Source organism: Apodemus sylvaticus, chromosome 2 (assembly GCF_947179515.1).
Source record: "Apodemus sylvaticus chromosome 2, mApoSyl1.1, whole genome shotgun sequence".
NCBI classification, from domain to species: Eukaryota; Metazoa; Chordata; class Mammalia; order Rodentia; family Muridae; genus Apodemus; species Apodemus sylvaticus.
This window is the reverse complement of record NC_067473.1, coordinates 28,499,035-28,643,213: the sequence shown is the minus strand read 5'-3', so window position 1 is coordinate 28,643,213 and position 144,179 is coordinate 28,499,035. Positions and strand designations below refer to the sequence as shown.

General features: G+C 40.6%; 2 protein-coding genes across 4 annotated transcripts; one reads left to right on the top strand and one right to left on the bottom strand.

Moving 5' to 3' along the window:
* Positions 1–38,020: 38,020 nt before the first annotated feature.
* On the bottom strand, positions 38,021–43,295 carry Peg10 (paternally expressed 10). The gene is given in 3 exon segments (XM_052173210.1): positions 38,021–40,883; positions 40,886–41,883; positions 43,159–43,295. Coding segments are annotated over 3 exon segments (3,276 nt in total). The 3' UTR covers positions 38,021–38,742.
* Positions 43,296–51,034: 7,739 nt separating this feature from the next.
* On the top strand, positions 51,035–121,357 carry Sgce (sarcoglycan epsilon). 3 transcript variants are annotated; one of them, XM_052173207.1, is made up of 11 exons: positions 51,035–51,204; positions 77,618–77,740; positions 79,030–79,187; positions 85,207–85,279; positions 89,448–89,646; positions 102,513–102,675; positions 105,340–105,551; positions 106,492–106,518; positions 107,224–107,412; positions 117,978–118,021; positions 121,078–121,357. In XM_052173207.1, the coding sequence occupies exons 1-11, from the start codon at positions 51,096–51,098 to the stop codon at positions 121,092–121,094; spliced, it is 1,314 nt and encodes a 437-aa protein (XP_052029167.1). In that variant the 5' UTR covers positions 51,035–51,095; the 3' UTR covers positions 121,095–121,357. The 3 variants fall into 3 exon arrangements, with proteins under 3 accessions (XP_052029167.1, XP_052029168.1, XP_052029169.1); XM_052173209.1 differs by having other exon boundaries at positions 51,122–51,204; positions 77,638–77,740; XM_052173208.1 differs by lacking the exon at positions 106,492–106,518.
* The last annotated feature ends 22,822 nt before the right edge of the window (positions 121,358–144,179 follow it).

Here is a 144,179-nt window from a genome sequence, read left to right as displayed (position 1 = left end):
GAGGGATTTCTGTGATGAACAAGATGGACCATTTCAGGAAAAATTACCGTAAACAAGAAAAGAAACATGGGAAGAGAATTTCTGCTTTGTCTCTCCAAATTGGAAATCACTTTTTCAGAGTAAGAGACTTCTACCATCTCCTACCTTGCCACTTCCTGCTTTGAAGAAGCACCAATGTGTGTGTGTGTCTGTGTGTGTGTGTGTGTGTGTGAGAGAGAGAGAGAGAGGGAGAGAGAGAGAGAGAGAGAGAGAGAGAGAGAGAGGTATTTCTGTGAATTTGTGTGCCTGGGTGTCTATTGTGTGTACATGTGGTGGTCAGGGGTCAACAGTCTTGTCTTCTTTGATCACTGCACATAACTCTTCTTCTGAAATGAGCTTTGGTGGAGTGGTTATCTTTTCAACCATGATCATGCCTTTCCTCTGTGTGTGTGTGTGTGTGTACGTGCAACAATAGATTTTTTTTCCATAGACCTCTGCTGTGTTATCTGCCTCACTTTTTACAATGCCAGTTTCATATGTATCTTCCTCTTACAGCTTCTTCTTTTTCCCTTTGTGGACCTGGAGATTGCTTTGTTCCTGGGTACTGCAGCACCATTATGCGTAAACTCTATAAAAAATCTGGTAAAGATAGGGAGTTGAGAATTTCCCCCTTCGAAAAGAAAGGAAGTACTGAATTATCTATGTTTACTTAGTATACGTTCCATTGTCTTCAGTGTGACTCAGAAGAAAACTTCTCTGTGAGTTTACATCACAGACATGGTTCCTAAATGCAAAGAAAAATTCCATATTTGGAACTTGTGGCAAAAGACCTGTCTTCAGCTTTTAAAAAATATCTTACTAAAGAGATTTATCTGCATTTGAAAAAGCCGTAAAACTTATTCTTCTTTGTCAGGCAATTCATTGGAGGTTAAAGTAATTTTAGTTAAAAAATCACTATGCCTCTATGTTCGTTTCACTATCATATATTATTTTCAGAAATATATTTGAGTACATGATTAGTTTACTTTTCTAAGGTTTTCTACATTAATTCCATTAGTTCAGTTCTAAAGAATGTATTTACATGGAAATGTACTGAATAGTTTTGTCTTCTGAGTTCTTATTCTTTACCCCCAGATGTCCACAGAGACTGAGCTAGGACCCCTTCTTTAATCTCACATTATATAGACAGTTGGACTTCTCTCAGGTTTCACCGTCATTGTGTTAATTTGGATTCTTGTATGAAATTGCTTCTGTATTAAGTTTCTTAAGAAAGGATGCTTGAGTGATGCCTATATATCTTTATCTGTATCATACACATAAATACATAATATATATATATATATATATACAAAGTCTTTATAAGCATATAACATATGTAAGTGTAATAGATTATATATGTAAATATATATAAAATTTGGTTTCCTCTATACAATCTAGGAATCTTAGATTTTCATAAGACTTGCCTAGTATGTATGGACCAATCCAAGCAGCACTTTCTTTTTGTAAGGCTTATAATCTAATTGATGAATTCCCTCTGGAAGTAGAAAACTATTTGAAATCAAATCACCAAATGGGAAGTAGGAGTTTTCCTCAATCAGAAGGCCGGAGAGCAAGTTCTCCACTTTCCTTCTTTAAGCTCAGACACAAGAAGCAAGCAGTGAAGAGCTTCCCGCCCAGCACAGAGAGCTGGTCCCGTCTACTGTCGGGAAAGCATTTTCTTAGCCGATGGAAATACGCAAATAATAAACAGAAGGGCACACCATGTTTTTTACTTGTTTTGTCTTTGTTGTTTTTTTGTTTTGCTGTCTCTTAGGCGACAGAAACCTTTCTTTCTAGCACTTTTACAGAGATTACGAGGAGACAAAACTGTGAAAAAGGTCACCAGTCACACTGTTAACAAGGAGACATGGCCTGAGCACACACCAGAGATCCTGTAGACAGAATGTCTTCTCAATTGGGGCAGTCGTGGCATTAGCAGACCCCAGTCCTTGCTTTTGCTGTGGAAAGTGATTTAGTTCAAATACTTGCTTGGATGTGACACTGGTGACATCTGTACACTCGGAAATTTGCATTTTAAAGCAGGAAGCCAGATCCTAGGTAAGCTGTGTCTTTTGTAACGAACATTCAACATTCCTGACCCGGGAGCTGCAGGGAAGCCCAAGGCAATATTCCACTGCCTCTGAACAAGTCTCTGCTTTGCTCAGAAAGGAAATGCTGAACCTTCCAAGGCTGTTTGTTACATGAGAATTCTGAAAAGATAATTCAGAAAACAGGAAGACAGTACTTCTGACTTCTGTTCATAAAACAATGTAGAAATATGGAAGGCTTATAAAGAATTATCTCTTGATATCAGCAATTTAAAGCTAATTCAAAAAGCACGAGGGGGGTGAGAATGCACCTCACTTGTCTAGCATGTGCAAAGCCCTGGCATCATTTGAGACACTATCTGTTTACCAGCACTTGAGGAAAGTACTGAGAAAAGTGATATTAGAATTAGTTTGCTAGGTTAGATGTAAAGGTGGTTACTTCACGTAGAAACAAGAAAACACAAGGCAATTCAGGGAGTTATCTGTCATAAAAATCTACGAAATAATACAATGCCACAAGTGCCAGGGCTCTCATTACTAAAGAGATAAACACAAGAGTAAAACACAAGTCAAAATATGAGTTTAATTTTCTTAAGGTAGTAAATAATTTTAGAAATCTTTTATTAAATGGTGAACCAAAATGGCATCAAGAGGATAACCATAATCTCTTTAGCCTTAATTGTGATTTCCTTGGGCTATTTTTTTCATTAATTTTGCTTATAATATATTTATCTGGCTTAATTGGATGGGTTTGAAAATGATTTTACCCCATCTTCACATCTTCACTGACACACACACACACACACACACACACACACACACACGCAGAAACACAGAAACACAGAAACACACACTGGCGCACACACACAAACACATACAGGCATACACATAGACATATACAGAGAAACAGACACACAAACATACACAGAGACAGACACACACAGAGGCACACACATACAGACAAACACATGCATATACACACACAGACACAAAGACACATACATACACAGTTGCTTGGCTACAATTGAGGTATAAGTAGAATTATCCAGAGCACTGAGCCAAACCATCTTCTTTGGTGTATTGTTTGTGTTCTAAAATTAAACAAACAGCAGGTCTCTGTTCAATTGTTTATCAATTACATTAATATTTTCAAATGTTCCTTTATTTTTATTTTGTTATTTTTTTCCTACTGGTCACCATTTTCAGTTTTATCATTGTCTCCTTTAGTGATGCTTCCTTTTCTTCTTTTTTTTAAATCACTTCTTCTGTTTTACTTTTCTTTTAGTTTCCAGAGGTAAAATATTAATGTGTTAAGATGTTTCTTCATTTCCCTGCCTAATTTGTAAGATCTAAGCCGATGAATGATCCCATGGATAAGGGAAGACTGGTGAAGAAAGCCATTGAATGAAGAAAAGAAGGGTGAATTCCTTTCCTGGTTCTCACTATAAACCCTTCAGCAATCTTAGTCAAGTTAAATGCTTAGAAAGAAACACCTAAAGCAGGGGTCTGCCATGTTAGCTACAAGTGTTAGCATACAGTGCTGCAGCTTGTCTTTCCTTCCATATATTTTATTGACTTGTATGGAAGAAATTCAATGTTTAATTAAAACCAAAAGGAGACCAAAACCCCACAAAAAACTGTTCAGGAGCTGTCTTAAGGCTTGAAGACATAAGAGTGGGAAAGATGTAGGCCCAGAAGACAACATAAACCATGCCTCAATTTAACTTTTTCAGTGGTATGCTACTACCTCAGGACGAGAAGCGCTTTCTCATGCCATTGATAGAGAAAATATTTCTCTCATATTGGGAATGTACTTAAAGGGTTATGGAGCATATGGTAACAAAAAAATAGTCAGTTTTACAAGAAAAAGGCTTCTATTCCCCTGGCAACTATCAGATTGTTATTGCAGCTTTACTTGACAGCAAGAGAGCACTTCTGCTAAAGTTACTAGATTACTTACTTTTTGGTTTCCATGGTAACTGCATGTTGGGTAGGGGTCTATGCAGAGGAAAATCATAAAATTAAGAATGGAGGTTTTCAGCAAAGGCTTTCTTAAAATGTGAAGCTCTCCACAATTGATGGTTTTAGGTGGGGGCAGGGGAGCAGAAGGGGACAGACTCAGCTCTGTTTAAAGGGCAAGCCACTGAGAGTTTGACCATGATCCAGTTGAGAATACAAATAATACAAACTGGACTTGTTTTGGGGGGTGTTTTTGTTTGTTCTGGTTTTTTTTTTCTTATGTTTATTTTTATTTTAGGTCCAATGTGTAGGATCCTGGGGTAAGATAACCCGGGAGTGTGGTCAGGATTCAAGATGTGAGACTCCCAGAGAATCAATAAAAATGTCACGTTAAAAAGAAAAAACCGTGGAGGCTCTGCCCCTCCTCCGCCCCCACCACACCACACCACCCCCTCCCTCCCCTCCCTCTCCCCCTCCCCCACCCCCACCCCCACCTTTAGGTGAGTTGCCTACTGCAAGGGTAAGAAGTGAGTGATCTGGGTTTGAATTAGCCTTAAAATGGAGTGACAAGTTAGGTCTCTTTCTGATAGTCAAGTTAAGTTTCTCCACTGAATTAGAAGATGAAGAAATGAGAAGAAATAGTCAATAAGGAATTTAACTTCAAAAAGGTGAAAGCATGACTTTAAAGCGAGCAGGCTGATGGGCTGGAGGAAAGGGCTTTTTGTAAGTAACTCCCTCACAAGGTTTCTTCTGTCTGCTTCTGGGGCTGGAATGTGTAGGTTCCTCAAGGAAAGGATTCCTTTTCTAAGGTAACAGCAGCTTCCCTCTGGGCAACAGGAAATGGAGCTTAAAACAGCTCAGCTCAGGGAGGTTTAGGGTGAGCAGGCAGGTTTTCCATGATTCCTGCTCTCTTTTTCACTAGTATTACTCACCTCCTGCTCCTCTCTTTCCAGGCTCTAACAAGATTTCTCTTTATTTGGATGACATAAATACTTTGTAAGATATACGTACGTACGTATGTAGTTAGTTTTTATCCACAGCAGGGAATATGCTCACAGCCACAGGAATGACTTTCGCAAGGTGACATTTGAGACATAAAAGCAGGCTGGAAGTAGTGGTGCACACATGGCACACTCGGTGTACCTTTGTGGGAAGTCTGAAGCCAGCCTTAGCTGCACAGGAAGAGGCACGCTTTTCCAAAGCTCTGGTGAGCTTAAATTTCTTCCCTTTAGCTGTCTTCTAAAGCCCTTTGGACGGTGTTATAGACAAAATAAAGTAGAGACAAACATGTAACACAAAATTACCCACTAACTACTAACCTACTAACCTACTAACCACTTTCAAGAGCATCAAGGACATAAAGTATTTTACTGCTATGTGTAATACAATCCACAGTGTTTCATCCCCCCAAAGCAAATGTTCTACCTATTAAAGACCTCCTTTTTCCTTTCTCTAAAGTCACAGGCACCTCTGATCCTACTTTGTTTCTGTGAATTTAACTAATGTATACAGTTCATAGAATTGGAATCATGGCAACAGAAAAAAATAAAAAAATCACTCACCAAAATTAACTAGACTCAAAGCCTAGACAACTTAGTGAATTTCTGTATAATTAGCATTCAGAACAGATGTTGTAAAGATTCACGTTCTACATTTTCTGTGTAAAATTTGAATACTCCACAGATAAGTGAATTTTTCTCACACACTTATCAAGGAAACGTCTCTTTGCCAACAATGAGACTATACAGAAAACCACAACCAATCAAAATGCAGGGTTATGGTGTCCAGTCCCAATGGATACAAATACAACTCCTGCACCTAAACCTTGGGTATCATGGCAGAAAAGGGTAAGAAAGATTGAAAGAGAAAGGTAGTTTCTATGAGATTATGTCTCCTAGGAATATCAGAAACTATACCCACAGTCTCATCAACATGACTTTATAATCATGAGCTAATTAAGGACAATACCAATGGACCTGTAAACTTGGATGAGTGAGAATCCATGAGGCCTTCACCCTACCTAAAAAACTACAGGCCACAAAGCATGCCAAGATCAGGGATTATCACGCAAATTGGTTATAAAACACCAGTGTTCAATCATGAAACATGCAAATAACCTTATACAGACTAAATAGGGTGTACACACACACACACACACACACACACACACACAAGAGGCCATGAATTTGAAAGAAAGAAAGAAGGGATATATGAGACGATTTGGGGAGAGGAAAGGTAAAGAAGAAATGATTTAATTAAATTGCAATCTCATGAAAAGAAATAATAAAACCAAAATATTCCTAGAAACAAATGAAAATGAAAACACATCCTATCAGAACCACTGGGATATAGCCAAGTCAGCTGCAAGAAAAAATTTTATGGTATTAAAAAATCTGAGAGATATAATATAACCTAATGATACACCTCGATCTTCTTTAAAAACACAAAGCAGTTAATCCCCAACATAGTAGACAGGAAATCACTATGTGGCTCTGGCTGGCTTGGACATTACTATGTAGAGCCAGTTGGTCTTAAACTCATAGAGATACACCTATCTCTGTCGTAATCTGAAATGCCAGGATTAAGAGAATGAGCCACCATGCCTAGCTTATTTTTACTTTTTTTGGGAAAAAGAACTTTTAATGGTTAATCTTCTCTGTCAACTTGACTGGATTTTGAATCACCAGGGAACTATATCTCTGAGTGTGTCTATGACATTTCCAGAAAGATTTAATCAAGGAGGTAAGATCCATCCAGAATTTGGGTGGTGTCATCCCAGGGGCTAGGGTACAAAAATGAATTGAAAAAGATAATGTATAGAGTACCAGCATTTATTCCTGTGTTCCTTGACTGCAGATACAGATACAACAGAAGCAGCTACTTTGGACTTTCCGCCATGACTGCCGCATCATGATAGACTGTATTCTCAAATCTAAGATAAAATAAATCCTTCCTTCTTTACTGTGAATGCGTTTTTATCAAGTAGTCTTGAAACAGCAATGAATCAAGTAACTATTATAAATGGCATTATTTTCTATATCAGCTGTGTCCTTTTGCATTCTTAATAACTATGTGCAAGAGCTCCACTATCCCCTGGGGGGAAAAATGTGTGTGTGTGTGGGGGGCATCCTATTGTATGCAAAATAACACCTTATCACAAGATTCTTAAGATATACATATAAACATATATGTACATATGTTTGAGACAGGCTACAGGGTCTTGCACATAGTCCTGGTTAGCTTAGTGCTCACTGGGTAGCCCTAATTACCAAGTTTTTAATGAATATAGATAGCTATGTTGTATATTTCCACATATTAACCTAAGGACTATTTTCCAAACATCTTCAATGAAAATAGAAAAAAGGGGAAAATTATTTTGCACTAACCAGATACACTTTTGATAGAGTTTTCTGAAAATCAGAAAGCAACCTAAGTTGATACCAGAAAAGGATGTCTGTTGAAATATCCTAGGAAATCCTAAATTTAATTTAACAGACCCTGTTCCTTTCCATTTAAAATACGTTGTATGTATGTTCTTTGGCCAGAATTATATAACAACATCCAGGGGATTGATAATTTAATTCAGTGGTAGAATCTGACATATTTAAAGCCCAAGCATTAATCTCCAGTCCTGACAAAACAGTGATATAATAACAACTAAGAGAGTACTGACTTATAGAAAACTTCTCAATATAGTATGCCAGTATAGTTTTCACAGTGTGACACAAATGTAACATGATGAACAATGTATTGAACTCACTCATTTGCAAAGAATCCAGAAGGACCTTTAAAGCCAGTTCCAGGAATGTTTAGACTCTATTACACACACACACACACACACACACACACACACACACACACACGCACACGCACACGCACACGCACACACACACACACACACACTCAGAAAGAGTCAGAGACAGAGACAGAGAGAAACAGAGACAGAGACAGATTTTATGTTTGGGTAAGATGTAAACACTGTTAAATTCTTATAGGGCACAATAATGTTTTCCTCTGGCAAAAATGATTTCTGCATTCAATGGAGAAAAGCCTACAAATAGTCTATAAATTAATGCCAAAGAACTTTAATTAACATTGTTAAATCTGGGTAGACATCTTCCAACAACACTTCTAAAATCTTGGTTCCTACATGGACAGAATCTGAATTTCCTGGGAATTTCTTAGAAAGTATGATCATTAGTTCAGATCCTCGGCATCAGAAACCTCATGGGACTTGCAGTCTGTGACCAAGCATGGCATTTGTGTGACTGCAAATGTGCGCTGCACTCTGAGCACAATTTTCCTAGGTAACCCTGGTGTGGTTGTCACTCAAGTGCAATATTGAAGGGACACAGTGACTTTCTGTCATTAATTATTTTCCATTTTATTTTTATAAGAAATGAAACCCTAGATACTTGTTACTTTTGGCAGGTTTGGAAGCTTATCTTAATGTCATCATCATAGGAGTAATTTTTTTCTAATTTGTATGAGGATTATTATATGAAAATCCCTGTGTTAGTTTGAATATGCTTGGCCCAGAGAGTGGAGGCGTGGCCTTGTTGGAGGAAGTGTATCACTGTGGGGGTGGGCTTTAAGACCCTAGTCCTAGCTGCCTAGAAGCCAGTCTTCTCCTGTCTGCCTTTGAATGAAGGTGCAGAACTCTCAGCTCCTCCTGCACATGCCTGCCTGGATACTGCCAAGCTCCCACCTTCATGATAATGAACTGAATCTCTGAACCTGTAAGCCAGACCCAATTAAATGTTACCCTTAGACGAGTTGCGTTGGTCATGGTGTCTGTTCACAGTAGTAAAACCCTAGCTAAGACAGAAATTGGTATCAGGGACAAGGACATTGCTGTGATAGGCCTGGCCATTATTTTGTCTGGAAGAATGTGTTTTTTCAGAATTAGAATCTGGAAAGCAGTTCAATCTGCCTAACAACCCATTAAGGCTGTTCTAGTAGGAATATGGAAGACATTGGTATTGACGGTGATTTGAATTGTGGGATCCTGGCTCAAGAGTTTTCAAAGGAGAAGGATATAGTGTAGACACTGTTCTTGTGATATTTGGTGAAAAACAGGGCTGAAGAGTCTGCCCGAGGCTAAGGTGAAAAAACTCAGATTAATTGCTTTGACAAAGGAAGTCTCAGCAACGCCCAGCATAGACTTGTGTTCTCTGGTTAAGTCTCATGAAGAGCATTTTGTACAACCATAGCAATCTTAGAAAGAAAAATATAAAATGTATAGTTCAAGTAATAATAAAAGGGTACCAGAAGGTGAAATGGAACTGAACCATGTGTTCAAGGAGATAAAGATATTAATGGAGAAGAGATTTCAGGGCAAAATCCCACGCAGCTAAATTTGAGTCCAGGCATGGTAGTACAAACCTTTAATCCCATGAGACAAAACCAAGTAGATCTCTGAGTTCAAGGCAAGTCTGGGACAGAACAAATTCCAGGTGAAGAAAAGCTAAAGTCCAGGTGTGGTGGTACATACCAGGAGATAGAGCCATGCAGATCTCAGAGTTCAAGGTCAATCTACAGGGCAAGTTCCGTGACAGCTAAGATTAGTGAGTGAGGGAGTTGGTAAACAGAAAGCTGGTAATAGAAGTAGGGGCAGCCCCAGCCACGTGGCTCTGGCTTTAGAGTCCAGAATAAAAGGCACTACTGGGATGACTGATACTTTGATCTTTGGATGTTTACTGTGATAGACTATGAGGACTTTGGAAGTTGGACAAAATATATTTTTTATTAGGGTATGGCTAGGCATAACCCCCATAGACTCATAGGTTTGAACAAGCCTATGGTGGCCAGGGAGTGGAATGAGGTGGTTTGAATATGCTTGGCCCAGGGAGTGGCATTGTTTGGATCTCTGACCTTGTTGGAGGAAGTGTGTTGCTGTGGGTGTGGACTTTAAGATCCTCATCCTAGCTGACTAGAACCAGTCTTAGCAGCCTTCAGATGAAGATTTGGAGCTCTCAGCTCCTCCTGTACCGTGCCTGCCTTGATGCTGCCAATCTCCTTCCTTGATGACAATGGACTGAACCTCTGAACCTGGAAGCCAGCCCCAATTTAATGTTATCCTTGTAAGAGTTTCCTTGGTCATGGTATCTGTTCACAGCAGTAAAGCTATAACTAAGACAATCCCTAAATATCAAAAAAAGAGAAAAATGCTAGTTCTAATAACATAATTTACATATACTTTAAGGGAGCTTTGGGGGTCTTTCTGTTGGAGTCCATCCAGCTCTGTATCTGCCACAGGAGGCCTTTTGGAGACTCAGAAGATATTTCATTCATAATATTACCAATGTATTCTTTTTTTGGCAAGAAATATGATTGAAAAATGAGTAGTGAATATTGATTCTTTTGTTGCACATTATAGCAAAATTATGGTTCTCTCAAGTGTGATGACAGGCAGGACTAATTTCTAATAGTTTTTATACATTTACTCTGTCTTTATATAGTGCTGCCAAGTGGTACCAAGTGCTGGGGCTACTGGTGAGTACAACTTCTAGAAGTAACATGTTCTGTCTCACACTGTTTCTTGTGACTCGCCTCAGTGATATGTTGTTATGAACGTCAGCAGCTGGCAGGGGAAAAAGAAAGGAGAAATAACGCATGTAGCTTTGAATTTGTGATTTTCCTGTAGAGTGTGTGCATGCACATAGAGCTTGCATATTTGTCTGCTCTTACACAACCTGCATATTTAAGTTTGTCTATATATTCAGATTTCCTGTTTTAAATTTGATATTTTAACTTCTAACTGCTTCTCTGTTAATACATGAGCCTGGTATGGCATCTCTGAATGCTAATGACTTGAAAGAAAACAAAATTACAAACATAGTCTTTGTTAGGGTTTCTATGGGTGTAAAAAGACGCCATGACCACGGCAGCTCCTGCATAGAAAAATATTTAATTTGGGGCTGGCTTATAGCTCCCAGATTCAGTCCGTTGTTGTCATGGAGGGAAAGTTGATGTTCAGGCAGACATGGTGCTGCGCCATATTCATTCATGAGAGATCTACATCTTGATCCGAAGGCCTCAGAGGTGATTCTGTGCCACACTGGGCAGAGATTGAGCATAAGAGACCTCAAAGCCCTCCCCCATAGAGACACTAACAAGGCCACACCTACTCCAATAGAGCCACACCTCCTAATAGCACCATTTCCTATGTGGCAAGAATTCACACACAGGAGTCTATGGGGTCATTCCTATTCAAGCTTAAAAAAAAATTGTTTCATTTAGATACATAGTTTTAGGGAAAAATTAAAAACTATAAGCTAAATACAGTAACATTAACATTATTCAATCATTTATTTGAAATCAACAGTAGTTCTTTGGTGTAGAAATTTTTAATCCCAATCCAGGGTTTCTACTCCACCTTTGATCATTAAGTTCTTGGATAAAAGATACATACAACCTTTATATTTACTATAAGTCTTAAACAGAACAAGAGCAGGGCAGATATCAAACCTCTATGCCATTAGAATCTACTTTTCTATTGATAGCCCTGAGTTACTACTGAGTTATGTTTTATCTCAGCTGCTCCTAACCCCAAGTGGCCAGTCCTCAGGGCCACATTCTCTTGACCCCTAACTCATGGTTTCCTCTCCTCTCATTACCCTGTTCTCTCCGAATGATCTCCTCTAACCCCACAGGTTGGGAACACCAAGGACTGTTACCTCAATTCTCCTCAGCTACAGGCTGTAGGCATCTTTATTTACCAATCAAAAATAACTTGAGGGCAAGGTCACGTAGCAGCACTTGAATCTACACGTGGATTCTCTTGTCTCTGGGGCAACCAGTTCTGAGAGCCCCCTGTACTTTGCATTACAATATATAGCAAAAGACCAAACCTCAAGAGTTCATGATTTATCTGCATTTGAAACTACACGCTGTACTTGGGACTAGAAAAGCAGGTAGATCTAATTGCAGATCTTTACCCTTTCCTACTATCTCCAAGTCCAATCCCCTAGTCTTATTGTCACTTCTGTAGCAACCTGCCAAAACTCCACCCCATTTACAGTGGATCTCACAGATCTTTACCTCTAAATTTCCCTCCCTTGACTTATTGTCTTGTGCCAGACCCACCTCCAGAAGACATTCACTGAGAAACAATAGGTCACTCTGGCCAGGGAAGCAGTGAAGCTAGCTAGATCTTCACCTTTCTCTCCTCTCCTTCAAATCCAGTTGTCCATTTTCATCCCCATTTCTGTGGCAAATCATTGCTGTGGTTTTCTGTTCCTCTCTGTCCCCATCTTTGGCAGATCAGGAAGATCTTGTCTTCAACCATCTTCCCCACTCATCCTGTTATCCCAGCCCCCAACTTCAGCATGCACTCTCTGAAAACTCTCTAGCCAAGCTTGACAGAGAAACAAGTAGATCAGCAAAACAGGTAGGTGAGTTTCAGATCTTCACTCTTCTACTCCATATAAAATCCCCCAGTCTCATTTCCAGCTCTGTAGAAGGTTATCTCACTCTCTGCCCCATTCTCCGGGGGAATTAACAGATCCTGGTGGAACATCCTGCTTTCTTTCTTCCTGTGGACCTCCTAAGTATCCCACACACTTCTAGTATTTTCCCATACCCAAGTATCAGTTTCTAATACTTAGAAGCATATATTACTCAGAGCACCCAATGGCTATACCTATAACCATCCCAGAAAAATGCCCTACCAGGCAACACATAGCTGCCACCTGCACCTAAGATCCAAAGAGGGTAACATAATCCAAGGAAAACATCCACCCAAAAAAGACAAGATCATATACCAGTACCTAAAATTACATTTTTTCCAATCATATAAGCCTAGACATCAGTGTAAAAACACAATCAGTAACAGCCAAGACAATGTGTTTCCACTAGAGAATAACAACCTGCCACATCAGGCTCTGAGAATTACATCATACCTGAAGCACAAGGGGGAAAAACATAAACTTTACGAATGTGATAGATGTCCTTAAAGAGGAAACAAATAAATCCCTTAAAGAAATCTTTGAAAACACAAACAGTGGAAGGAAATTAAGTGAATCCATTCAAGACCTGAAAGTGGAAATCCATAAAGAAAATCCAAACTGAAGGACATCTCAAAATGAAAAATTCAGGATCTCAAACCTAACCCTCAGAGGCAAGCCTAACCAATAGAAGTAAAGAGATGGAGAAAACAGCAGGAATTGAAGACACAACAGAAGAAATGGAAACTTCAGTTAAAGAAAAGGTTAAATCTACAAATATCCTGGAACAAAACATCCAGGAAATATACGATACAATAAAAAGAACAAGTATAAGAATAATAGGAATAGAGAAAGAAAAAGAAACCCAGGTCGAAAGCATGGAAAATATTTTCTGCAAAATCATAGAAGAAAATTTGCCTAACGTAAAAAAGAAGTTGCCTATCAAGGTACAAGAAGCATACCAAACACCAAACAGACTGTATTAGAAACAAAATCCACTCCTACTCCCACTCACCCTCCCTAGTACATAATAATCAAAACACTAAATGCATAGACCAAATAAATAATATTAAAAGCTGAAAGAGAAAAGACCAAATACCATATAAAGACAGACCTACTAGAATATCACCCATATTTCTTAATGGTGACTCTAAAAATTAGAAGGCCAGAACAGATTTTTCTACAGACACAAAGAGACCAAAGATGCATAGACTATACCCAGCAAAACTTTCAATCTCCATAGATGCATGAAACAAGATATTCCATGATAAAACTCAATTTAGGCAATATCTACCTATAAATCTAGCCTTACAGAAGTTGCTAGAAGGAATACTCCAACCTAAAGAGTTTAACATATTTAAGAGGAATAAATAATCCTAGAGCAGCAAATCAAAAGAACACACACACACACACACACCCCACCACCACCACCACCTCCACCGCAACAACAACAACAACAACAACAACAACTGAACAGCAATCAAATTAATTTATATCTCTCAGCATCAATGGTCCCCAATAGAAAGATACAGACTACCAATATGAAAATGAAAGCAATATCCATCCTTTTGCTGTATGTAAGAAACACACCTTAATATTAAGGATATCACCTAAGCATAAAAGAATGGAAAAAAATATATTCCTAGAGAATGTGCCAAAGAAATAGGTGGCTACAGTCAATGTAGTATCTGACAAATAGATTTCAAAACAAAACTAATCAGAAGAGTTGGGGATTATTTATTAAAGTAAAGATTTATCATGAGGACATTGAAATTCTTAATGTCTATGCCCAAACTCAAGGGCACCCAAGTTCATAAATAAAACACTACTATAGCTTAAATTATATATTGACCTTCACATACTGATAGTGAGAGACTTCACTAACCAACTCTCACCAATAGTCTGGTCATTCAGATGAAAACTAAGCAGAGATACTGGAACTAGTGGACATTATGAACCAAACGAAACTAAGAGATACTTACAGAACATTTTATCTAAACACAAAAGAAAATACTTTCTTCATAGCATCTCGTCGAACTTTCTCCAAATTAACCACATAGTCAATGTAAAGCAAGTCTCAACATTAAAATAATACTCTTCAATCTATTTGATTACCACGAATTAAAATGATATCAACATCAACAGAAACAACAGAAAGCTTGCAACCACATAAAATTTGAACAATTAATGCTTAATGAAAAATGGTTCAAGACAGAAATTAAGAAAGGAAGTGACGATTTCCTGGACTTTAATAAAAATGAATACTTGACATACCCAAACATAAGAGACAGAAGAAGATGGATCTAAGCTGCAAATTCATAGCACTGGCAATGCGTGATTGCATTTACAAGACAAACAAGCAACAAAGCAAAACAAACCAAAAAAAGAACTCATGTTTGTAACTTATCAGCATACCTGGATCTCCGGAAAAAAGAAGATATCACATCCAAAAGGAATAAATGCCAAGAAATAATTAAACTCAAGGTTGAAATCAATAAAATAGAAACAAACAAACAAACAAACCAATGCAATGAATCAATGAAACAAAGAGTTGGTTCTTTGAGAAAAATCAATTAGATTGACAAACTCTTGTCCAAATTAACTAAAAGATAGAAAGAGAATATCTGAATTAGCAAAATTAGAGATAAAGGAGGGAACATAAAACTAGACAGAAAGAAAATCCAAAGAATCCTAAAGTTTAAGATACATATATATCACTTACCAAAAGGTATGCATCTTTATCTGATCTTGTATGTAATCAAGGTCAGATAAGCAATTTGAAGAGACCTACAGCCTCAGGTGAAGCTTAAGTAAGTAATTAAAAATCAGTAATTAAAATTTTCCTAAGCATAAAAATCCAAGGTCAGATTATTTTTTTAGCTCACAATTCTATCAGATTTTCAAGGAAGAGTTAATCCCAATACTCCCCAAATTATTTCACAAAATAGTAATAGGAGGAGCATTGGCCAATTTGTTTCAAGAAAGAGAATTACGGATCACTAAAACCAGAAAGAAGACAAGGTTCTCCGCTCTATCCATACCTACTCAATATAGTTTTCAAAGTCTTAGCTAGACCAATAAGACAGTTGAATGAGATAAAGGAAATACAAATTAGAAAGGAAAAAGTCAAAGTATATTTGCATGTGATAGTATATGAGTGAACTGAAAAATTTCACCAGAAAAACTCCTACAGCTAGCTGATATACAATTTCTGTAAATAGCTGGATGTAAAATTAACTCACGATTTAGGAGCCATCCTATATGTAAATCCTGAATGTACAAATAAGAAATAGGAGAAATATCATCTTCCACAATAGCTTAAACTATCTTGGGGTAACTCTAACCAAGCAAATGAAAGACTTGTATGATAAAACCTTGAAGACATTGAGGAAGATGGAAAGATCTTGTATTCTCATGGATCTGTAGGAGTATTATAGTAAAATTAACCATCCCACTTGTGGTGGTTTCAGTGAGAATGACTACCATAGATTCATAGATTTGAACACTTGGTAATTTGGCGTTATTTGAAAAGATTAAAAGGTGTGGCTTTGTTGGTGAAGTGAGCTTTAAGATTTCAAAAAACCCATGCAAGCCCAGAGTTTTTTCTCCTTCTCCTGCTTGCAGATTTGGATCTTGTACTCTCAGCTACTTCTTCAGCACATGTCTGCCTGCTTGCCGCCATGCTCCCTACAATGATGAGATCTGACCAAACCTCTGAAACTGTAAGCAAGCCTCAATTAAGTGTTCTCTTCTGTAAGAGTCGCTATGGTCATAGTGTCTCTGCACAGCAGCAGAATATTGACGAAGACCCTACCAAAAGCAATCTATAGATTTAACTCAATCCCCATCAAATTTCCTACATGATTCTTCACACATCATAAATAAAGTACAACTTTTCAATTTCATATTGAAATACACACACACATGAAAACAAACAAAACAACAAAACAAAACAAGAAAACAAATCCAAAAACCCAAAACAAATAAACAAAATTCCGCAGGATAGTTAAAACAATCCTGGAGGACTGCAGGAGGTATCATCATCCATAATTTCAAATTATTCTACAGATTAATAATAATAATAACAACAACAACAACAACAGCATGGCATTGGCACACACACAAAAAAACAAAACGAAAAACAAAAAAAACAAAAACAGAATACTGATCAGTGGAATTAAATTAAAGTTCCTGACATTAAATCTACACACCTATGGACATCTGATTTTAGACAACAAAGCCAGAGATATGTAGTGGGAAAAACAAATGAACAGTATTTTCAACAAATGATGGTGGTCAAACTGGATGTGTATGTATAAAAATACAAATAGACCCATGCTTTTCATCCTGCACAAAACTCAAATCAAATGGATCAAAGACCTCAATGTAAAACCAGACACCCTATCTGATAGAAAAGAAAGTAAAAAATAGCCTAGAACTTATTGGCAGAAAGACTTTCTGAACAGAGCACTGTTAGCACAGGCTCTAGGATAAACAATAAGTGGCAGAAGCACTAAGATATACAATTAATAAATGGAACCTCATGAAACTGAAATGCTTCTACACAGCAACAGACACCATCATTCAAAGTGGCAATTGAGAAGGTATATATATATATAGCAAAAACACATCCAATAGAAGACTAATATCCAAAACAGAACTAGAACTCTTAGAACTAGATAACAAGAAAACAAGTTACTCTATTACAAATAGGGTACAGATCAAATGAGAGTTTTTAAAAATGGAAATTCAAATAGCTGAGAAACAAAGAAATGTTCAACATCTTTAGCCACAAGGGAAATACAAATAAAAAGTACTTTAATATTCCATTTTACACCTGTCAGAATGGCAGTGTGATTGCTTAAGTATTGGTTAAATCAGTGTATGTTTATGTGTGTTTGTGAGTGGCATGTGTATACATAATGTCTCTTGAAAATTCTAACAGAAAAAGAGAAAAATAGAAAAAATAGAAATTGTCTTTGCTCTAGAATGACCTTAATAATAATGTTGCTGGCTCATGCATATGTGTGTGTATAAAATGGGTCAATATATGTAGAGTCATCAATGCCAATCCTTTGGCAAATAAAAATGCATAAGCAATTATTATTAATAGAAATGACATTAGAATTTTAAAAAAGAAACAATATGTTTCTGTTTGGGTATAGTGTGTGTGTGTGTGTGTGTGTGTGTGTACATATCTGATAATTACAATTTTTGCCTATTGGTTTATTTATGCTGTCTAGTGGGAAAAATACCCCCATTACACCAGGGTAATAATATTTACTTTATTTCATCCATAGCATCACTTCAAAACTCTGAGTTGCACAAAGAAGGAAACAATCTGAGAGCCCTAGACATAAACCTTCAAACCTGAGTTATCTCTGCAAACATACAGTGGATTCCTAAAACAAAGAATGCTGGGAGCCTCAGAGGAAGTTGGCAACTAGAGCTGCCACTCAGCCAGGTGGTGCAGTAACTCACCAGAGAACTGTTCGAGAGTTGGGACAGTGACAGTTTGAGCATTCTTTAGCACACTGGCTAGATACCATAAAGAGAACTAAATAAAATGGAAATTCAAATGCAAGTAAAAGTGGGGATTCTATATGAGCGCTTTAGGCTGCAGCCTGGCCTTCAGAGTGGGTATCAAGAGCAAGGATGCTGGTTACATGATAAATCACAGAGAGCATTCATGTCACTGTTTCAGAGAAGTCATCCATAGGCCCTTCAGAAAAGTTGCCCTTCATCCCCAAGTAGGAAGCATCTCCAAAGACTCCACTGCTGAAAGTCTTGGTGAATTTCTCCCTTTTAAGGAGTCATTTCCTCTAAGAATGGTTTGAAAACAGTCAATGAGACCCTGATTCCTTTATTTACAAATATGAATTAAAACCACAGAAGGACCAGATGCTTTGAGACAAAGAAAAGACTGGGCTACAGAGATAGCTCAGAAGGTTAGGACCCTTGTCAACAGGTGACCTACATTCCAGCCCTGGAACCCACACAAAGTTGGAAGAAAATAAATGATGCCCACAAAGTTGTCCTTTGACCTCCACATGTGTACCTCTGCACACATAACCGTGAAAATATCACATACCAAACACATGCTCAAAATCAATCCATATTAGTAAGAGAAAAGGATCACAGGCATCAAACAGATTGTCCAAATATGGAGAAAAAAATTTAAATCTTAGATTTCAGATGTTATTGTATACAAAATGGAACTGCAAAAGATGGATTCTTTTGTAGTCAAAGCCTAGCACAATTATAATTTCTTTAAAAAGATCTGAATTGTAGTATGATATTTTTGCAGACAGACACACTAACTAGAAGTTACATAGAATGAAATGTCTTGGTTTCGTGGGGGGGGGGGGGTGTCAAGGAAAGTGAAAAACTAGTCAAACAGAATCTAGGGTTGAAGACAACTATCATGGCCTCTGAAGCTTGGAGAAAAACATCAGATTCAGATTCTCGCCAAAATAACTGGGATTTTCAACGGTTATAGTACTTACTCATCACCCCCATGCTGACTCAAGAAAAAGGAGGCACAAACAGATTCTTACAGATATTATGATTCTAGCAAAGGCTTTAAGGAGTCCAAGAGGGCTAGACTCTTCAGAATATAAAATGATTTGTGATTTCTTTAAACTAATACTCAAAGAAATTTTGTCTTCACCCGGCATTCTTAAATTTTAAAACATGAATATGTGGTTAGTAGATATTTTTCTTAATAAATAACTGAGAAAAAATGGAGTGATTTTTATGTGCACATGTGTGCAAATATGTGTGAGTTTATGTGTGTGTAGAAGAGAGAGACAGAGAGACAGATAGGTGGGGGCGGGGGTTGAATAGGAATTGCCTCCATAGATTGATTCATGTGTGTGAATGCTTGGCCCACAGGGAGTGGTACTATTAAGAGGTATGGCCTTATTGGAGTAGGTGTGGCCTTTTTGGAGGAAATATGTCATCGTGGAAGTAGGCTTTAAGGTGTTATATGCTCAAGCTATGCCCAGTGTGACACTCAGTTTTCTTCTGCTGCCTATGGATCACGTTGTAAAACTCCCAGCTCCTTCTCTGCACACCACCATGCTTCATGCCTTGGTGATAATGGTCTAACTCTCTGTAACTGTAAGCCAGCACCAATTAAATGTTTTTCTTTATAGGAGTTGTTGTGGTAATGTCTCTCCACAGCAATAAAACCCTAAGAAAGATAGCAGTTGGTACCAGAGACTAGGGTATTTCTGCGATAAGGCTGACCAAGGTTTTGTTTGAAGGAATGTGGATTGGGGGGTTGGGGGTTGGGTTAGGAAAGCAGTGGGGTGCTTTAAGAGGGGATTAATAGGCTATTCTTATGGGGAAATGAATGACAGTGGTGCTGAGGTTGATTTGAACTGTGGGGGCCTGGCCCAATAGGTTTCAGAGGAGAATTTTAGTAAAGGGCCTAGAGACTATTCTTGTGCTAGTTTGACTAGAAATGTGGTTACTTTTTGTCTTGTCCAAAACATCTGCCTGGGGCTAAATTAAGGAGCATTGGATTAATTCAGTTGGCAGAAGGAATCTCAAAAACAGTCTAAAGTTTACTCGGTCCTGTGGTTATTAGTGTTTACCCTTATTTGGATTTATAATGAAAAGGAGGAAGCTGAGTGTAGAAGAATGCAAAATGTATAATTCGAGAAGAAAGGGGGCACCAGGAAGTAGAATGGAGCTATGTCCAAGGAGATAAAGAAAAATCTGAGATTAAATGGAATAAATAGAGTGGTGACCTCAGGGCATGACCTCATTCAACTAAGCTTGGAATTTGCGAAAAGGAACTAAAGAACAGATTAGGCTTAGGTGCCATAGGACATTCCTTTAAGTTCAGCACTCAACAGACTGAGGCAAGAGGAGATCACTGAATTCAAGGCCAGCTTGGTCTACAGATAGAATTCTGGGAAATCCAAGCTTAGGCAGTGGAGGAAACCACAGAAAACAGAAAGCTAGTAAAGATGTAATTGAATGAGGGGGGCCAGACTCCAGCCCCAGAAAGCAGCAGAACTTGGCAACTTCAGCCATGTGATTCTAGCTTAAAGTCAAGGGTAGAAGAAAATGGTTATGGAATTTCCCCCCACAACCAGGGAAAGTGGCTGCGGCCAGGTGTGTGGTAGAGGCATCCCCACATGAAGGCCACTGCATAAGGTTGTAAAGATGAAGCTTCAGTTGCCTGGGAGACCTCAAGATGTTGGAGATACCAGAGCTGTAAGATACCTGCCAAGGAGTGCTTCTAATAGAGAACAGAACCAGCCCAACAAAAAGAAGTGTCTTGTAATCCACAAAGCTGAAAGAAGTTAGAAATTGGAAAAGGACTTTGATATCAGACATGGAGATGCAGAGATAGGAGCTCCTTGGCTAGTTTTCAGTTTCTCTTTGGTCCAATATCTTCTCACTGTGTTCCCTTTCTTCCATTTCAATTGTCATGTATATCCTGTACCATTATCTGCTGGAAATATGTTATATTTTTATGTTATAAGGGGTTTTAATTACAATTAAGAGATTACATAAATCTCAGAGGAGACTGTAAACTTCAAATTTTTAAACACTATGATAGGCTATAGGAACTTTTAAAGTTGGACTAAGTTCATTTTTCATTATGATATGTTACAAACCTATGGGAACAAAAGAGTGGAATGTGGTAGTTTGAATAGGAATAGCCCCCATACACTCATGTGTGTGAAGTCTTGGCCCATAGGGAGTAGCCTAACTTGGAGGTGTAGCCTAACATGGAGTAGAAGTGGCCTTGTTAGAGAAGGTGTGTTATTAATCTGGAAGCAGGCTTTGAGGTCTTATGTGCTCAGGTTATGCCCACGTGGCACATAGTTTTCTTCTGCTGCTTATGGAGCAAAATGCAGAACTCTCAGTTCCTTCTTCAGCACCATGTCTACCTGCCTATCACCAAGCTTCCTGCCATGATGAAAATAGACTAAACCTTTGAAAATGTAAGTCAGCCCCAAATATATGTTTTCTTTTATAAGAGTTGCTATGGTTGTGGTCATTCTGTCTTTTCACTGTGATAAAACTGGAACTAACACACACACACACACACACACTTGCTTATGAGTGAATGCACCCAGATATGTATTTAAGACACAGGAGAAGATCAGGAGCCCTGTTCCATCATCTGCCACCTTATTGTTTTAGACAGAGTCTAAAAGGTTCGCTGAACCTGGATCTCAGTCAGTAGGTAGTGAGCCTGGTGATCCTTCTGTCTCAGACCAGAGGTGCTCTTCACATTGATATCAAGGTTTCTACACTCAGCTTATCAAACTTGTGTAGCAAGCACTCCGACCTGCTGGGCCTTTTCTCTACCCTGTAGTGGATATTTGCCATTCTTATTGTTATGTTATAAACAGCAATGTTTAGATAGTTTCCTCAAATCTTAGAAGCCATAAATTGCTTACTTCATTCTTAGAGAGTTAGTAGACAAGATTTATTAGCTAAAAAATAATCTTGCAGAGATTTTGGGTCTGGTTCAGTTGTAGAGTATTTGCCTAGCATGTGTGAGGTGTTGGATTTATCACCAATACTGAGAGAAGGATGAAGGAGAAGAAGAAGGGTAGAGAGATGAGGAAAAGAAATCATTAACATTGCAAACTCTAAACTTCCTACTTATTCTCTGAAGTCTTTCTAATACATACAGAGTGAATATTCATACATCACCCAAACCACTGAATGGATTTTAGAATTCAAAAATTTCTAGAATCCATTAAAAGTGGAGATGCAGCATAAGATAATCTGAATGTAGAGAAAGCAGTATACCAGAAGGCAGTATTTATCACTAAGTGCCCACATAAAAACTAGGAGCCTTAAAAATGCATAGCCTAATGGCACATCTCAAGCTTTGGGAAAACAAGAACAAACACATCCCAAAGTCAAAGGAAAGAAAGAAATAGTAGAGCAGAAATAAATCTAATAAATATAAATGAAGGCTACAGCTTACAAAGTATCAATAAAATAAATGGTTGACTCTCTGGAAAGGTCAACATAATTGACAAGTCTGTAGCTAAGTTTACCAAAATAAAGAAATATAAATAAATAAAATTAGAGACAAATAAGGAGATATTAAAGAACACACCAGTGAAAGATTATTAGGTAATACCTTGAAAAACCATGTCAATAAATTACAGGCCTTAAAAACAAACAAAAAAGAAACTTGGAGACGTGTACAACCTAGCGATTTTAACTAAGAGCTTATAAGCAACCTCAAGAAATCAGTAACAATAGTAAGAGTGAGGTGTTGTGGGTACATTGTGTGAAGGTGTGTCTCTGTATATTTGATTGTTAATTCTGTACCAGCAGAGAAAAATGCTGGCAGGAGCTTGGTATTGTTATTTCTGTGGTCCATCACCAGCCTCATAGTTTATAAATGAATACCTTAAATACCTGTCTTTCCTCACTAGTCTAGAGGCAATCTAGAATTGGATCAAATTGACTGTAATAAAAATCTGATAACCAATATCTGTGCAGGAAGTGGAAGATTCAAAATGGGAGAGAGAGAGAGAGAGAGAGAGAGAGAGAGAGAGAGAGAGAGAGAGAGAGAGAGAGAGAGAGAGAGAGAGAGAATCTGATAGAAGAAATGAGACCTGGGAGATTTGCCGAGGACACAGAGGTGAATGGATGGACCAGAGCAGAGCAGAGAAGTATGTTGGAAAATGGTGCCATGATTATTCAGGTTAAACTAGACAACTGGCTGGAAGACTGTTCTAACTAAACAGCCTAATCTTTAAAATATTAAAAAGCGACTGTACTATTATTTATATTGCTGGTGGGTCTGAGAAAGACCTGCTATAGGGAAAAAGAAAGAAAGGCCATCCAGCAATGAAGAGCCTAGGACAAGAGAGAGACACTGTTGAGTTCTACACATCTAGACTCAGAAAGCCGCAAGGAAGGAGGAAGTTTTTTCTGCCATGCTTTGCAGGAAGAAGAACACAACAATCATGTGAGGTCTTAGGGAGAGCTCGGGTCTGTGGCCCCTGCTACAGGCTGGTGGCAGGGGATGTTCCTCTGGGGCAGGTAGAGAGACAGAGATAGTGAATTAGTAAGAGCACGCTTTTCCGGGTGACTTTATCTGTGCCCAGCAATTGTGCCTAGAAGGCAAGTTGTCAAGTTGTCAAGTAACAAGTTGTCTCTCTCTCTCTCTCTCTCTCTCTCTCTGTGAATTCAAGGAAGCCAGGAGGGAGCTGGTAGTGTGGTCACTTCCAGGAGCTAAAGGCAGTAGAATAAAAGGGAAACTGGGATCGGCTGGTAGTGCAACTGAACCCAGGCAAAAGTAGTGATTTTAAAACTACATGCAACAGTAGCAAAAGGTACATGCAACACCCAGGTTGATTCTAGGACAGAATGTAGCTCTCTGAAAACTGAGAGCAGGAACCTTATTGCTGAGGACAAGGTTCAATGTTGCTCATTGAATGTAGAGAGGCCAAGCTGTCACCTCTATGTTCTAGTCTCTTTGGCATGAGAGAGTGTTCTACAGGCTATGACACGGTAAGCCTGGATACCAACCCAGTCACAGAATTCTTTCCCGGCAATCTTTCCTGCCTGTAAGATGTGCTGAGGCAATGGTGCAGAATGCCCTACACTGGATGGGCAGGAACCGGAGAGTGGATAGCCTAGGGTAGAGTGAAACACAACCAACTGGTGAAGAAAAAATTCAATGAACTGATTCTTAATGATATCTCCCTATGCTCATAGATAGGTGCCTTGTCCAGCTGTCATCAGAGAGGCTTTCTTCAGCATTAGATGGGAGCAGGTGCAGAGAACCACTGCCAGACATTTTGTAGAGAGAGAGTCTAAGTTGAAGGTCTCCATCTAGTCTCTTCCATTGTCATGGTGTGAATATGCTTGGACCGGGAAGGGGAACTATTTGGAGGTGTGGCCTTGCTGGAATAGATATATCACTGTGGATATGGGTTTTACACCCTAATCCTAGCTACCTGAAAGCCAGTATTCTGCTAGTAGCCTTCAGATGAAGATGTAGAACTCTCAGCTCCTCCTGTAGCATGCCTGCCTGGATGCTGCCATGTTCCCACCTTGATGATAATAGACTGAACCTCTGAAGATGTAAGCCAACCCCAATTAAATGCTGTCCTTTAGAAGACTTGCCTTGGTCATGGTGTCTGTTTATAGCAGCAAAACCCTAACTGAGACACCCATTCAAGATCCAGGAACCACGTTGGAAGAGGATAAAAAAAAAATTGTAGGCATCAGAGTGGCTAGAGGACACCAGAAGAACATGGCCTACCGAATTAGTTAAGCTGGGCTCGTAAAGGCTCACAGAAACTGAAGCAACAAGCATGGTACCTGCAAAGGTTTGTAATAGGTCTCCTGTGCTTATGTTATAGCTGTTAACTTGGTTGTGTTTATGGGACTCCTAAGAGTGTGAGTGGGTGTGTTGCTGACTCTTTTGCCTGCTCTTGAGACTTTCCCTCCTGTTGTGTTGCCTTGTCCAGCTTTGATATGAGGGCTTTAGCCTTCTCTTATTATATTTTGTTTGCTTTGGTTTGACTGTCATCTCTTGGAGGCCTGCTCTTTTCTGAAGAGAAAGAAGAAGGGGGGGTGGATTTTGGGGAGAGGAATGTAGGGGAGACTTAGGCGAAAAAGAAGAAAGGGAAAATGTGGCTAGAATATATTTCATGAGAGAAGAAAACAAACCAGTACAAACTATTCTGTGTGCTAGAAAAGACTATTTTCTTTATTTTTCTATTGCTGTGATAAGACAACATTACCACGGCAGTTTATAGAAGAAAGGGTTTATTTGGGGTTTGCAGTTTGAAAGTCCATGGTCATTATGGTGGAGACCATGGGAACATGGCAGCAGGGAAGCATGGCATGGTGCTGGAGCAGTATCATGAGACACAACCATGAGACAGACAGATCTAACTAGAAGTGAAGTAGCCTTTTGAAACTTCAATACTAATCCCCAGTGACACATTTTCTCCAACAAGGCCACACCTTCCAATTCTTCCCAAGTGGTTTCACTAAATGGGGACATGTATTCAAATATAAGGGCCTATAGGGACCATGTAATGCAATTCATCACAATATACTCCCTGACTCCCAGAGCCTTGTGACCATTTCATTTAGTCCAATTTCAAATATCCCTATAGTATTTCCCAGTCTTAAGACAGTTTAAAATTCCAAGGTCCAATGTTTTTCTGAGATGCAAGGCAATCTCTTAATTGTAAACCCCTATAAAATAAAAAAACAAATTACATACTTCCAACATGCATGGTACAGAATATATATTACCATTCGGCAGCACAAGAAAATACTAGACCAAAGCAAGACCTAAACCCAAAGCACACCAGACTGAATTCTTTAGCTCACTGTCTGATGTCAAAGGGCTTAGATGGTTCAGCCCTTGCACCTTTGATGACTATAATGCACTTCTATCCATTGGACTGGTTCAACTTCCCATCTGTATGGCAGGTATGCTATGGCTCTGGCACTTCTAATATCTTGAGGTCTCCAGTACAATCCAGGCTTTACTTTCACAACTTCATGCAATAGTCTCTTAGAGTCTCCATTCAGGAAGTGCTCTGCCACTTGCTGGGTCTCAGCAGCTTTCCTTAACTATGATGGCTTGTATATGCTTGGCCCAGAGAGTGGCACTATTAGAAGGTGTGGACCTGTTGAAGTAGGTGTGGCCTTGTTGGAGTAGATGTGTCACTGTGGGTGTGGGCCTTAAACCCTCCTCCTAGCTGCTTGGAAGTCAGTCTTCCACTAACAGCCTTCAGATGAAGATGTAGAACTCACAGCTTTGGCTGTACCATGCCTTCCTGGATGCTGGCATGTTCCCACTTTGATGATAATGGACTAAACCTCTGAAGATGTAAGTCAACCCCAATTACATGTGGGCCTTTAGAAGAGTTGCCTTGGTCATGGTGTCTGTTCACAGCACTAAAACCCTAACTAAGACACTTAACTATGGAAAAAGATCCCACAACCTCTTTACATGTGATTCCTTCATGACTCTAAAGCACTGATTCTCAACTTTCTTAACTCTGAGACCCCTTGACACACTTCTTCATGTTGTGGTAATCTCCCAACCATAAAATTATTTCATTGCTACTTCATAGCTGTAACCTTACTACTTTTATGAATCATACTGTAAATATCTGATAGGTGACCCCAAAGAGGTAGTGACCAACCGGTTGAGAACCATTGCTCTAAAGCCAGACCCACATGGGTGTGGGGCCTGCCCTGCTCCTTGAATCACATTTGCATAAACTTTCTGCTTCTCTTTAGTGGCATAAAATCTCTTAGGTATTTCCTTTTCACTAGTTAGAAGCTTCACTGAGTTGGGGTCTTGACTTGAGGGCACCCTTCTTAGTCCATTTCACATCAGGCATCTCTTTCAGCTCAGGCCTGAGCCTCAACATTAAATTCCTCGTGCTTTTTTTCCCTTTCTAACTGTAAATTTTGTGTTTGTTTTTGTCCCACTTGACCCCTTTTCTTTGATAACTAATAGTCCTAATAACTGTGGGACAGACTCAGTATGGGATTATATTAAAATCTCCTTTACCAATAAACTGAGTCCAAAACTTCCCAATCTGGCCTCAGGCAGATTCGTAGCATGAGGTCAAAAAGCATCCATACTCTAGCCAAAGTATTACCAGGATGCTGTCCAGCCCATTTACTAATATTGTTTTCAGTGAAACTTCCGAAGCTGGGTTTGGTGGTTTGAAGGAGAATGGCCTCCGTAGAAATGCTTGGCCTGCAGATGGTGGAACTGTTTGGGAAGGATTAGGATGTGTGGTCTTGTTGAAGGAGATGTGTCACTGTGGATGAGCTTTGAGGTTTAAAAAGGCTATACAAGACCCAGTCTTGTTCTCTGCCTGCTGTTTGTGGATCAGATGTAAGATCTTCTCAACTACTAGTCCAGTGCCACGCCCGCCTGCCAGCTGCCGTGCTCCCCATCATGAGCAACTATCATTAAGTGAATGACAATGAAAAGTTGTTTTGAAAGAAAACTCTTAAAAGTTATTGATTGGAATAAAAGTTAGTTTCCTTGTTACTTTGCCATTACCTCCACTGCATGTGTGTTCTGGATCTCACTAATTTTTTTATAACTTTTGTTAATAAATTACAAATTTCTAGGTAAAAATTGATATTAAAGATAAAAGTTGTAACGGAGAAGTAACTATTAGTTGGTGGTTACTTTCTGTGTTTAAATGTTGCAGCTACAACTATATTCATAGCAGTTTTATTCATAGTAGAAAGAAATTAGAAACAATCCATATGTCCCTCTACCAATTAATGAATAAAGACAATGTAGCTCATTTACACAATGGAATACTATTCAACTATTAAAAACAAGGAGATGATGAACTTTTCAGGCAAATGAATGGAACTAGAAAATATAATTCTGAGTGAGGTAACCAAAACTCATGACTCAAAAGGACAGTGATGATATGTACTCCCTTATAAGTAGATATTAGCCATAAAGTACAGGATATGCACATTAAACTCTACAGACTCAAAGAAGCTAAATAACAAGGAGGGCCCAAGGGAAGATGCTTGAATCTTTCTCAGAAAGGAATATAAAGTAAATATTGGAGGGAGGAAACAAGGTGGAAGAGGGGATGGGGAGGGGAACAGGGCAGGTGAGGGAAGATCAGGAGAGAGCAGAAATCAGAGGTAGGCAGGGGAGGCATCTCTAGGAAGTGCTGGACACCTGGGAGGGACAGGAGGAAGCCCCAGGGTTCTCTATGGTAGTGACTCTTGCTGAGACTCCTATCAGTGGGTGGGGGATACGGTGATTGAAGTGGTGGTCACTTCCTGTACCCAGGCAGGACTCCTAGTGGAGGGATAAGGACAACAACCCATTCACAAAACCTTCAAACCAAAGTGTGTCCTGCCTACAAGATATGCAAAGACAAAGATGTAGCAGAGACAGAGGGAATAGCCCAAACTGAGACCCATCCCATGGGTAAAAATCAATCCCTGACACTATTAATGATACTCTGTTATGCTTGCAGACAAGAACCTGGCATAACTGTCCTCTGAGAGGCTCCACCCAGAAGCCAATAAAAACAGATGTAGAGACCCACAGCTATACACATTAGATGGAGCTCAGGGAGTGTTGTGGAAGAGTTGGGGGAAAGACTGAGGGACCCAAAGAGGATAGGGACACCACAGGAGAATCAACAAAGTCGACTAACCTGGACCCTTGGGGCCTCCCAGAGACTGAACCACCAACCAAAGATCAAGCATGGGCTAGAATTAGGCCCTCTGCACACACATAGCAGGTGTGCAGCTTGGTCTTCATGTGGGTCCCCCAATAACTGGAGTGGGGCTGACCCTTTGCTTGTTGCCTGCCTGTGGATTCTGTACCCCTAACTGGGCCACCTTGTCTGAACTCAGTGGGAGAGAAGGTGCCAGTTTCTCAATGACCTGATGTGCTAGGGTGGGGTGATACCCAGGGAGGGGGCGCCCTCTTCTCAAAGGAGATGGGGGGAAGAGCCATAAGTATAGGGTACTGGGATGAGAAGGAGGGGTGATATTGCGCTGTAAAGTGAATAAGTAGATAGATAGATAGATAGATAGATAGATAGATAAATAAATAAATAAATAAATAAATAAATAAATAAATAATGGCTGCAGCTGATTGGGGGGGGGTTGTTTGGGAGCACAACTCTGGTTTAGTGATGGGTATTATGGTGGTTTGAATAAAACCGGCCCCATTGGCTCATAAGGAGTGGAAACTATTAGGAGGCGTGGCCTTGTTGAACTAGGTGTGGCCATGTTGGAGGAAGTGTGTCACTGGGGGCAGGCTTTGAGGTTTCAGGCCTAGTTGCTCACTGCTTCTTCCTGTTGCCTGTAGATCCAGATGTAGAGCTCTCAGTGACCTCTCCATCACCATATCTGCCACCATGCTCCCCACCATGATGAAGAACTACACCTCTGAACTACAAACCAGTGCCAATGAAATGTTTTCCTTTTTAAGAGTTGCCATGGTCATGGTCAAGGTGTCTCTTCACAGATAGGAAACCTAAGACAGGAGTCCTCATTCAAATACCCCACCTCCCTTCTTACCCACTGATTCACCCCCACATGGGGTTCTACTATCTCCCTGTCTCCCACTTTCTCATCATTGCCTCAATGTGTTGACTGTAGTTCACAAATCTGAAGTATTTTAAGTAAAGGTCATTATTAAAAATAAAGCTTGGTATTTGGCTAGAGTCATTACTAACTGATGACTTACCTTACACGTGAAGATTCGGAAGCTTGGATAAATCAGTCTGGGAATGGTATCCATAGCAGATTGTAACTGACCCAAGCACATCATCGGGATTCCAAGTTCACTTCAATCACTGACCTGTCTCTTTCTGTCCATTTCTGATTACTTCTTAGTTGCCTCTGCTTCCTATTGTCCATGAACCTTGTGCTTATTGTATCAACTATCAATAAATCTTAAACATTTCATCTAAATTTGGAATTCTGAAATGAACCTTGCTTAATTATGACATTAGAGTAACATGGGACCTTAACTTTTATGTTAAAATTCTGACAGCTAGAATAAGCTGTATGATTGGTGTATTTATAAATTAGCCCCATCCCAAATTCTCCCCCACCCACACACTACCTTCAACCATTCCTTCTTCTCCGAGTTCTTGCCCCTCACCTTCTACACTCCCCACTGACCTTCCTTCTCAACTTGTGACTAAACCTCCAAGAAATAGTTAAATTAAATATTTATATTAAAATTTTCATGTCACTTCCTGGAGTCGGTGTCAATAAAAATTATGTAAAATTTAATTTTTAAAAATCTAGGGTGTGTCTATGGGAGACATGTTCATGTGAGTCTGGGCACATACATTCTGGGGATCCAGACTGAAGGCTTCATGCTTGCAGTGCAAGACCTTTACCCTCTATACCAGATGGCTAGGGTTAGGGTTAGGGGTTAGGGTTAGGGATAGGGATAGGGTTAGGGTTAGGGTTAGGGTTAGGGTTAGGGTTAGGGTTAGGGGTTAGGGTTAGGGCTAGGGTTAGGGGTTACCATTAGGGTTAGCGTTAGGGTTAGCGTTAGGGTTAGGGTTAGGGGTTAGGGTTAGGGTTAGGGGTTAGGGTTAGGGTTAGTGTTAGGGTTAGCATTAGGGTTAGGGTTAGGGTTAGCATTAGGGTTAGGGTTAGGGTTAGGGTTAGGGGTTACCGTTAGTGTTAGCGTTAGGGTTAGGGTTAGTGTTAGGGTTAGCATTAAGGTTAGGGTTAGGGTTAGGGATTAGTGTTAGTGTTAAGGTTAGGGTTAGAGTTAGGGTTAGGGTTAGTGTTAGGGTTAGTGTTAGTGTTAGTGTTAGGGACAGGGGTTAGGGTCAGGGTTAGGGCTATGGTTAGGGTTAGGTTTAGGATTAGGGTTAGGGTTAGGGGTTAGGGTTAGGGTTAGGGCTATGGTTAGGGTTAGGGCTTAGGGTTAGGGTTAGGGCTATGGTTAGAGTTAGGGTTAGGGTTAGGGTTAGGGTTAGGGTTAGGGTTAGGGTTAGGGTTAAGGTTAGGGTTAGGATTAGAGTAATAAATACCTAGTCCCTGTGTTTATTGGCTTTGGAATGTATTAGCTATCCTGTGGTATCCTGAGTGTTTTGGTGTGTATGACTTATGTTCTCCAAATTAGCCCCATTTCTGCTCTTCCCTTGCCTCCCTGTCTCCTGTCTTGTGTTGTCCCCCACTTCTTGTCTCTCCAATGAAAAGAATATGAATAATTCTATGGAATACTTCTATTAATTGATTCCCTACATCACTAAAGTTTGTTGCTAGGTTTATTGTTGTGTTTATGTTTTGCAGTTGGACTATGTTAATTGCTTTCTGGCTTATCCTGTGTACATAATTGATACTGCCTTGTGCATGTAATAACTTCTTTATATCCGGCCCTTCATCTCACTCATCTCTTGCTACCCTTCCCATCCCCCTTCTGTGTGTCTTGTCCCTACCTATCATATTTTCCACTGTACTGCTTTCCTTTACTCCTATTGATAAATCTGAAGGATTCAAAGAAAATGGCTATTATAACTAATTTAATGTTTTATTATTTCATATCAGTGATAAAGATTTACTTATTTATTAGTGGATATCTTATTTATTTACATTTTAAAGTTATTCCCTTTCTTGGTTTCCCCTCCACAAACTCCCTACCCCAACCCCCTCCCCCTGCTTCTATGAGGGTGCTCCCCCACCCACCCACTTCTGCCTCCCTGCCCTGGCATTCCTCTACCCTGGGGTATGTAGCCTTCAGGGTACCAAGGGCCTCCCTTCCCACTGATGCCAGGCAAGGCCATCCTCTGTATATTGCGGCTGGAGCCATGGGTCCTTCCATGTGTACTCTTTGGTTGGTGGTTTATTCCCTGGGAGCTCTGGGGGATCTGGTTGTTTGATATTGTTGTTCTTTCCATGGGGCTGCAAACCCCTTCAGCTCCATTAGTTCTCGCCCTAACTCCCCCACTGGTGTCCCTACGCTCAGTCCAATGGTTGGCTGTGATCATCCACAGATAGATTTATTATTGTGTGTTGTCTTTCAAATGTAGTATATTGATCCTAGGGGTTCTCTTGGTATGCCATTAGTTCTTGGTTGGATGATTGACATATATTTTATGCATCTCCATCCCCTTGCCATAACCCACCTTTCTAATTCTCTTTCTTCCTAAATCTATCCACCCTCCTCTCTTTCCCTCTTCCACTTACTAATAATTTAAAATTGTCTTAAGTAATAATAAATATAGTAATGAAAGTAATGAAGTCATTATTGATGACTTTATTATTAAATATGTTAATATTTGACAAGTGCCAAATACTTATTTTCCTCAAGGTTGTGAGTATATAACTGATCCTGGACTTTGAGTGATGTGTTCTTTAAAGATACCCACATTATGATGCTATGTCCACTCCCATTATTCCCATCCAGTCAGGTCCCTTATTTTCTCCATTCTCTATCTTCCCCTCCCCCACCTCTCCTCTCTTCTCCCAATTATATTGCCGCCTTCACTCTAATCAATGAGTCAGTGATTCCAAGAAATATTGCTAGTAAAAATAAGCTTTTATTATCTCACAGGAGATATCAGTTCTTGGCTATTCATGGTATTGATTGATGTTTGACGTGTGTAATTCAAATCAATTAATATCTTAGTATATATGTCTGTATATCCCGATACTGGGTTGTATGACTGATGATTGGTCTTTTTTTTCTTTTGACAATGCTCTCCCCAAACTCACCTCATCCTTAATCTTCTCTTTCATTTCACTACTCTTCCCAATTCTCCTCAGTGTCCCTCCATCTGCAATCTAATTTGTCTCGAGTACTTCATGAAGCAGTGTATTATGATCATTGAAGTCACTATTAATTGTTGCCTTTATTTTAGCTGTTAATATTTTGCTTCTGGAATACAATTGACCCCTTGGGTGTTCTGGGAATATAACTGATGTTGAGTTCCTTATGAACCATCCCATCCCAAGGCCACGCCTAGTCCCCACCTCTCTTCTTGCCCTTCAGTTTCCCTATTCACTATGCCTCCTACTCCCTCAAAATGTTTCCTTACTCTCCCCCTCTCTCCACTTATTTTGTGTGGGGAGAGAGGACCACCCCACAGTCCCACTGTGGGTTTATGGAGGTCAAAGGTCAAGTTGTAGACACTGGTCTTCTTCTTGTGCCAGGTGGGTTCCAGAGACCAGCTCACGTTGTCCGCAAGCACCTTCATCTGCTGAGTCATCTTGCTGCTCCCCCCACTCCCCCCTCGACTCCTCCTAAATTAGTAATCCTAATTATTTCAAGTAGTGTTGGTGTTGAGGTGTATGATTTCTAGGGGGTTTCTATTATTTGGTAACTTTATTATTATAGATAGTAATGGTTTCCATCTGGAATGTATTGGTTGATTTCTTGGGATATTCTGAACCTATTATTGCTACAAGAGTGTATGAATGATTTGTTCCATATACACCACCCCTCTCCTTATACACCACCCCTCCCTTTTTGTACCTCCCCTCCCCTATACCCTACACCTCCCCTTATATACTACCCCTCCCTTTCTGTACCTCCCCTCCCCTTATACACCACCCCTCCCTTTCTGTACCACCCCTCCCCTTATACCCTACACTTCCCCTTGTACACCACCCCTCCTTTTCTGTACCACCCCTCCCCTATACCCTACACCTCCCCTTGTACACCACCCCTCCCTTTCTGTACCTCCCCTCCCTTATACCCTACACCTCCCCTTGTACACCGCCCCTCCCTTTCTGTACCTCCCCTCCCTTATACCCTACACCTCCCCTTATACACCGCCCCTCCCTTTCTGTACCTCCCCTCCCCTTATATACCACCCCTCCCTTTCTGTACCTCCCCTCCCTTATACCCTACACCTCCCCTTGTACACCACCCCTCCCTTTCTGTACCTCCCCTCCCCTATACCCTACACCTCCCCTTATACACCGCCCCTCCCTTTCTGTACCACCCCTCCCCTTATATCCTACACTTCCCCTTGTACACCACCCCTCCCTTTCTGTACCTCCTCTCCCTTATACCCTACACCTCCCCTTATACACTGCCCCTCCCTTTCTGTACCACCCCTCCCCTTATACCCTACACTTCCCCTTGTACACCACCCCTCCCTTTCTGTACCTCCTCTCCCTTATACCCTACACCTCCCCTTATACACTGCCCCTCCCTTTCTGTACCACCCCTCCCCTTATACCCTACACTTCCCCTTGTACACCACCCCTCCCTTTCTGTACCTCCCCTCCCTTATACCCTACACCTCCCCTTATATACCGCCCCTCCCTTTCTGTACCACCCCTCCCCTTATACCCTACACTTCCCCTTGTACACCACCCCTCCCTTTCTGTACCTCCTCTCCCTTATACCCTACACCTCCCCTTATACACCGCCCCTCCCTTTCTGTACCACCCCTCCCCTTATACCCTACACTTCCCCTTGTACACCACCCCTCCCTTTCTGTACCTCCCCTCCCTTATACCCTACACCTCCCCTTGTATACCGCCCCTCCCTTTCTGTACCTCCCCTCCCTTATACCCTACACCTCCCCTTGTACACCGCCCCTCCCTTTCTGTACCTCCCCTCCCTTATACCCTACACCTCCCCTTGTACACCACCCCTCCCTTTCTGTACCTCCCCTCCCTTATACCCTACACCTCCCCTTATACACCACCCCTCCCTTTCTGTACCTCCCCTCCCTTATACCCTACACCTCCCCTTATACACCGCCCCTCCCTTTCTGTACCTCCCCTCCCTTATACCCTACACCTCCCCTTATACACCGCCCCTCCCTTTCTGTACCTCCCCTCCCTTATACCCTACACCTCCCCTTGTACACCACCCCTTCCTTTCTGTACCTCCCCTCCCCTATACCCTACACCTCCCCTTATACACCACCCCTCCCTTTCTGTACCACCCCTCCCCTTATACCCTACACTTCCCCTTGTACACCACCCCTCCCTTTCTGTACCTCCTCTCCCTTATACCCTACACCTCCCCTTATACACCACCCCTCCCTTTCTGTACCACCCCTCCCCTTATACCCTACACTTCCCCTTGTACACCACCCCTCCCTTTCTGTACCTCCTCTCCCTTATACCCTACACCTCCCCTTATACACTGCCCCTCCCTTTCTGTACCACCCCTCCCCTTATACCCTACACTTCCCCTTGTACACCACCCCTCCCTTTCTGTACCTCCCCTCCCTTATACCCTACACCTCCCCTTATACACCACCCCTCCCTTTCTATACCTCTCCTCCCCTTATATACTACCCCTCCCTTTCTGTGCCACCCCTCCCCTTATACACCACCCCTCCCTTTCTGTACCTCCCCTCCCTTATACCCTACACTTCCCCTTGTACACCACCTCTCCTTTTCTGTACCACCCCTACATTTATATACCACCCCTTCCCACTGGACTCCTAACCCCACAACTTTACTGTCTCTGTCTTCTTCCCCCACCTCCACTCATGAATCTTAAGAATTCTAATTGTGCTGAATTATACCCAGTGTAATGTCACTGTGTTTGCCATTAGTTGGTAGGTTTAGATGTTAGCCTTTTGTGGCTAGAATATACTTATTTCCTGGGGTATTATGTATTAATATATTGGTATAATATATTAATGAATTTCAAATCTTCCAAGTCATAATGGAATTTATAATCATTATGTTATTGGATTTGTTGTGAGGTGATGACTTTGTTAACTTCACAGCCTGAATGAGTTAGTCCATTTCCAGGGGTATTCTGGGTATTATCATTGATGATGTACTGTGTGACTTGTGTTGTTTATATACCACCCCAGGGAAAACTTGCTCCCATATCCACCCTTCCCCACCATTTCTTTTTCCATTTGGCTCCTCCCCAACCCCTTACCTTCCTAGCTCCCACCCTTTGTTGCTCCAGAACCACCCCACCACTCCTCCCTCTGTTCTTGATGCCAGCGGACGCTGAAATGATCAGGACACAATTTGCCTTAACCACTAAGTCTTTATTTATTGAATTTTTATTGTAACATACACAAGAAATATAGTAAAGAGAATACAGTAATATAATTTGAAGGGTAAGATTGAAAGGGGAGAGGGGGCTGGGCTCTGGAGGGAGGGAGGGAAGAAGGGGTCGGTTAGGGAGGGGGAGGGGAGACGTGCTGAGTTAGGAAAGGGAGTGTGGGCTGGGGTACAGGGAAGAAGTGGTGGGTTCTGGAGGGGGGCATATGGGTGGGTGGGGAAGATATTTTATTAATTTTTGTACAATTTTCATTAACATTTACCATTCAACATTTTAAGCTTTATTCCAGCAACAGTTTTATCAAATGATGACTGTCAATCTGGAAAATCTTAAAATCCCTTGAGTTAATTCCCAGAGCCTGTATTAGATTACTCTAATCATCTTAACCTTCACTAGAATTTTAGCCATGTCCAATTCACTCCTAAAACATTGATTTCCCTGTATTTCCCTCTGAGCTCAGCCTTAAAGGTAAAAGTTGGTAGGGGTAAGTGAGAAATAAGTACACACGTCCACTTGTTGAGGTATTTGACTAACTTATCCTATGTAATCTAACTTATCCTATGTAATCTAACTTATCCTATGCTTATCCTATGTGACCTAACTTATCCTAACTTATCTAACTTATCTTATCTTATCCTAACTTATCCTAACTTATCTTATCCTATCTTATCCTAACTTATCCTAACTTAATTTCCTAAATTACCCACCCACCTAAGATTACTTAACAGTCCCTCCCAGCCCACTTATGATTATGTATCCCCTGTTCTTAATTGACTATAGGAAAAAAAAGAAAAAGAAAAAGAATGCAATGTTTAACAACAACTCAACAGCAAAAATCTGAAACAAGCAAAACAATCCATTCCCATCAGATGCGTGTTCCCTCTCCAGCTGCATATGTAGCACGTTTCCTGCAGACTCTTCTGCAGGTGGTCCTTCGTGACTGGTCAGGTCTCTCCAACAGGATGCTCTCTGTCGCCAATCTTGGAACTGTGTGGGATGTGGGATATCAACGATGTGTGCCAGCGAGATCAATTCAGGAGTCCAAGAGGTACCTGTAAACTCAAACACAAGTCCAGACTGCACCGTAAAGATGCCCATCTCAAATCACTCTCAGCTAAATTAAATGCCTCCTGGTACAAACTAAACTGATTCTTCATGGTGAACTTCATGACCAGCAGTAGAAACTCTCACACCTCCTACATTTTTTAATTAATAAGGAATGCAAATTTGGGCCTACAGCCAATTAGTTAAATTTTGACTAGTTTGTGTTCTCCTCTATTCCAATTTCTTCCTAACAAATGAATCGAGGCATTTTTGTTGGAAATGCCAAAATAAAAGAAAAAAACAATATAAACAATTAATGTAAAATTGATCAACAGAAGCAAAATAAATCGAGAGAAAGGAAACTTAACAAAATCTAAGTACTATAGAGTAAACCTAAGATCACTTATCCTTAACGCCTAACATTTCTAGAGTCTATATAGGAGCAGAGCATAGTACACACTGCCAAAGTCCATGGCAAGCTTCCAACAATCCAGCATCAGGGAACTCACACCAGCATCACCTCCCTGACTGACGTGGTCAATGTCTCCATCTTTGCTTGCCATGGTGGCTAATGTCCGTGTGTACATGCCAGGGCTGCAGATGACGACCCATTTCTAGGCCCTCTGCAGCTTGATGATCAAATTAAAATGCATGGAGGATGGAATTGAGAACTGAGGTAAACTGAAGTGATGCTTCACAACAAAAAGAAAAAAGAAAAATCAGAAGCACAAATGCACCATTTAAAAGTAATTACTGTAAAACACCCAGTGATTGACAAGCTTTCTGATTCCATTGGTGATTTTTAAAAGTCCAATTGTAATCCAATAGAAAGTCTGAAAGCATAGTCAACAAAAACAAAAACACAACAGAAAACCCCCCACCAAACAATAGAGAAAAAAAACCCAAAAATGCTAAACTACTTAAAACATGCCAGGGTAAGAAAAAGATAAATGCTGATAGAAAAAGAAACTTCACCATTAAGATTCATGGCAGATAAAAAAAAAAAAACAAAAACATGTTATGGCCCACTGCACAAACTGAGTTTGGCAACTGGAGGCTGTGTTGACACACATGCCCCTTTAGGCCTGCCTCTCTCATCTCCTTGCATAGCAGCAAAATGGAGTCTCAGTAATCAGGCAGAACGGCAACAAATCCTGCAGCAGGCTTGATGGTAGTGGTAGTGAAGAATCAAACAAAAAGAGAGGTTAAACAAACGTTTCAAGGTCGTAGCGAGAGACACCATCCTTAGAAGTCCGTATCTTCAAGATGATGTCCAGTGCTCTAATTCCATGTCAAGTCAGTGCTCCTTGAAAAGGAGCGGAACGGTGAAGTTTGAAGGTGGTGCAGTAAGGGGATCACGGAAGCCTTTCCATACTGCACCTCAAAGTCTGGCTTCCTTTATAAGGTGCCCGGAGATAATACGGGCTGGTCATGTCCTCCTCTTCCTCTTCTCTCCTTCTGCAAGAAGTCAGCATAGCCTGTGTTTGTCTCAGCTTCTCTGTAAAGACATCTGGCAGCCTGTGATTAAGATGGTGAGAGGTTTTAACAAGTAAAACCCAGGCCTGTCTATGTACAAATTGTCAGTCAAGATGAAAACTGACTTTAGTCCTGCATGCCCCTGTGCCTCAGTCGGCCTGAAGGTCCAGTAGCACACAGTCATTGAGAAGCGGCACAGGATCAAGTTGACGGCAGGGTCTACGAAGGACATGACAGGTATCTACGCAGCACTGAAGGATGCTGGTGGAGGTGGTGGTGGAGGTGGAGGTGGAGGAGGTGGCGGAGGAGGAGGATACTGGGGCACCGGAGGCTGGCGGTGCATATTTGGATACCAGGTGATGACAACAGGTACAAGGATTAATCTCCCGTGGACATCTCGGCCTACTGGGTACCATGCAGTAATCGTTTGAGGACCTGTATAGACGACATAGACAGGATACGGGTGGATGCCAGGAAGATGGACAAATTCGCCATAGGATGCCAGGTGTGCAGGGTCTCCCATATTTGGAAGAGACAGGCGAAAGTACTGATTTTGGATGGTGCCGCTGTGTGGAGCTCGGCAATTGTAGGTAACTTGAAGCTTCCACCCTCTTTTCACTTGCATGACTTGGGCTCCATTGGGTGCCACGGTGGGAGTCATGAGCCCATCTTTCACACTCCTGTCCACGAAATTCCGCAGGGCATTCATCTCAGACTCAGACATCGAGTACAAATGTCCACTGGGAAGGCTGTGCGCTCCAGGAATCATCTCAATGTTAGGGTCAACCAGCCGGTGACCAGGATAGAGATGCTCATCCACAGGCGTATACACATTCTGCACGTAGCAATACCGTATAGGTTGGAGAACTCTGAATCCAGCCATGTGGTAGAAGAACGGTGGATGGGGATGCACGTGCGGGTGCAGGTGCGGGTGCAGGTGCGGGTGCATATGGGGACCCATATGGGGACCCATATGGGGATCCATATGAGGACCCTGATGGTGATCCATATGAGGACCCTGATGGTGATCCTGATGAGGACCCTGATGGTGATCCTGATGAGGACCCTGATGAGGATCCTGATGAGGACCCTGATGAGGATCCTGATGCCCATTCTGATGTCCATCCTGAAATCCATCCTGATGCCCATTCTGATGTCCATCCTGAAATCCATCCTGATGGCCATTCTGATGTCCATCCTGATGCCCATCCTGATGTCCATCCTGAAATCCATCCTGAAATCCATCCTGAAGTCCATCCTGAAGTCCATCCTGAAGTCCATCCTGAAGTCCATCCTGAAGTCCATCCTGAAGTCCATCCTGAAGTCCATCCTGAAGCCCATCCTGAAGTCCATCCTGAAGTCCATCCTGATGCGGCTCTGGATCCATATGCTGCTGCATATACTGATAAAGATACTGGTGCAGTTCTGGATGCAAATGGTGATGCAGAAACTGATGCAGATACTGATGCAGATACTGATGCAGATAATCATGCAGATTGTGATGCAGATCCGGATGCAGATGGTGGTGCAGAACCGGATACAGATGGTGATACAGATACTGATACAGGTACTGCTGCAGTTGGAGCTCCATATCTGGCTGCTGCTGCTGCTGCTGCTGCTGCTGCATATCTGGCTGTTGCTCCTGCTGCTGCATATCTGCCTGTTGCTCCTGCTGCTGCATATCTGCCTGTTGCCCCTGCTGCATATCTGCCTGTTGCTCCTGCTGCTGCATATCTGGCTGATGATGGAGATGCAGACCCGGCTGCAGAAAGAGATGACGATCTGAATGCAGAAACTGATGCAGGCGCTGATGCAGATGCTGATGTAGATGCGGATGCACATGCTGAATTAGATGCGGATGCAAATTCGGATGCGGTGTTGGAAACAGTACCGTAGGAGGTATCTGGGCAAACATCCGGCAGCGAAATCGGCAGTAATCAGAGTTGAAGACAATGGAGCGAGTGCTCCAGGTAATGTGAGGGTCATGCGTGCTCAGCCAACGAATTCCTAGGACAATAGGAAAGAACGGAGACTGAGTCACATCAAAGGACAGTATCTCACGGTGGTCTCCCAGATCAACTATCAGATGGTGGGTTTCAAGAATGATTGGGCCCGAGGCTATAGGATGCCCATCAATAGCTTCCACCATAACTGGCCATGCTTTGATTCTGAGAGGAATTGCATTTTGTATAACAAAGTCTTGGTCGATGAAGTTGCCTGATGCACCAGAATCAATCATAGCCCGGACGAACAGGGTGGGTCTGCCCGGGATATGGATCTGGAGCATCACTTGCAGGTGCTGAATCGTAGCCTCGGAGGGTGGGGACCTTATTCGCGCTGGCCCTGTCGCTGAAGGTCCCCCTACAGCGGGGCCGGGGAGTTTCCCGGCGGCGAATTTTTGGAGGCTTTCGCTGGACACGTGTCAGCAAAATGGCCTCCGTTGCCGCAGTACAAACATAAGTTCATCTTGCGGCGTCTTTCTTTTTCTTCCTTGCTCAGGCGCATGCGGGCACCTCCGAAGGGCACGGTGGGATCATCCTGGCTGTTTGGAGGCATCACCAGGGCCCTTGGCGTGGGATCAGGCTTAGCAGCAGCATCACGGGCCAGTCTTCTCTCGATGTGAATGCACGCAGTGATCAGGCCAGCCAGGGACCTGGGGGCCTCCTGGAGACCCAGCTCCCTGCGAATCTCTGGGTTGAGGCCCTCCTGGAACTGATCCATGAGGGCAGGCTCAGACCAATCGAGGTCCTGAGCAATCATCTGGAATGCATTGGAGTAGTCCACGATAAGTCCTGGGCCCTGGCGAAGACGTCTGATCTTGCGTTTGGCAATTTCACGTCTCTGAGGGTCTTCAAAGACATGCTTCAGCTCCATCATAAAGGCAGTGTAGTTGTGCATCAGGTAAGTGCATCTCTCCAGCTTGGAAGTAGCCCAGCGGGCGGCACGGCCAATCAGCATGCTTGTCACGAAGCAAACACGGACTCGATCAACTGAGAAATCTCTGGTGCTCTTTTCCATGAAGACCTGGCACTGGTACATGAAAGCATTCAGCGTGTCAGGGTTGCCGTCAAACTTCTCAGGCAGGTCGTCAAGGCAGTCATCATCGGAGAAAAAGGGCGAGGCAGGGGCAGCCGCACCCTGAAGCTCAAGGTCGTCTTCATCACTGTACTCAGCACTGAACCTTAATTCTTCAGAGTCAGGATCAAAGTCGTCGTCATCTTCGTCGTCATCAAAGTCATCTAAATGATCCAGTAAACTGTAGCTCTCTGCAAGTAACTCCACCTGATCTAGCAGGCTCATATTCTCAAACTGCCGGTTCATGTGGTCGTCATAGTTGGCAATGTCTTCGGGGAGCTCCTCGTACCCGAGTACTTCATTGTGCCTGAGTTCTTCACCCCTGCGTTCTTCATCGTGCCCGAGTTCTTCATCGGGCCCGCGTTCTTCATCGGTCCCGAGTTCTTCGTTGTGCCCGAGTTCTTCCTCGTGCCCGAGTTCTTCGTCATGTCCAAGTTCATCTGGCCCGAGTTCTTCGTTGTGCCCGAGTTCTTCATCGGTCCCGAGTTCTTCATCGGTCCCGAGTTCTTCCTCGTGCCCGAGTTCTTCATCGTGCCCGAGTTCTTCGTCATGTCCAAGTTCATCTGGCCCAAGTTCTTCGTTGTGCCCGAGTTCTTCATCGGTCCCGAGTTCTTCATCGGTCCCGAGTTCTTCATCGGTCCCGAGTTCTTCATCGGTCCCGAGTTCTTTGTCATGTCCAAGTTCATCTGGCCCGAGTTCTTCGTTGTGCCCGAGTTCTTCATCGGTGGTCCCGAGTTCTTCATCGGTCCCGAGTTCTTCATCGGTCTCGAGTTCTTCATCGGTCCCGAGTTCTTTGTCATGTCCAAGTTCATCTGGCCCGAGTTCTTCATCGGTCCCGAGTTCTTCATCGGTGGTCCCGAGTTCTTCATCGGTGGTCCCGAGTTCTTCATCGGTGGTCCCGAGTTCTTCATCGGTGGTCCCGAGTTCTTCATCGGTGGTCCCGAGTTCTTCATCGGTGGTCCCGAGTTCTTCATCGGTCCCGAGTTCTTCATCGGGCCCGAGTTCTTTGTCATGTCCAAGTTCATCTGGCCCGAGTTCTTCGTCGTGCCCGAGTTCTTCGTCATGTCCAAGTTCATCTGGCCCGAGTTCTTCGTCGTGCCCGAGTTCTTCGTCATGTCCAAGTTCATCGGGCCCGAGTTCTTCGTCGTGCCCGAGTTCTTCATCGTGTCCTAGGTCTTCGTCGTGCCCGGGGTCTTCGTCGTGCCCGGGGTCTTCGTCGTGCCCGGGGTCTTCGTCGTGCCCGGGGTCTTCGTCGTGCCCGGGGTCTTCGTCGTGCCCGGGGTCTTCGTCGTGCCCGGGGTCTTCGTCGTGCCCGGGGTTTTCGTTGTGCCCGGGGTTTTCGTTGTGCCCGGGGTTTTCGTCGTGCCCGGGGTTTTCGTCGTGCCCGGGGTTTTCGTCGTGTCCGAGTTCTTCGTCGTGCCCGGGGTCTTCGTCATGCCCAGGGTCTTCATTGTGCTCGGGGGCTTCGTCATGCCCGTGTTCTTCATCGTGCCCGCGGTCTTCATTGTGCCCGGGGTCTTCGTCATGCCCGTGTTCTTCATCGTGCCCGCGGTCTTCAGCATGCCTGAATTCTTCATCATACCTGCGTTCTTCATCATCTTCTGGGTCGGACACCCTGGGGCTCTTGGGCGTGTTGTTGTTATTGTTGTTGTTGGGAGGAGGAGGAGGAGGAGGAGGGGGAGGGGGTGGGCAGTTGGAGGAACCACCCACAGCAGCCATGGCGGCGGTGGGAGGGACCCTCCCAGGTGTGGCTTCACTCCCCTAGGGAGGGAGCCCTGGATCCTGGGACCCTCGTAGTTGCTGTCTTTTGGTTCTTAAAACCCGCCTGTAAATAACAACAAAAGCATACATTCAACATATACATCTATAGGTTGGGATGTAGGTGTTCAAATATCCCCTGATAATTATTAGTCGATAATTAGTTGACAGAATACACACCCAAGAGAATGAGGTAATCATTCTCAAAATAATGAAAAGCATACTACTTCTTGATGTCCAGATATCCTAAATGTCTCTTCTTCTAAGAAGTCACCTGCTTTTTAGAATTAACAATATATATCTTTTAGCAGAAGCAATACACACCTATACAAACTATTAAAAAGAGGTGACAAAGCAAACAAGTAAGTTTGGATTTTGTTTGTTTGGGTATGGAGGCCACACAGCAAGAAACTCCAAGGCAGAGACAAATAAGAAACAAATTATGCAAAATAACTTCTAAATCATGAAAATTATTCCAACATCATACCTTTTACTAATAAGGTTAGGAGAAAATAGCATCCTAATCAATAAGAAACCACACACACAAACTAGGTTGGTACTAAAACCACAATGCCTATACTCATCAGCTCTGAAAAACTGAAGTAGCTGGCCAAATGTCACATCACAGGTGCACCCTAACAATGAAGTCAAAATATTAAGCCAAATGACAACCACTATCACAAAAACCACAAGATTATCTAATTGCTTTTCATGAACACAAATTAACTTCCTCAGGAGAATTCTCTATGGGACAGAAAAGCATTGAACAGTTCATGGGGATGTCAGTTTACTTTATTAGGTAATTATTAAACAAATATTAATTGATGCCTCCTAAGTAGAAATGTACTATACATTAGGACATCTTTTTAAAAAGATGCCCGATAATAGCATAATTTAAATTTTTATGTTTTAATTACATAGCATAGGTAAGGGAGGGGGATGGGAGGGTAGGGGGTGAAAGGTTGCAAGGGTAGGGGGTGGTGGATGGGAGGGTGGGGGAGCACCTTCTCAGAGGCAAAGGGGAGGGGGGATAAGGTGAAGAACTCTGGGAGGGACCGGAAAGAGAGGAAATGTTTGAAATGTAAACAAATAAAATAATTTAATTTAAAAAACTCTAAAAAAGATAACAGGTAGAAATCACTGAATCACAACTGTTAACTGACTAATAATGTTTATTGATTATATAACAGAAGGCTACTTTCTGTATAAGTGGGAAGGAGCTATACCTACTGCAACTTGCAAATTGTGAAAATGTAAATAATTGTAGTAAAGAACAAAACGTTTAGATACTTTGTTATTAGACAGTCCAGTCAACTTTTTAAAAAGTTTAACAAAGTTTATTAAAGTTAAAAACAATGAAAGTTTGAGCTTATAAGCAACTTTTAAGTTTAAAGCTTAAAGCTTTAGGTAAGTTTTTAAAACTTTGTAATTGTTCAGTCTGGTAAACTTTTTTAAAAGTTTAAAAGTTTACTGAAGTTTTAAAAAACTTTGAAAAAGTTTGAACTTACAAACAACTTTTAAGTTTAAAGCTTAAAACTTTAGAAAGTATAAAAACTTTGTAATTGGTCAGTCTGGTAAACTTTTTAAAAAGTTTAACAAGGTTTACTGAAGTTTTAAAAAACTTTGAAAAAGTTTGAACTTACAAACAACTTTTAAGTTTAAAGCTTAAAACTTTAGAAAGTATAAAAACTTTGTAATTGGTCAGTCTGGTAAACTTTTTAAAAAGTTTAATAAAGTTTACTGAAGTTTTAAAAAACTTTGAAAAAGTTTGAACTTACAAACAACTTTTAAGTTTAAAGCTTAAAACTTTAGAAAGTATAAAAACTTTGTAATTGGTCAGTCTGGTAAACTTTTTAAAAAGTTTAACAAAGTTTACTGAAGTTTTAAAAAACTTTGAAAAAGTTTGAACTTACAAACAACTTTTAAGTTTAAAGCTTAAAACTTTAGAAAGTATAAAAACTTTGTAATTGGTCAGTCTGGTAAACTTTTTAAAAAGTTTAACAGTTTACTGAAGTTTTAAAAAACTTTGAAAAAGTTTGAACTTACAAACAACTTTTAAGTTTAAAGCTTAAAACTTTAGAAAGTATAAAAACTTTGTAATTGGTCAGTCTAGCAAACTTTTTAAAAAGTTTAACAAAGTTTACTGAAGTTTTTAAAAACTTTGAAAAAGTGTGAACTTACAAACAACTTAAGTTTAATTCTTAAAACTTTAGAAAGTATAAAAACTTTGTAATTGGACAGTCTAGCAAACTTTTATAAAGAATTTAACAATGTTTATTGAAGTTAAAAAAATCTTTAAATAGTTCGAACTTAGAATTTTTAAGTTTTAAGCTTAAAACTTTAGAAACTTTTAAAAGTTGTTTTTGAAAGTTCTAAAACCTTCAAAGAGTTTAAAACTTTTTAATAGCTACAAACTTTTAATTAAAAAGCTCAATAAAAGATTAAGGACATAAAATTTAAAACTTCTGAACAAACATAAGTTTAAAAATAATTTTTTTCTTTGACCAATCAAGGCAAAAATGGGCACTAATTAAATTCCATGAAACTAAAGAGATAAAAAAAATTATTAATTAGAGAAGTTAGCTAACATTTTAACCTGTTGAACATTTTAAAACATAGAGGAAAACTGACATCCCACATGACACCTGATCATCACCGTTGTCCCATTCCCCCTGCCCTCCCCAGCCCCCACCACCCTGCCCCCGAACCACACCCCCACCCCCACCCCCACCCCCACCCCTTTTAGGCCCCTCCCCTGCCATAACCACTTGCAAACATTTTCCTTTTGTCCTAAGTTGTTCCTATGACCTTTCCAATAAGCAGAACACACAGGTGACTAAAGTGTGACTTCTGCCATCTAGAAAAAATAAAATAAAACTTCAAAATAAAAACTAAAACCTTCCCTAAGAAAGATGGTCTCAGCATGGCTTGGTACAGCCTGACTCAGGTCAGGAAGGTCTACGCCCTCTGGGGTGGGCTTTATCGAAGCTAGGTGTGGACATTAACACCTATAAGAGACAACTATAGGTTGTCTTTAACAACCAGCAAACAATCAATATGCTCAGGAAGATAATTTAAAGTGAGATTGGAGATTGAGGTAACGGGAGGAGCTATACTCATATAACTTGGGGGTGTGCCCCTCCCACCAAAATATTCAAGGGGGTGTGCTTTTGGTTTTTAATAATGCTAGTTAAACACATTAAAGTGTCTTATTTCGCTTGTGAGGTCACCAGTGGAAGATCTGTGACCTTCACCCCTCCTAGGCCTTAGGCCCCACCCTGTGGGGGTGGGCTTGCAGTTTTGGGGTGGGGCTCTACTCCAAAGCTGAGTAGTTTAACCAGTAAAAGTAATAGGGTCTTGGGCAAACTGGGTAACAATAACCACAAACAAGTAATGACCATGTTTACTATGGGGTGGCACAGGTTGCCAGGCAAGGAGCATTTTGACTTCAGTTTAATTTGACTTAAAAATTGTGGCACCTCAAATTCCCTCTTAAAGGGCTGGACTAGGGGTGGGGGTTGGGGGGTGGGGAGTGGAAAGTGGGGGGTTGGGGTTGGGGGGTGGGGAGTGCTGAGAGCCTCCATTCCTGAAAACTGAAAGTTCACACTGTATAAGCCAGCTTCTTGAGACAGGACCATCTTCAGGTATGGTAATTATGTTTTAGTCAATTTAGAATAAATAAATATTTCTGATTAATTATTAACTCTTTACAATGACATCTTCAAAGGATTTTTTATTCCCCCCCAAACACAAAGAGCAATAATAGTAAATAAAATCACATGTAAGTGTCTCATTATGAAATGAGACACCATTGAGCAATTTTTCTTTGCTTTGAAATTTTAAAGCTTTTTCTTAGAATTACGTGGATTATCTGTGGAATGTAATTTGCATATATTTTTCAATGTTTTGAATCTCTTTAATATGCAGATAAAATTCCCAAAGCAAAGCATACATTTAGAGCTGTAATTATAATCATATATTTCCCACAGACAGCTATACACTAGGGAGGGGCCTTAGGAAGGCAAGAACTTAGGGGAGCAAAAACCCCTATTTCTCCCTTTAACAAAATTCTGGCTCATAGTATATAATATAGAACCAGATTTTTCTTTTTAATTTCTTCATTAATTTCTATTTGGCTTCTCTGTAAATTACACAGATGTTTAATTAAGCCAGTTGTAACCATCTATGTCTTGCAATGTAACCACCCTGTTATATCATACAAATTTTAAATGTCAATATGTAGCATTAATAACCCGTTTGTCCCAAATTTAAATTAGCTTTTTATGAAAAAAGCTAATTACTTGGGACACCAAATAATTAGCTTTTTATGAAAAAAGCTAATTACTTGGAATAACAAATAATTAGCTTTTTATGAAAAAAGCTAATTATTTGGAATATAATTTAGTTGATTCATATTATAATTACAGCTTGCATTGCTGGAGTTCAAAACCATACTTTTTAAAAAGAAACTTTTAAATGTGTTTTCAAAAGGGGCAGCAACTCAACTCAGGACAGCAAAGCACCTTAAGACAAAGCAACAAAATTTCAAAACAGCCTGAAGGCCAGCAGCAAGACAATTAATTAATTCTGGCCATCCAATACACACTTAATGAATCTTTACTATGTGCCAAGCACATTTTATTATATGTAGGGGCAGCAACTCAACTCAGGGCAAGGACAGCAAAGCACCTTAAGAAAAAGGAACAAAATTTCAAAACAGCCTGAAGGCCAGCAGCAAGAATAATTAATTAATTCTGGCCATCCAACACACATTTAATGAATCCTTACTATGTGCCATGCACATTTTATTATATGTAGTCAGGTCAGCCAGGGCTAATCACCTAGAATTTAAAGGAACAACCACACAACAACAACAACAACAACAACAACAACAACAACAACAACAAACCTTTTCTACGCTAACCTCTCTCTCAGAAGCCACGTCATAACACCAATGCCCCTCAAAACTCCTAAGATACACAGTGCTAGTCACCTCTGGCTTTGTATTTATCAAAGCATTTAATTCCAGGAAGTCCAATGGTGCCTTGATCAAATAATTAAATATGAAAATATTTTAAAATTTAATTTTTAATTTAAAGTAAATAACTGCCTTAATTGCTTTAAGGCGTCAGCTAGGATTTTTAAAAGGTCCATATCCCACTATCAGGAATTTTAATTGTGGGATCTTTTTATTTAATAATGCAATGCACTTATTAAAAGTGCTTATGCATGTCAGGTATACTTATTATTGTTGTTATTAATTACTCTTATTATTCTTATATTTACTAGACACCTGTGGACAAAAAGTAAAACCGCGCAACAGAGAAACCGCAGGGAGGCGGGGCTGTGCAGCCAGGCTCAGACAGGGCAGAGGCGCACTTGCGCACTGGAGGCAAACCTGAAGGGAGGGGCTGTAGGCCACACTGCGCAGGCGCAAGCTGGCTGGGGGAAGGCGGGGCTCTGGGCCTCCTCCTAGGCGGAACTCTGGGAGGAGCTGAACAGTAAGAAGGTGGGGCCTGGGCCGGCCTCCCCATAGGAGGCGGGCCTTGGGGCGGAGCCTTGTCAAGCCGCCTCAGGAGGCGGGCCTTGGGGGCGGGGTGGGGGGGGCTAGGCGGCAGGCCACGTCAGAGGAGGCGGGCCTTGGGGGGGCTAGGCAGGCCACATCAGAGGAGGCGGGCCTTGGGGGCGGGGGCTAGGCAGGCTGGCTCTAAGGCGTCAGCACTTGGGAGGTTGGGCCTGTGGAAGCATGTTCTGGAAAGGCGCGCGACAGGCGAGGCGCGCAGACGAGGCGCGCGGCCTCTCTGCAGATGAGGTAAGGCTAGGATGGGCGGGGCAGGTCTGAGACTGGCTGCTACAGGGCTGCAGGATGACTGCATGCCTCCCCCCGCCCCCCTACCTCCCCAGACCCCTCCCACCAGCTTCCAACCACCAGATTCCTTCTGTGCAGTAAGAGCAAACCCTCACCTCCCACCTCCCTCCTCCCACCTCCTGCCTCCCATCTCCCACCTCCCACCTCATCTCCCATCTCCCACCTCCCACCTCGGCTTCGTAGCCACCCAGCAAACCAGACAGTCTCCACAAACTGTTGCTGGACACCAATTCGTGCCCCCAAGACTACTGCACCGTCACCTCAATCAATCACCATTAGACAAGGGCCGTTCTGCCATCTCCAAAATCCACCACCCCTCCACTCTACTGCCGTAAGCAGGAGTTACGTGGACAGAATGTTAAACACCAATTTTGGCCGCCCAGGGCTCCATTTTGTCTAACACCATCACCACCACCATCATGCGGATAGCCGTCTGACGGAAAACGCAGTTAGTTTGGATGCGAAAGGTGGGCCTGTGTTGCCCCCCTCTCCACGGAGAGAGAGTTATGCTTTCTCTCGCGCCTTCCCAACGCTACTTTCTGTGTAGCTCAACAGTCTGCAGGTCTTCTGGCTCTGCCGCAGTTTGCAGCGCAGTTCTAAATTCACTCTTGTTGCGCTTTTGCCTTGGGTGACTCTCCTGTGCTCCGAATTGAATGCGTAAAGCACGAATCGGTTTGTGTATCATCGCCGTAGTTCGGGCTGCTTTGTGGCGCATGAAGCGCCGGTTCGCCCCGTTCACAGGTTCGCTGGTTCGCCTGTTCGCCGGTTCGCCCGGCCGTTTGCTCGTTCCTACACCAAAGCGCATGAAGCGCCCATTGGTACAGCGAGGCGCATGAAGCGCCTATTAGTACAGCAGCGAGGCGCATTAAGCGCCCATTAGCACAGCGAGGCGCATGAAGCGCCCATTAGTACATGAAAGCGCATGAAGCGCCATCAGGTCGTTTGCTCGTTCGTACACCGAAGCGCGTGGAGCGCCTATTAGTATTTCGTAGCGCATGAAGCGCCCGTTAGTTCATCACGGCGCAAGATGCGGCCGTCTGCAGCGCTTGTAGCGCGGCACCGGTCACTTTGCAGCGTATTTGGGGAGCTCATTGCAATTCGGTCGGTAGCTCATGTGCGTCTGCAGCTCATCGCTGTCCGCAGCTCATGCGTCTACTGACCAATTCTGGACGCGAGTCGTGGAAACCGAAGTCATGGACCCAAAGCCGTGAAGACTTGGCTTTCCACGCTCTCGTCTCGGGATCCGGCCACTGAAGGCGTGACAAAATTTGCGAGGAGATATTCTGGGGGCGCTACTCTTATCTCCCCGCAGCTCCCGATGTAAAACGGGGATTGCGTGTGATCGTTTTTTTTCGGGGGGGGGGATAAAAAAAAAAAACCCTAGCCGCATACTTACCACACGAGGATTCCTCTGCGATGACACGAAGGATGAGGGGGTCCCGCGACAGCCCGGTCCACTGGGTGACCGCGGTCCGGAGAAGGCTCCGGACCGCAGCCCGCGCAGCAGACCTAGGCGAGGCTCGGTGGACGATCTCGGTTGGCTGCTCTCCCCAGGTCCGGAGTTGGTCAGGATTCTTCGACACACACCAACTGAAGTTGGAAACGCGTGTATCGGGAGCCCGGACTGCTTGCCTTATATAGAGAGATCCTAGGAGGGGGGGCGCCAAATCCCAGCGTGCTTCGCGAGATGGCGGGGGCGGAGGGGGGGTGCGTGGGCGGGCGCCTGGGGGGATGGGGTGGGGGCGCGGCATGCACCGCTTTGGCCCGCCGCTAGGGGCAGCATGGGCTCAGGAAGGGGGGGTGCACGATGCTGAACTGGCTAAGCTGGGAGGAAAAAAAAAGAAAGGGAGGGGAGGGGAGGATCGAGGACGGACGGCTTAGGCAGGCCAAGAATGCTATTATTCTGGTGGTGGGAGCTGGGAGACCCTTGTGCTTGGACGGGAAAGGGTCGGGGGACACTCAAGATGAGCCCCGCGACCACTGGCACATTCTTACTGACAGGTTAGTGGCCTGCGCGCGACATGGAGGTTCAGGGGCCCACAGGCCGCCGCCTCACCCTCCCCCACTCGGGTTCCGGGGTACCAGGGCGTGCCCAAAGGGTGCTAGTCCTGCTCTATGCCTGATGCACCCCCACAGCACCCCTCTTTCAGGACACCCTGCAGCCCACCTCCTGGGCCAAGTGTGTCCCTCCCCAGGCTTGACCTCTGGCCTTCTCTTTCTGCACCCCCATGGCCCCTCCCTGTCCAGCAGGGTAGGAATTCAGCTCCAGTTTTCATTAAGGAGGGCACCCCTCCTCGCCCCCCAGCCCGGTGGTGGACATCTTCTGATCCCTGAAACAGATTTGGGGGTCGTTGCCCCTCGTGGTGGGGGTGGAGGTGGGGGTGGGGGCTTTATCCAACAATTGAGACTCCCTGGCCTAGATGTAAGGCAAAGGACATGGCTGGCCAGCTGCTTTCTCTCTTACACAAAGATGTACATCTTTTCTTATTTTCTGGGATCTGGTTGAGAGAAAGAAAGACCACCAAAATGTGACATTTAAAAGACCGAATCTCGCCCCCACCCCCGCTTTCTTTTAAGGCGCGAACCTGATTTTTCTTAGGTTTTACCAAACACGGAAGCAGGATCATGAAATTCTGGGAGCCAAACGGCGGCTTGCAGGTCAGGGTCAACCATGGCTGGGGGCCAGAGATGCTGCAAACAGCACCCATTGCCCTACTAAATACGTTACAGAGGGAAAGCAAGAACAATTGAAAACAGCTGTGGTTGCTTCCAATGTTCTTGGCGGGCTTTGGAAGCTTTCAGCTACGGACTTTGTGAGGTGATGACAAGGTTTATACGGAGACCTCAGCTTTCCCCCCCAACCGCGCCGTTTTGTGTTTCTAAATCTTGTGGGTGAATGAATGTTTTGGGGTGCAGTAACGGTAGGGTCAAACAGGCCACCGAGACTCAGCGCCAAGCATTTCCTTGGCTTGATACATACAAATCTGTAATTTTTTTTTTTTAACCTTAGGGAAATTTGCAAAGAAACAAGACATTCAAATACTGAACGGGAAAGGATGTGAAATAAAACCTTAATGCGGATTCCCACCTAAGCTGCTCAAAGTCTTAGGTGCTGAGAAAATTAGCAATCTGTTGCTAATCTTTGTCAAAAAAGTTAAGGTTAAAAGGAAAATCAAATTGTCTACAACTGAGTTGGATTGATGAACCACAGATGAAACATATTTGTTTTTCAAGACTAAAACTGAGCTTATTTCAGCAATATTCCTACAGCTTTTTTTTCCTTAAAGGAAAAACAAGACTTTGACCCATTGTGTACGGCAAGGTAGAAGGGTCCTTGCGTTGTACAAAGCATTAAGCAAAAACTCATTCATTTACTAGGAATCTACTTATTAGAAATTAAATGTTGACCTCCAGAAATAAATAAGTGCAGATTTCCAGGAGCAGAGGGCATTTATCTAGCAAATTGGGCGAACATAATCATTTTTAATTTAAAACTGTTTATTCTTTTCTGCAAGAGAGACTTGATTCCAGGATTTTAAAACAATGTTTATTTAACAGTCCCTGTTCCGGTGACTGTGACTGCGGGGCTGTCAAATGCTTAGGGGCAGTTTCTTCTCCCCGCAAAGTTAATTCACCTAGCTGTTTACTGAGAGCATTTAAACAGTCCACTCTTTAAAAAGTGAGCCTTGCGGCAAACATGGATTAAAAAGTAAGGAAAATTCAAGTTTTAAAAATCACCCCATCTTTCTGGGTTTGAACTAATATGACTTTTTCATCTCAAATTTTTAACCAGTGGTTTATCTATTTATGGCTTAAAAATTAGAAATGGCTTTATTGGTATTTTTGTAATAATAGTAATTCTCTCATGGTCCAAATTCTAGAGGGTACCTTACAAGGGAGCCAAGATCACCTGTGACACCCTCGGCTTGCTGTTGCGCTGGCAGACTACGGTTTGCCATTTCAGCCTTCCCTCTATGCTTACAGAGGTATCTAAAGAATATGGTTTTTCATAGTTATGTATATTTTTTCTCAAAATTAAATATTGAATCAAATTAATTTTCCCCCTGTTTTCTTTCCAAGTAGCAGATGTTGAGCATCAAACAACACTAATTTTACAATTTTCTTTAAAAATAAGCAACATTAAATTAATATTTCCTGATTGGGGTATATGAACAGCAACAACGCCTAAGTATTTCAAGCCAACAAGCTGAGCCGTGGCTCCCAGCCTTAGGATTATGACATAGAGCCATAATTCTGATCAATATTCTTTATGGTTTTTTATGCTTGATACACAATTTTTTTTTTTTTACTTTGCTTCAAATTATAATTTTCCTAAGAAAAAGGCAGTACCAGCTGTTTAGGTAAAAATTTCTTGCTAGCTGAAAGAACAAATAATATTTAAATGAATAGACAAAATGAATAAATACTTGAGGGTTAAATACCAATATGGCCTAATACTGATAGATAATATCTTAAACACTCATGGTATTTACTATTGAGGTGATTTTTAGGTCCCCCTCCTCCCGTGTGGATTATTTTGTGCCAGCTTTTCACAAGGGTCAGTGTGAAGCACATGCAGTGTTAAGATGCGCTATTTACTTCACTAGGTAACTAGCTGGTCTTTGTATTAGGACATTTTATCTATTTTTGTAAGCGTGCTTGGGAGCTATCATCTCTTGCTTTACCACCATTTTTAGTTTAGAGTGGAGTGAGGGAACTCTGCTTTGACACTAAGTAGGATTTTGACATCGCTGTATTTCTCTGCTTGTACATTTTACCTGTTTTATGGCAATTTGCCCTGTATCTATGAAGCTGTTGATTTATCTCTTATATTTAGGATAAGTTCTTGAGGAGTGAGAAGATTTATTTTTCCAAGCAAAGGTAGAGTTTTCACAAGACAAATATTAGACTGCCTATTTGGACATTTTTATCCTTTTTAATGAGAATTTGATATGGATGTGAATGTGTTTCTTTTCTGCCTGTAGTTGGCTTAGCTTCTAGGGTACTAGGAGTAAGTTAATTCTAAACAGGATAAAAATTTCACTTTTCAAAGAGTAAGTAAGATTTGAATTGTTTGTTTTTATCTAGTATTATGACAGTTTGCCATGAACCTAGCAGCTATTGCTTTACCCTGTGTATACATAGCCTAACTTCAATCTGGGGAGTAAATTATATCTCTAAGCCAGGTGGAATTTTCACTTGTCTCACAGACTTTACAGACAGTAATGAACACGCCATAAAATCGGGCTAGAGATAACCTGAGTGAGACAGATATCCTGTGTTCAGCTTCAGACCCTAGTTTCCCATGGAATCACTGATTCTCCTGGAAGCCACCCTTAAAGAAAAGGCTAAAGCAGCAAAGACGTGCTGGCTTGTTGAAAATGTTTTGAGTCAAATACTCAGATCTGATAAGTGCAGTGCTTACACGTTTCTTTACCACCACCATCAGTCCACATTCCATTTTCTATTTTTCCTATTTGTCCACACAGTCTATCCTACCTGATCTCTCTCTCTCTTTTTCAAGTTTACCTTTCCATAGTCTCTATTCTAAACATCTAAATCCTGTTTATTATTTATCTTATTTCCTAGTCTCAGTGTGACAAGGGACCGCAGTTAATCAGATGACACGGGTTGGGTTCATCTGTTCCTACTTGGACTGGAAGGGAACCTTTGCACTGTGCTCTGGTTTTGGTCTCTATACCGTGTTTTTCATATGTTTCTAACCTGTCTAACAGAGGAAGACAGACAGAGAGATGGACGTCTCTCTCTCTCTCTCTCTCTCTCTCTCTCTCTCACACACACACACACACACACACACACACACGCTCACACATGTGCGCACATCACCCAGGCTTTTTTTCTAAACGGCCATATCCCGTTTTCTAGTCTACTCTTTCCTATATTATCAGCTTATTAAATCTAAATAGCAATTTAATGTTGAAAACAAAGGGTAGAGAGGAAAGAGAAAGAAGGCAACAAGGATGGAAAGAAAGCAAGGCTGATGCTTCCTGTGATCAACAAGTCCTGTCAGAGACCATTTTTCTGCTTAGGGTTCTCTGGTTGGAAAGACATTCTCAATGGTCTAAAGCCATTTCACATGGACTGATTCCAAGTCAAATTCTCTGTACATGATTTTCATTGTTAATTTTTTTAAAAGACATGTAATTGTAGTAAAGACAGCAATGAATTAAACAGTAATAACAGCAAAACCCAAACAGTCTCACAGCCTGCCACAGACATTCCCGTTGCTGATCTTGCCTTCCCGGCTTTGCTCTGTGTGTAGGAATATTTCCATAGACTTGTACTTTGGAGCCGTATTGGTCCTTTACGCCTTATTTTGAATGATAAGTGATCCTTGCTTTCAGGGAAGCGGTTTGCCGGCTGTAGGCTGATGTGTGAGAGGGTCTGCAGATTAATTAGCAGGATCGTTGCGTGAGCCGGAGACTGGCTGGGATCAGTGCTGGCCAGGTGTGTATATGTTACTGGGTTTGAAGAAGGGAGAAACCTGGGTAGGGTCACAAATCTTTACCCTGGATGGCTTCTTGTTTAACCTTGGCACACATGATTTTTGACAAAGATCTAGAGAGCTTGCTTTACAATTCATGGGTGAATGGAAAAGAGATAGCTGTTACAAACAGATAATAGAATTTAGAATTAAATACCATTTAGTTTAGTGCTGAGCTGCAAGCACAAAATATAGCAATCAGTGCACTATAATTCACTGACACGAAGAGAAGTGGAGTGGCTTGTGTGTGATTCTTGTTCTTTAGGAAGATCATGAAGAAGTTATGGCATGATGTGCCTTATAAAAATAAAAATTCAGGTTAGACAGTGATGGTAACTGTAATGCCTGTCCAGCATAAAAATGATGGACCTTGCTCTAATCAACCCCATCTGTAGCTTCTTGTTCATTTCTGGCCATCAGTTTGGAGAGAGTAGTTGACAAATTAGACAACTTGTGGGACAGTCTGTGGGGTTGGTGAGGATCTAGAAACCCTGTCACAGTGGGTAATCTCAAAGGGTCTGGAAATGTTTAGTTTGAAGTAAACTCCCTTTTGTTTGCTTCCGAGGGCAGAACTAGAGCGAGTGGGCAAAAGTGCATATAGACTCAGCTCGGGGCCTTTTGAAGTGAAGGCCAACAGGAAAATCAACTTCACCTCTTTTGCAGTGGGGGGATTTGAAGACCATTGGAACTTATTAATGTACAAAACATGTCACAAGCACCTTTGTTTTACCTATCTTCCCAGAGCTACCTTCTTGTCAAGCGTGTCTTGCTTGGTCCAGAGCAGATTTCTCCTGCCTAATGGTGGTGAAGGCTGGGGAGTCCAGGGTTACCTGGCAGGCAAGAGGCTGGCCACTGGTCCCCAAAATGACTTAGTGTTTGCCTTTCTCTTCCTCAGAGGAATATGGGACAAATCTCCCTGTAGTAACCCCTCTTTTCCCGGTGGAAGCTATCACTTTATAATAACGTTGAGGGGTTTTGTTTTTTCAGTAACCCCTAAAACCTTAACCAACAAACATAGCTTCCAGCCTGTGTGCACTTTTAGCTGCTTGTTAAGGTGAGCCCGGTTTCTGCTTGCCTCGGGTGCACATTCTTACTATTGGCAAACATGTCCAGGGGGAGATTTTTCTTCCTTATCTTTGCACCTGCCCATTGATGGTTTATTTTGATAAGCACCTCTAACTTGGGTTGGGAGACCTGTTTGTTCAAAATGAACCCAGGACCCCTTTTTCGGAGCAGCACTTCTGAGTTTATATAGAATTTGCATCAAATCAATGGGAACCTTGCAAACTGTAGAGGGGGCTCTGTCAGAGATGTGAAGAAAAGGGAGGCAATTCTGTTGTCTTTGCTAACCCACTCTGGCCTACTGCTTTCACTCCTGCCGAAGACCTGGAACTTTCTTCTCCACTCCGGTGGTTAGAAGTCAGCAGGAGAGCTGCTGTCATTCTGATTGCATGAAGTGGATTTTTACTGTTAAATAACTTTCTTCCTCTCTCACTCACCGTTTTTATTCACTTTGTAACAGTGCCATGCACTTCTGCGAGGTTGTAATAATACACACAGCCGCTTGCTGTGTGGCTCTCTTCCCAGTTGCTGGGGATGCCACAGACATTCTTTGGCTCAGCTCCTATTTCTGGGAGAGAAACTCTCAAAAGTGAGGTTCTGGCTTGTCAAAGCTCACCTGATCCTCAGGCCTCTACTTGCAATTCCTTGAGTGCAGGGCTCACCCATGTCCCTAAACCACAAAGTAATTATCCCAATGTTTAAGCTTTAAAACCTAGTTATCTGGGGGGAATGACTATGTTGCTTCTGAATGAAGATTTGTTGCTGGCACGTCTACTGTTACTCTCTCAGAAACATTAATGTGTTAGTAAAGGCTATACTGCTTTCTTCTTAGGTCACTCTGGTCAGATTTTTGTTGTGGTGGTGGTTGTTGTTTTGTTTTTGTCTTTTAAATCTTCACTTAGGGATTTTAATGTAACATTTGTGTCAGTGGCTTAAATGTATTTCATTATTTAAGAATCATCTTTAACACGGCTCACTTTCTACCTAATTACCTTAGGCTAATCAGACATTTAGAATAGATCTTTGGCAGCCTGTACCACGGGAATCACCCAGCATCTGTTGTGACAAGGAAGGACAGACTTTCTTTTCAGATAAATGAAACGGCTGGTTTCAAAACTGTTGGGGAGATAGGCAGCTTTGGTGTAAATTCCTTCCCATTCTTTGCCTTTTTACTCATTCATCTGGTCGCCACTTTGATTATTATGGAGATTGGGGTTCACTCTGAATTTGAAAGAGATCACAGTTAATTTTCCTAGGGCAGTTATATGGGGGGGGGGGTCCACTTCCCTGTTTCTTCGAGCAGTATGCAAAGAAATAAAGCTTCTGTTTTACCTCCGAATGCAAAAGCAAAGGAAGCATGAGCTCTAAGGATTTTTGTTTTCTCTCTTTAACAAATCTGTGTTTCTCACTAGGCGGTAAAATGATACCGGCTTTTCTCTCCCGTGCAACAGCTAATCAATGTAGCACCTCTGACATCTTTTATTTTCAGTAGTTACAGAATTGATTCTAATCAAAGACCAGCGCCACAGTAGGCTGCTAGATATCTTATCAGAATTTGAATTATACTTTTTTTTTTTTTTTGGTCTAGCAGTTTTCCTTCTGAATGTTTAGCCTAAGTGTAAACTGGTGGAAGTGTTCAAAGATACAGACGTGGATGTTTATTGTGATGTTGATAATAATAATAATGAAAAAACAGAAGAAGGAAAAAAAAAAACCTTGGTAACTTTAAGAATGAAGAATTATTTTATACTTTAAGGGGCATGTTGGGTGTTTTTGAGACACTGTAACAGAGGCCAGGTAGTAGGTGGTCTGAGCTATACCACTTTTTTAAGCCTTTATTGAGTTGACAAAGATGAATTGAGCTTTTTTCCTTCTCAGGATTATGCGGTGTGAAGATTAATCAAATAATTACACATAAGATTGTACTCTCTGGAACCCAGCTAAATGCTGCAAATACTAGTAGAGGATTTGTCTAGACTTGAAGAAAGGTGGAAGTTTTTCCCAAGGAAGCACCGAGGAGGGAAGGGGAATAAATATTAGGGAGGTGAATCGGGAAAGGTGCTGGTGACCCTGAGGGTCTGCGGAGGTCCCGAGCAGCCAGAGCACGCTAAAGAGAAAGGGCTGAGAGAAGAAAGAGACAGGGAAGGAGGCTGCCAGTGGGGTCAAGGAGCCAGTCTTCCCCGACCTAGTAGACCACCTTAAAGAGGTCCATCTTTGTACTAACACCAATGGGAACTCTCAGAGGGGGGTTAAGCAGGACAAGACCAGATTTGCATTTCAAAAAGAGTACTCTAACTGCTGTGCGCTGAAAAGGTCTGAATGGTTTGCTACTGGAGGCGGTTTAAATCCAGCTTGGAGATAGTGACCTTGTAGGCTAACGTAGAAGTGAGAGGGAAAAGAAAAGAGAAGGAACATTTAGAGGGGTGAAATCGGATTGAATTTGATTGAGGCTGTTAGCCAGGCGGTTCTGTCTGCTGCATTTCTCTCCTCTGCCTGATGGTCTCTGTAACGCTGGAAGGGGGTCAGATCGGAGAGGCAAGATCTCCAGTCTGAGTGTGGTCCAGCCGAGTTCACGGTGATGGTAAATAAATCATGACTGAACCACAGGGCAGAAAGCGGTGCAGTTTTAACATGTAGCCAGGTACAAGTGTGCTCAAGATGAAAAATGGAGAGAATCCCTTGAATGGTAGCGCATGGCATATTTATGTCTGTGTACAGTTATATGTTGAATAAAAATATGGGAAGATGCCAAGACAATTAAGAGCCCAAGCTGTAGTCCGTGAGTGGCCTTGATAAGGTGACAATAGGTGTGAGAAGGTACCTTTGTAAAAATACAGCTTCCTGATTAAAGTGTTAGGATGCATTCTAGTTAGAAAGCATGGCTCCTATAACATAGACAATTAATGACTGGTTAAGGCAAACATCTGATAGGAGACTCTTTTAGACGCTTCCTAAATGGAAGGGGTGTAGGATTATTGAATTTTTCAAACTCACATAGGAATCTTTCCTGCTGTTTCATGCCCCTACCCCAGTGGCTCTCCGGGACCCTCTGCTTTTTAATCCCCTTCCACTAGATCGCACTAGCACTCTGGATTTCGCCTAGTGCACGGTGTTTTGTGATCTGCTTTTCACCCACCGGCTTCATTGGAAAACAATCCCTCCTTCAGATGAGGACATTAGACAGTAATGATGTTTATAGCCACTGTGGATGCCTTTTGTTGGGGGGGGGGTCCCCGTGTTTCACTGTTTCACCCACGATTTCACCCGCAGAAGACAGAACTGTGTAGCAAAAGAACAACTCTTCTTCTAAGCTATTTGAGCGAACAAGGAACCTTAGCTGGAAAAATGAATAACCTCTGGTCTCTCTTACCCCTTCAAAAATCACAATTTAATTTTCACCTAGTCTTGAAACTGTGCTTAGTGCAAAATGGAGCCGTGTGCACACGGGCAGATTTTCCCCCTTTGGTTGCATTCTTTCCTCAGGATAAATACCTAAGAGTTCATGAGATCTCTGGGAAGATGGAATTCACGTTGCACCTGGTCTCTTCAAAGAGGTAAAAGGCGACTCTCAGGACTCTCAGTCGCCAGCAAGTCGCCAGAAGTCCCTGACTAAGGGTCACGCTGGAGGACCTGCCCAGATACCTTCCTAGCCCCGGGAGGCAATGGGGCGGGGTTTGACTGGGCTGGAGGCACTAGGTTTTAAGCCTGTTTTTGAGATGTCTCCAGAACGTTCTGTAGCCCGCCATAGAAATGTGATTTTATTTTGTTCATCATGGTTGTAGAAAAAAAATGAGAACACCGATATTTTTTTTAACGGAGGGCAAAAGGAAAATTAACAAACAAACAATCAAAAAACATTTAAAGAAGCTCAAATGGCTCCTCACATTGGTTGAAAATGAGCATTAGCTCTATCATTTGTGGACTATCATTTTGTGTTAACTTCCATCATAAAGGTTTTGAGTATATTCTCTCAATCAATACTCACTGTGCCTCTGTGATGTGAATTCAGCTGTTTCTACCTCTAGCAGAGGAAGAAGCAGAGGCACGGAAACACTTACTAGCCAGTGGCAAAAACTAAAATTTGGGTTCCACTAGCCTCTCCTCGTAGATTCTCACACTGAGCACTGCCTTTCTTTAGGCCTGCTTTATTTCATTTTATTTGTCTTATTTTATTTCATTATGTCTTATAATCTGCTTTGCTTAAAAATGATAAAAACTTAAATAAACTTAAATTATATTAAATAGCTGCTCATATTCTGCTAGGATTTTTTTTTTCTTTAAAGTTGAAAAGTTCTGCTACAGCAAGCACTTCTCCTGAGGAGCACACTCTCTGGCACCTGTTAGAGCCTTAGAAGACAGTCTCAGAAAAGCCTTTCCACTCCTACAGTCCCACGGACATGTTGACTTTCTTCTGTCAATGAATTGTTTTGTGCCGTGTTTATTTTGATGCAGAGTACACCAGCTTCATTTTTCCCACAGAGCTCAAGCATTACTTGTTGCTATTTCTAATGCAGGGATCCAGCAGTGTATTTCTTGCCCCCCAGAAGCAAAAAACTTTGTAGTTGATATGCTAGAAATAATAAGGGTGTCCAGGATGAGGTCACACCGCTAGCATGTCGCATTCTCTTAAGCAATGTTTGGTGTTAGGGCTGAAGAGTGGGGAACAGTGACTTCGCAGTCAGCCACAGACAGGGTTCAAAATCTAATCCTGCTACTTCAGAAGCATGTGACTGATGGCAAGTGACACTGTTTCCTGAGACGTCTCATCCTTATTGTGAAATCGAGCTACCTATTTCACATCGTTTGTGTAAGGATAAAGTCAGTTAATATGTGTAAACATATTAACAGTTCAGGATCTCCCTAGCATTGCCCTGAAAACATGGGTGCTAACAAGTTCGTCTTTTGTACCTAGGGAGACAAGAAGAAAAAAAAAACAGCTTAAGAAGCAGTTTTATAAGTAAATGACAGTTTTTTTAAAGGAAGTATAAGTAAAGCAGTTTCCATAAGGAAAGGAGAGGGAAGAGGGCCTAGGGTGGCTCAGTTGATGGTTGTCAGACAAGGAAAGCTGGCCGATGTCAGGCACATTCACACCTGCACACACACACACACACACACACACACAAACACAAATACACACACACACAGCTGTACACAGTCACACTCACACACTCACAGAGGCACACACACAGACACACTCACAGATACACACAGACACACACACACTCACACAGACACACAGCTGCACATACAGTCACACACTCACACACAGACACACACACAGACAAACACACAGAGACACACAGATACACACACACACACACACACACACACACGATGCTAACAAACTAAATTTTTAAAAAGGGAAAAGAAAAAGGTCTTGAAGGGCGTCATAGAAGGGAAGAGCTGTGGAAGATGTGAGCTTTATAGACAACTTCAGCCTTAGAGTAGAAAACTGTGGGAAGAGATAACTGAAGCAGGGTACAGAGAGAAGTGATAAGGCTTGATAGTTCACTTGTAAGGTGAGTGTGCTAATCAGATTAAATTTCATTTGGCATGTCCTGCTGTTTACTTGGACAGTGATGTCTGAGCACGTTATTATTTATTATTTCTGTTCCTTGTCATTCTGATTAGCTCATCAGCAATCAGTCACTATTCATAGGTCTTCAATTGCTTGGATTAAACAGCAACTCCCTCCTCCCCTAGTCTGCAAATTACCCAGGTTGGGGAAAGAGCAATATTCTTTCTTCAGAGACTGCTTGTTCCGGGACTAGATGAAAACTCGTTATGCTGCTACAAGCCTCCAAATAATTCAGAAAATCTTAAGACAAACTTCTAAGTCCTGTATGGTTTCTAGGGGACTGGAGGACAAGCCTGAAGCCTTCAGATTCATTCAACTTTGACTCTTTTGGATGGGAAGCATTAAAGAGTTGGCTATGCTGTGGCCACGGAGGGTCCTGCAAATTCTGTGAACAGTTTCTGACTGTACACGGCATAACTGCAGGATTCATGGCGCCCTCTGCCTTTGTTTTCTCCCGTTAGCGAAAAGCAGCCCTGTAGGTGTAATTGTGACAAATGATCAGGAACTGCTTCCTTTAACGATTTCTGAAGACAGTGTGTTACCTCTGGAGTTCGTCCAATAACCTGTCTATAGAGGTTGACATTATTTTACACATTAGATTTAATCTTGAAAAGTGGTGTACAGGAAAGGTATTTGTTAAACCGAATGATGGTTTTTTAAACGATTTTTTTTTTCCTCACAGGAAAAAATAATACCTTGGTCTTCTTCTTCTCATGACAATCACGTTACCAAAGGTTAACTCCCCACCCCGATCCCCAGCAGGGAGTAATCTCCATTTTTTGTCAGTGTGTGGTTTACAGTGAATTTTAACCTTAGAAATTAGTTAAGAGCTCACATGATGTCAAGCATGAAGCACATAATTATTTCCACATCATGAGATTTCTCTTTTAAGGTGTGTGTAGGACTTGAATGTCCAAGCTGAGGCACTCTGCCGGTGAGCAGAGCCACAGTACTCATCCCCTTATTTAGAGTCATCAGGCATCAGGTTTCGGAGGTTGGTCAGATTTTATATGAATTAGTATGAACTTGATTAAAATGAATGTGCATGAATTAGCTCTGCAGCAAAGGTGCTTTTCCATGAAGTCCAAAGAGCTGAGTCATGTCCCTGGAGCCTATGTAAAGCTGGAAGGAAAGGACTGACTGTCAAAATTTGTCCTCTGACCTCTCTGTATGGGTAGTATGAGTAGCACGGCATGCCTAGTCCCATGCACATATCACACACACACACACACACACACACACATTAAAAGAAAGGCCGGGTTTCCTCTTACATTAAAAAAAAAAAAGTGTTCTCAAAGAACGGTGGCCATAAGATGCAGAAGCACTTCGAGGATGTATGCAGCTGTGCTTTTCGGCCGTAATCCTTGACAATTGGAACACTAATTAGATTTTTTTTAATGCTATGAAAGACACCTGGGCTCTCTCGGTAGAGGACCTGCGAAGTACAGAAATGATGTATTAGTTTACCGACCAAGAGCACAAAGTGACGGCAACGTTCATGCCAGCTTGGTCACCTTCTGAAACAGAGAGTGTGGGGACACAATGCCAGAGACCTAAAGGTGTGCACGTTAATCCGTTGAATTAATCCACTCACTCATAAAGTACAGCCACGTGGCTTTGTAGGAACTCTCAATAGTGCTTCTTATGTGCAGTACAGTCTGAGGTCTACTTCACTAGAATGGAGGAAGGAGTCAAGCCAGTTCTATCTGGTCTCTCAACCCGGGCTTCCTTAGTGATGACTCACCGGCCAGTCAGCAAGAGAAGCTCCAGGGCAGCTGCCTGCTGGAGTTGCTACTACCTTGGGCCTTAAGATTAAGCCTCTGTACTCTTCAGACACTTTGATAGATTCACCTGGGTCTGTAAGGATTGGGTGAAACAATACTTGAAAGCTCTTTACTGGAGTCTGCCAGGAAAATCTAAGTGCTGCTGCCAGTTCTGGAAAGCAGAGCAGCCTTTGTCATCATCGGCTTCCCCAGTGAGTCTGTCGGTGGGCTTCTCCACCGACAGCCCAGCGGTGACAGCGGTGACTCAGCTGTCCCGATTGTCCTGAGAGATTAGGTGGAAGGAAGAAGGCAGGGCTTTTCAGTGCTGGGTCCCTCCTGTTTTGGTGCATATGAAGACTACTACCAGGACTTGCTTTTAGAGAGTCATGGATATGCGTTGTGTGTCTATTTGTTATAAACCTTTTGGCACACGTGGGACATGTATTCTGAAAGGGTTGCCTAGGTGCATAGCAGCCATCTTGCCTTTTGAATTAATAATGAGGAGGTTCCCTGAGGGGAGATGGCTGGGCCATAAGGCATTATTTGTGGTTTGGAGTTTGCTTAAAGTTTAAGTTATTGGGAATGCCCACCGCGTGTGTTTCGCCTAGTTTTAGAAGTTCATACTTTCAGTCATAGTGCAACCCAACCACGTACTAGGAAAGTCACTCCTGAGACTGGCCGTTTGCTGGATAAAGCTGATTTGCTTCATTTTGCAGAGTTTAAAACGTATCATTTTACAGAGTTTAAAACTGATGCCGGCTGAGTAGTTTGTTAGAGTTTATAAGTTTATAAGTGAGTTTATAAGTTTATAAATTTATAAGAGCACTTATACTTCCCATAAGATTGTTTGATTGTTTTGTTTAATGACCTAGGTTTCTGTGGGTTTTGTTTGTTTGTTTGTTTTGAAACCGTGGAGGTTGTCCTTGATTTCCTCCTTATCTAGCTGCCTTCACCGCAAGCAGGGGGATTAAAGGCACGGGTGACCACACCCAGCTAGAACCTAGATATTGAATTGCTTTTTTTTTTTAAATATGGGAAAATTGGTATTTCTCGTAATTTAGTCTGTTAAATATTTTGCTGAAGAATGAATGTGAAAAGAAAATTCATACATAATTTCCGGTGTGATGGAGACCAGGCTTTTAGCACTGATGTTGTTAGACTCTACAGGATGCATCTGTTTTTCTTACTTTCTCATTCAGGACTTATATTCTTTATTGTCTATTTCTGGCCCCATATGTCTAGTTTTCTTGGAATTGTGTCTCTTTTTCTTTATCGCCGTTCCCCTGCTCTCTCCTCGTATCTTTCCTAGAGCCTATGGATAGAACCCCGGTTTCCCTCACCAACGAGACCCTCCCTTTCCTCACCCTGCTGTCCATCACTCGCTCCCTTTGCCTCCTTGTCCTGGCGGCTCCCCTCACAGCAGCTCCCCTGACAGCTTCTGCATCCGGACCTTTGCAGTTTGGTTTCTTCCCTTCCCCAGTCTCCTAGAACTCTGTTTTCGAGGAGTCGCACATAAAATTTCTACTTCTGAAAGCCAGGAGTCTTTGATCACGCTCTCCTCCTCTGGTCATTTTGTAGCAAGGGATCACACCTCTTCCTTGACATCTCCCTTCATTGGAATATGTGGGATTTCTGACTCAGTTGTCCAACCTGTGACTGCCTGTGCCTTTTCTTTGTGGATACTTTCTCTGATTTTGCTGTTTAAGTATATATATCAACACATTCTACATTTACTATCCTTGCTGATTTATGAATCCTTTCTTATTCCCTTTTTTATGTGTATGTGTAAACTCTTGGGCTTATCTATGTGCACCGTCTATATATGCGGGTGCCTGAGGAGACCGGAAGGCGTCAGAGTCCCTGGCCCTGGTCGTGATAGATATGAGGTGGGTGCTAAGAGCCAAACCAGTGTCTTTTTAAAGAGTAATGTGTGCTCTTAAGCACTGTGCCATGTCTCCAGCTCCTTGTGTGTTCTTTATTACTGTATTTCAGGCTTAGAAGAAAGGACAGATGTATGGGGTAAGCACTAGGGGATTTGCAGCTGTGCTGAACCCAGAGTGGGACTTCTCTGAGATGGCGAAAAGGGAGAGTAGAGAACCAGTTTCAGAAAATGGAGGCTTGAATCCATGAGATCTGAAGGGTAAGGGTAGAGAGATGAGCAGTTGGATGAAAAGAAACAGAGTGAGCAGGTGGTGTCTGTGCTCCAGGCCACCGCATACTTTAGGGTCTCAAATGTGTTTCCCTGGGGACATGCTGTCGTCAAAGAGCTGCACTGGAACTTTGGCTTCTACTCTCAGTTCTGTAAGAGAAAGGACTTCAAATCTGTACCTGAAGGCCCTTTATATTTATTTATGAACCGGACCTGTAACCCTGCCTTCTTAGGTGGGTTCACCTGCATGTCCATTCGGGGTCCCAAATTTCACATATCCCAAACTTGAGTCTCCTCTCTTTCCTGAAGTTACCCTGAAGAATTCTGGGCTTACTGATCTATCTCTGGCCAGTATCGTTCTAGATCAAACCTTCAAAGCCATCTTTGGCTCTCCTTTATCTATGCATGCTGAGGTCTGAGAAGGATTCAGTATTATCTCCTTTGTGTCTTGCACCTGGCGCCTCTGTGTCTCCCCTTTACCTTTGAACTGGCGGTTTCGATAGACTACGTGCAGCTCTGGACCTTACCTAATCCTCCTGTTTGTCGCTGCCCCTTTCAAGTTTCCAGACCCAACTCTTCAGTTGAGGTAATGCAAAATTCCTAGCGAGAGATAATTGTCCCCTCTCCAGTCTTCCCGTATATCTCGGGACCCTATCTAAGCCTGCTCATCCCTGCCACTGTAGTATTTCCAAACTCAACCCTGAGTTGATGTAATGGAAAATTCCCCAGCGCGAGATAATTGTCTCCCCTTCAGCCCTGCTGTGGCCCTCGTGATTTTGACCATTCGTTGACCATCATTAATGTCATTGCATAACCAACATTTCTGTATAGAAGCTTCTATTCAGTTCCCACAGATTGTAAGCTCCTTGTGGGGTAGGACCGATGATGTGTTGCTTGTTTGCTACTCCTATGGATTCTCCATATTGGCGTGTAATAAACACTTGCTAGTTGGAATTCAGCTGCTAGTCTGGGAAGATGTAGACTGAGCCAAGTTAACAGTATCTGTGATAGTAATTTTTAATTTGACATTAATTTCATGTCTCTGTGTGCATTTGTTTTATTCTGAAAAGCTTTTTTATTAAGCTGTGCCGATGGCATAAACGGAACAGTTAACTGGAAGACCAAACAAACCCACAGTTTTATTATCAGCAGGAAAATGGCTGCTGGGAAGAAAGATGGTGAGTTTAGGCTCTAAATGTAAATCCCCATTTGGCTGTCAGTGCTTGCTTCCAGTGTTCTTCTGTTACGTTTCAGTCATGTGTCAGTGAGTGTTTAATAAGTCAGCCTGAAAAAAATAAAATTTTGTTTGCCTAATCTTCTAAAAACAACTATCTGATCCTCTTGTGTTGTTAGGTTATTATTTCTGTTTTTTATAAACTAAAAATCACTCTCATTTTTAACCTATGCCCCTTATCCAGTCTCTATCATGACACTTATAGAACTGTTCAAGTGTGCTTATTATACCAATTTATGTAAAGCACTGAAAAACACTAAAAGGCACAATTAATGATATCATTTTAACGGTCTTTGTAAACTTAGAAAAAAATGGCCATAAAATATTTTGTCTAATTTTGGGTGATTTGATTGTAAACCAAAGTGATGTTTTGCTATTAAATAATTACTTGGTACTTGTTTTCTATTAGGAAGATGGTTTCGCCCTTGAATGATGATGTGTTCCTCTGCCTGCATGTTCCCACCTATAAATGTGTCCATTAGCAACATTACATGACCCGAAACAGTCTGCTTGTTGAGGGGGAAAAGCCTGTCGTAGGATTAGCTTCTCTCAGAATATCAGTTACCATTCTAAACTTTCACCTAATATTTTTTTTATTTATTCAACTTTAAGATCTTTCTCCTTCCCCAGGTATTAGCTGCATGTGGTTATGAAGATTAATCAAATAGTGGCTTCTGTAAATTTGGGGCCACTGATGGGGTTGCATAATAATGCCAGTGTTAAAATATATTTTGAAAAGAACAGTTTTATATAATAAAATGTTCTTACTGTGAGATTAAAAACTTCAGAGTAAGGAATTTTGGTCACTAACATTTTTATAACTGGTACCAAATTATTCAGCAGCTGTAATCTTCATCCTCCACATCTGCTTCATGGGAGGGCAAGGTTTCCTAGTGTCACGTCTGTCTTTGAAACAAACATCTGTGTACTTAGGCATTTCATTGCTTGCATCTTTGTAAAGATGACAATTTTATAATAGTAGCTTCCCATGAAAGATGCCAGGCATTTTGTCTTACAGAGCACCAGAGTATTCATTCTAGAACTGCTTGTGGTTCCTCCTCCCACAATCCTCTTTAACTATCTCTAGTGGATTTTCCCACAGGTCCTTCAAAAGACTCACTGTGGTAACCCTTGTGGTTTTGTTGGTTTCTTTGACACAGCCACTCTTCCTGTTTCTTTCTAGTTATGGGTCTGATGTGTGTATCCTTCGTTGTTCTGGTCAGCACTGGACCCTCTAGTCTATCCCTTCCAGAGGAACAGGGCTATCTCTGGTTCCTCATGCACCCATGGGATTCCCAAAGATCCTTCCACTAGGCTCCCCAGCAGTTTACACCAAATCATACTCATCCCTTTCTTCTTCATGCTGCCTCTTGTTTTAAACTATGGTCCTCGGCGTTTCTGCCTTTCCTGGCATACACCCCCACTGGTTCCTGTTTGATTTACCAAAGGAATGTTGCCTAGCTAGCTCATAGACCAAGCTGAGTTTCTAACCTGGAGCTGTTTGTAATCAAGTATATCCCAGACAGACGGACGGACAGACAGACAGACAGAATCTACCAGGATCTCCAAGAGGTAACCATCTCTTTCTTTTTTGAATGCCATGCTTCTGAATGGACCTCAAACTAATGTTCAGTGTATAACTTGACACATACTATCTCTTGAAGTAGAAGTAAAAACCCCTCTCAAATCTGTCTGTTAAACCAGCTTGGGTTGTGATGCTCTCCTTTCCACATGCTTCTGATTCTTCTTTCTTCCTGGTTTCCTCAGCCCATTTAAGGCCTACCATCCTCCTGAGTGAGTGGAACAACTTGTAGGGAAAGGTATAAGTTTCACCAACCATGGAAAGACAAATTGGTCATCACTTTAAAACTCACAACAAGTACTAGTAGCTTCTGTAGGAATGATGTTTAAAGTGCTAGATTTCACATTTGCTGCTTGGCAATTTCAAGGGAGCAAAACTATTAGAAGAGCATTTATATAGTAAACATTTTTTATTACTTATTTTGATGCAACTTTTAAAATATTTTAGTTATTAACTAGAACAACAGAATAGAATTTCTATTCTTTGATATATATATATATATATATATATATATATATATATATAAAGTGATTATAAAAGTAATAAAAGGCACTCCAAATATGGATTCTCTTCTCTTATCTTGGGATGAAAGTAGAGAAATTATAGCTATAATGTGTATCCTTAGAGTAATTTATTTGAAAATAAGTATATTTTCATATTTATATACTTAAAATTAACTTTCCTTGTTATTTTATCATGTGTTAATTATAGAAAGTACATTTTCTTTACTTGACACTTCTGAATAGTCATATAATGAAGTTTGATTATATTCTTGTATTCATTCCTTATTGTTTCTATTTTTACATGTCCCCCCACACTTAGAAAAAACACATTCTAAAATTTGTTGGCCTTAGGTTTACTGATTGACACTGTAGTTTATTTTTCTAAGAAATTAAGAGAAAAAGTCAAAATGAGTTTACTTAGATTCCCTAATCTTCAACTTAAAAAATCAAAAACTTAAAATAACTGAATATTCATGGGACTAAAATAATATGGACATTAACTAGCTTGAATGTCAATCTTAAAGGCAGCTCCAATATTGATCATCAAATGAGTGCAGAGAATGGAAGGATGGTGCAGTGGTTAGGAGCACTTGCTGCTTTTGGAGAGGACCCTAGTCTGGCTCCCAGTAACCACAGTGAGTGGCTCACAAGCAGCCATAATTCCAGTTCCAGAGCACATACACACACTAAGGTACTCACATATACATACAAAATAAAAATAAATCAGAGAGGGGTATGTGTAGGGGAGACTTGAGGATAGAGGCATGGTTCTTGCTAAACTCTTTGCCTCCATGACTGCAGAGGACCAGGAAGTGCCCTGAGGCCGTGGTAAAGTCAGGAAGAAAAGAAAATCTCGAAACTGTAAGACTCTAAAGGACTATGTGCAAGAGAGGTGAGGCTCTCCTCCTAAACTCTACCTATGAGGCTGAGATGCCGCCTCTTCTAATCACTACCGAGTTTGTGCTTATAGCTTTCTTTTCTAGTTCTGTAGTGTAATAAAGATAACCCTCCAAAATCAGAAGCTTGGATTATCTGATCAAGTTCTGATTCTTTATAATTCACAGAGAAATGATTAAGGAAGTTAAGGAGGTACGAGACTGCCTACAGGAATCTTGCTGTCACAGAATGATTAACTATCAAATGTGTTGACTTGTGGTTTGTATTGTCAAATTGATAAGCTCCATGGCTACTCTGTCAGTCTTGGCTCTATGCTTGGGAAACAATCATTTAGTCCCTCTGGGATTTATTTTGTCATCTATACAGTAAAATGGAAGCCTAACTTCTCCAGGAGAGCAAACATGTGTCAGTCCTGGCTTGAGTAGGAACCTAAGGGCACATGTCGTCAGAGCCAGTGTTTTGATCTATCTTTTAATAAAGATATTTGCATGCCTAGCACGACATCTAAAACCCTTTTCAACTTTGTGGCGTTCTGAGTCGGGTGTTGCATTGATCACTCATTAACAATAGTTTGCACCCCTTTCCTATCAACCTTAAGCATAAACGCACAAACATACAAAGGGGGAAACTTGATTAGATAATAACCAAGATAATTCCAATTTAGAAGAATTAATACGTGAGTTAAGTTAGGAGGGAAATTTTTCATGAAGAAATTCTTCTGCCTTTTTGTAGAAAAGATCCAAGCTTTCATTTCTGCTTCTCATGAAGTGCCTGTATTCTTAGCAAGGAGGTAATCTTAATGCGGTCCTTAGGATGAATCCTGCAGCTTAGGCATGAGCTAACTGTGTCTGTAAGAAAAACAATAGCTGCCCACCTTCAAATGAATGGCCGGCCAGCAGGCCTTTGATACCCTGAGGTGAAGGGCTGACAGTGGAGAAACACTTTCATTTCAAAGCCAACATTTATAAGGCTGGATTGATCAAATCTCGCATAAATCTGAATGACACGAGAGAAAAAAAAGTGAAAACAGGTTGTGTGCCTGGCTGGGTATTAAGATTTCTTAAAATATTTTTCTACAGTAATTATCTGGTTTAATAATTAAATTTCAATTTGAATGCTGTAATAACTTGTTCAAAATGAATTAGGAAGGAATTCATAAACTTATTAAGCTCTGGAAATCCCGAGATGAGTTATCTTGATTCAGAGAACCAACAGGATTCATCTCTCAGTCTGTTCCAATACGTTGAGAATCGGCTCCTTGCCGTGCTGTTCAGGCAGGAACTCCGAGCCTCGGAGAGATGGTTAAGCCGTTAAGCCTCTAATATGAAGAGGGTGAAAAAAAGAGGAAATCTCATTCCCTCCATTAGTACTTAAAATGTTTGATTTCCAGGATATTTATACCTAGTTGCTTAGGTCAAAGTTTCATTTTTAAAGTTGTATTAAGACAGGTGACTGAACAGCACTCTCTTTATAGCCTGAGCATCTTTGAAAAATCATCTTCATAATCTTTATTTAATTTCTTCCAGGTAGTACTTTCCATTCAGATAATGCTGTGCACAATTGTAAATATCCATCTAACTATCTCATAGTCTTGCTTCAATAATGTCTTCAAAGTACCTTTGTTAACTCCCCAATGAATGAGTAGCTTCACATTTTAAAATTGTACATTGATAGAATTGAGATGTTTTTAAAAACAAACTTTTGGTTTGTCATAGGAAGGTATTCATTATAGTATCTTGGTATTTTTTAAGTTGGTTTATCTTACTCCTGCTAAGAGTAATACCTAATCCATAAATCTGTGTTTAAATTATGCAGTCTGTTTCCCACATAGCAAACATGAAATTATTTCACATAACACCGTATGTTCATTTTGATTTAAAAAAAAAAAACCTCATGTATACATAGCATCTGGATTGAATTAAGATTTTCAATTGTACACTTACTCATTTCTGACTCTATTACATTGCACAGAGTTTATGCTGCTTTTGCCTCAAGTAATGACCCTATCCCGGGGATATTAAGAGTCTATTCACGGGTGTATGGCTTCAACTGGAAACCAGGAAATGCATCACAAAGGGGTCCTTGGGCAGCTAATGCTTCAAATGCTGTCTTCTGCTTTTTTCACATCTGGAAGAGCACGGTACACACGGAAACAGCACGTATCTCCTCTTAATTTATCATGCAGCCCTCCCTTATTTGCTAGTCTGGCTTTTAAACCTGCAGCGGGTTAATAATTGCAAACGTAAAAGGCGAGAGAAGCCGCTATAGAAAACATACTGATAGCAATGAGAAATGACAGCTGACAACTTGTCTACCGGGGGGAGAAAACAAAAATCTATAAAACACACAACCTTAAAATGCATTAGCCTACTGGGACCCACTCGTGTGATTTGTAAATGACAGGCGGGCAAACAGCCCACACGGCCCCCTGGATAATAGAGCTGCGTGTGATAACTGATGTGCGAAATGATGATCTTACAGCATCATGAAAGAGGACCAACTGCTGCTACCTTAGGAACATTAGGCTTCTACATGCTCCATTCTCTGGGTTTATGGTAAACTGAGGTTTTACCCAATGCTCCTAAACCTCAGATAGGAGAAAATGACCATATAAGTGGATCTTTTAAAGTCATCAATTTGTTGATGAAGAACCTATAAAAGACACATGCACATAATTGCTACCTTGCAAAAGCTAGTTGGACATGGCTTATTGACAATAATTCATGACATTCTTTTCAAAGATTGCAAAGGGAGACAGGTTTAAGATTAATCATAGCTGGAACTTTCCGGCCTGACACTCAGTGTCTGTTTTATCTTTATGGCTGCGTCCTTGTTCTTAATGACGCAGAAAAAGGTCCGGTAAGTGTTCTCTGGCCCCTTTGTAAAGATGAGGTGGCATGTGTGTCTGTTGACATTTCAGCGACAATCTACACAGCCGTCGCGAAGCTCTGTTAGAGGTTCTTCAGCAACGCAGTGCTTTTCAAACTTCAGTGTTTGTGAAGTCTATCAATGTTTGCTTCTGTTTTCAATGTAAATGTGAGTGAAGTGCACACCGGTGCAGAAGCTTATCTCTTCCTTCACGCAGAGAAAACACTTTTAACAGATTCTTAGCAAAGGAAGACAGGCACAATTTAGTGAGTGCGAGGTCCCACTTTATTGCTATCGCTGTCAAGATCTATTATTTGATTCTTGGCTCGCTACTGTCACATAATATAGAGTTGTTGAAATGCCCTGACCTTTCTATATACCCTGTGACTAAAACATGCAATGAATACTTCTGTGGATAAGATTATGGACGGACGGCAAAGAGAGACATGGGAGCTCAGGGAGGGGAAAATATTAAAATCATTATTTTCCAATACTGTTTTCCTTTTGGCTCTTCTTGATTCAGACACAAGATTTTTATGTTTGTTTGTCTTTTTCAGATAAATGCTACGGCTTCTGGCAGTGCCGTTTCACAAGTTTTAATCCGTACTACCGTAACCACCTTTCCTATTTGGAGGTGACGGTTTTGATGCACCATGGTTCGAACTCTTGCTTTAATTGTTTCACCCACTAAGGATGCTAGATTGGAAGGGATTTAGCTACACACTGGCTCTCAGTTCGATTTGTATACAGTGGCATGTTTGCCAAGGTAATTTGCAGCTGTATAAGATTATAGAACCATGCAAGACAGAGAGAGGCCAGGCTCTGTGACCTCGGCTTGATTAGCACAGTGTTGCAGACACATACATGGTGGAGATGCTCAGGCCTTAGTGTTGTGTCTTCTTAGGGTATTTACATGCCATTTTCTAGGCTTGCTATTAAGAAAAATCATGTGTATCAAGTTCACAGTTTGTGGGTCGCACCTAGGCACCTGTAAATGCAGCGTGTGTTAACTTCAGGTAGCTGTCTCCGTGGGTAGTTAGTGCAGGCCTTGTGAGTATTATTGTCAGAGCTCATGTTTAGAAGAACAACAAGGCAGGGCTTCAAATTTTCTATGCTATTTTGTTTTTGAAAAGAATCTTAGGTGTAAGTACTGGCCAAATAGCCCCTCTTGATGAGCTATTTGTTTTGCAAATAACAAAGGGACAGGAAAAGGGCTCTTCTCTAAAGATGTTGTGTGGGTGCCCATAATTTAAACCTACCATACCGAAAGGAAGTATTATTTTCACAAACAAAACATAGTGGCTTAGTCATTTTCCATTTCTGGATGATGAGTGTGTCATACATCTGTATCATGTTTTTCTCGACTGAATGGCGTATATACTTAAAGTGAAGCAGGCTTTACTGTGGAGTTGCCAAGGTAACTGACCAGCAAGGATGCAGTTCGGCAGATTGCAGGACGGCAATCGAGCACACATGAGTGAAAACAATGTGCATGTCATCTTAAAGCCCGAGAGGGCGATGGCGGATCGTGGATTAACTCTGTACATTGAAGAAATGGTTTTTGCTTGTTTGTTTTGTTCTGTGAGAATCTGAGGTGTTCTATACTAGTCACGGTGGGGCGATATGGAATGATGGGTACCCTTTAATGGGTTCATGTTAGGCTTTATGAGGGCTATATAGAAAATAGAATTATTTCAGCGTTATTTAGCGTGAGAAACATTTCTTTTTGGTTCGCAAGCTGACATATATCACTTTGCCGTAGCAAACACTAAAAGAGGCTATTACTTTATGATGGAAATAAAGGATAGTAATCTACAGAATACTATACCTTAAATTAAGTGTCATATATATTTAGCTCCCTCGCATGAGACCCGTGTCTGTCTCTGCACCGTCTTTGTGCTAGAATGTATTCATTCATTCCACAGGAGTCAATAAACCTATTTAAATAGGCTCAACACTCCTCAAGGTATTAAAAAAATGACAAGGAAAATAAAGCTCAGTATTGCACCACACAGCTGTTTTTTTTTTTTTTTTTTTTCTGGTCGGTAGGAAGATTAATAAATCAGATAAGTTCAGAAGAGATTCACTTACATTATTCTAAGTATTCCTATACTTTGGATATGAAACTGCAATCTGAAATTTTAACATGTTTAATATAGAGAAAAATACCTTCTCAGCAGGAGTTTGAAACTCTCCACAATTTGATTCTTTCCTTCACAGTTGTTTTCCTCTGACATGAGCCCGGGGATTGTGCATCCTTGGCTTACTTTAGTCCTTTAAAGGGTCCCCACATTGCCCCAGTATAGCACTGCGAGCGCTTTCATTGCTGAACGCCCCAATGCCCAAGTGCCTATCTCTGGGTTATAAGCACCTACAATTAAGAAAAACATTAAATCTATTCATTTGTTCCAGATCTTTGCCAAAGATCCTTCAAATTATTGCCAGAACGACTAAAAGGCTGGGGTAATAGCTAGTTTAGAAGATGTTGGTCTCTCAAACTGGATGGTAATCTTGTAGGAAGCGGGGATCTGGACTCTTTAAAGGGTCTTCACATTTCTGAAACCATTTGATATTTTAGACACATTGTGATATTGAACTGGGGCAAAAAACAAAAAACAAAAAACAAAACAAAGCCAGATTACCGTCCTTTTCATCCTGACAGTTTTTCTTCAATTCAGTGACCGTTATTTGGAACGTGATCATCACTCCCCAACGCGAGCAAGTAGTTCTTGAGTGGAAGCTGGCAGTAAGAAACCCCGAGGGAAGACTTTATATATGCCAGTGCCAAATGCATCCGTTTCTCTCTGCAAACCTTGTTAAACTATCTTACAGCTTCTGTTTGTTTATTTATTTATTTATTTATTTATTTATTTGGATGCATGACATTTTTGTTGTGATTACTTTGAAGCAGGATCTTGCTCTGTAACCCAGTTTATTACCCTAAACTTGTTCTAAACTTGACCCAGGCTTGTCTTAAACTCAAAGCTGTCTTCCTACCAGTCTCCTGAGTGATTGACTTACAGGCATGAGCCACCACATCTGGTTGGCTGTTCCACAGACTTTGAAATTGTGTTTTTAGTCGTCAAGTTATGAATACATAAAACTGCACGCCAAATGTTTTAGTTCATTTTCTGGGGCGGGGGCAGTTATCCACAGAACATAGGGACAAGTTCTCTCATGGGGAGAAACATTTTGTGGGAGGTTTTTTATTTTGTTTGTTTGGTTTGGATTTTTTTTTTTAAATACTAAAAAATTTACTGTAAGTGATTTGGCTACCTGGGGCTTTTAGCAAGTTTTTGAGTCTTGGGGTTCCTGAGGTTAATTACCACATTTATAAATCCATCAGTGACTAAAGGAAAGAAGTGGGCTGATATGGTTTATCAGTCTAAAAATTCCATCTACTGGCCAATCGTGAAGCTAGAATCCCAGAAGACATTGCAGAGGTGGTAAAGGGTTATGACAGCAATGTGTTGGTGGAAATGACGATAGCAGAGGGAAAGCAAGAGGTAGGAGCTAATCAAACCAATTTGGCCATTTCCGTGAACTTACGCCTTATGTCCGAAGTCACTGGGAATCAGGAAATTGGTCTCATTTCGCCTAAAGAAGTGATTCATGCAGAACTGTTGAGGAGTCAAGGCTGCTCATTTAGGAGGCAGCAGAGTGGGATAGGTTACACGGCTTTAATTATTGACTGCCGAAACTGGGAGACATGAAATAAAGTTATAGTTTCTAGGGAAGGTTTTTTTAATGCATGGAGAAAGTAGCACATCTTCCTATATAAATGAGTTACTGGTTATTTTCCGGATGAGAGCTACATAGGCTGACATGCCTCTATTTGGGAAGTTGTAGTACTTAATATTTTAAAAGTACTCTATGTATTTGCTTTTTAAAAAGGGGGGAAACTGTAGTAATTATGTTTGTCAGTTCTTAGTCAATGCATGTTGTTGGTGATATTTTTGAATGGAAATAAATATCAAAGTGATATTTATGTCTCTAAACTTAACAGCAATTAAAAATACTAAATTGTAATATATGTCACTTTATTTGTGTAGTATCTTAACGGTTTCTAAACAACAAGTCGAAAGAGTTTTCTCATGCTTTGTCCTAAAACTGTGTCCCTTTCCAGAAAATACGCACTAACGATTCTCTGGTGTGTTATTTTGGTTTTCTCGGCAATTTCTGCACGGTGAGATTTTGTCTCTGTACTCTCCGCCCAATTATTGAGGACAGGTCTGATTATCATCTGTCTCTTCTCTTGCCCCTTTGCCTCCAGTGTACACTCTTTTCTCAAAGGTGCACGCTGACCGGAACGTATACCCGTCTGCAGGAGTCCTCTTTGTTCATGTGTTGGAAAGAGAGTATTTTAAGGGTGAATTTCCACCTTATCCAAAGCCTGGTAGGTTCTCTGCTGGAAGGGAGAAGGGTTCAATATCTCTTTTTGTGCCATGTGTAGACCTGTGAATAAGAAATCAAATATGATTAACACTGTTCAAAATAATCTGGATACATGAAAAAATTGTTGTTGTGAGATCTTTCTAATTTTAAGATTAGAAATTTACTTATGAATTTTTTTTCATTTTAGAGTGCATATTTTTGGAGTTTTAGTGTTGACTGTTAACATTGCTGCCTGGAAAATGACCTAGCTCTCGTAACACAAAAATAATTATAGCTTTACCCAATTATGATTTTCTATACTATTTTTTATATAGCACATTGATTTATTTTTCTAGAAAAATATACATTTGCTGTGTAATAGAGTGAAGTAAGGGACTAAGTAACAGTGTTTTAAAAAGCTTTTACTGTATGAGACAATTTGGTATAACTTCATAATGTAATGATTAACTTTCATTCAAAGTAATAACAGTTATTAAAACATACTTAATTCACTATTGATTTAAATGTATTATTTTGAATTATCACAAGCACTGCTGTCACATTAATGAAGATATAGAAAGAATATGAAGGGAAAACACTGTTATAATTCTGAAATAACAAAAATGACTTTTGAAAATTAAGTCTTGGAAAAATAGTTTAGTATTAGAATTCATATAAATGTCTTTTGTGGATTACATGAGGAATAACAGCTTATCTGACAATATTAATAAAATAAAGGGAGACCTGCTTTTAATAGTAGGAAAGGTCTTTTCATCAATTGCTTTAAAAATATTTTTAAAGAGATTTGCAATTTTTATAAAACTATATTGATAAGGTTTTGGACAGCAATTGGACAGTAATAAAGGCAAGTGTTTATGACACATTATTATACCTTTGTAATTATCTGACCACTCCTTAAAATTCAAGTGATATTATTTGGTGATCTATGAAGGGATTGTCTCTTATTAACAGGTGAATGAGTTTTGGGAGATATTTGTGAGTGATAGTTATTGTCTCACTGTTGAAACAGTCCTGATGTGCTCTTTACATAATATTATCAAGAAATTCATTTGACTCTGCAATATTTATTAGATCTCTAGACAATTTCAGCAACCAGGAAGATTTCTTTTCATTGTGTGGATTCCTAAGTCAAATTTTCAGATGATTTTGTTTTCATCTGTATATTTAGTCTGCTACAAATATGAAAAAAACAAACAACACCCTTCCCCCCCAATAGACTGTTTTGATTAAAACTACCAAAGAAATGTGCAAATAACTGTTTTCTGTCTTAATTCTTTGTTCCTTATCCAGGGGAGGTTAGTAATGATCCCATAACATTTAACACAAATTTAATGGGCTACCCAGATAGACCTGGATGGCTTCGATATATCCAAAGAACACCGTACAGCGATGGAGTCCTCTATGGGTCTCCAACAGCTGAAAACGTGGGGAAACCAACTATCATTGAGGTAAGTTATTGTGAATAAGTGATTCTATGGTTTTGTAACATTTGTTTTAAATGTTGAAATTAGAGTTACATCGCAGTGATTTTAAGGTTATTTTTTTAACATAGAAATGTGCTCATTAATGTTTAGACACATGATATTCCTTTCTGTAAAGTTTGCTACTTCAACTTTCATATTAATAATGATAAACTAAATTAGTGAAAAATTAAATAACACTTAAAAGAAATGGGTTGATATAAATTCTGTTTAATAAAATAAATAAAACTGTAAAACATTTATTTGTTCTATATATTAAAAAATGATTCCAGTTATTTATGTCTGTGTACATGGGTGTGGGTGCACATGCGCCACAGTGCATTTATGGGGGTCAGAGGGCAGCTTTCAGGAGTTTCTCTTTCCACTGTGTATATCCTAAGGATCATGTCTTCAGACTCGGCAGTAACCGCATTTACTCACTTAGCCAACTGCCAAGTCAACGCTACATTTTTTTTTATTCAAAGTTCATGCTTATTGAAATAAAGCCATTCACTAGAAATCTTAATTACCGAACATTATGGGAGGAGATTAGGGTAGGAAAGATGAAAGACAAGTGCGTTCAGCCATGTTTTATGGTCTCGGCACTGAAGATCTGAGAAAGACACACTTTCCCAATGCTGGAATAACTGCTGTAACCAGAAGCTGCTGAGGAGACCAGTTCACACAACCAGGGAAGCCTACCTGGGGGAGGAAGCAACCGTTCCAGATTTTGGAAATACAGTTTGAGGCTCTACCTTACTGGTAGGAAAGATGACAAGCACATGCTAGGTCATCCCCAGCACTGAAAAACAAAACAAAACAATCAACCAACACAGGAATTCTTACAGATACCACACACACACACACACACACACACACACACACACGGGAATTCTTACAGACACCACACACCATACACACATACACACACAAACACACACACACACACACACACACACACACATATATATATACACAGGCATTCATACAGACACACACCACATACACAGAGGCATACATACAGATACATACCACATATACACATGGACATATATACAGACATAACACACACACATAGACACACACAGACACATACACAGAGGCACGTACACAGACACACACACCCCACGTACACACAGACACACCCCATATACACACATACCCTATATACACACAGAGACACCATGCACTCACAACACATACACAAACACACACAGACACAAACACAAAAACCACACATACACAGATACACACACACACAGACATAGACACACATAGCACATACATACAAACACCACGTTCACACACATACCACTTAAACACACAACAATTACATATACACCACACACATGGACACACGTACATACAGGCAGACAGACACACATATATACCCCATGTACACATATACACCAAATACATACACATACACATAGACACACACAGATATACATACATACACAGATACATATACAGACACAGACACACACACACACATACACATTCATACACACACACCACATCCAAACAAATCAGGGAGCTGGGAAAAAGATATGCTCTCAGAGAGCTACACATGTGGTTAGAAGTTAGAGCGTGTTCCAGCTGGCAAATGATAAGCGTTATCAGAGCTGCTAGGTAAATCCCCAAGAGCTGTGGACGCAGGGATGTCCCAGTTAGCTTGTATTCTAAAGCTATTGTGATGTTCTAATACACCAGTGTTTTCTAGTATCTAAAGCAAACCTAGAAGACATTAGCAGCTCCAAACCATGATGGTAGTGATAAGTGGTAATTTAAATTAAATTAATACTTATTTTTTAAAGTTATACGTAAAAGGTAAAAGTGTCTCACTGTTGATCTGGGTTCTCAATTCCTCTGCAAGAGGAGGAAGGTCTCTTGCCTGCTGAGTCCTCCCTCCAGTTCCTCTGTTGAGCTCCTTTAAAACAAGGAATTGAAGTAGATCTCCCTTAACTGGATGGGCGTTCCCCCAACGAATAGCAAACTTCATTTTCAGTGGGAAACATTAGAGAAATGTCACTTAAATTCAGGAATAAAACAAGAATGGTATCCTCTATGTTTTATTATAGGATATATTGAAAATCAGCTGGTGAAGGGAAGTACGTAGAATCAAATCCCTGATGATCTGAAAGAATGTAATTGAACAGTTAATAGTAGAACGCCTATGAACTATTAAAATATTATGAAAGGCCAGCAATCAACTATAGGATAAATGTAAATGATGTTACATTTCTGTACATGGATAAAAAGTACTGAGAAAATAGACGTTTCAGAGGAGCACATATTTTCAAAAGAGAAAAAAATTATAAGGTACAGGGAATAAATATAACACAAAGTATGTAAATTTGCATAAATAGATGGTTATTTCAATAATAAGAAGATAGTATCATAATGACATATTTCCCCCTAACCTATAGTTTCCAATGGATTTTTTAAATAGAACGTGGCTGGATCTAACATGTATGGCATGGCGGGGAGGGGGGAGCTATATGCTAGAAATAGCTAAGCCTTAATGAAGAAGAACAAGGGAGACGTCTTTTCTCACATGGGCATTCAGATTTCCATAAACTCGTGCTCACTCCTGTGGAGCCTCAGTGACTCAGGAATGGACCAATGGGCTGAAGGAATGATAGCAAGGCCAGAAACAAAAGACCACACAAGGAGCAGTGGTAGGTAATTGACGAGTCGGTGCCACGGGTCATTGGGAACGGAATGTCTATTTCTTAACTAATGCTCAGAAAAAATTGTTAGCTATTTGAACGTGATCCTTCTTGCTAGCTGTGGGTCCTTCTTACCAAACTCCAAGCACGAATCTAGGTAGGTTAGGGGTGAAGTGTGAAAAACAAAATGTTGAATTATTATATAAAAATACGGAAGACTCTCTTGTTGACTTGGGGGATAGAACAGATTTCTTAAGTATCACCTGAATATTTTTATTTGAGAGAAAAATATCTAATTTTCACTATAATAGTTTTTGACTGACATCAAAAGAGATTCTTTAAGAGCTAGGCTGTAAAATTGGAGAAAATATTTTTGTTGCATGTGCCTAACGATAAGGTATCTGAAATAGAAAGGAAACCCTCAGTTCAATAAGATAAAGATGTTTTCCTGAAAAAGACAAAGACCTATAAATCTAAGTAAGATGTTTGTTCTTACCAGGGTTGAGGAACAGTCATAATCAGATCATAATGAGAATTTTACCATCAGGGAAATACATTGTAGGTGAATAATGGGTTAAAATAACCACTGTGGGGATCAATATCAGATGTGAGTCCTGAGTGAGTATTGGTGTACTAAGCAGTCCCACCTCTAGGGAGATAGCCAAAATAGCAGCTTGTAAAATCTCACCTGAAGGCATGGATGGACACACGCTGTATACACTGCTCATAAAGCAGAACGCTGGAAGTCCACAAAACAATAGACTCAAAGGCTGTCAGCAAGATCGAGGTGAATATATTCTGTGCTGTGCTTATGTGGTTAGTATTGAGAGCAAATGTGAACTGTGGCTTCCGCAGCAACATAGGTAAATGCTTTCAACAAAATGGTGGATTGGGAGATAGGGGCATGGGCCAGGAGACTCTATGTGGATGGAGTGTAGATTACCAGATTTACAGTGTTCCAGAGCAATGAAACTAAGCAATGTAATTTAAGTCTACATGGATATGTTAAAAGCACTTTAAGTCATTGAGATTTCAGACACCAAGTTCATAGCTTCAATGACTAGAAGCAGCCTGAGGCAGGCAAGTACGTCCAGGTGAATTCAACAGCCATCAAGATGTACTTGGAAGCCACCTCAGACAGGAAGTATTAGCATCTGTATCAAATAGTATACTAAAAAAAAAGTACTGACAGAAATTTAACACAACCTTTTTATAGACTGCCAATATATCTACATAGTGTAATAAGCCTAGTGTTTTAATTTATCCTATTAATTTGGTCATGTTTTATATATCTCAAGCTGTATTTAATTATAGAAAATTATGAATTAATCCACTCAGTAACTATATAGCTAAAATATTTAGATTTTACACATCTGAAACTGATTAGGTATTATTTTAGAAACAGAAGGATCGAAAAGAAAGCCTCCTCTCTCATGCTCTGAAGCCCTTCACATCTTTGCAGTAGGTAAAATTTGATTGAGGTCATTACAGTACTTAAATATCTTATTAGAAGTAAGAGAAGGCACTCTACATTCTGATAAAGCTGTAAAAAAAATTAAGCATTAGTTATACATTCAGATAATAAAATTCTTCCTCTTAATATGAAATATCCTTCACTTCCCCCAGTATGCTGTAGTTTAAAAAGAGCCAAAAACCAACCAAACAAAAGCCAAACACACACACACACACACACACACACACACAGAGAGAGAGAGAGAGAGAGACAGAGAGAGACAGAGAGAGACAGAGGACAGAGAGACAGAGACAGAGAGACAGAGAGAGACAGGGACAAAAACAGAGAGACAGAGACAGACAGACACATACAAAAGCAAACTTACAAGAGTTTATAAAACTTGCAATAATGAAATTTGTGACAACTAGGGAAGATTAGCCAAAAATATTGTTGTTAATTTAAAATATCTATTATCAGTCAAAACCTCACTGTAACAACACATTGGAGTAGACTAGTCATCTTTTTTTCCACTGAAAATATGATTATGATTATTTGGGGGAGTAAGGCAAATTAATTAATTAGCATAAAATAATTATGTATGTTAATAGGAACAGGCTAAATTTTAATCACAAAAATTCCCAAGCACAACCTTTTTTTTTTTTTTTTCAGTTTTTCCATTTGCTCTCTTAGAAAAAAATAACTCCTACTTAATGTTTGGTAGCTAATCTTAAGGTTACTGTTTAATATGAGCCTCACTGATCATGTGTCTCTAAGGAAGGAGGTGGCAAATCTCATGGAATTTTGACAAGTTGGAGAGAGAGAAACTCCCTTAACTGTGGGTTGGTGTGCTGTTCAGAATAAATATTGTCAAAGGTTTGAAGTTATTCAACCCCCTCATTCTGATCCTCACTGTTGTAACTCTCAGTGTTTCTGATGATTATAAACCGCTTCTCTAGATGGTCCTATTGCTATGTCAGCATCTTTGGTGCTTGTTCAGTGCACAGGGGGCTCGTAATAGGTGAATCCAGTTTTCTTCTACTCTTCTGTTTGATGTCACCAACAGCTGTGGTCATGCCAGAAACCTAATGCTGGGACTCTTAAGCCTCTGACACAGTCATTTGGTATTGTCGAGGTACTACGGATGGGTCTGCACCATTTAATGCCTGTTCCAAAGTTAGTCATGACTTCCTCGAGTTCTGAGGCCACAGCCTTTGCCTGGTCTGTGTCTGGTAGCTCTTTCTCAGTTGACTTGAATATAAGCCCCTGCAAATGTTTACTAACATTTGACCATATGAAGATGCCAATTGGTGGTTTTGAGCATGTGCCCTGAGCTTTATAGACTATTACCCTTGCTGCTTTACTCATCCTGAGGTGTATTTATTTACATAATGAAGGGGCTACTTGCATCTTTTGACTGGTTGTTGTGCAGTTTAGCACTGAATGCAACATAGATCTGCTTGGTCTAAAACATATGTTTTGTGATGATTCTTAAATTTACCAGCATGCTCAGTTTGTTTGTTTTTGTTTTTGTTTTTGTTTTGTTTTGTTTTGTTTTTCAGTCTTAGTATTTCACCAGTAAGTTGCTTTGTCCTTTTTCTGGTGACATGGGTACATTGCCCCCTGTGCCTAACAGCTTTCTACCAATGAGTTTTTCTCTATTTAATCTTTTATATTGGCATGTTGAATAGACCTGGTTAATTAATTATTTTGTGATAATATTGCTAAAAGTCTTGGGTTCCTATTGCTCAGGAAAGGAAATGTTCTAGGTATATCAGCAAATAAGAAAAACAGAAAGGACAATAATTTATTTTTATTTTGTCTTTAATGAGTTGCATTTTACTAAACATTTCATGCTCTAAACTTGCCTTTCCTATTCTAATAGATAACTGCCTACAATAGACGTACCTTTGAGACTGCAAGGCATAATTTGATAATTAATATAATGTCAGCAGAAGGTAAGTCTGGAAAATATGTCGGTGATCATTTCTTACTTATGAGAAGGATTTCAATGTGCTTATAAACATACAGTATAGCCATGGATTGTAAAGTACCACAAGCTTAATGCAATTGAGGACATAGTAAAATGTAGGAAAGACATATAAGCCATTGAAGCTTTCTATAAAAGTGGTGTGCTGTGGGGAAAACCAGGATAGTGCTTCACCAGATGCCCTGCTGACTTCTTTAAGCTCTGCTGCATCAGTGAGTGAAGTAATACTAAGAGAGCTTCCCCTGGGTCTTTTCTAAAGCCTGAGAGTTAAGTCTAAGAACACACGGTGGTAATTAGATAGTTTCATATTTAACTTTAGAGTAGTTGTAAGTAGTTGTTTCACTTCAGGTGAAGATAAACTGAGACTCAGGGGCTTGAGGTACACAATTTGCTAATTAGCTCAATTTGCTTATTATCTCAATAATTGTCAGAGTCCATCAAGAGCTTAGAGAAACATACTTTTGAAGGTCAGGGACACAGGAAATATTCTTAAAAATTTATGCTCTCAATTATTTTGAGCCCATTTTGGCATAGAATAGGAAACTTTAGTGACCCTACCATCTTGAGAGGTTCACAGGAAGATAAATAGCTGAGAGGGACTAGAAGAGGCAAGCGGGAAAAGATTACTACCCCATATCCAAAACTCAAGGTTTCAATTGGTTTTTGTTTTGTTTTATTTTTTTTAAGATTTTATTTATTTCATGTATGTGAGTACACTGTCGCTGTCTTCAGACACACCAGAAGAGGACATCGGATCCCATTACAGATGGTTGTGAGCCACCATGTGGTTGCTGGAAATTGAACTCAGGGCCTGTGGAAGATCAGTCAGTGCTCTTAACTGCTGAGCCATCTCTCCAGCTCCCTTTATTTTTTTTTTAAAGGCAGGATTTCTCTGGCTGTTCTTGAACTTGTTCTTGTAGACTGACCTTGACCTCATAGAGATCTACTTGTTGCATTAAATGTTAAGAAAGAGAAAATATTTTAGCTACCATTAGAAAATCATGGGCTAATAATCTCTATGCTTCTGCCAGTGAAGGCCTTGACAGGAAGGGAATGGTTACAGATCTATCTTTACCCCTGAAAAAGAGCAAATAAGAGTTTATTCTCCATCGGGACTTGATGGTTCTGTTTATTGGTAGAAAACAAACAGGCAGTAAGCATTTTGCCAGAACCTAATGTTTTGAAATTCATGACAACTCAATCTGGGTTAAAAGTTGCCCTTTGACTGTATAAAAGAAAGCACTATCTAGTCCTTTGACAATGTGTACTTGCAGGAGACTGCTTAAATTCTTGAACCACCTTCCCTGGGTCTTTCCCTAAGTGTTTTAACAGTACCAACTGTAGACAACTGTGACAGGTTAAAATGTAAAGTGTTCTGTATATGAAAACAAGTACAAAGCCTGGTTTTATGGGCCTCCACCCCGTGCTTTTTGAGGCACCCATGGCTAAGGGAGATTGGTTCTGGACTTAATTAGGATTGAATTTTTCTTTCTAGTTTAACATATTCCTGTATGGGAATGCCAAGTGAGCAGAGTCGTTGGTCTTTTCCTTCCCATGTGTGGGTTCATGGTTGAAGTCATGTATTTAAAATGTGGTGGCTTTGGGCCCTTGAACCTTATAGTTAAAGAGACCAAGTCGTTGACACTAAGAGATCTCGGTCCACAGTCGGACCTTCTTCCCTCTCTAGCAGAGGCTGTAGGGAGTGTGTTTAGAACCTATTCTAGGAGCTATTGTCACATGAAGATCCATATTCTTGTATACTTGTAGTTCCTGATGTAAGAACGAGTACTACACAGCAGGAGGGCCCCAAGCACTTAGGGACTGGTTACCTGCACAAAGTAGTTCAAAACTGTGTTAGGGAGGGAGCGGGAGAAGGGTTATTTGGACTTTAGGCAGATCTGCTCCACTTCTTTTCTACCTAAGGTTAAATGACCCCAAAGAGTATGAAAACCACAAAACTAAAAAGGTCATGAATCCGTCCTTGTCAGTCTAGACAAGATTCATATGCGTTTGAGAATGAACATCTTTGAACATGGCCTTCACTCATGCTGTTTGTCCTGGGTAAGGGTTAGAAAAAGGAACAACAAAGTTGTAAATCAGAGTGATCATGCTCAGCCCAGCTCCTCGGCCAGCTCTCTCCTACTCTACCGAGTGACCTAATGGGAAATTAGTCATCTAGCCTCACACAGCATGGTGCTCAAGGAGAGTACAGAAAGTGAATCCTTAAACTGGCTTTAGCACCTCAGAGGCCTGCCACCAATCCCTTGGCCTACTGTTCTCTTGGCCTCTTTGATTTCCAAATATAGTAAGCATGGGATTTCCCTAGAGTTAGAAAGCTCCTGTGACTCATTCTGGAGAGACCTGGCAATAGTTCTTGGCCCAGTAGATAGCAGGCAAGCCGCACAGCCTAGAGCCCCAGAGGGATATGGTTGCAACCACAGGCCTTGTAGTAGATTGCAGAAAGGGATCACTGAGTGTGGCTGACTGGAAAACCACAGAGTAGTTATATTCAATTGGCAGCATTGAATAAGATGGGTTGGGTGGGGTGGAGGCTTTCTGTGTTCTTCTAGAAACTTGTAAAAACATTGAGGGGAAAAATAATTATATAACATGTCACATATCCCAAACTATATTTCCTATGACTTATAAATATTATTTCCTATACCACTGAGAAACTCTTGTTCCTCATGATTCATTTCTGTGACTATTTCTAGGCATGAGAAAGGTGTCACATCATTAAGGTACTGTAGTGTATAAAAAGGAAATGCATTTGTATAAACTGTAAATTTATATGCAAGAAGGAGAATGAAGAGACCATATTTTAGAAGGCTACAGCTGGGTTGGGCATTGAATACATTTACAAAACCGTGAGCCAAATCAGTGTCTGCTGGAGAGGAGGAAAGGGGTTCTATGAGTAGGGCCTTACAGAGCTGTCTTTAGCAGTGGTCACCACCTGCTACTGGGCTCTGGAGAAAACCCTACAGCCAGAGTTGGCTCCCTCACCAAATCTCTGGTATCTAGTGTCCATTAATATCCAAGACACTTCCAAGAAGGGAGGTCATGAAGATGTCAGGTGCTTGTGTATTTTTATCTTCCATTTATGAAACAAGAGTAGATTAATTTCCAAATTCATGAGTTTTGTTGAAATAAATTAGAGGATGGACATAGTATAATTAGTATTAGAGATGTGAAGTCTGATTAGACCTCAGAAGTATTCAAATAACCAACCTTTTCATGATAAAATATGGGCCAATGTTTTAATATTTTATAAGTTTTTGCCATATGTTTGTAATCTGATAAGCATGTTCTAGACAAGGTTTTCTAGAGACAAATTAGATGAAATAAATTCAAATTACTGCACATTTCTGACTGTCTCTGAAGATAATTTTCCACTGAAAGTATAAGGGAAAATACAAGCCCCTGGTGACTTTCCCACTGTTATAATCTACATGAATCTCTTCATGGGTTCTGTTTCATAGATAGTTATCAAATTAACTCATTGTTGCAGAAATAGTATTGTGTAAGAAGAAAACATTTTTAATTAAAAAAAACTAATCTAAGAAACATTGTTAGTAACCTAAGATTAACACCCGAGAAAACTGAATTTTATATACATTTTAAAAAATTTAAGGAGATTTTTAGTGAATTTTTTTGGAAGAAAACCCACCAGGAATTGGCTCCTGGATCCCTTTGGCTACTCAAATCTGAAAGCTCACAAATCCCCCAGATGAAATGGCATTGCTTTTACATATGACCTGCATACAACCTTTCCTATGTGGACCATTCTACCTTATGTATTATACCTGGGCAACGTTCTTTAGTACCTCCAGCTGTCCTGGAGCTCACTGTGTTGACTAGACTGGCTTCCAAGATTTCACAGAAATCTTCCTGCCTCTGCCTCCTGAGTACTAGGATTAGTAGTGTGTACCATTGCACCCAACCCAGACATAATTTTTAAGGATGATTAGGGGTCACTGTTTAATCTATGTACTTGGACTCATGTGGCTGGAGATCTGGTAGTTCTGTATTGCTGGGTCCTGCTAGGACCATTGAAAGTCTTTGACAAATCTCAAAGTGTTCTCTTTAAGACACTGACTGCTTCACTAAAGATGTGTATCTCTTTTCACCAACACTAGAATTCCCGTTGCCATATCAAGCAGAATTCTTCATCAAAAATATGAATGTGGAAGAAATGTTGGCCAGTGAGGTTCTTGGAGACTTTCTTGGGGCTGTAAAAAATGTGTGGCAGCCAGAGCGCCTCAATGCTATAAACATCACGTCAGCCCTAGACAGGGGCGGCAGGGTGCCGCTTCCTATTAATGACATGAAGGAGGGGTAAGACAACCTTTATCTTGTTGCCTTAAATGTGGATTTTTAAGTATGGTGACTTTATCAAACTTATTATAGATGGAAGATAGCCTATTGCATTTTTCTTTCTAATAAGAAATAGATATTATGGAGATATGAACTTATAAGCAATTTTCCATATTGACAAAGAGATAGCATCAGCAGTTCCTTCGGTCACACAGTACCAGGGTCCTGTGAATCTAATTGTAGATCAGAACCGACACCATAAATTATAGCACTAAGCCTTTTGTACCTTCGGAGACAAGCTGCTTATTTAGGGCCATGCATTTCAAAGGAAATTGATGCCCAGTTTTCAGCTGGAGGACTCGCTGCGTGCCCGAGCTTTATTCTAGGAAACTATTTCTTCGCCTTTCACATTCTTTCCACCATGTGTCCGTGGCTGATGGCCGAAGTGCATTTGAAACCCATGCCTGTGACACAGGGGCCAAAAGCTTGGCCTTGTCACTCACAAGCTGGGTGACATTGCACAAATGCGGAACCCCTCTATGCCTCAACTTCCTTCTCTGAACCCTTGGAGCTGACATTCTCTCTCAGGCTCCTGAAAGCAGTTAAATGAGACAGTGCATTTGAAATGGATATGTCAACCCTCAAGCCGCGCCAGAGTGTGACCTGTGTGAGTGAAAACACTCCTGTTGGAGAGTTGAAAACGCTGGAGTCAGTATCACACCAAACTTCCATCTCTAATTTTTTTTTATTATCTGTAGGCTGATGGAGAATTGCTTCTCATTCAATCCTGTGAAAGTGCAGTCTGTGGAATAAATCACCATTTGCTCCATATACCCCGCTTCTAACTCTCCCTTCTCCCATAATCCTGGTAACACTTCTTTGCAGGTGATATCTAGAATTAACTAGGATAACTGGATTCGTAAGAATCAGATTTCAGGGCAGCTTAATGGAGAACTTGTTTGGAAATAACAGAAAAGATCCCAAATACACATAAATGAAAGTCTGAGAGGGGTAGGCAGGAGCCAGGCGGAGGGAGGCAGTGGTCTGTGAAGTTCAACTTAACATTGCAGAATTAAGTTTTATCTTGAATGGTATAGCAGTGGATTTTGAGGTCAGCCAAGCACACGTAGGAGAGCTTTGAGGAAAGTGGTGGGCTTATCTCTTGTCTAAGTGCTGGTTGGCTCTCTCTATGAAACATAAACTCTAGAGCTTAAATTTTCACTGTGGAGTTACAATGTGGAGCTCTTTCTCCCCGAGTAAATTAAAAAGCATAACCGTGGAAAAGGGTGAGCGGGAGGGTCCCCTGAAAACGCTCTTCCACTATACACCCCCTTTTCAACAGTTCCCTTAATATGTTCCAAGATGATTGTTCAAACAACGGCCAGAGAGCATTAAGAAGTAACAGCGTGAGCACCAGCACTGGTTGCTGTCTCTTTTCTGGGTTTGCCCCTTCTCCAATGAGTAGAGCACGCCTTCATGTTAAGATGTGAGCTCAACCTAATTCTATTAAGCAGATACCTAACCCAAATACCAACCCAAAGCAGAACTTTCCAGCTATGCCCAGCCTGAGAATGTCTGGTAAAGTATTATTTAAAATGTACACGATAGATAGGTTTCTGGCCTTGGATACCCTCTAGAGATTTTGAGTATTTGAGCTGGGCCTGAGCATGTGACTCTAAAATAAGAACAGAATCTTGGCCCTCCGAGTCCTTGTTGAGAGTTCAGTCATTAGCTAGCTGTCTGAGACACCTGCTTGAGGGCAGTCTACCCTGCCGGCTATTTGAGAGGGCCCTCCCCATGGCATTCACTTAGACTCTTGTCTCAGATCCCTGCCCAACTTGAAATGCTTTCCATGAGCTTTAATTTAACGTTAAGCCTTAACCTTTGCAAAGCATGCATAGGAGAAGTCTTTTAAAATAGTGTTTCTATAAATTGTACCCAATGCCAGCTCTGTTCCTCCGATATCTCCATGCAAGCCCCAGGGAAATAAGGTCCTACTTGAGAAACCATTGCAGGAGAAAAGTGTGTCCCTAGGAATGGTTTTGTATATTTACTTTAGTTGTTACATAAAGTTGTGATAACCAATTCTCTTTACCCACATTGCCATATTACAAGTAAATGCTACATTTTCCTCAGTGCTATGGCTTTCTTTCTTTTTAATGATATATAGTGTATATGTGTAATTCATTTAATATTCTTTTAAATGATGTATATTGTGCATGCATAATGTACTTAATACATTTTTAAATGATATATAGTGTGTATATGTAATTCACACAATGTACTTTTTGCTCTCACCTTAAAAAAACCATGAGTTCTAAATATACTCAAATTGATATATAGAAAATATAAACAGGGAAGGACTGAATTAGCCAAGGAATTTCAGATATTGCTTTTCTATAATCTTATTTTAAAAAATAATGCGTATGCTTTGGTAATAGTAATTAAGAAACTAATGAATGTGTTTTCCTAACACTTAACATAAATCGTGTTCCAAGATTTAAAGGAAAAAATAAAGATCTTTATGAAAATAATGGGTTTTTTGTTTTGGTTTGGTTTTGGTTTTTTTGGATTTTTTTTTCTCATGGCGGCCACCACAATCTGCTGATGACATATGACTTTTCTGTGCTTGGTGTGTATAGTGACATAGCCAAAGGTGGCTTAGAGTTGTTCATAGTAGAAGACTCCTTTACGCCAATCTACAGCCCAAAGCGCCACTAAATGCCAGGCAACAGAGCCCACTGTGCAGCGTCACAGCGCCTCCTTAGTGATGAGCATTTTTGCATCTCTACAGGACTCGCTGACAGCTTTCAAACTTCTTCTAAGTCAAACAGAAAACAATTATAAAGATTTACTTCAAAGTGAGTAAGCTTCTGCAAAGGAAGGCTGAGCCCTCTGAAAAGATTAATTTTCACTTGCCAGACTTGTAACCCCAAAGCAACGGTGTATGGACTCGGTGCTGCTTTTGCTCCTGACATAGAGCCAAGGGCTAAGGGCTCATAGATGTATTTAGCCTGGGATAAAGCTGGTGGAAAGAAGAGCAGGGTCATATTTCATGCTAGTTTCATATTGTAACTGCCAACCGCGGCTGAGTGATGTGGTGTAAATGGCGACTATGAAGGGAATGATGGGGTGTGAGGATTAAAGACGATGCTCGCTTTTCATAGGAGATTGTCAAACCTATTTCCTTTGGTGACCAAAGCGTGCAGATCTAACCTCAATCAGTAGCAGAAAAGCTGTCCTCATTTATTCTCTTGGCCATTTCATAAAATGCTCTATCTAACTGAGTGAGGTTTGCCTGTATCGAAAGCCTCAGTGAGCAGTTGAGGAAGAGAAGGTTAGTGCTGCTACGTACTGTAGTGATGGAGAGTCATGATGCTGGGTCAACGTGCTCAGCTCTGAAATTGATCTCATCTTTTCCCTTCTCTGTGCATGCGTGCGTGAGTGCATGCGTGCGTGCGTGCATGCGGACATGGAGCCCCGAGATTTCGTGGGTCTCTGCTTCCCTCACATTGTGATAGTTATGCTAGAAGCTGTCAACAGCTGAACCAGATTCTCTGGAAGTTGGATGATAAGTTGGTTGTCTGGAAACAAAGGGATCACTGGAGAAAATGGTTGACAGGAAAGTTTCTGTGTTAGGCTTATCACATGTAGTGTGGAGTGAACTGAGGTGGAGTTTAGGAGAGAGCGGTGCAGATTTCGGGTGTCCAGGAGCATCAGATATGGATTCTGGGTCATCTGAAATCCACCCAGCATGTCTGCTCCTTACCTCCTTCCTTCGATCTTTCTTTACTCTGTACCAGTTCTCACAGAATTCAGAGCTAGCGTGTTCTGAGGGTCTAAGAGCAAGCCATACATTTCCTTTCCTTAGTAAGAAAGCTATGTATTTTGACTGTTGCTTTTTTTGGTCATTTTTTATGTTTAATTGATATGAGGAAATTCACTGCAAACTCAAAGCTCTGGGTTAAATGGAATTTTTAATCCCATTGTATTTTTTTTTTAAATTCTGGACTTTTCTCAGTTCTTTGGTTATATATCTTATAAGTGGTTTATAAATCTTTAATTTTACATCTTATTTTAAAATTAATTATAGTTGCTTACAGATGGAAGAAGTGGGTTAAGGGACAAGATGCTACTACATTTCCCAGGATTTCATGTCCCTCAGTGATATGTAGTATACATGGATATATGCTCAAGTTGGTTTGCATCTCTGCCGGGCATAAGATCAAGAGTCAAATGTATCCCATGTTTAGGACAACTGGAGAAAACATATATTCATTGTAATCACTGTCATGCTGTTGCTGGGAAGAACAGTGTTGAATACAGTTATTTTCCTGTTTGCTGATTCCTTACATTAAATGTTTAGATGCCTCAACAAACCTGTCCTATCTCAAAGGAAAAAAAAATCTGAGCATAAAGAGTTTTCTTCAGTGTACGGGAGCTCTGGGCATGCTGAAGCACTATAGTTTATAGGACTGTAGAGCACTGGTTCTCAATCTTTAGGTCACAACTTCCTTGGAGGTCACACATCAGATATCCTTGCAGCTCAAATATTCACATTACGATTCATAGCAATAGCAAAATCTACGAGGAAGCAGCAAAATGATATTATGGTTGTGGGTGACACAACACGAGGAACAGTATTAAAGGGTCAGCACATCAGGAAGGCTGAGAACCACTGACCCAGAGCTTTGTCGTTGGTCACATGTGCCCCTCTCAACCTTTTAGGCACATTTGAAAACATATAGTTGGGTTTGACATAACAGCTATCTTCATTTTACTTGATAAGAGTTTTGTTTTAATTGTATGTTCAAAAGATATCTAAAAGGAAAACATCCCGAGAGACGTAGACTTTTTTTTTTTTACATACAGCGTCAAGCTGATATTATTAGCTATGCTCTCATGCAAAATTATCTATCAGGAAGAGCCAATGTGTCCAGAGTTGCTTACGCTACAAAAGAAGCACCAGATACACCTGTTGACCTTTGAGACAGGTCCGCTGTCTTCTGATCTTCAGCATGGCCTTTGCGGTCTGTGTTTTTAACTGGTAGATGCTGTTCAGGGTCCATTTGCTCCCTGACTCACTCAGCACCTAAGGTTCCAGGGGGCCATGGCAGAGTCTAGTTTAAGAACATTTACAAGACTGCTTGTTGCCTTGTACCTCACATGGGGTCGGCTGCTTGTGACTCAAACCTCAAGTGGTGGTAGTGAGATGGGACCAAGTGACACTTGTGTTTGCAAGTTATTTCAGGGCAACTGTCAGCAACTGATGATGGATTGAGCTGTGAGAGAAGAAGGAGAGTCAAAGACGATGGCACCGGAGTTCAAGGCTTGAGCATCTGGGGTTGCCAATCACTAGGAGAAGGAGGTGGAAGGCGCAACAGGTGGAGGTGGGGCGGGGTGAAGATGAGCTCACCTCGTAGGGATGAAAGTAACTTGGCTCGGTGCTAACGGCCATAAAAAGGTTTCCACTTCTAGGCAGCTCTTTTTAGACAGCAATAGTAAGGAATATACACACAGAGAGGCTTTACGATCTTATTTATAACATCAAAAAATTAGATGCAACTTCATGTCCAACTCTGAAATAATTGCTGAATAAATCATGTGCACTTAAAAAATTATATTGCCATAAAACCATAATTGCAAAGAGTACAATGTGGAAAATGCTTATGACGCATTAAGTGGAGAAGCAGGATACAAAATTAAATTTTAGAGATGATTGCAATTACGTTAAAACATATGCATTTGAAAAATATTCTGCAAGGTACGTTGGAAAATGAAAATGGTTATCTTGGTAATATAAATGAATTCAGTTTTTATATTCCAAGTCTCCTATATTGCTTTTAAGAGAAAAACACATTTCAAAGTACCAAAACTTCTTAGGCTTATTTATATTAACTTTAGCTGAATTAATCTAAAAACTTACTAATTATAAATGCAAATCACTGTCATGTTTGAGCAAGAAGGCTCTTAGCAGTTGTGAGAAATGCATTTGTCTCTGTTTATGAAAATACTTTGCAGTTATCAAGAAAAAAATGTATGGCATTGGGCAGGCAGTTAATAAGGAGATGAAAATTGGTTTTGTGAATCTGAAAAGAAGTGACTTTTAAAAACAAAATATATATTGAGCACTTAACTTTCCCAGGGATTTCTTAAATCTTCTTGTGTTCTGAAATTTTTACCTTGATCTTTAACTTACTGCATTATGTACTCTTTATTTTCCCTAAGGTAATAGGGAAATAAATTGTTCGCTGTTTAAATTGTCCCTGACATTAAACTTAAGACCTAATGCAAAATACAAAGAGATTTGTGCAGTCAGTTCCAGATCAGTTGTCATCTCAAATGTGGCTGGGACATCATGCTTACACTGACACAGTTTTGAATTTTTCACATTACGGTTTTTCATTTATTCTGCCTTAAAATACAATAGCACTGATCTAGGAGTGGTGGCTCACATCTTTGACACTTGGGTGGTTGAGGCTGGAGGATTGCTGTGAGTTTGAGCCACACAGTGAGCTTATAGCCAGTCCAGATTGTAAGAATGTGATCCTGTCTGGAAAAAAAAATCAAATAACTTCTTTATTAAGGTAGAATTCATATAAGACTCATTTTACCCATTATGATCATTATACTATAGGCCAGATCATTTTAGCATCCCAGAGCTCTGAACACCCATCCCTGTGTACATCAGTAGCCACTTACTACCAACAACCTAACTTTTTGTCAAACTCTAGCTTACTTGGCTGATTCTTCTCCTTTATCTTTCTTTGGGAGTTCCCCATAAATGAAATGGTACAGCATGTGGGTGTTGGCAACTGGCTTTTTCACCATTTAACATAATGGTTTCAAGTTGCATCCATATTGTAGAAAAAAATACTTCATTTTGTCTTATTAGGTTAGTGAATGATACAATGTTAATGTGGCCACAGTCTTTTGCTTATTCATAAATTGACAAGCCTTTGGGTTATCTTCACTGTTTTACTATGAGAAATGTTACTGCTGTGAACATCAGCTATACATTTTGCATAGAGATCTCTTTTCTCCTAGGCATATCCATGGGAATAGAGTTTCGGAGTCATCTGGTGACCCTGTATGTAACCTCTTGGGGAACTGTTAAGCTGCCTTCCCAAAGCCTTGAGCTGTTTCACATTCCCAGCAGCAGACCAGGAGGGATTTGATTCTTCTACATTCTCCCCAGCACTAGCTTCCAGCTTCCTTTCTGATTACCATCATCCTGGCAGGAATTAAGTGGTATCTCCTTGTGGATTTGACATCTCTTTTACCAGTGACCAAGGATGCTGGGTATCTTTTCACATATTTTTTGTGTGCAATGCAAAGGAAAAATTCCTTTGCAGTTCTTCTTTGGAGATATGTCTGTCCAGACCCTTGGTCATTCTTTAAACCAGGCTGTTTGTCTTTTTACGATGTGAGAGTCCTTTACATATTCTAGATGCAAGTCACTTAACAGATACGCGATTTGTAAATAACCCCTTTGTAACTTATCTTTACTTTCTTGCTGTTGCTCTTTGAAGCATGAAATGTTTTAATTTTGATAAAGCTCAGCTTATCTAGTTTTTATCCTGTCACTGCTAGAGCTTTAGATGTCAAAGCTAAAAAAAAAAAAAAAAAAAAAAAAAAAAACCATTGGCTAACCCAAGGCCACAAGGATTTATGCCTATTTTTCTTCTTAGAGTTGACAGTTTGAACTCTTGCATTTAAGTCACAGTATTCATTTTTAAATAAACTGATTTTTAGAGGAATTTTAACTCCATAACAACGTTAAAGAGAAAGATGCTAAGTATGCCACTGTTCCCACACATTTGCGGCTCCCATGATTATCATTATCTTTTGCCAGAGTGGACAGGACAGGACAGGACAGCGTCAGCCATAGTGCATAGCTTACATGAGGGCTGTAGGTTTGGACGAATGTGCATGGCATATGTACATTCTAGTGTATCAGAGAGAGGGTTCCGCTGCCCTGAGAATCATCTGCATTCCATCTCTTCATCTTTCCTATTCCATTGCCCTTAGTGGCCATCTCATTACCCTCTCCACAGTGTGCTTCTGGCATGGCCGACGGCTCGTCCAGTTGGTATAATCCTGCATGTGCCCGTTCTGTATTCTTTCATTAGTAACGGCACTTCAGCTCCTTTTGGTTGATAGCGCCTTCCCTTTCCTGTGTGTGCCGAATAATACTTCATTTTCTGGATGTGCCACAGTTACCCGTTCACCCACCGAAAGACGCACACATCGCACTTAGCAATTATGGGGCCAGTGTATTCTTTCTTCACGTATGTGCATGTTTTTATGTGGATCTAAGTGCTGGCTTCTTTTGCTAAGAGCTGGGCCCTAGGTTAAAATACGCTTAACGCCTTGCGAAGAGCTCAAGCTGATTTTAAATTGGCTGTACCACAGTTTGTTACTCCAGCTAGTCACAAAAGTTCTGCTGTAGCTCGTGTATTTCAGTGTTTATTCATTATGATCGCCCAGTGATGCCTCAGTCAGTTTTTCCCTAATAATATGTGATGTAGGACACCTTTCCACGTTTATTTGCTCTCGGTATCTTGGTCAGTTCTGTATTACGGTTCTTCTCCTTTAAAAAAGTATGTCTTTAAAAAAATTATTCTTTGTTTAGTTTTTTTCTTCCTTCCTTCCTTCCTTTCTTTGTTACCCTCCTTCTACCCATCCTTCCTTTTTTCCTTATTCTGAGACAGTCTCAAACTGGGCTTGAACTCACTAGCTGGGAATGTCTTTGGATTCCTGATCCTTTTGTTCCCACTTCCCGGATGCTGGGCTTACAGATAGATGTCTGTGGCCAAGCCAGGTTTATGAGGTGCTAGAGATGGAACCCAGCACTTGGGCATACCAGGCAAACACGCTCCCATGTGAGCTATCTCCCCCAGTCCTGGGACACTTTTAAATCAGTTTAGTTTTATTATTGGTTTATGTTTGATAACAGCTTTTTATGATATAGGGGGCTTGCAAATATTTTCACCCAGGCTCCTGAAAGTTTTCTTGACAATTTGTTTAATGTGAGAGAAAATTTAAATTTCTCCTCCCTTTATTATTTTTTTAAATCAATTCCTTTACTTCATGAATTACAGCCTTAACACTTTGTTTTGGAAAATCATTTTGTATTTCTCTGTGTTACGTTTTTGCGATTTGTATTTGCCTTTGTTGTTCCTTCTGAGGGCACCCTTGTGAGGAATACAAGGTACATAAGGCTCAGGTGTAGATTTTTTAAAAAAAATGTATACATTCATTTGTTCTGGCACCATCTGTTGAAAAGATTAATTTACATTAGTCTATTTGTCCCCGTGTTACATCAATTAACCACATGTGTGTAGGGCTGTTCCTACACAAGCTTCTGCTGCCTTAATTACTACAGCTTTGCTACAAGTGGAGTAGTTTCAGTCCTCTGACTCTGAGCTTCTGTTTCAGTATCCTGTTTGATATTCGGAGTCTTTTGTCTCTCTCCCTGAGCTTAAGAACCATTTGTCAAGATCTACAGAGTAGACTACCAGGCTTTGATTTGGCATTTCATTGAGATTATAGATGAATTTGGAAAAAGCTTTCACTTTTACAATATTGAGCCTTCTTGATAAAGACAATAAAGGGTTTCTCCCTTGATAAAGGGTTTCTCCCCTTTAATTTTGTTTTCTTATTTCTTTCATCACGTTTTGTTTTTCTCATGTATAGTTTGAATGCACTTTTAAAAACTTTATATTTACTTAATTTTTGTTATGTCTGATGTCAATGGGATACTGCTTTTGTTTCAAGATTCGTCTGTGCTGGTATATAGAAAAATATTTTTCAATGCATTAACCTTTGTATTCTGTAAACTTGCTATAAGGAATCATTGGTTCTGAGAGGCATTTTGTCCACTATTTTGGATCTTATTGTTCTTGAGCAAAGATATTTTTATTTCTTCATCTCAGCATGCATTGGAATTCTTTTTACTCTCTGACTTCATTGACCAGGACTTTCCACTATAGTGTTGAAATGAGAAACGTCTGCGGGTTATTTTTGTTTTGTTTTGTTTTTACTGTTTTTACAGTAGCTATTGTGATTCTAAAAGGTCATATTGAGATTGGAAGCTCCCTCCACTTTTAATTTATAAGTGATTTTATTACTTATGAATGTTTGATCTTGTCAAATGATATTTCTAAATCTATTAATAACATCATTCCTTGTGTAATTCACTAACGTGATAGATTGTACTTGGTCACCTTTTATACTTGTCTTTAAACATTTTTGGATTCCATTTGCTGGTTGTTTGTTTATTTTTCATTTTGTTTGGATTTCAAATACACTCTAAACTCACAACCTAGTAAATGCAGTTCTGGTTCCCCTACTTCAGCCTGGCAAGTGTTAGATTATAGGTAGCATCTAGAAAATGCTCTCTTGGCTTTATTTTATTAAATATGTGGGGAAGCTCAGGGTGTGATTCTGTTGTTTGTCACTGTGGGCTGATTACTGCTCAGTTTTTTTTTCCGGTATTGGAGATGAATATCCTTTGTAATTGTCAATTTCATCTGCTCAATCAAATTTTGGATATGGAGATGGTTTTAGTATTCCCTGATTATCTATTTGTCTCCATGAAATCTCCTAAAGTAGAAGTTTATGTGATTGATTCTAAATCTTTCTCTTTTCTAATATTTGAATTCAGCACTATAAATTTTCCTCAATGAACTGCCTTGGCTGTTGCCCAAGACTTTTGAAAATTTACAGCATTCTTTGTATTTATCTCAAAGTATTTTAAAAAGTGTTCTTTAAGATTTGCTTTTGGAACTCGGGTTACATTGACAAGTGTAGCTGGGTCTCGTTCAGAGACTGTTCTGTGTTTTTTCTCTTTGGGATGTTTGCCTCCATTTATTTATATTTTTATTTTCCACTGGACTGATGCTGGGTTAAAGGAACTTCTGAGTAGTTCAAATGTGGGACTGGGGGAGTTTCTCCAGCTCAGGGTATAGATCTCAGTTTTAAGTGAGCCTGTGCCTTGGGGCTGAGAGTCTCATTTTCTCAGTAATTGACAGTTGGCAATTGACTGTTGTAATTAGCAGTGGGCAATTAAGTCTGGAGCCCTAATTGTCTCTCTCCCAGGTCTGCTGGACTCTTACACTAATCCCAGCACCGAGCCCCTGCTTAGTTTCTCCTGTAGGTAGGCCTTTTAAAGACCAGAATTGTTTATTTCCCTCTTGTCCTGCCAACAACAGGAACACCTCCTGTTTCCCCGAGGAGCAGAGCTAGGTCTGCCAGTGAGGACTCATAGGTTCAGGGTCCTCAATGACCAGACTGCTCTGGAGATGGTGGCTCTCAGGCTTGTCCGCGTGGACCCTCCAGCAATACCATAAGCGCTCCTGTTCCCCTCAGAGACTGTGGCCTGTAAACCTCTCTTCCAGGTGGTTGTGATTCTCCATTTTCCACTGTTGGTCTGCCCAACTCCTGGGGCATTAGTTTGTTCTAAGGCTTATTTGTCTCGAGGGCCTAAATTGTTCTTTTTTTTTTTACAGTTTACTCTTTTCGTTTGTGTGTTTGTTTTGTTTCATTAGGCTACGGTGGTGATTGCCAGTCTTCTACTGTGTTAGCTAGGTACAAAACTGGATTCTGTCTTTGATCAATTTTGACATTGATTTTGTATTTATGGCATGAGATGGTGGTGGTGGGATTTAAATTATTATTATTATTATTATTATTATTTTACATTTTCATGTGGATACCTAATTGTTCTAAGACCATTAATTGCAAATGCTATTTATCTTCCATCAGACTCTCTAGTGACAATAATCCACTTACTAAATATTAGAGTTGACTTCTAGATTTTTGGCTCTATTTCCTTGATTTCTATGTCTAACTCCACGCAGTACACACTAGCTTTGTGTTGTAGCTTTGAGTCCATTTGAAAACTTTCGTCGTGCTTCTTCCAATGTTGTTTCCTTTACTGGAAATTTTTCTTTTTCTGTCTTTTGTTTTTCTTAAACATTTGTGAGTCTCCGGATTGGCATTTGAAGTATTTCTCAAAGACAGCTGGATCCTTGGTAGACTGGCCCCACTTGATAAATATCTAATTCTTATCTTTTAAGGACAGAAGTTATAATAATTTAGATAAATTTTTGTTTTCTCCTTTTCTCTGGAAAGTTGATAAGATCCCTATCCTATAGAGATTCCCTGAGACCACTCCTGTCACAGCTGACACTGTGGTCTGTTCAATTGTTTCTCAACTTAGGAGAATTCTTCCCCCACAATGCTCAGGGTACTCTTCAAGAAAACATGTTTTGTTTCATTCTTGGTAAACAAATAATAATTTTCTCTTACCTTAACTTCTTAGCAGAAGAGAAGAGATCTGAAATGAAACAAACGCATAGGGGTCCGTCCGCCCGGAACCCTGACAGAGATGTCCAGTGAAATAATGAAGTCGATAGAGAGCTTGGCTCCTCGAGGGTGTGAGGTCAAAACTGCACTAGGAGAAAAATCAAATGAAGAGTCATTACTTACAACTATTATTTTAGGGTTAGGGTTATTTTCTTAACAAGTTTATCTGAAGGAGAATCTTAATGTATACTTACCAAATGATTGGAACATGTAGCACTTAGCTGGTTTGAATTCAATGAATGCATGAAATATAACTTCCAGGCCTTCATATAGAATAGAAAGAGTGCCCGGTACACCTAAGCACTCAGTAAATATTGGTTGAATACAAAAATGGGCAACAGAAGGCCCCTACATGAATCACTGCTTTGAAAGCCCAGGCTCCTATCTTAGAGATGATTCTAGTTAATCCTTCAATTCAAAAGGATAAATCCTGCTTTCAGGGGTAAATTGTTTTTTTTTCCCCCAGTGTTTTCAATTTTCCTAAAGGATAACATGAGAGTTTCATATTTTTCCAGTGTTTATGTCATGGTTGGTGCCGACGTTGCATTTTCTTCTTGTTTACGAGAAGTTGAAAATCCACAGAATCAGTTAAGATGCAGTCAAGAAATGGAGCCTGTGATAACATGTGATAAAAAGTTCCGAACTCAGTTTTACATCGACTGGTGCAAGATTTCACTGGTGAGGTTTTTTTGTTTTGTTTTGTTTTTTTAAGCTTTGCTTTTGCAAATGTAATTAGCAATGGTGTAACTGGAAATACCATTTGACTGGAATCTGAATTGCTGCTGGAAATAAATCCTAGGTTTTCTTTGTCAACTCTGTGGACTTCCTTGACTTGAAGGATTTGGCAAATCAGATGATGGTACATCCATTTAAGGAAGAGCCTCGCCACCTCTGTGCTCTACACTTGATTAGTTTCTGAGGCTGGATTAGCTTGGCGGGTGGTCCAAACTAGGCTTTGGATATCCAGGATGCTGTTAATGCAGCCGACACTAGGGAGCCAATGTGGTGTGTGCAGAAGGTCTCCGTAAATGCGCTGCCATGAGCTCACTTTTGCAGGGGAAGAACAGGGCACAATGACTGTACAGATAAAGAAAGCTGTGTTCTGCTGTGACCCAGTGCTCTACAAACTCAAATGACTGAACTTAGCAGACATAGGACAGCGCTAAGGAAGAATATTTTGCCTATGGCCTTAAAAATAAATGTATCAACTCAAGTTTCTTTTAAACCACCTTAAAATTGCTTTATTGGTTAAATTGATTCTTTTACAAACATGCAAACAGGTCTTGAATTTGAATGCTAAAAAAAAATGCAAGTGGTTTCACACACACATACCTGTAAGAGACGTATACTATTTCGAGTTTTCTATAGCATATGGCTTCTTTGTCTTTCTGTACAGTATTTTGATCTTATGTGGATTCTTTGATGTTTTTAGGACGTTTAATGGTTTAAATGATCTTTCGATTTAACTTCTGTCAACTTTTTATGATTGATAGTGAATGATTTAGATCTAAGTTTAAAACTGACGTTGGAGCAAAGTTACTGACACATAAACACAGCTGTCACTTCATGTCTTAGAGAGGTGACTGCAGGCAGTTTTCCAGGCTTGGTGTGGGCCGGAAGAGCACATAACTAGCGTTGCAAGGCGTAGCACTCCCTGTGGCTTTTCTCCCTCTATGCTTTTCCTCCTGCACCTAAGAAAAATGATAACCCTTTCATTTAACCTTCTTAAATCTATACACATTTATATATGTATACACACACACACACATACACACCACACACACACACACACACACACACACACACACTCACACCTGCATACTGTGGTTTATATCCAATCTCCAGTAAATAGTAATGTTATAGAGGTCAATATTTCGGTCACAGTGTTAGTTGCTAAGGCTGTGAGGGAGCAATTAGGATTGTGACTTACACACATTCCTCTCAGCAACCAGGAGACATCAGGGCTCGCCAGCAACATTCTGCTCATGGCTGTCCTGTTACGTGAATTTATGTTTAGCAACACTGTCTGACTTCTAAAAGTTAAAAATTGTTTGGGGTTTGGAAGTTTCCATGGCAAGGCTTGGCTTCTAGAACTGAAAAGCTTGAGCAATTTCATTTTAATTTTATATGTAACCATATTTATTTAGATGCCACATCATTCCACAAGGATATTTCTTAAATATGTTTTATATATATGGAGGCTTAAATAAAAGAGTCGTCGGGCTGGGGCTGGGGGCAGTGGTGCATGCCTGTAAGCCCTGTACCCTTTAAACTTGAGGCCTGCCTGTTCTACCTAGGGACTTCCAGGCCTTCCAAGGCTACATTTTACCTAAAAATAAAATAAAAAATAAAATAAATTAAAATAAAGATAAATAAGAGTCATATAGCAAGTATAAAATATTTTTAAGTAAAAACAATCAGGACTTAAATTTTAAAAAGCATAAGGTTATGTTGGACAACCAGTTTCCTAATTCTATGAATAAAAAAAAAAACACTGTAGGAAACGGAGTTATTTAGCCTTCTTCAGAAGGAGGCAAAGGACTGATTTTTCTCTGGGCACTAAAGGCTTGGCTAGCAGGGCAGAATGGGCAGGTGGAGTTTTCCAGCAGAGACTGTTGAATAAGGCCGCAAATAATCCTCATACCATTTTTTTTAAATCATCAAATGAAACAAATTTCACATGCCTTTTTGCTGCCCTTCAGCAGAGAACTCAGTAGAATTAAATGTAGCACAATGAGGGCTGATGGGTAAATATGGGATGGGGTTGGGGAGGCGCAGTGTGCATCAAACACAGTAAAATCAGCACAGTTACATCACTGGGTGGGGGTGTGTATGTTCTGCTCGTCCTAAAATTAATGTTAGCCACTTTGCAGAAAGATGGAGTTGGACACGGGAAGTTGTCTTTTCTTTTTGTATTTCCCCTTTTCTACTTCATGAACCTTACAAACCATCCCTATACACTGCCTTACCACCAAGTTTGTTAAACATTTGCACTAGATGCTGCTCCTAAAAAATTTACATACTGGTATCAACAACTTCTGCTTTGCAACCAGTAAGCAAACACACACACACACACACACACACATACACACACACACATCTTGAATACACATGGGTATGTGTGTGCTGTGTAAGCAAGAAGGATAGGGAAGACAGGCCAAGAGAAAGTATTTACTATTTTTATTTGTATTAGCTCCAATAAAGAATAACAAATCAGAATGATAAAGTAATTAGAAAACTAAGGTAATTTGTCAAAGACTATTTTGGTATATCTAGATCTTAAAATCTCCTAATGTTGGTAGTGATTAATTTGATATGCAATTGTCTTTTTTTTTATATCAGGTTGATAAAACAAAGCAAGTGTCCACCTATCAGGAAGTGGTTCGTGGTGAGGGCATTTTGCCTGATGGCGGGGAGTACAAGCCCCCTTCGGATTCTTTGAAAAGCCGAGACTATTACACGGATTTCCTCGTTACTCTGGCTGTGCCCTCGGCGGTAGCACTAGTGCTTTTCCTAATACTCGCTTATATCATGTGCTGCCGACGAGAAGGAGTGTGAGTACTTTCAAACGCTAATAAAGAATTGGCAAACCCGCTAAGACAATGATATAGACGCGTCCATTAAAAGCAAACTTGCATCCAGTTCATAAAACACACTGTTAATGAATTGAAATTTTGTTCGGATCAAACAGCAGTACTTTATTCCTTTAAAAGTGAATTAAAGTAGTTGTGAGTTTAGCTAACCAAATTAGGGGCCAAAATTACTTTATTCAGAAATGATTAAGGCTAGATATAAATTCATGATGGAAAAACAGTCCCAAGAATAATTGAGGCTAGACACTGTGGTTATGCAAGCCATCTTGTGTGAGCAGAGACAGGAGTCTATTGACATGGTAATTGCATTTAAATAAATAAATTGTCTTAGTCAGTGTTATGAAAACTGAGGGTCAGAATTCTTCTTGAAGTCATTCGGCTGTCAAACAGGGTGACACAATCTAAATGTTTAAAATATATTAAAAAAAATAACCCAGGAGTAAATTAATGAAAATAAGGTATCATTTGAGTAATGAGTCTTCCCTTCATGAATAGTTAGTACTTTCTGGACATCTATGTCAATTAAGATAATCTCCCGAGATGACTTGAAAGTCAGGGTATAACAAAGCAAAGGCTCAAAAACTCATAAAGCAGCAAGTAACAAATTCTCCATTCTTCACGTAGCCTGATTTCATTATGTCATAGAGTTTATTTCAATCAAGAGCTTGATTCTTAATCTCCATTTTTTTTCCATTTTTTTCTGTGTGTTTCTCATCAGTATTCCATTACTGTATGTGTACTCATCCAAATAATACATAACCCTGGTGGCCAATGCTGCCTGCTTGCATTTCGAGTCCCGACATCAGCATTGCCACATCCTACAGGGTCCCATGAGCTTAGAGTCTTAATGTTCCGAATATCAATGCTATTATTTAATTCATAAATTTTGTTTTGTTTCTAGGGAAAAGAGAAACATGCAAACCCCAGAGTAAGTGTCTTCTTTCCTGTTACTTTCCTTCCCATTGTGTGTCGCTTCTCAGTTACCCATCATCCTCCGCACACGTGTCTCATGCTCGCACGTTTCTTTTACCATCCCTCACAACTGACTTCATGAACCGAAAGCTGCTTTCTAAATAGAGATGTTTAGGCTGGGTAGATGCTAAAAAATAAAAAAGGGCTCAACACCTAAGGTAACCTAGATAAACATTAAACCTAAACCATTTCAGATTCAGAATATTAACATGCCTTTTATAGTATGCGATTTCCCAAAGCTGCATTTCTATAAACCGAGGACAGATGACAAGGCCTTTCATACACGTTTTCCTGAATCTGCAGTAATAACCTTCCATAAAATGAAACTCCCGTGAGTATTTATAAATGCCCCCACCAGAGGCAATAATATAAAAAGCTATCCTAGTTTTTGCTTAATCATAGAAAATAAATAGGTAACTAGTTTATGACTCAGGCTTTAATATTAACATAGCACTTCCTAGCTGAGTTTTAACTTGAGATTTGCATAAAGATATATGAGATGTATGTTTTTTTTCTGAGCTAATTTATAGAAAGCCCCCCCCCCTGAAAAAAGCAATAATGTCTTATCTTTAAAGAAAAAAATGATCTTTTCAAATAGGCAACTCATTAGGGATGGTACATCATTTTAAATATATGTTGTTTTATTTCTTCTTTTATGTAGTATCCAACTTGTCCATCACAGCTCCATTCAGAAATCTACCAAGGAGCTTCGAGACATGTCTAAAAACAGAGAGATTGCATGGCCCCTGTCTACACTCCCTGTGTTCCACCCTGTGACTGGGGAGATCATACCTCCCATGCACACAGACAACTATGACAGCACCAACATGCCGTTGATGCAGCCACAGCAGTGAGTATTCATGTGCAAGCACAGTTGCTAGCATGCATGGGGATTTAACAATATCTGTCCAAACCATAGCATTGAGCTGTTACTGGTTTTGTTTGTTCATTGTTGGAGAATACCGTAGCAAAATATCATCACTTGGCTTGACAGAAATGTAATTGAATCAGTTCAAGGTTTTTTTTTCTTTAGTCATAAAAACACATCAATATCAATATGTGAGAAATCGACACCGATAAGGAATCCAAATGTTTGTCCTAAGATGAGTCACTCTGAAAAGACAGGCAGAGGCTTAAGTATGACAGTCCCATTGTTTTTAAGAGATGATGGGTTTTGTTTAGTTAATTTGTCTTTTTCTTTAACTACTGCAGACCTATATAATCTAAACAATTTTTGTTTCTTTTTTATAAATGATTTTTTAAGTTCCTTTTTTCTTTCTCTATGATCTGTTTGTATATAAAATAAGCAACTCTGTTTGGGCTCTCAACGTATGATTATTTTTGTTTGGTTTTGTTCTTGTAAGGGAGGCTTCCCTGTACCCAGGCTAGCCTTGAGCTTCGGTTCTACTCCAGCTCCAAAGTGCTGAAAACACAAGCATGTGCCTGTGACATGTATGTCACATGTATCCCAAGATGGACATACATGTAATAATAGCCAATCTTTCAGCCAATCTTTCATGCTTTAGAGACCATGATCAGGAAGCCAGAAAGGGACTCTCTTGAACAGGTACGGGGAAGGATGAAGAGGGATTGATTGTATATGCTTAGAAACTGGTTTTTTCATATATGAAGTGGTAGGCAAAACTGTCATTTATTCCTTTAGATTGTAGCTCTTTCTTTTTTCTTTTTTAGCTTATGTTAGAATGGGCTAAATTGAGTGACTCCTAAAACAGGAAGTATTTTTCTGTCCCTTCCTATTTTTAAAGTAAATAGAATGGATAAGCAGAAAAATCTCTGTTCTTCTGTCCCTTACTCCTTCAGGTACACACACACACACACACACACACACACACACAAAAAAAAAACACACAAAACTTAATCTGAGAACCATGTTGGACATACATTTTTCTGTTGAGAGTGCTTATTTATCATTATGTAACACTGATATGCTAAATCAGATTAAACAATAATTATGTAGGTCAGTGTAAACAGTCATCCTCTGTTCATTTACCCAAAACACTTTTGAAAATATAACATAATTTTGATGAATGTTTTCTTAAATTTTTAACATCATCTAATAAGGTTTTGTAGGTCAAGGCTGTGTATGTGTCCTTCAGTGGTGGTGACATTTTGCATGCATTTGAATTCAGGATTTTGGAAATAAGTATTATATTAGTGATATGCAAATGCTTGAATTCAGGATTTTGGAAATAAGTATTATATTAGTGATATGCAAATGCAAGTTTCACAATATTTAATTTTAAAACAGAGAAATTCTGTACATGTATATTCTCTCTATGAAGGTTAGTGGCCATTGTTATAGGCTGATCTAAGACCGCATCTACTAGAATTAGGAGCTGACAAGAAACATCAGTAGTTTTAAGAATATTATAATAATATCCAGCTTATATATCTATCCAATTTTTAGATCATATCCAAATTTTAAAATCATACTTGATACTTAAGTACTGTTTCCTACATTGTGTAGTGTGCCAAAGAAGTGGTCATAGTCTTCAAAACTTGAAGTTAGTAAGTATGCTTGGAAGTCAGATGTTGTTTGTTTTAATTTTTGTGCATTTATTATTCTGGGAGGGCTGCATGCTATAGTGCTTACGCAGTGGTCAGGGACAAACTATAGAAGTTGTTTCTCTCGTTCTGTCATGTGGATTCTAGGAATCTAACTTAGGTCATTAGCCTCTGTGGCAAATGTCTTTATCCTCTGAGCTATGTCATGGGATTGGTCTGGAATCCGTGGGTAGGGGTGAGGATGGCTAATTTTCCAGAGACCACATGTCTGGAAATGTTTCTGTTGCTGACAGCATGATGCTTTAAAACTTCAGAATACAGCAGTAGTTATTATGGTGAGGCGAGAAACGTGGATGTGTATAATGCAGTGAGGCTAGGTTAGTAAAGTCTAAATGAGAACTGAAAGGCGGCGGCCCTTTCAAAGACATCCTTCCTAGCTGTGTATGTTGAGAATAAAAATGTCTCCTTAAAATTTTTGATTTTTCTCAAACGTTCTTGATTTTATACTGCTGTTATTGATTTGTAAACCAGACAAAATTCCCTGTGTGGTTTCTGTGTCTGCCTTTCACAGGCCTCCCCACAGCCTATCAAGACCACCATTATGCAGATAAGCTCTCTGCAAATACAATAGGTTATTGCGCTGAACTTGCAACAATTTCAACATATATGTGTTTTGAAGTCTGGAAAACCTTTCTATTATTCCCATTTCTGCTAATGGAAAAGCTTCATTAACTAACACTTCTGAATAAATAGGGTCCATAGATAATTGATGATGTTCGCGGTGATTGTTCTGAGGTACCGTGGCATCATCAAGTGTGCCTGACTCATCAGAGGAAAATTAAATTACATTCGGTGTCGTTTCAGTGTTGAGTGTATATTATCTTTCTTTTATTCTTGGAAATGGATAATATGTGCATGGTCTCTATGGTAACTCCCTATAAGCCAGAATATGTGATTAACCTCATTTTCTAACTATGCCAGATAATAGGGAATTTATTGTGTCAGATTCATCAACATATTTTTTATTACAAAATTTCAACTTTTACACTTTAACTGAAAATAATTAATTTTTTTTTAAAGTTTCATTTTAGTATCAAGCAGACACATAAATATTTTGGTCATTTGGATGGAACAGAATTTTCAAGGTGAAAATGATATCTTTATTTGAGCAAGCTTACGGTCCTTGTGACCAGGTTGTGTGCTTGGATAATACTGCTCTGTGTTTTCTCATTAGGCCTTTGTGAAAGCGCTAGCGTTTCAGCCTCACACATAGGCCTGTATTAAACCTATCTTTTATAAAGAGTTTGATCAGTAACAGCATTTCTTGTTTCTTCCTCAGATTTGAAAGCAGAATTATTCAGTCAGAGCGATATGTCCAAACACTTACGTGAACATATTAAGTAAGACGTAGGACCATTCAAAGCTTTTCTTCAAGGCTGAATTAAAAAAAAAAAATCTTTTAACCATGTCAGTCCACTTGAGAGGTATAGAAAGCTCACAACAGTGTAACACAAGGCAGCCCCAGTTATCTCCTACATAAAAATATTTTTTTCTTTTTTCTTTTCTTTTTCTTTTTTTTTTTTCTTTCTTTTTTTTTTTTTTTGGCATGATACTTCCCTGATCTCCAGACTAACACCATAAACAAGTTAAAAAAAAAAATAAAGAGTAAGCATGATCGTTTATATGTGATAAATTTACATCACCAACAATAGACAAAGACAAATGAGGTCAGCATGAGATCAGAGTATTCGCCATTTCTGATAGCTGCTTTGGATAGTGTATGGCCATTGACCTCAACGGTATCTCTGAACCAGCTTACAGGCACAGGGACATTCAAAGAGGAAGGGGAGCAGGGTGGGACTGGGAGGCGTGTCACATGCTTACATGCTCAGAAAAGAGGAGCAGGTAGAACAGACCCCTTTTACTTTTCAAATGGCAGAGACAATACAAGCGTGTGGCGATACGCCTATTTGGTAAAGAGACAGAAGATCAATTTAATTTGATCTTTGCTTAGAATGATCTTGGAGGTACAAGGGCAGACGCGGCGAAGATAATGGAGATTCTGCAGTTCCTTTCAGTCAGTCCCTCTCCTTAAGACCTTGTGGTACCGTCTTCACTTGTGGCCACAGTTCAGTGCTTAACCATGGCGCTTTGCGCTTACCTAGACTGCGGATATTTTTTAGATTTTACTAGTTCTCCAGTCAAGTCCTTTTTTCTCCTCCAACATTTTATCAAGGGCACTGTACTAAGGTCACCATGGTTCCTTGGCCTCCTCTGCTCTGGGCTGTTTCTTAGACTTTGCAGAGTCTGATTGATTGCCTTGATAGTGTGCTGAATAGCCAAGTGTCCAGGGGCGTGGTCCCTAGCCTATTGTTACCTAGTCAGGCTCACAGCTTCCTTCCTTCATCGTCTGTGTCTCTCAGAGAGGACTTCTCCCACCCCCATCAGCAGCCCCTTTAATACATTTTAGTTTTGAAAATCACATTTTGAAGTGATCCTTAAATGGAAATTGCCTGGACCCAAAGAATCATGGAAATCGGGGTGATGCTTTTAACCAGAGGCTTAGCCAAAACCCTAGAAGGGTTTAACTTTTTATACAAAGTTAAGTTCTGAGTCACAGAATTCTATGTCCTTGAATTGAAAGACAATCTTATGCCATCTCCAAACGAGGACGACGGGGAGCCCTGACTCTTGAGGGCGGTTTTGCAATGCAGAGATCAGCCTTAAGTCAGGGCTTTGGAGGCAGGTGAAAGTGCGGGTCTCACAACTGGGAATTGCGAAGCCCCCAGGCCTCTCTGACTGGGTGTAGCCGGTACAGCGGCCCCTGCGGTCTCCCACCTGGTGTTTTAAAAGGCAGCTGTTCTTTCTAGTCCCCCAAGGGGCTTGGGTGGGAGAGTGAGCTAGGAGGCCTGGTGGGTTTTATCTGTAAAGTTTGGGCTGTTTGTGAGTTGAATCTTGAAAAACTAAAATAAATAAAGGGATACGAATTCCTTAGGAAATGTAGTCAGTATATAGTTTTGTGCCTCGAGAAGCAAGTATTGACTGGAAGATCCCAAATGTTGAATTTTCTCGAAATATACCTATGTCTTTTGAATGTTTAGGAGCTATATTACCTTACCGAGGGATGATGTACTTCCTTATTCCTTTTGAAACAAGCTCTGGAGCCACTGAGTTTTCCTAGTGGATGCAACTTCCTGGAGTCCTTATGCGATGTAGAACATGGGAAGATGCCTGAGAGACATTTTCCTGTAACATTTTTAAGTGGCTATGCAAAACTTGTCCATATTCATCGTACTAAACCTAACATTCTAATCCAGGACAATTCAGTTCCCCTCAAACAGGAGGTAGGCCAGGCCTAAATCTTTTTTGCAAATCAACTGTAAAAGTGTAATTAAGTCATATAATTAAAGCTAGTAAACTAATTTTAGCTTTTCTGTGACTATTTTCCATTTGTCTTCTCTTCAGTAATTATGAAAACCAAGTTCATGGTAAAAGTCTAGACACACACACACACACACACACACACAGTAAGTTTTAATGAAAGTAACTGCCAGTTGAAAATGACTGTTTCCATAGACCGAGATGGCGGTGTTCCTGTTGACAAGGACTGTCAACTGGCAAGAATACTGCAGAGACGTTTATTTTATTTCACTTTAGTTTTGGAAGTCTAGACTCAGAGTTATGGGCTTGTTGTTCCTTGGTGGATTTGGGTTCTGTAGATCTCTGCTGCATCAGGTTAAAGCTGTGATGGATTTGGTCCTGACCTTACACAAGCAAAGGGGGGAAACTGAAGAAAAAAAATCAGATGGAGAACTCTTCTTCCCTCTTTATATATCATATAGAATATAGGGTTGATTTTAATTACAATTATGGTTTTCACCTTTAAATCCTTACCAGTGTTTCCGGGCTCTGAATGACCCTCCCTTATGCACCCAATTTCCTGATTTCTCAACAAAAAGAGTTGTAGGTCCAAGCCCTTATTTTTAAAGGAAGAAAAAAAATGAAGGTTTTGGCAATATCAACTTTGATAAAATAATTGGTAAATTTACTTAATAAGGGAACTACTGCTTACTGCTAAATGTCGCTATATCTTATAAGACATTTCACATACGGAAGGCCTCCTCCCCCCGCCCCCAAGCTGGCATAGAGTAGATTCTGTGTCTTTATGCAAATCATTTTGTTTTCTAAGTCTTCAAGCAAGTAGCAACATACTCAGTTGATAATCACCCACCTTACTCATAGACTTACTCTACAGGGGAGCCAACAATGTAAATTACCTTGAAACAGTTGTCCACACAAGGAATAATTCTGTACTCCTCCAAATCACTTATTTACTAATGTGCAAATTATTACCTTTGCTTTCTTAAAGAATAAAGCTTGTGCAATGACTAATTTGCACAATTTTCTATTTAGATGCAGGTAATGGCAATAAAATTGGGAAATAATTAATGCTAATAATTCAGAGAATTACAGTTTCTCAGCTTTCTTCTATATAATGCAGCAGTTTACATATTATAACCTTTCCATAAGTCCATTAATAACTTAATTACTCTAAATAGCCTTACGCCTTTAGAAAGGGCCTTTCTTTGAAGGATTATAGGTGCTCTGTTTGAAGTCAGCTCCACTCTCCTGTCCAATTGCTTTTAGTGGCCTGTTTTCCTCAAACATGGGCATATTCCCCCACTGCTTTCTCCTCCCCGCCCCCAGTGTTGTGGGTTGTATGATTCAGTGTGCCAGCGACAGTCTGCTTATGAGCACGTCTCTACTGTAGGTGGCACACACGACCTCATATAGATCAGGCAGACTGGAAACTGCTGAACATCCCAGGCTGGCCCCTAACCCACAGTCCTCCCACTTCAGCGTCCCGCCTGTTCTCACAGATATGTACCCCCCCCCCCCAAGTAGCTCCACGTTTTGCTGTTCTTTCTTTGAACATGTGAGCTCTTTATATATAACACATCCAATGTTTCCTTTGCGGGCTTAGGGGAGCGTGGGCATCATTCAGACTTAGCCAGATGCAGTGTTGGTTGCTTTAATTCCTCAGACTAACTCAAGTGTACAAATGGCTTTCTCATGTGCCTCTTCCAGATGTCTTGCAAGTATATCTGTTCTTCAACCAACAATTGCTAATCACCCATCTAAGACCACATGACTTGTCAAAGTTTGACAATGTAGCCAAAGAAAAGTTCTAAGAAATGCCAGGCAAGGATTGACTTTGGCCACTGATTTTTAAAGAAGATTTTAGTGAAGAATGTGTTGTGGGGGTCCAAACAAGGGTGTGGCGATCCAGGGGCCGTATCCAAACGCTGATTTTTGAATTTTAGGGTACCCTTTGTCTAAAGCTTTTGAAAAATCGGTGGTTTTGACTAAGCCCTGCCTGTGCCAAAGCACTTCTGGCTTTTCCCCTCTTTTCCTTGCAAATTTTGTTGATGTGTGTTGGGTGGGTTAAGTATTTGTTATTTAGGTGTCTGTGTGCCGGGAGCTAACCGGAGAATGAGGAAGTGAGTTTCAGAATGTGGGGAAAGTGTTAGAGCAGTCTCCAAGGTGGACTGGAACCATGGCAGTTATGCCTGAGGAGCTGAAAGGAAGCTCCTCCCCGCCCTCCTCCCCAGGGCACACACAATTGCATTTTGACTTGTGTAACAAAGGTCTTGGGCTTTTCCATTGTTAAATGCACAGCTGGTCACTTTATGGCTTCTAAATCAATTCTTTTTACCTTCATGAAGAAGACCAACATAAATAGTCTGTAAACTTTGGAACAAACAAACCAGCCCAAAGAAACATCCCCTAAACCACATAAGTGTAGTTAAAACTTAAGAGCAAAAGAGACTGTAACCGTTGTGGTAAATTATTAAATAATTGTCTTAACTTGGGTGAGAATGGATTTTGTTATTTCCTTAACAATATTTTAAGTGGGACTTTTCTTTTTTTTTTTAAGTCACTCTAAAGGCACTTAGAAGAAATTATGAGTTTAGGCTGGGCATATTTCTTTCATCCTAGCATTCAGCTGAGGCAGGTAGATCTCTATGAGTTGGGGCTAGCCTGATCTACATAGTAAGCAAGAACCTGTCCAGACAAACAAAAACAAACAAACAAAACCACTGAAGACTTGAACAGTATTCAGGTAGCAGGTGCTATTTTCTACTTCTTTCATTATGTATTTTTTCTTTTCTTTATTGTGTATGGTGTGTGCATGTAGGTAGACCTATGAGTGTGTGTGTGTGGGGGGGGTGCATATGCACATGTGTGTTCAGGCCCATGGCTGACATGGGACATCGTTTTGAGGTTGATGCAGGGTGTTCCTCGGAACCTGGTGCTTAGTATGGGGTAGACCAATTTCCTTCACGCATTCCTAGTCTCCATCCCCTGCCTCCAAGCCTTGAGTAAGATAGGAAGACTGACATACCCAGCCAGCATATTACGTAGATGCAGAGGCTCTGAACTCTGGACTGCATACTTCCATGACAAGCCCTTGACTCACTGAGCCATCTCCCCAACCCCTGTCTTTGGAACACAAGAATTTTGCCTTGTGAGAGTGATTTAGATGAGGGGTCTTGAAACTCCTGTGTGTTTTGGAGGGGTCCTTGACACATTTTAGAACTTTGTATGAGGCAAGGAATTCAGAGGAGGCAAGATTACCAGCTCCTTTGTTCATTTTTGGTACATCAGAGTTCTCTGTAGGATTTCAGCCAGAGAATCACAGTACTAAAGAGAAACAAGCTACGTGGACACTCCTTACTGCATTGGAAAGGTCCACTCTGGGCTTTGTTCCACCTACAGTCTGTATTGTATATTTTCATAAGCTAATAACAATATAAAAATTTGATATAGAATTTACACATCTGCATGTTAATAAATGTGTGCCTGTTACTTGAGTCTTTGCAAGTATCTCATTTCTACATACATTCATTCAAAAATGATTCCATATTTCTTTCCTCTTAGAGTTATTAACAAACTAGGATGGTTCTTACTAATAAAGCAATTTGGAGCAACAAAATACCATATACAGAAAAAGAAATGGCAGTGGGCACATCTGAATGCATACTAAGTGACCTAATTATCACTTAATTTGAAAGTGTTTGGAGAGTGAGCACATGTAGAAGAGGTTTTTTGTATTTTTATTTTCTGTACCATATCTCTGTGTGGTACGTGTACATGCATGTGCCCATATGTGGGCACATGAAGAATGCATGTGCGTATGTAGAAGGCTCAATGGTAATACAAAGACTCTTCCTTGGAAGCTCTCTACCTTGTTCAGGGAGGCAGAGTCTCTCTATCAAACCTAGAAGGAGCTGATCCCTAAACTAATTACCACTGCCTCTCCGGGGGAGCCCCGTGTCTCTGTGTCTCTAGAGCTGGAATCACTGGCAGACTGACACCCACCTGGTATTTATGTTGGTGCTGGGAATCTGAATTCTGAGGTCGTGCTTGTCCAGCAAGTGACGAATCCACTGAGCCATCTCCCCAGACCCCAAAGACATGGTTTCTAAGGTGTTGTATTTTTAAATTAAAATATTTCAATACTCAATACTTTCATATGGAATCTTTTTCTCCTAAGAGTAATAAGTATGGACTCTATACATTTTTTAAAAAGGGCCAGTGAGATGATTTAGTAGGTAAAATACTTGCTACCAAGCTTAAATAACCTTTGTTTAGTCCTTATGACCCACATAGTATGGGGAGAAACTGGCACCTGCCAGTTGACTTCTGACCACACCCATGCCATGGCACATGTGTAGGGCCACAAACACACACAGACACATTTCTTGTAAATAACATATATCTGCGAAGAGAACTTCAGGCTCATTGAGTTCCATACCCCATCCCAACAGGATTTGTTTCAAACAGATGAGATTTTCATATAGGAGACAAAGGCAAATCTCTCTCTCTCTCTCTCTCTCTCTCTCTCTCTGTCTCTCTCTCTCTCTCTCTCTCTCTCTGTCTCTGTCTCTCTGTCTCTCTCTGTCTCTCTCTGTCTCTCTGTCTGTCTGTCTCTCTGTTTGTGTGTGTGAGTGTGTGTACAGATAGTTTACTGACTGCTTAAGACATATTAAAGAAGCCAGAAATTGAATTTGCTGATAGATAGAAAGAAGTATTGAGGTATGTGTTACAGATCTGTGTCTTGGGAGGTCATCTGTCAGCAGTGGGTTATAAGGGATGAAGAACATGGATGAAGAAATACATCAGACCTGTCAGAGGCTCCAAGGGAGACAGAAAGGTGTAGAGAAGGGAACAGATTTAAGGAAAGCTGAGAAATGTCCCAGTGATTGACTTTGGGAACAGAAAGAGAAAGGTCAAGGGGGACTCGAAATTCTTACATGTCCAGGAAGAGAAATGGTCTTTTTTGGCTTGAAGATAGCATGTTTAGTGAATAAAGGTGGTGATGTGCCTTCAAAGCTGTTACAACGTACCGCTGATGATAGTATGATATGATGGTGTGTGTACAAATGTAGACACATATGTGTATGCATAGATACATACCTGTTTTATAATCTAGACCCAGCTTGAGATCGTACACATGAGTAATTTAATTGCTGGCATCACTGTGTTTATATCTTTATCCACTGTTACTAGCTGTGTGATTTTCGAATTCTAAGGCTATTATTTCCACATGTCCGAAAATAGAAAAACAAGACCTATGTCTTAGATTCATGACATGAGGGAGTTTTGTTATGACATGTGGTAAGCATTTCATGGACATTATCAGAGATTGCTATTTGTCTTCTGGGTCTTCAGTTTCCTCATGTATAAACTTCAGAGAGGGGAGCAGAGGCTGAGTCCCGTTATCTGAGTGGTACCTCTCCGAGCAGATTTCCATCTTAATGTGTCTTGCTCTCTGTTTACCAGTGTGCAAACACATTTTTACTCAGTGATGTTAATCATTTCTAGGAACTTGCCACACCAGACTCAGATTCCTCAGCAGCAGACTACAGGTGAGTACTAAGATGCTAATTCAATGTTTATGGATGAAGCTAATAGAGTAAAAGATTATCATAGTACTCTATAATTGATGACGCTTTTGTCTTCATCGAGGAAGGCAACACAGTTGTATCATTCCTTAATTAGACCGAGAAGCTCAGAATAATGGCTTAGACTATTGCATAAATTGGCATCAGAACGACAAACACATGGTAAATGATCTTAAAGCAGCTGCCTCCGTGGAGGTCTTCTCTAATTAAGAAAGACTGAATTCAACTCCCTTTCTACATGGGAACTCCCTATTCTTCCCCTTGGTATAAAAGATTTTTAGCTTGGATGGGTCCAGGATTTGTCTCAGTAAGTGAGCAGGTTGAAACTGACTCTCACAAAGGGCAACCATTGTGACTAATCGCTGAGCCTTCAGGGTGATCAATGAGAAATGGTTGTCCTGGTTTAAAAGCTGCTTTAAGAAGCCATTAGAATATGACCAGTAAGGACAAGATGGTGGACAAATCTCCCCGAGCTGTTCTGTTTCCCCAAGACTTGCTTTCTTTAAGTTCATTTCTTTCAAGTGTCCCTAAAAATTCTCCACAGCCAATTATTTCATTCATTCTTAACTTATTCATGATTGTCTACTAATTAGTGGTTGGTTCCTAGTTCTAATTGCCAGGCAACCAGTAATGCCTTTGTTCCTCTTTTGGAAAGCAAGAGAAGTTCTAAAAATGTAAGTTGAGTGTGGAATTCTAAGAATGAATAGTGGCTTTGTGATGGGAAAAGCCATTAAGTGAGTCTCCCAAAAAAAAAAAAAAAAAAAAAAGCCAGTCACATGTAGCAATGTATTGGATGTTTTCATTCAGAATTATCTCCTCTATTACTGCTTTCGGGAATTTAAGGAGATTTTCGTTTGACAACTTTTCAAAGATTTGAGGCAAGTATAATAAAGTTTTTCATCAGATTTTAATTATATAGATGATGTTTATCAGAATTGTTCCTAGGGTTTGATTGCTTCATTTAATTAAATGCTAATGTGATTCAAGTAGACCGTTCAATATATTGATGGGCGCTGTGCCTCTGTAAACATCCAGGAGATTGATGAAGAAACAAACTTTGTTATAAATATTCGTCACTGAAAGTGGAAAACTTTTAAGTTCTTACCTCTAATTCCATGCCTGTCTTTGTAAAGAGAAAAAAATATTAAAGGGACATAAGTGTAACAAAAATGATACAGCACCTTTCTCTCTGACCACAGAGGTCTGTCTCTCCTGAGATGTCAGCCTTGCTCACTTGTGGTGCTGCAATGAGTAGCAGTCACAAAATTTCTAGGAAAATTGTAAATATATTTTGAGACTTGTGAAAAGGTAGATTTTAAACTGTTTGACTATTAGGAGACTAAACATCTTGAATATGTGCTGTTGGAGATGGTATCAGGAGATGATGGTACTTGTTTGATATGTTGGGGTGCTGTGCTCAGTACTGGGCAGCTTTCCTTGACGGAAGAATCACGTAGAACTCAGTACACCTGATGAAAAAGGACTTTCCTTTGGAGGCCTCTTGCCTGCTCAATCTCATTTTTTTCCCCAGTTATTTTCTAAAAAGATTTTTGGGGAACTGGCATTTGGGTTGAAAGTAAGTAAGTTAGGACTGACTTACTCCTCTCTTGTTTTCTTATGTTTTCTGCACATTGACCCATGTTATGGACTAGAGGGTACCATCTCCTCTTGGTTGGTTTGCTGTTACTGTTTTCTCAGTGAGCCTTTCAAAGGTCTAATTGCGAAAGGGGGAGAGAGACCAGCATAGCATTCTGTGTTAACTAGGAGAGATGGTTCTTTCTGCCTTCCAAACATTTAAAACTAAGTGGTATTAGGCTTCCTGGGGAGGGAACTGAGGGACAGTTACAGCCTTTATTTTCCCTCTATTCGTTTACATTAAGATGTTGTTTTTCTGAGTTTCCAGTTTATTCTGTTGCATCTGCAAAGCCCATTGTGTGTTTTCAAGAGCACCCTGCCTGTCACCCTGTTCATCTCAGCTTGGTGTGTGGAGGGGCTGATCAGTGCATGGGTATTGTGAAACAGTGATGGGCTTTTTCTTTATAAGGGTGATGGGGACCCACAGGTCGTCTCTTGGAGAGCAAGTCATTTTATTTATAGCTGCCTATATGGACCTTTATCAGCTTAAAGTTGATTTGCAGCCTGTTTTATGCAGTTAGCTGTTTTCTTTTAAATTCCCATCAAAAGTTTAGCACGGGAACTGGCTGGTGATGCTGTATTCCTGGGCCGGAGCGCTGGCTGGGATAATAGAGCAGTTAAGGGCAGACAATAGCACTACCTTCTGGACTAGGTCCAAGACTTGATGCTCTTTCAGGTTCTCGCATTCTCTCTGCCCTTCCAGTGCATGTGGTACTTTTGAAGCCACCGTTAAAAGGTACAGTCATACAACCCGCAGCCAGCCTCATTCTGCTTGTTTATTATGAGAAAAGTTTTCAGGCTTTTTTGAGAAAATAAAACATTAGAGCCTGGTTCAGAAAGAGGAGTAACTTAGAATTAACCCCTTCCTCTCTTTCTTCTTTTAAAACCAAACACAGAAAAATAATGCAGAGTAATTATTTTAAATTAAGATGGTAAAAAAAAAGTTCTCCTTGCAATCTAGATTTTATATATGTGTGTGTGTGACATATATATGCATGTGTCCTATATGGTACATTTGATATGGTATAAGATACATATAATATGATACATATATATATATATATATATATATATATATATATATATATATATGTCCTATAGACAACATAAAGCAGAAGTGAGTCTGTTTAGGATCAGGCCAAAGGAAAGGAGAATTAAAATAAAGGTGAAAAAAGTACAAATATGAGCAAAATCCAAGATATACAGGTGTTGAGACAGAACACCACCCACCATTTTATATGTTAACTAGAAAATTCAGTACTATTGTAATATAAACATTGTGCACATTTTAAAAAGAGAGGCTGCCTTGTAATAAGTCTTACGTTCAAGATCTAAATGTGCCATATCCCGTCTAACTCATGTTCTTGCTGTCATCCCGGATATAGGTAAATGGTATCCCTGAAGAAAGAAAGCTGACTGAAGCAATGAGTTTATAATCAGCAGCACAGCAGCCACGCCTCACCTCTTTCCCTTCCAGTATTGCATGGGCTTTCCTCACATCAGTTATGCATGTCGACTGTGTCAAGTACACACCAAATACTACGACGTCTCTCATTTACTAATGTATTTTCTTTTGTACTTAAAGCATTTTTGAAAATTTATAAGACATCAATGACTTTATATTTGTTACAATAAAAAGTAAACTTTAAAATAAATATTAATGAAGCCTAATGCGTGGCAAAATTTCTTGCAGAAACGTGTTTGATTGCCTCCTGTGTGGTAGAAATCTAGTAGTTGCTAGGAGTGGGGTCATTCAACAGGATTTTTTATTAAGTGCATCTTATGAATTGTATTCCAAGAGAGCAACCCATTTAAATAGTGCGTTAACCCCTGCAGACCGCAGAGCCTCTTGTCTCATTGTGTTTATAGAGTGCTTTAGAGTGAGCATAGTGATATTTCAACAGAGACTAGACCACGCCCAGTTTATGTAGGGCAGACCAGAGTGTACACTTGCTTTATAATTGGATGTTTGCAAGCCAGGGTCTGTGCCTCACAGAGAGAGAACAGTTACTAATAGGGCTGTAAATCAGCCCTGCGGTGTCTACCATGGGAAATTTCATGTTCCAGGCTTGGTGTCTTCCTCATCCAATGTTCTGTTTCATGGCTGCAACACTGTTGGGTCATCATGGATACCAGCCACTGGCCCTTTCAAAGAAGGCATTCTTACAGAAGACCTTTAGAAAATTAACATTACTAAGTGAGAGGCAAGCTCATGGAGGCAAGCTCATGTCATATTTTCCAAATAATTCTGTATTACTTTGAACCATTAATTTCCAGATCCTGTATCTTTAGGTATCAAGACAGTTACTATAGTTTTTCATGTTAGCTGTTTAGTTGGCATGTACTGTTTCGTCTGCCAAGCAAATTTAGCTGCCTTCAAAGAAATATGCCTGCTCATTTGGGGAAATACCTCTCCTAAAATACAGATATCCCACACTGACTCTTCCTTGTTTTCAGGGATTAACCGGGGATGAAAGTTGGATCTGACCAAGTCATAGTATTTTGTTCCCCTGAAGCCATGTGTCACATGACATAAGTCAATCAGAGCCCTCAGAGAGTTTAAGGTCTATCTTTTTAAGGTACTTAAGCCAAGAGCTATGGGCCAAGGGCCAGTCTGGTTGTAGTCACAGAAGCTTATAGCTTTACCTAGGGATTGACCAGTTGTAAAACATTTTGTTTCACTAATCTGGGCAAGTTTCTGGTTTGCCTGGGAGTCAGATGTCATACTATATATATATGGCATGTCAAAATCCAAAATACTCTTCACTTTATTGTATACAACACATTATCTTCCATATAGAGAGAATGTCCTGTGACATCATTGGAACACCTCCCTGTACTCATCAGGATTTCCTAGGACTTACTATATAGGTGTATGCTGGTTTCTGTTTCTTTCATTTCTTTTTTTTTAAATTGGATACAACATCTTCCTGTGTAGCTGGCCTGGATCTCACAATCCTCCTGCCTCAGCCTGTCAAGGACCAGCATTACAGGCATACAATAATATGCCAAGGTACTCTATTTCTTAAAGATAGATCTCTTTTTCTTCTAAGACAACCAGGGTATTGCCTCTCTTCCTCAGCAGTGTCCAGCGGGGAATTGTAAGCATATTATGTTAGGCTCAAGTCCTAATGAAAGAATGACTCTTTAGACTCTAGAGTTTGGGGCTGTGGCACAGAGACAGGCTTAAAATGCTAGTACTGTTGGTGAAATCCAAGCTTTCTGCTCACTAAGTGATCAGGAGTATGGTAAGGTGTAATTGACAAAGAATTGTGCATAGGGAGTCAGTAAAATGACTCATTTGCAATGAATTATGAGGGATTTGGAAAATGCAGCTGGAGATAACATTGATCTTTGTAGTGACCATTGTCCAGAGCCTTAATCTCTAAAAATCCATTTGCAAAAGCAGTCTTCCCTCTGATATAAAACTCTCAGAGGTAAAGTCCAGAAGTTTCCCTTTGGTTGCTAATACCCTACTAATACCCTAATGACCCTTGTTTGAGGTTTTTTTTTTTTTTTTTTTTTTTTTTTTTTTTTTGGAATGGGTCTTCTTCCATAAACCAAAGATCTCTCTGCATCCTTGTAGTGAGGAAATGAACTTAAAATATCTTTTCAGTTGGCTATGATAAAGCCTTGTCCTGAAACTGGTGTTCTATATTTGAGATTTAAGTAAACTTGGATTTATAGTCCAGATATTCCAAGACAGAATATATCCTTTATCCTCCCAAGTATAGTCATCATATAAGAGATTAATTCGTTTTAAGCAATGCTTTTGGGTCAGTGATGTTCCTGTGATTGTGAGATTTCCCATCATTCCACAGATCCCATGTCCACAGTTCTCTAAAACTGACCAAAGGAGCATGGTCCTTAAATACACTGACCCTCCTCACACTGGTTCCTACCAAACCTCTGATATTGTTTTTGAACCTATCACCTCTTACAGACACTGGTCATGTGACAGTGAACAACAAGGAATTATTAACAATGGTTAGAGGGGCCACATGTACTAAGACAACTTCAAAACAGCTGTGTTAGAATGTTCATTAAAAATGTCATATCTTGCCAGGGTAGGCAATACCCAGGGGGCTCTCCCACCCACTCAGAGGAGAAGAGATTGGGGCATGAGGGAAGGACTGAGAGAGGGAGCGACTGGGAAGGGGCAGTGATCCAGATGTAAGGTGAATAAATAAAAAATGTTTTACAAAAGAATTTAACACACACACACACACACACACACACACACACACGGGGGGGGGGGGGGATGAGAGAGAGAGAGAGAGAGAGAGAGAGAGAGGCAAATTTCACATCTGCAAGTTTGCCCTGGTGATAATGAAGGGATCTGGACAAATGAGTTAAGGCTGGGTTTCAAGCTAGGAGAATACTTAAAAAATCAGAAACTATTTAAGCCAATACCTTCAAGTCCAGCTAAAGCGAGAAGCCTTGTGGCCCTGGGGACGCCTACCCCATGATTTAAACTAACACTTTGCATGTTTGACCATCCCAATGGAGAGGATGGATGTCATTTAAAAAAAAAATCCCAAGATGGATATGCATGTGAATACTTCTCTAGGACATGCTTACCATTCAAGTATTATTATTATTTTTTAATAGCCAATAAATTAATTGGGTCAGACAATGTTCTGGAGATACAGTGGTGACCCTGACTAGACACCAACACTCCTCATGTTGCTGTATATTCTAGTAGGAAAGGCAGATGCACATAAAGGCCAAAATGCAGCCATGATGACCTGTAGGTGGGAAAGTAATTGGTTCTATGGAACATGCTTGTCTTGGGAGTTCCTCATCTGCTCTGCAAGGAAAGAGCGGCTCCTGTGAAAAAGTTCCTGGTGACATGAAGACTTTCAGAAGCTCATGGTGGAGAGAGGCGTTGGGTTCTGTCAGAGACTCCAGTGTTGCTAGTGTGAAGACCAAGCAAGGGATGCTGGGGAGGTGTGGGGCAGACTCATGAGATCTCTGGGCCTGACTGAGTTTTATGTGAACTTAAGGGCAGAAAATAGAGCCTGAAGGATTTTAAAGGTGTTGATGTCATACTTGGCATCCCTATCCAAGTCATCTAACAATAGTATGGGGAGCAGTGGGCAGAGTGGGTGTGAATAGAGAAGCTGGATCTATTAGACAGACATGGAGAAATAATAGCATATAATAGCATCAGCTACGTCCAAGGGTGGTGGTGGGACTCAAGAGCCACTTAGGTAGTAAAGGGTAGCAGTGCTGGCACACCCGTGGTTTGGAAAATGTGGTACAGAACAGGAAGGGGGCAGTTCTGAACGATGACACAGGGCAGTACGCAGGGCTGAGGAAATAATAGAACGTGAGTTCTATCTCGTGCACTGTGGACCTGAGGTTCATTTCAGAAAACCAAGAATAGCAGGCAAGTGGGTATTTGAATGTAAGGTTCAGAGGTGCTGTGCTGTGGATGGGGCCTGATGACCAAGGAGGTCATTGACGCAGTGGGAGCCTAGGGACGCCCTGTTCTCCGTGTGATCATTCCTGGGTGTTGTTCGGCCCAAGAGTGGTATTCTGTTTCTCCAAGAGAATAGGACTCACGTGCCTCGAGACTGTTTTCCAAAAGGTAATGACACAGCTGCCAGGGAAGGCCAGTTAAAGGAAAACTAACTGTTTCTCAAGAGGATGAAATCTCTGTCTGGGGTGGGAGAGAGACAACATTCCAAGCTATCCAAACATTAAAAGGCTGACACAGTAGGTAAGGCCCATCTATCACAGTCACCTGAGCATTGCCCCATAGAAAAGCTGACTGTCCTTAAGTCGCATTGAAAACATAAGGTGGGATAATGGTCCTTTAATTTAAGGGATCATTTTAAATTATTTTAAATTTGAATATTTTTTTAAAATTAAAATATTTTCAATTTAAATATTTAAAGTTTGAAGAGATAGTATACTTTTTCTCCCCTGAATTTCCACCCCTAGTACAGTCCTGAGCTACTTGCATGTGGTTTGGCTGGCTCTGTCCATGTCTCAGAGCCTTGGCTTGGCCTCTTTCTTGTCCTTTGTGATCTATTTTTTTCTGATGATGGCCAGAATCTAAGTATTTAGTGTGTGTGTGGTGGGGAGGCAGGGACCGGTGTGCAACTTTCCTCTAAAGCCACAATGTGGCTTTTTGTCCCACAAGTGGCTGACATCCATGCTGCCTTAGCTCAAACAGCAAGACCTTTTCCTACTCTTCTCCATTTTCCTCGTCCGGGCAGTCTCCGAGATTTCCCTGCCCTGGGGCCTGTCTTTTAAACTTGATTTCTGTTTCCTCTCAGAATAAACCTAAGCTTTGCTTGATTTTCAAAATCTTTTTTCTGCCTTTTAATTCCTTAATCAATGGAGAACATTAACCCATTTCTGATCCCCCAGATAATATGAATATTATCATTTTACAGGCTAAATCACATAAAGATGAATTCATGAAACTTATATCCATTGTTGGTACTTGTTCTACGAGTCATTCTTCCTTTTCCTTCCTTTCTTCTTCTCCTTTTTAATTGTAAATATGTGGTTTGCTTTCTTCTTTTGACTATTATGAATGTGAACCACCATTTTCAATATGCCTCATCAAGAGGCAAATGTATCATATCCACTATTACTCATGCTAACCTTAATCAGTTGGTTAAAAATAGGTGTTTCACAGACTTCTGTACAGTGAAGGTACTGTGGTTTGTATGGCAAAATGCCTACCTGAGACTAAACTAGAGGAAATATGATAATATTAAACTTAAAGACATGTAATACGATAACCAATCTTGCTCTTCCCAACCTCTGAGTTCTTAGCTGTCAAGACAGGAATTCCAGATTCATGACGACAGTGGAGACATAGTTGTAGTAATTGTGATCTCCAACTGCATTCTGAATCAGAAGAAGTACCTTCTTAGGACAATTTATAAAATAAAAATAAGGCCTACCTATCAGATAATAGAATTCAGTCAATCATAAATCCATGGTTCTGATGACTAAACAGATAGTGTGTTAGCGTCCTAAAAATAACACTTTTGTGGGCCAGCAACATGACTCAGCAAGGGAAGGTGTCTGCTCTTGAGCCCGAGGAGTTGAGTTTGGTCTCTGGCAGCATGCAGAGCAGGAGAAGAGAACCATTTACTGAGAGTTGTCCTCTGGCTTTTCCTCATGCACACTGGACCCACCACATGTGCATACACCAAGGTATTTTAAAAAATAGTAAAAAATAACATTAGGACCAAAAATTAAAGGCTGGGTGAAAGGACAAGTCGTTAATGTCGAGGCAGGGGATCAACTGTTTTTTGTGTTGAGGATCCTGAAGGAATAGACATGTTTGTCATTGAAAAACAGTTTGAACATAGACCTATTAGAATTTTCTGATGAATTATATCATGTGACTTAGGGGACAGAGGGCTCAAGAGAACTTCCAAAATCATGGCCTTAGTTTGTAAGTGTACTTTTGGTTCTTTTATTGTGTTGGTGAAGACATAAAAGTATAAATGCAAGATTTTTTTTATATTGAGCATTTTTTATTTCTTGTCAGAAATATGAAATCTTTCTAGGAGCACGAAAAGAATAAATGTGCCATCTTGGGAGTTTTCAATGCCATCTTTCAAAAAAATTTTTTGTCAGTCTTCTGAAACTAACCTCATGAACTACAGCAAATGGTCAAATATTAGCTAGCCATCATGTTGCCTAGATCAAACAGTGTTCAAAGGTTCTACTGTGGATGTAGATAGGGAAGTCCAGGGGTCTTCTTTAGGTGAATGTATAACGCAGCCAGTCTTAAGCAGACCTCGGTAGCAGTAAACACATTGGAAAAGCAAACACGAGTTATAACCCAGCTGACCTCTGGTAATCTCTCGTTGTTATCTTTGTTCGTTGACAATTATGCCTTCTTTCTGTGTTCAGATAGCTGAATGTTGAGACCAAGAACTTACAGACCGTTATGGGCATTAGGAGAGAGAGAAGTCTGCTTATTGTGCACGCAACTCCTACTGAGACACAACAAGGCACAGTGGTGCTTCGTCTTGATAGATAAGAGCCGTGGGTTAGACTCTTAAGAGCTTTCCTGGTGAGAAATAAAATCAGTCATGTCCACTCATTACATCAGAATGACTCACACGCTTGTCAAGTCTACTCTGTGAGAAATTCTGAATACTTAATATTTAAAACAAAGCACAGGATAAAGAGTGTAGCTTCTTTCTTCCAGGGTACACGGTTATCTGCTTCTATCTTGCAGATGTAAAAACAGCCATTCTGAATCTTAGTTAATTTAAACACATTTTTGAAGGTCTTTGTGAGTCGTCTATTTTATTAGACGATGCTTCTGATATCAGCTGGATGTCCCCTTCTGCTTTGTGTTGGAGGACCACTAAACGCATGGACTCATGTAAGAACAGTCTCATCTTAGATGCTGACAGTGCCTAATTTCTCCCTTGTCTAGATTAGGCTATGTTCCCATGGTATGGCAAAGATGGGAGTAACTAAAATGCTCAACGTGTACATCTCCAAGTCACTCCTTGAGACTCATTTGCTGGTATCTGACCAAGCAAGTCAATTAGCTGAGCCCTAAATTAGAATGGACGAGGTATATAAAACTATAGGACAGACTATAAATATAGTGATGATATTTAATGACACTATTGATACAGTCATTTTAGTGGTCAGTGCATTAATCCTATATATTAATTTTTGCATATGCGCAGAGCCTCTGTTAAGGCTCCTAAATTCTTTCACAACCATGGTCAACAATCTCCATTTACCGAAGTGATCTCACACTCTCTGCTAAGTTCAGATGGGCTCCCTTGGCTATCTTCTTTTAAAGAGATATCTAAATATTTGAATATTCTGCCCTCTCTCACACGCCAGCATCAAATGCACACAGAAAGAAAAGGTTTGTAGTGAAGACACTTCTGTTAGAAAACAAGGATAGAGACAGACAGACAGACCAACATGAAAATCGCCAGACAGTCTGTTCATTTTTGAGTTCTCATGAGGGACAGCCTCAATAAGTGAGGTTGTCACTAAAAATCAGATCCAAGGAAGGAAGCCCTCTCTGTCATTTCCTTCATCACTGTCCCAACTTGAAAACAAAAAGCTGCCAATTCAAAGGACCAAGTCTAACAAAACTATCCATTAGACCATGCAGAGAAATTAAGACATTCCTAGAAAAATAAAAGCTGAGAGAGTTTAAGTATAAGTAGGCCTGACTGCCAAGGGATGCTGAGGAGTGGTCCTTCTGGTGAAGAGAAACAACAGGAACCTCAATCCCCATGACACGTTGTCTTCAATGAGGGTGAGCACGTGGGTTAATAGAAGCTACTTCTTTTGTGATGGGTGAATACGAAAGCCAGTGCTTTGTGGCTTTGATTTGTAGTCAAAGATTTAAAGGTAAATGAGTTAAAAGGTAAATTGCTAATCCATACTATCAAGGACTGTACCCGTGACTTTACTCATCGCCCTGAGGAAATACCTGACGGAAGCTCTTTAGAGAAGGCAGGTTAATTCTGGCTTGTGGTTTGAGGATAAGGTTCATCAGGTTCATCGTGGTGGGGAGGCGTTGGTGGCAGGGGTGCAAGGTGGCTGGTCATGTGGCAGCCACAGCCAGGAAAAGAGGTGACTGCTGCTTCCCCAGTCAGTAGATCTTTATTGTCCAGTCCATGACCTCCAATGGCATGAAGTGAACCACAGTCAAGATGGGTGCTCCCTCCTCTGTTAAACCTCTCTAGTCTGTGCCCTCACAAACACACCTCAGAGTATATCCTTTGGTTTATTCCACATGCCACCAAACTGACAATGAAAAATTTCACCATGCGTTCATAGTGTATAAAAAACGTAAGCAGTGATGTCAGTAAGACAAAAGAAGACAGTTGTCAGTTGGTATCAGTGTGACTTTAGGGGCCTGGGTGCTACTGGGAGATTGCTCTGAAGCACCTGGGAAGGCCTGAGTTCAACCCCCAGCACAGAGGAAAGCACACAGAAAGGAGAGAGGGGTGTGTGCATGAGTGTGGTTTTTGTAAGATTGTGTGTGTGTTGTATATGTGTGTGTGCGTCTATGTAACATGTGTGTGTTTGTGTCTGTGTGCAGTCTGTGTATATTTGTACTGTGTATGTGTGTTTACATGTCTATGCTGCATGTGCTATGTGTGTGTTTGTATTTTTGTGCAGTCTGTGTGGTGTGTGAGTGTGTGTGTGTGTGTGAGCATGTGTGTGTTGTCCCTGCGTGTGAGGGGTATGAGTACAGCTGTGTGTGGTTGTTTGTGAATGTGTGTGTGTTGTGTATGTGAAGAATATACAGAAAAGGAAGTAACTTACCCTGTTCACTGAAAAAAAAAAAAACGCAAAAAGCAAGAATGAGGAAACAGGGGACTGAAAAACTTTGACATGAAAATGTTTGACAGTTAGCAAATGACCGAAGTGACATCTGTCTTACCAGAAATGACGCTCAAGGTAAATGCGTTAAAGAATGACAGTCAAAAACCAGAACTCTGCAGATTGATTTGCCTTTTTAAGGCAATCTTACGAAGCACAGGCTGGTCTTAAGCTTGCTAGGTAGCCAAGTATGGCCTTCTGATCCCTGCCTCCATTTCCCTAGTGTGGGGATCACACATGTGTACCACCATGCCTGGTTTATGTGCTGCTTGGAACTGAACCGGGGGCTTTGTGTGTGCAAGACAAGCAATATACCATCTAAGCAGTCACGCAGCCCTGGTTCTGGAAGGTTGATGTTTCAAAATGATCCCAGTATATCTATCTAAAGATCTAAATTCATATTTAAATAAATACACTGTAGGTGATCAATTGATTTTACTGTATGTTTGTTCTATAAAATAATGGGCTTCATTTTGATACTTGCTAAGTTTCCCTAGTGTCCGTTGACCAGACCCCTCCATACACAAACACATTACCTCTCCTTACCCTCTGCACAGGCCCTCACCCTCTTATCAACTGGTTTTTTTTTTTTTTTGAAAGAGCCCAGAAGCCTTTTGGTGGTGAAAGAAAGCCCCTATCCAACGATGCTGAGAAGATAAGACAGCCACATGCAAACAATGTGGTTAGAGGCTACGGTGGGGCAATCACAGATGCAGTTCCAGGCACCTGGAAGTCTGAGGCAGGGAGAGGGCATCTGGCTAATTAAGCAAGACTTAAATAAAAAAAAAAGTAAAAGAAGTAGGTATTTCTTCTTTTCACTAGTCCAGTGGTAGAGTGTTTGCCTATTATCTGTGAGGCACGGTATTAATCTGAATTGAAAAAGAGGGATGAGAAGAAAGAATGGGATTATGCTTTGTACCGCATTCAAAAACAATCACAGATAAATGAATAAAGAAACTGTGGTATATGCACAGAAAGGAGTTTTCTTTTCAGTCATAAAGAATACAATTATGACAATGGCAAGAACATGGAGGTAAATGAAGACCATCATATCAAGCAGAGTAAGATGAGAAATACTGCATTTCTCATTGGTAGATTCTCAACTTATACATATTTTAAACATATATGCATCTAGTCATATATGCATTTAGGACATGACTCTGGATATGAGTCTGGGAGGAAATAATGGGAGGGGAGGGGCAAGCAGGGAAAAAGTCGGGGTGAATCCGGCCAACTGAATGAAAATCACTTTGTGACACGGCTCCCATGTATGTCAATAAAATTCGATAAAAATAATAATTCCAAAAGTCTCAAAGCATGAACTTAAAAACCATAAGCTCAGGAATATGGAAGAAACTGAGCCTGTTAAGGTTCACATATCAAAAACCACCATCAAGGAAGTGAACAGAAATTCTGAAGAACGGGGAAAATGTCTGCTGCTCCTTCATCTGATAAGGGACGTGCACTCTGCACAAAACACTGCTGCAAGTCAGCGGCAGCAGGGCCTGCGCACGTCACCGGCCACATGAGTCAGCTGAACAGACACAAAACCCGGCCAGAAATCTGGACAAAAGGTGCAGACCTAACTCAATGCTGTAAATCCTATATATTTTTTTAATTTATAATTTTTCATTTTTTATTGGTTATTTTATTTATTTACATTTCAAGTGTTATCTCCCTTCCCAGTTTCCCCTCCACAAACCCCCTATCCTCTCCCTCACCCCTGCATCTATGAGAGCGCTCTCCTACCCTTCCACCTACTCCTAGCTCAGAGGCCTAGGCCTGGCGTTTCGCTATCCTGAGTCATCATGCCTCCACAGGGCCAAGGGGCCATCCAGTGATGCCAGATAAGGCTATCCTCTGCTACACATCCAGCTGGAGCCATGGGCACCCCCCTGTGTACTCTTTGGTTGGTATTTAGTCCCTGGGAGCTTTGGGTGGGTCTGGTTGGATGATATTTTTGTTCTTCCTATGAGGTTGCAAACCCCTTCAGCTCCTACAGCCCTAACTTCCCCATTGGGATCCCCGAGCTCAGTCTGATGGCTGGCTGTCCACATCTGTATTGGTCGGAGCTCTGGCAGAGCCACTCAGGGGACAGCTATACTAGGCTCCTGTCAGTAAGTACTTCTTGGCATGAGCAATAGTGTCTGGGTTTGGGGTCAGCAGATGGGATGGAGCCCCAGGTGGGGCAGTCTCTGGAAGGCCTTTCCTTCAGTCTCTGCTCTACTCTCTGTCCCTGAATTTCCTTTTGTCAGGAGGAATTCTGGATTAATATTTTTGAGGGGGGTGGGTGGGTAGGCCCATCCCTCAACTAGGGGCCGTGCCTAACCACCGGATATGGTCTCTACAGTTTCTGTATCCCTTTTGTTCGATATAGTAATTAACCAATACTTTAAAATGAAATGGTCATCTCTTTTGTCTCTGAAAAGTAGCAACAATCTTAACTCTCCTTTCAACAAATGGAACCCAGTAAACTGAAACAGAACCCAGACAGTGTTGGCTTAGCAGGATCCATGCTCTAAGAAGGAAGAGCTGAGGTGCTCTGACCCAAGCAGCTTACGCATGACCCACCAAGACAAGACAAAAGGAGCATGACAGTCTGATAATGCAGAGTCATCAGAAACAGAACTAAAGGCTTGAGTAGGCAGAGCTATCATAAGGATGAGGAGGTCCAAGATAGTCAAATAAACAATGGCAAATGAGTTAAAAAAATCACTTAAAAAGCTGTTTAGTATAATGGGATAGAGATTTAATATAAAGAGAATGCTACGTATGTAAAATTACTAGTTACAAGGTACTAGGAAATTAAAATGGCAGCCAAAACCAAATCTAAACAATAACCAAACAACAGCAACTAAAACACCTAATAATGAACTGACCTGGGGAACTGGAAATTTCAAAATGCTACTCTGATTATCAGAAAAAGACTTGCGTAAGTAGAAAATTCTATCATCTCTGTACTTAAGAACCAAAGGATATCATTTATCCTACAGTTAGTAAAGCTGGTTTGATTTGGATGTGTGTGTATGTGTGTGTGTGTGTGTGTGTGTGTGTGTGTGTTTATACACACGACTGGAATATTTTTGAAAGTAGACAAGCTAACTTTGAATCTAATTGGAAAATATAAGCATAAAAATTGTTAGTAGTCAGGGCTGGAGAGATGTCTCATGGGTTAAGAGCACTGACTGCTCTTCCATAAGTCCTGATTTCAATTCCCAAGAACCACATGGTGGCTTATAAGAATCTGTAATGGGGATCCAATACCCTGTTCTGGTGTGTCTGAAGATAGCTTTAGTGTACTCATATAAATAAAATAAACAAATCTTTTAAAAATTGTTAATAGGCTTCTCATTAAAAATATAGAGAAGGATTCTTTTGCCAGTAATAGGCACATTTTATAGTATATTGTGAGATAAAGAAACTGGAGTCCTCTACAATTAACACTGTGGGAAATTGCTTCATAAATGTCAGTGATACAATATGAGAATATTATTTCGTATATGCCTAGTGGTCTAGGTACATGTTATAATCAACAAGAAATCTCTTATGGAAAAGACGGACTACTTGGAAATTGGTTCTGGCAACAGAGTGGTCATCTGAAACAAAAGTAAATTGGCTTCTAGCATCCAGCACTCAGGTCTAAACGACGTCAGCTCTCCTTTATTACTTCTTTTGTTAAAGAAGAATAGGGAATCCTATTTATTCAGAAAGTATTCAAATGCAAAAGTCATAAGATGGCAGATTGACACAATCCATTCTTTGAAAGAAACCTTTTCTTGAAGAACAAAACAATAAACAAAAGGCAGACAGAAAAGGTATTTATATTTTATATCATTGACAATGAGCTAATCTCCCAATTATATAAAGAATTATTAACAGTTTGTAAGAAGGGGAAAAAAGCCATGGATAAGCCTGTGCTTAGGTATAGATGCCTGTACAGCCCACACTTAACATTTATATATACTGAGCTTTACACGGCCAAGCACTGGTCTAAGAAGGTGGGGACTTGTGGAGTGCTGAGGGCATGTGGTTGAATCAATCCCTCGTGCATGGCATCGGCAGAGTTACAAGGGACTCTTTGGAGAAGCACACGCCTCACCTCCTCCACCACATGGCGATGTGGAGAGAAGACTGCTGTCTCTGAAGCTGGTATGAGGAACTGGAAGACAGGGCCTGTCGATGTCTCTATCTAGGACTTCCCAGACTTCAGAAGTGAGAGGAATACATTCTTGCCTCTTGGCCACTCTGCTCTTAGCCTTCTTGTTAAAACAGCCTCATAGACTAAGAGAGAGTGAGCAATCGCACCAAATTGTTCACATGGAGAGATACATGGATGTCTTTTTAACTTGTGGCAGAGTGTGCAGTGAGACTGCAGTGTTGGGGGGGGGGGGAGCTGTGGTGTGGGGAGACACCAGTGAGGCGTTGCTATTGGAGGTGAACATTCCCAAGGTCGCCAAGGAGGGCAGTCTCACGGAATAAATTCCTTGCGACTCAGTAATTCCTTATCTGATAATGTCTCTCACACAGGCACTCTTTTTTGTTTTTCTTTCTTTCCTTTTTTTTTTTTTTTTGGTTTTTTGGATTTGGTTTTTTCAAGACAGGATTTCTCTGTGTAGCCCTGGCTGTCCTGGAACTCACTCTGTAGACCAGGCTGGCCTCGAACTCAGAAATCCACCTGCCTCTGCCTCCCAGAGTGCTGGGATTACAGGCGTGCGCCACCACCGCCCAGCTTCACACAGGCACTCTTACTAGTGTAAATGACATATAAGAAAAGCTATTTGTTCTGTAGAATTTTTAATATTATTTGGATGGAGCTGGGTAGAGGCACAGGGTGATCTCTAGATGACCGGCCAGCTGGTCTAACCTAAGAGGCAAAGTTCCAGGCACAGAGAGATCACATCTCAAAAAAACAAGGTGGAGTGCACCTGAAAGTTGTACACACACACACACTCACACACACACTCACACACACACACACTCACATACACATTAATACATTCTCTAACATGCATACACTCTCATACTTATTCACACACACACACACACACTCACACACACACACTCACATACACATTAATACATTCTCTAATATGCATACACTCTCATACTTATTCACACTCACACACACACACACTCATACACACACACTCACATACACATTAATACATTCTCTAACATGCATACACTCTCATACTTATTCACACACACACACACTCACACACACATACACTCACATGCACATTAATACATTCTCTAACATGCATACACTCTCATACTTATTCACATACACACACACACACTCACATACACATTAATACATTCTCTAACATGCATACACTCTCATACTTATTTACACACACACACACACACTCACACACACACTCACATACACATTAATACATTCTCTAACATGCATACACTCTCATACTTATTCACACACACACACACACTCACACACACACTCACATACACATTAATACATTCTCTAACATGCATACACTCTCATACTTATTTACACACACACACACTCACACACACACACTCACATACACATTAATACATTCTCTAACATGCATACACTCTCATACTTATTCACACACACACACACACACACACACATTCTCTTTCTTACTTTCTCTCTCTCTTATAAAGGTAGCAACTTTAATAGAAAACAAACCAAGAAAACTTGAAACTTTGTGCTCCTTCTCCTTAGTACTCTTTACATTTTCAAACTCTATCCCCAGATAAAAATAAATATGTAACAAAGTATTTTGCCCTTGGAGAAGTTAGTGGCAGGTGCTGGTATTACACAACAAAGTATCTTGTTCTTGGAAGAGGTTAGTGGCAGGTGCTGGCTCCCGCATACATTCCCATCCCTGCAGACTTTCTGTCTCCTCTGGCATTTAAAGATAACCAGAACCCTGGAGACTCCGGGAGGAATGCCGATCCTCTGGAACCTTCTTTCTGATCTCACCGAGTGATAGACTGATCTCTCCACTGATTTTTTAAGGCTAGATTCTTCCCGTAAATGAAGCATGCACTCACTTCATGGCAGGGTCACTGAGATTTAAGTTTCTGTCTCCTAAGATGTCCGTTCTTATTCACAGGCCTGCTCGGATAACATTAGAACTGTAGAGAAAGGGAGAAAGACAACCCGGGGCCTGGTACTAGCAATGCATGGAAGACTGAAAGCAGTAGAAGGAAGTAAAAACTAGACGATCACAACATAGAAGAGAAAAATAAATTACTGAGTGATAGGAATAAATAAATTAAGACACAAGTAATAAGACTGGAAAGTAAGCTATCATCATACACATGAAAGTGTAAAACTCCTGGCCAGTGTCAGCCACATGGCTATTTTGTTTGGTTCCCTGGCTTTGTAAATGTAGGCATGAACTGCTAGGAGACACAAGGTGATAGAAAACTTTTGTCTGCATGCTAAAAAACGTCACCAGAACAGCCATCTTACAAGCACACCGTGACGAGCTGCGGGAAGGACTAATGTAGTTTTTATAGAAAAGTCTTAAAATTAGTCATGGATAGACTGGGCTATGAATAGTCATACCTATGTTGCAGGGTCCCACATAACACAGACAGTGTAATAGAAAGCCCACAGTAGCACATTCTGAAAGAAAAAAAAGACAATGACTTAAACGCAAAGTATCATAGATTGACTAGCTTTGATCCAAATTGTTCACTGCAGCCTCTGAGCTAGCTAGTTCTGGAATGAAGACCAATGTGCTGAAATGAACTGTTGTACAGTGCAGTACAAACTAGAAAGCAGCAGCCACAAGTTAGAGAATGCCTTGTTTAAAAAAAATTAAAAATCCTTATGTAAGGATATTAAAAGTAAGCACATTAAATTTTTTTATTTTTTTCTAGTTTGCTTTTTAATTTCGTTTGGAGCATTTTTTTGATTAAGAGAAATTATGATTGTGTGAATTTTATTTTCTTTTGTTTGTACGGCTAAGCCATTCTTTCTACACCAGAGATTAAAATTAAATTATATTTTGTTTCCCTCCATTCTTTGCTTATTAAAATACTGTGTTCTCTGTATTATTAATTCTCACATACATATGACTATCCGGCTTTTCTTCTGGTTTCTGGATGGGGCATGAGAGTTCAACTGTAAATTCTGGTTTATCATTGTTATTAACTATAAATGATTTTTTAAAAATTTTTGTTTTTAGCATATAGTAACTTGTATGTTAACTCCAGAGATCTTTAAGGACTCAGCCAAGGTAAGTTATTGTGACTGTCCTGGAAGTGTGTTGCTCAGAGATGCCAACTATAAGTGTACTATGAGGACAGCAGTGGACAGATAACTCCCACTGTGAACCTTGGGATCAGCCTTGGCGTTATTAGAAGTTCTGACTGGCTGTAGCTACAGATTTCCAGCCACAACCAAGCATGACAAGGGTATTAACCCACCCTATAGCTGCTCAATACTTGGCATTTCTGATGGGCAGTCTTAGTTCTAGGGTCCAGACCACCCTCACCATGATTTCTTGACCCTGCTGTGATAAGCCTTCCTAAGGATCCTGGCACACACACTGTTCTGTGTGTAAATGTCAGATCTGCTGGGGGCTTCCTCTGTTGACCCCTGCTATGTCATTCCTCCCTTCTCTTTCCCAAGTATTTCCCATAGCCAATCTCTTGGACATCTAATTCTCTTTGCTTTCTGGGTGCATAGCTGGCAGTCAGAGCAGTCTGAGAATATAGATGGTAAAAATGAAGTCCTTTAGGAGGCCAGAGCATTCTGCTCAATTGGCAATGAAGAGCCATTGTTAAGTTGAACATGGATCATGGCTACTTAGCATAAGATGATGATATAATTGCCAAAGCTTTCACTGAGGGTGATTTGATCAAATGTCCTAGAGGAGGAAAGAGCCCTTAGAAGTGTGGTAATTGGGACGTTTGAAAGTTTCGAGAAGAATGGGGACAGTGAAGAGAGTTCTGTAGATGACATGGGGAAATTCGGGGCAGTTAACAGCCATTGACCAGGATTTAAAGCTGCAGTGTCTATTTGGGAACTTCCAGAGAGGGCCTCATATCCTGATGCGCAAAAGCAACACAGCTGAGCAGCAATTTCAGGATTTTAGTGACTTGAATGGTAACTCCAGAGATTTTTAAGTACTCAGCCAGGATAGTCCTGTGACACTAACACAGGAGCCATAGAGAATATCTGGGGCCTTGAAATGTAGGATAGGGTCATAGAAAGGGGCACTCTAGGGATAAACAAGGAAGCTTATTTGCCTCCAAAATAGATGCCAGATGATGTCCCAGAAGTCCCAGAAGGTACTTTAATCACCACTCTTAGGGACCATTATGGGTGTTGGTGAGAAGGAACAGGAGAGACAGTTATTAAGATACAAGATTTCGAAATGAAAGAACAAATAGGCTGGAAACTACCATGCCAGTTAGCATTTAGGATAAGAAACCAGGATCGAAGGAACAGAGAGATTAAGAACACTACTTTAGAGGAATGTCTTGTTTAATTTCCAGACCTGGAGTTGTTCAGATCAGGAACTCACTGAATGTAAAACTGTCTTCAGTCTTTTTTTCCCCATATAGTTCTATGGATATTAAACACGCCTGCAACTGCTTCAGAGAAAGAAAGAAACAACCAGGTATTTGAAGAATATTTGACATTGATACCTAGATACCCAAAGTATTACTATAGCTGTGGAGGTGGAGGTGGGCCACCCAGGGATTAAGTAGATGAGGTTCTGGCTAGAATGAGTTTAACAGCTTCAGGAATCCACTCAGTGCTTACCCTGTGAGTAGCAGCAGGAGAATTTACCTGGATTCTCGATTACCCTCAGCTGGATCCTTGGCCCACCTAACAAGAACTATCAGAGAAATAAGTGTGGATGGAGACGGATTAGTCTTTTCTATTGGCTATGATGGCAAGTTACAAACAATTCTTATATTTGGGGTAATGGCAGATATGAGTTTAGCCATCTTACAGTGCCTCAAAATGTAGTTTTGTGGTATCTTCAATTGTCATGCTTCCATATTATTAAAAATAATACCTAATCAATTGATTAAATGGAAGAATGATTTGCTTTGGCTCACAGCTTTAGAGTTTGCTTCCAAGAACAGCTGGATCCATCCTCAGGTGGCCTACTCCTTCACCCTGGCTTTACCACTGAATGTTTCCATGACCTCCTTAATAATGCTGTTAAATTATGAATTTATCTTTAATTAGGTCAGAGACCTTGTACTCCAATAAGCTCTCAATGATTGGCTCTATCAACAGGTCACACCTCCACACATGAGACTTTTGTAGATAGTTTAAAGATAAACCATAAGAGTGCATTCATTATTATAACTCTAATGAACATTATGGCACTGTAGATCTCACAGAGACCCTGAGGAGTATCAATACATTCAGCAAACTCAACCACGTGACAACCAAGATCATCTGTGTGTTGTACTAGACAGGATTTCATTACTAGAACAGATTGCTGAGATCTGTGTACATGTCCACTGGTAAATGTTTTTCTATTGGGCTGGAAATAGTTTGTACACACCACACCACACACACACACACACACACACACACACACACTGGTATTCATTTGACAGAAGTGTAGTAAGTCACCCCGTGTCAGATGGCAGCCTGAAGCATTCTGGGTGGTGTAGACATTGTAGGCACACACTCCAACAGCAGTATACTATATTGAGGACAGAGCCCTGCTCAGACTTTGGTAAGGTACACAAGCTCTGGGCTATGGGTAATGAATGCCCTTTAAAAACAGACCAGGCTATTCAGTGAAACTTACAAGTTCAGCCATGAACACTGTGCCCAGATGTGTTCATTGAAATAAAGAATATAGCACCGCACTTATATCTTCTACTGCAAAGAAGGAAGACAAGCTTGCTTGGGCTTTTTTTTCTTTCCTTTTTAAGTTCTAGAGACACATATTCTTCTCCAAAGAGCACTGCACTGGCTGTATGCCAAATGAGAAAAGAGGCAGCCGGCTTTGAGAGGATCCCTGCACAGCAAAAGGCTTTGCAGAATAGAATACTTAAAATATGGATTTTACTTTTTTTCGTGTCTTTTCATGTTTTCTTTTTTCCCTTTTATTGAAAAATAGATTAATCTCTCTTATAATATACTCTGATATGCTTTCCCTCCTGCAATCCAGTTCCTCCTCCCCACCCCTCCCATCCAGATGCACTCCTGTTCTGTCTCTCTTTAGAAAAGAACAGGTTTCTAAGAGATAATAATGAAACCTAGCAACATAAAATATAAGGAGACAAAACACAATTATCGCATAGAGGTTGGACAAGACACCCCTACGCAATGAGGAGAGCCTAAGAGAACGCTCAAGAGATGTACTCGAGTGACTTTTTATTTTTTAAATTAAAATTCATATAAGAAATCAAAGGTCAAAATGGAAGGAAAGTAGAAACTGGGGATGGAATTTTCAAAGGTAGGAAGGGGTTATCATCGCTATTATACAAAAAATGCTTATAGTTCTAGGAGAACTATAAACCTTTAGGTCACATAGGCTAAAGGAAGTGAGCCAGCATTTTACTGTGAGAAACACAAACTGATAAATGTAGTTTGACTTGCCCACTGACCCCCGCCACTAAAAAGTCATTTTCCTTTAAAGAATTCTTTAACGAGATGTGGATTTCCTGGGGCTTACTTCATCTTCTAGAAAGCTCTTTCCTGATCCTTGTGAGGAAGCAGCTTCTGTTCTGGTTATTTGGGCATTCGACTAGGAGACCACTAGTGTAACTTCATGTCCCAAGTGGACATTCGGACTCTGTCTTCACCACCGTCTTCTCTGTTCTTATTTTCTGCTTATCACAGACAATAGGCGACACATTCCACATCTGCAGATTCAAGCCCGGCTAAGGGTTACCAAAAGAAGAAGGTGTTCCTTCCAGAGGCAAGAAAACTAAGCCACAAGCAAGAGAAATGCCCTGATTCTTTCAGGATACACTGGTGTACAGAAGTGAGGGAAGCGCTGACAGGGAGGTGAGGATATGGCAGAGAAACAGGAAGTGAGCACACAGGAGGGCCCCGATCTGCCCTAAGGTCAAATGTGTGCCACCGTCTGTGGCTTGACCTGTGACCTAACATCTGGTCTTCAGGACTACAATTTCCGTAAGGGAAACAGTACTGGCGGTTGGGGTTGGGGTGGGGAGAACCAGAAGAAATACTATTAAAATTGACGGTAACCTAAAGAGAAAAAGAAAGAAGGGAAATTAAAATTGATTGAGAGCCAGGAAGTAGTGGCCCGTGCCTTTAATCCCAGCACTTGGGAGGCAGCAGCAGCAGATTTCTGAGTTCCAGGCCAGTCTGGTCTACAGAGTGAGTTCCGGGACAGCCAGGGTTGCACAGAGAAACCCTGTTTCGAAACACCAAAAAATAAAAATTAAAATTGATTAAGAAAAAGGTCACACGTGCAACGAGGAGGAAGAGGAGAATGTGTAGCACTTTTATTTTTATTTATTTTTTAATTTTTTAATTATTTTAGGAGACTGAGAGACTTGCTACAGAGGCTTGCTCTGAGGGCTTGCCGTCCACGCATGGCTGCTAAGGCAAGGAGAGCCTGTTGTTTACAGATCACAGACTACCTTGTTTCCAGAGGCGAAAATGACCTCATCTGAAATCAGCAAGAAAGAACAGTGGCCAAGAATGAGGGTTAGGATGAATAATAAACCCCAATCCCCCTGTCCTAGGGAGAGTGCTCCTTCAAGTTCTTTCAAAGATTATTTATTTTTTATTTATTTAAAAATCTATCTCTTCAGACACCAGAATTGGATCTCATTACAGATGGTCGTGAGCCACCTTGTGGCTGCTGGGAATTGAACTTAGGACCTCTAGAAGAACAGTCACCGCTCTTAACCGCTGAGCCATCTCTCTAGGCCTCCTTCTAGTTCTTAGAAAATAAAACTTGAATATGAGCCACCCAGTATCCCCAGAACTCCCTGGGACAAAACCATCAACCAAAGAGTACATATGGGGTTACCCATTGCTCCAGATACATCGGCAGCAGAGGATGGCCTTGTTAGACGCCAAAGGGAGAGGCCCTTGGTCCTGGAAAGACTCAATGCAGCACTGTAGAGGAATACCAAGACAGGGAAGCCAGGGGAGGGTTGATTGGGGAACAGGGGGAGGGGAGATAGCTTATGGGATTTTCGGGGGAACAACATTTGAAATGTAAATAAAGAATATATCTAATAAAAAATTAAAAAAAGAAAGGAAGAAAATAAAACTTGAAAGCCAAGTTAGGGTGTCCAGGAGACTTCAGCAAAGAAACCAGAGCAAGCACTGGACCGTGGCCAGAGTGGAGCAATTTGAAAGTGCACTAAAAGAGCTCGCTGAGACATAATCAAGGTTCTCAGCGACACAGCGGTGACTTCATAGAGCTGTTCTGTAGGAAGAAATGCAAATGGAGCAGAGATTGTGGATAAAAAGGAGTTATTATCCAGGCGATCTTTGCTAGGTGCCGAACTAATTCTGATGTGCTGTACCTTTGGGTGTATCTGTAAGTGCTGTTTTGGGAGATCAGCTGGGTGGGAGAGACCACCCACCCATTGTTTGTTTGTGTTCGATTGTTTGTCAAATACACACCGGGTAGCCTGGAACTCACTTTGTTGATTTCTCTGGCCTCAGACTCACGGAGATCTTCCTGTCTCTGCCCGCTTAGTGCTGGGATTAAGGTTATACACTGTCACACTCCGAAAAAACCCTCATTTGAATGTGAGAGGCACCTTTATTTGGACTGCTGCCCTAGACCGAAGGAAGAGCAGGGTCTGGGGGTGAAGGAGAAAGCCAGTGGGGTGTTAGCAGTCTCGGTCCTGCCGCGTGCTTTCGTGCTTTCCGTGAGCTGTACCGCGAGCCAAAACAAGCCCCTCCCCCTTTAAGGCGCTTCCTGTTAGATACAGATACATTTTAAAGAACTGCAACAAGTAACGAAATGGACGTTTTTTAAAAAAAATATTCCATCACAAAGCATTTGCTACAGCCAAACCCATAAATGATTCATCTTACTGTGTGGGATTCACTACTGCTGGTCTTTACCTGGATTTCAGCTACCTCAGAGTCCCAGAGGAAAACATCTTAAGATACTGGGCAACGAGCGACCTCTTTTGGGGAAACTTAGATTCTAACACTCTAGAAGTAGGCCAAGATTCTCTTCAGGAAGAAAAATAATATTGAGTCGGTGTTCTCACACAGACAGATGGACCATTTAGTTTCCGAATTTCCGCTAAATATAATCTAGTCTTAATTAATTTTAGTTTGGAAAAGGTTGAAGGAAGCATAAGAAAATACAGAGGCCATTAAGAAAAAAATAGCCCTCCTTGCCAGTTCCCAGAAGGATCCATAGAAAGACTGTATTTAGTATGCTGTTTTCCTGATTTTCTTCCAAGTTAAATTATTTGTGCAATATAGATTAAGGCATATGAATGAAGTGGCCTTCTGTACAGAATTAGCAACCAGCTAGAATCTGGAGACAGCTTGGTATTTCTCCACCATAAGAGCTCTCTATATGCTCAAGGCATTAAATTTCTGTCAAATAGTTATGATCTGTAAATTTTCAGGCTGTATTTTTTTCTATTCATGTCTTTGGGCATGTTTAAGTTTTGATTTTTTTCATCTAATAGAACTTGTAATTAAGTTTTAAATTTTCATGTACTGGAATGTTGTGATTCTGTTTTGAACTTTTGATTTTCCTTCCTGGGCAGTTTCTCATTTAGAGAGAAGATAGTCATAGTGATACTTTTGTCTTGTGTGTGTGTGTGTGTGTGTGTGTGTGTGTGTGTGTGTGTGTGTGCAAGTCCATCAGTCAGTTTATTTGGGTTGGTACAAGAATGTCGACTTTAGTACTTTTATCCTCAGTTTTATCCTCAAATAATTGTTCCAGGACTATGTGTAGTCTCCGTCTGTCTTTCCCCAATAATAGTAAATAAAATCTGAAGTTAATTTTATCACCAAGTGGACAAGCTTTAGAATCAATCACCATGGAATATACCTCTGCATGTGTCTATGAGGGCATTTCCAGAAAAGCTTAATGAAGGAGGGAAGACCCACCTTAAAGTAGGCAATGCAATCCCACAGGCCGGGGTCTTCAACGAATGAGGAGGAGGAGGTTAGCCTGGCCTCAGC

Excerpts from the sequence above, each read along its gene's own strand:
- Sgce (XM_052173207.1), top strand. The coding sequence starts at position 51,096 with ATGCTATTATTCTGGTGGTGGGAGCTGGGAGACCCTTGTGCTTGGACG. Across the intron at positions 51,205-77,617 it reads TGGCACATTCTTACTGACAG|TGTACACTCTTTTCTCAAAG; the intron begins GTTAGTGGCCTG and ends CTTTGCCTCCAG. Across the intron at positions 106,519-107,223 it reads AGAAACATGCAAACCCCAGA|TATCCAACTTGTCCATCACA; the intron begins GTAAGTGTCTTC and ends TCTTTTATGTAG.